At 40.3% G+C, this 121,896-nt stretch overlaps 10 protein-coding genes across 19 annotated transcripts; 3 read left to right on the top strand and 7 right to left on the bottom strand.

Annotated features, from left to right (window-relative positions):
* Positions 1-592: 592 nt before the first annotated feature.
* On the bottom strand, positions 593-4,092 carry LOC146674592 (uncharacterized). Its single transcript, XM_085397157.1, has 4 exons — positions 3,814-4,092; positions 2,789-2,986; positions 2,545-2,604; positions 593-2,177 (listed from the first exon to the last, which is right to left on the bottom strand). The coding sequence occupies exons 1-4, from the start codon at positions 3,818-3,820 to the stop codon at positions 724-726; spliced, it is 1,719 nt and encodes a 572-aa protein (XP_085253283.1). The 5' UTR covers positions 3,821-4,092; the 3' UTR covers positions 593-723.
* A 3,816-nt stretch (positions 4,093-7,908) lies between these two features.
* On the bottom strand, positions 7,909-11,843 carry LOC146674593 (myeloid-associated differentiation marker homolog). Its single transcript, XM_085397159.1, has 2 exons — positions 11,442-11,843; positions 7,909-9,353 (listed from the first exon to the last, which is right to left on the bottom strand). The coding sequence occupies exon 2, from the start codon at positions 9,226-9,228 to the stop codon at positions 8,383-8,385; it is 846 nt and encodes a 281-aa protein (XP_085253285.1). The 5' UTR covers positions 9,229-9,353; positions 11,442-11,843; the 3' UTR covers positions 7,909-8,382.
* An 8,568-nt stretch (positions 11,844-20,411) lies between these two features.
* Positions 20,412-22,812, bottom strand: LOC146674594 (uncharacterized). Its single transcript, XM_085402403.1, has 3 exons — positions 22,791-22,812; positions 22,526-22,585; positions 20,412-22,146 (listed from the first exon to the last, which is right to left on the bottom strand). Exons 1-3 carry the CDS (start codon positions 22,795-22,797, stop codon positions 20,570-20,572), a joined length of 1,644 nt encoding a protein of 547 aa, XP_085258529.1. The 5' UTR covers positions 22,798-22,812; the 3' UTR covers positions 20,412-20,569.
* Positions 22,813-28,338: 5,526 nt separating this feature from the next.
* Positions 28,339-34,867, bottom strand: LOC146674595 (myeloid-associated differentiation marker homolog). Of its 2 annotated transcripts, XM_085402405.1 has the most exons (3): positions 34,799-34,867; positions 28,956-29,408; positions 28,339-28,895 (listed from the first exon to the last, which is right to left on the bottom strand). In XM_085402405.1, the coding sequence occupies exons 2-3, from the start codon at positions 29,281-29,283 to the stop codon at positions 28,384-28,386; spliced, it is 840 nt and encodes a 279-aa protein (XP_085258531.1). In that variant the 5' UTR covers positions 29,284-29,408; positions 34,799-34,867; the 3' UTR covers positions 28,339-28,383. The 2 variants fall into 2 exon arrangements, with proteins under 2 accessions (XP_085258531.1, XP_085258530.1); XM_085402404.1 differs by having other exon boundaries at positions 28,339-29,408.
* A 2,276-nt stretch (positions 34,868-37,143) lies between these two features.
* Positions 37,144-62,060, top strand: arhgef11 (Rho guanine nucleotide exchange factor (GEF) 11). Of its 6 annotated transcripts, XM_085397214.1 has the most exons (42): positions 37,144-37,747; positions 38,682-38,879; positions 41,365-41,456; positions 41,559-41,663; positions 42,696-42,745; positions 42,842-42,899; positions 42,984-43,183; positions 43,293-43,364; positions 43,587-43,694; positions 44,150-44,198; positions 44,817-44,854; positions 44,970-45,062; positions 45,704-45,772; positions 45,884-45,988; positions 46,337-46,435; positions 46,590-46,632; positions 47,789-47,885; positions 47,992-48,114; positions 48,605-48,628; positions 48,744-48,870; positions 49,751-49,844; positions 50,171-50,200; positions 50,441-50,567; positions 50,705-50,908; positions 51,122-51,169; positions 51,469-51,617; positions 51,752-51,892; positions 52,365-52,441; positions 52,532-52,657; positions 54,224-54,341; positions 54,429-54,577; positions 54,678-54,753; positions 54,834-55,016; positions 55,121-55,202; positions 55,306-55,386; positions 55,743-55,798; positions 55,888-56,028; positions 56,168-56,395; positions 56,734-56,847; positions 56,990-57,297; positions 58,425-58,557; positions 58,667-62,060. In XM_085397214.1, the coding sequence occupies exons 2-42, from the start codon at positions 38,845-38,847 to the stop codon at positions 58,714-58,716; spliced, it is 4,302 nt and encodes a 1,433-aa protein (XP_085253340.1). In that variant the 5' UTR covers positions 37,144-37,747; positions 38,682-38,844; the 3' UTR covers positions 58,717-62,060. The 6 variants fall into 6 exon arrangements, with proteins under 6 accessions (XP_085253340.1, XP_085253331.1, XP_085253321.1 ...); XM_085397205.1 differs by having other exon boundaries at positions 37,144-38,879; XM_085397172.1 differs by lacking the exons at positions 37,144-37,747; positions 38,682-38,879 and adding an exon at positions 38,915-39,348.
* Positions 62,061-62,698: 638 nt separating this feature from the next.
* LOC146674597 (vang-like protein 2) lies at positions 62,699-76,011 on the top strand. 2 transcript variants are annotated; one of them, XM_085397265.1, is made up of 8 exons: positions 62,699-63,033; positions 66,611-66,848; positions 69,393-69,516; positions 69,601-70,208; positions 71,928-72,064; positions 72,315-72,450; positions 72,791-73,037; positions 73,396-76,011. In XM_085397265.1, exons 2-8 carry the CDS (start codon positions 66,778-66,780, stop codon positions 73,651-73,653), a joined length of 1,581 nt encoding a protein of 526 aa, XP_085253391.1. In that variant the 5' UTR covers positions 62,699-63,033; positions 66,611-66,777; the 3' UTR covers positions 73,654-76,011. The 2 variants fall into 2 exon arrangements, with proteins under 2 accessions (XP_085253391.1, XP_085253399.1); XM_085397273.1 differs by having other exon boundaries at positions 62,699-63,004.
* Positions 76,012-78,276: 2,265 nt separating this feature from the next.
* Positions 78,277-90,732, top strand: LOC146674598 (uncharacterized). 3 transcript variants are annotated; one of them, XM_085397322.1, is made up of 11 exons: positions 78,277-78,621; positions 79,731-79,961; positions 80,263-80,370; positions 80,647-80,937; positions 81,288-81,416; positions 81,644-81,721; positions 82,441-82,494; positions 89,120-89,185; positions 89,278-89,346; positions 89,548-89,598; positions 90,640-90,732. In XM_085397322.1, the coding sequence occupies exons 1-11, from the start codon at positions 78,585-78,587 to the stop codon at positions 90,669-90,671; spliced, it is 1,146 nt and encodes a 381-aa protein (XP_085253448.1). In that variant the 5' UTR covers positions 78,277-78,584; the 3' UTR covers positions 90,672-90,732. The 3 variants fall into 3 exon arrangements, with proteins under 3 accessions (XP_085253448.1, XP_085253457.1, XP_085253438.1); XM_085397312.1 differs by having other exon boundaries at positions 78,279-78,621; positions 89,278-89,364; XM_085397331.1 differs by lacking the exon at positions 81,288-81,416 and having other exon boundaries at positions 78,278-78,621; positions 89,278-89,364.
* A 535-nt stretch (positions 90,733-91,267) lies between these two features.
* Positions 91,268-96,592, bottom strand: LOC146674599 (uncharacterized). Its single transcript, XM_085397369.1, has 7 exons — positions 96,484-96,592; positions 94,619-94,924; positions 93,949-94,251; positions 93,474-93,575; positions 93,313-93,371; positions 93,147-93,218; positions 91,268-92,917 (listed from the first exon to the last, which is right to left on the bottom strand). Exons 1-7 carry the CDS (start codon positions 96,557-96,559, stop codon positions 92,840-92,842), a joined length of 996 nt encoding a protein of 331 aa, XP_085253495.1. The 5' UTR covers positions 96,560-96,592; the 3' UTR covers positions 91,268-92,839.
* Positions 96,593-109,674: 13,082 nt separating this feature from the next.
* Positions 109,675-112,087, bottom strand: LOC146674600 (uncharacterized). The gene is made up of 7 exons (XM_085401096.1): positions 112,069-112,087; positions 111,680-111,955; positions 111,498-111,599; positions 111,399-111,414; positions 110,556-110,623; positions 110,381-110,431; positions 109,675-110,279 (listed from the first exon to the last, which is right to left on the bottom strand). Exons 1-7 carry the CDS (start codon positions 112,085-112,087, stop codon positions 110,245-110,247), a joined length of 567 nt encoding a protein of 188 aa, XP_085257222.1. The 3' UTR covers positions 109,675-110,244.
* A 5,761-nt stretch (positions 112,088-117,848) lies between these two features.
* Positions 117,849-120,899, bottom strand: LOC146674601 (uncharacterized). Its single transcript, XM_085401097.1, has 6 exons — positions 120,814-120,899; positions 120,101-120,192; positions 119,960-119,995; positions 119,415-119,681; positions 118,774-119,040; positions 117,849-117,898 (listed from the first exon to the last, which is right to left on the bottom strand). The coding sequence occupies exons 1-6, from the start codon at positions 120,897-120,899 to the stop codon at positions 117,849-117,851; spliced, it is 798 nt and encodes a 265-aa protein (XP_085257223.1).
* Between the last annotated feature and the right edge of the window lie 997 nt (positions 120,900-121,896).

Genomic DNA, 121,896 nt, shown 5'->3' on the forward strand with positions numbered 1-121,896 from the left:
ATTCACACACCCTGTTTTTTTTTCCTCTTCCTTGTTTCGATTAGTTATTGCATCTAGAACTGGGGGAATTACTCAAAACTTTACTTTTAAACATCTGGAAATTAGATTCTGTGTATAAAATTGTCTACACCAGCAGAACAGTTAAAGCTACATTTAAAATCTAAGCTGAATTAAAACTTAAAGTCTGCACTTGATTCTCACATTCAGTCATATGTTGTTCATCTGAGGTTTTATTGAATATATATTTAGAATTTGCTAATGACAAGATGTTTTAGCATTTTCTGATACATAAACTTTATTCATCATGCAGGTACAAGTAATGCAGATAGACTATATTTTGCTTCTGTTAGATACACTTAGATCTGGTAAATAAACACGTATGTACACAGGAAATGCATTAGAGTATGATATTAATAAGCTCAAGTTATTTGTGTAATGTTATTTACAAATTAAAAGCTATTATTGATTACTCCGATGTAATCGTTGTGTATCAAAGCAAACTTCTGTCATGCTATGCCTATCTGATTCTTATTGCTGTGCAAATTTCTTAATGTATATTTAAAAGGAAAAAGAAAACAAAATGAATATATACTAAATCCAATACCATTTACTTAAAAGTAAATACTGCACCACAGAGTGAACTGCTTTGGCAAACAAGTGCTTCTTCTTAAGCCGTGTGTGATGCTGTTCTCTAAATTAAAAAGGGCACACACATAAACTGTGCTAAAATTCTATGATGGCAAGAATGGTGACAAGAAACAGAAACTGTGTTAAGATGAGTGTCCCAGCAAAGGGCCCTTTAAGAAAAAGCCATGAAAGAAGCAAGGAGTAGAACACAAACACCAGTAGATTCACTCCTCGATTTTGACACAGGTCTTGCAAAAGTTGATTCAATTTTTTAATCCATGCTAAAACTCTGCATATAATATCATATGCCCAATTTACTAATTTTCTTACTTTTAGCATTGCCCATGTTCCTAATATTGCTGTAACTCCTATTATCACTGCTCTTGATATACACCGTAATGTGGCTCGTATAGACCCTAATGTGGCTCGTATAGACCCTAATGTGGCTCGTATAAACCCTAATGTGGCTGGTATAAATCCTAATGTGGCTGGTATAAATCCTAATGTGGCTGGTATAAATCCTAATGTGGCTGGTATAAATCCTAATGCGGTTGTTCCCAACCCTAAACAGAACCCAAACACAGCACCCAGAATGCTCCAAAATCCGCCGCTCCCGGATGATTGTCCTCTTTCTTTACTATGGGGCTTGTTTGTTTTTTCATCTTTTTTATATTCTTCTTCTTCTTTGTATTCTTCTTCTTTAGGTTGCTTTTCTGTTTCTTCATCCTCATTATCTTCTTCTACTTCTTCTTCTACTTCATCTAATTCTTCTTTTTCTTTATCTTCTTTTTTATTGTCTTCTTCTATTTCCTCTTCTACATCTGATCCGGGAGTTAAAACTACAACAGCTGACCCAGAGAAAGCCTTTGCCACTGATTCTGATGCAGGGCCTGTAAGTTTGATCATGTCATTCTTAGAGACACTGTTGTTACTGCAGGTGCCTCCTTGGTGCAATATCTTGTTAGTGTAGCACACTCCTTTGTTTTGTTTAACTATCTGGTCTATTGTGTTGAGCAGCTCTGTAACCTGGGACTGGCTGCTGTCACCCTGTCGGATGTATTTATTAATGATGTGGTATCGGCTCTTGCACTTCTTCACCAGATCACTCAGATATTTATTCTGATCTATAAACTCTTTGATCTTCATTTCATCAGAGTCTGGGCCATCCTGAGTAAAGACAACTGCAGCATATTTGAAAACTTCCTCTGAGAAGTACTGGTTTATTTTCTCAATAACAGCCTTCTGCTGCTGCTGCTGCTGCTGTTCTGTGGATTTCTCCACTTTGAGCACAATGAGAAAAGCATGAGGCCCTGGAGTGCACTCAGTGATACACCTCAGTATTTCAGGCTTCAGCTCCTCCTCTGATCTATTTGTGCAACGTAAATCAGGAGTGTTGATCAGGGTAATCCTTCTTCCATGGACAGATTTGGACTCAGTTTGACATTCAGTGTTGTCAACCCTAAACACGTCTTCTCCAAATATGGCGTTTGCTAGGCTACTTTTTACAGCTTCAGTGTTTCCCAGTAGGACAATCCTGTACAATTTTTCCACTGGAAAGAAGTGAAAACAGAAAATTAATAGGAGCATTTGAGTACTCATATGTTGTAATATTAAGCTCAAAGATTAAATAAGAAAAATACGCATAAGTGTGTCTGTTGTTCAGCCATCATTCATTAGATAATAACTGTTTAAAGGTTTGTGCTAGAAAAGATGTGACTGTGTCCAGTGTAAACCGACAAAGGAAAGAAGAAAACCGGAAGAAATCAAGGATTGAATGAAATAGACATTTCCACACGCTCTCTCTTCAAATGTATTTACCAAAAAGAAAAAAACAGGACCAGGGGAGCAGTCTGTGATAATGTTTTCCTCAGAGAACGCAACTGATTCAAACTAAAGTGTTCTCAAATAAATTGTTACCTTTGATGTACTTTTGAGCCCCAGCTGCTTTTCCTTCCATGACCATTATTGTTGGTGGCACTAAAAAGGTAAAACGAGTGAAAATAACACATTAGATAATTCTGTTTTGATAGAGCGGTTTATTCATATTTCTTAAATCAATTTTTTTTTTAAAGTTATACGAGGAATAAAGTCATGCTTTGCAAAGAATAAATTTGACAAAACGACACAGATATGCTGGGTTTATCTGTTTCGTTCAGGATACCTGTCACATCGTCTTTCTGTGCTGCATCTTCTTCCAGTGGTGTTACCACTTTAACGCTCATATTTTCCTGCAAACCTGCTACACTTTGACATAAAGCTTCCATCAGTGGTCCAGCTGCAGGGCCTGTTAATTTGATCCATGCATCCTTGGAGAAGCTTTCCCTGACTTCAGTGGGGAGCTGCGGGATTCCTGGGTGTTCTAGAAGAGATAAATTGCAGTTTGTTTGTCAAACCATGATCACAAGCTCCAAAATCAAAACTGTATTTTGTTAGATACATAAAAAAACCTGACCATCATTCATGTTCATATGATCTCATGTTTATCACACTAACTTCACAAGAAAACTACCTCTTTGGACATTCTAGAGCTACATTTATGTCAGTTGTGCAATTGGCTATGAATTTATTCCAGACTGTAACTCATGGAAAATGTATGCATGAGATGGCCTATGTATGTGTACATTTACTTTCAGGACTAAATATACATTTCAATGTCATGCATTACTCTAATATTTATAAACTCTCTTCAATTTCCACAGAGGTAAAAAGCAGGTGAAAATGGGTCTTGAAGACAGTGAGAAACATGTCTGCTCTACTAATGTTTGGTTTTGGCTCCATCTAGAGGTTCCTGAAATATAATGCAATGTTGTGTCATGAAGCTTTGTTATCTTTGGTTACACTTTTGATTTCTTTTTTCCTGCGTTCACTGCGGCCTTGTAGATGAAATGACAAAAACAGAGCTAATTTGGTTTTGTTTTCATTTAGTTATAAAAAGCTACAAAAGGTCATTAAAATCAAATGTATTTAACGCAGTCTGGCTGACATGTTAAAATGATGAGTCATGTATCAAAATCAAAAGCGCCAGCAGGTTACTTGCTTGGTCTGGTCCAACATTTCTGTCAGTATGATTTCATCGCAATAGCCTTAAAGCACCAACCAAGTTTCGTTTCCTTTGATTATTTATTAGACTTATCAAAATGCACATGGTTGTTTTGACTGCAGGATATTAGTGCTAAAATAACTTACCAGGCATGCTTGCAGAATCAGAAGACCAGAGCTTGACGACCGTTGCTTTTCTTCGTTTATTCTCTGAGTTTACTTTCACTTGCTGTTTGAAAAGTTGGGGTGGAGAGAGCTGCGGTTTTCGGTTTGAGTGGAAATAAAAAGTGCAGCTGAATGACTGTTTTCTTGTGATGGGTAGATGAGGCCTCGTGAAGCGTTTCAGCACATTTCCCGAACTGTATCGATACTGTGTCGACAGTTTCCCGGCCAATGCACAGTGACTTCCTTTGACGACACAGTGTTGCTGTTTTTGCAGAGACGCCAAACAGAGCCTTGCGTTTGCGCCCCTCCCCCCTCTGCTCAGCGCCGTCACATTGGAAAGGTACAGTAAAGAAAATGAGTGACACCAAGAAAAGAAGCAAAGTCTGGAGCCATTTCAATCTTATTGACAAAACAAAGGCAGAGTGTAGAGTCTACAAGAAAAGGATATCATATAGAGCCGGCTCCACAAACAACATGCACAGGTACCTAAGAACTGTCCACCCATCAGTGCAATGGGAAGATAAAACACAGTCAGTTGAGTGTGATATTAATATTTCTAAATGCCAACCTTTCCCTTAATTAAAGATCTGGGTGTTCTTTTTTTCACCCTTTTTTCCATATTTTAGTTTATATTTTGCTGTGTTGTGGTTTGCAGTGTTTTGTGTTGTTTCACTTTAAATTTGTTTAAAAGGAAAAACCTGAAAATTTAAGTAGTTAAAAGTTGAAATGTATTAAATGTAAATAGTTGGTTTTTGTATTTTATAATTTATTTATTACATTTTATGTGGAGTGAATAAATAAAAGTATATTTACAGTGCCCCTAGAGACAAAGCACGTACAAACTCCAAAGCACGTACAAACTCCAAAACACAACAGAAGTGCTCCAGGATGCTAAGGGCCGTGTTGAGCTTTTGTTACCTAGTGGCTACACAAGCCAGCAAGTACCAACAATCGGATTGGGTGTGTGGTAGCAACAGGTAAATGAAGTTGTTGTTTTTTTTAATTATTTGAAATAAAAATAAATCATCCATCCATTCGCTACCGCTTATCCTTTTCAGGGTCGCGGGAGCCAATCCCAGCTGTCATAGGGCGAAAGGCGGGGTACACCCTGGACAGGTCGCCAGTCTGTCACAGGGCTAACACACAAGGACAGACAACCATTCATAGTCACATTCACACCTAGTGGCAATTTGGATTATCCAATTAACCTATCCCCACAAACTGCATGTCTTTGGACGGTGGGAGGAAGCCGGAGTACCCGGAGGGAACCCACGCAAACTCCACACAGAAAGACCCCGGCCTGATGGTGGAATTGAACTCAGGACCTTCTTGCTGTGCGGCAACAGTGCTAACCACCGTGCCGCCCAATTAATCATCCTTCACTAATATTGAGTAGTTTTTCATAGTATTAGAACTATTTTTCAATTTTTTAAAAACAAATCAATAAATAAAAAAAAAATAAAAATAAAAATAAAAAATAAAAAAATATATATATATATACACATATACATACATACATACATACATACATACATACATACATACATACACACACACACATATTTTAATACAAAAACAATAGACATATGCATTCGATTAATGTAATTTAAGTGAAATCGGTAGCTCTGTTTTGGAAGTTCAGTTAACGCTATATGTGCTTTGGAATTTCTAAGTGCTTTGGAGTTTGTACATGTTTCGTTTCTAGGGGTCCCCATAAGTATTTATATAAACATACATAAAGAAAACCAAGTTTTTTTACATTACTATTTCCTTTTGTGCATAATTTTATATTGTTGTTGATAATTAATTAATTAAAGCAACAAAACAACCTGAAGAGCCGGTTCAGAGCCGGTTCAGAGCCGGGTCTTTTTAGTGACCCGAGCCGAAAGAGCCAGTTCTCTAAAAAGAGCCGGAAATCCCATCACTATGCGGTACCTTTTAAACACAGTTTGGCGCGTTGGCAATGATTGATACAGCGGCTGTATCGATCACGTGACTTTTTCTTAAAGCGACGCACGCACCGATACAGGCATCGCTCCGTGAGCTTGATACATGCGTCAGTACGTCAGTGTTGCAGGACCCATCACTACTATTTTCAGTTGCTGAATTCTGCGTTAGCATGAATATCTTAACACATATGTGAGGTTTACCCTTCTACACTAGAACAGAAAAGATAAATGTTCCAGTGGTCTTGCTATGAGCCCCTATATGTTATTATAGCATGTTGCTCTGGCATGAAGTGGATGATGCAAACATATAATGTTGCATTCTTTTCTTTTTCGTGTGTTTCCACAGGTGAAAGTACAGTAGAAAGTACAGTATATAACTACACATGACTGGTTGCAGGTAAGACACATGTTTTGTGCAGAAACATGGTAAGCATTAAAGGATAGAAGACGTTCATGTCTAATATTAAGCCAGACTTTACGTTTTCTTGTTAATATTAGTTTTATTCACCTTGCTACTACATCATTAATTTCAGAAAGCCAAAAAAAGCAAGTATAATCTATTATGAATAAACACAAACATATAAATGTTAAAATTGGTAAATTCCTCTTTTCTAAGTGTGTTTTCTAAGGTTTAATCACATTTACACCAGTTTGGACTTTATTCATTGCAGCATGTGCTTTATTTTTACATTTTTCTGTGATGTTTCTGCTCCATTACATCCTGTACAGCCACCTTTAGGTGTTAAGCTTTTCTTATCTTCCTTTTATTAAAATAATTTACATTTTTAATAGTTCTCTCCCAGTGTCACAATAGAGTCACTTTTTTGTAGTGCCTGTCAAAATTACCCCCAAAGGCACTAAAAACTAAACTGTATGATCTCTGCTTCTGTGTAATTCAGCCATTTGCTTGTTATATTTCTGTCAGCCCTGCTTTCTGTATAACTGCTTCTTTATTTGCTTGCAATGTACTTCCCGTTTCTTCAGGCAGATCCTCCACCTGGACCTGGTTTTCATCCTTTAAAATTACTGTCAAGAGTTTGTTTTAAGGACATGAAGATGGCTGCCAATCTTATTCACCAAAACACTGATTAACTTCTTCTGGAAATGCTGCAATAGCTTTAACACTACAATATGGCAGAGACCAACAGTGTAAACAATAAATACTACTTTCACCACAGCAGTGTGGCACACATGCCGAACTTTGCATAAAATACTGAATAGTGCCTTCTGCCCTGCAGGGTCTCCTCTCAAGTGATTCATATATCAGTGTTGGGTATTTAAAAAGACGTATAGATTTCCAACAAAATTAAAGTTCTTGTATTTATTGTAGCAATTATTTAAAGGGTGAAAACACATGACTCAGAATTTATATTCTTATTTGAATTAAAATTACTTTTTATGACTAAGTATAACTAATTATCGATACTGTCATCTTTGACAGCTCATCTCACTTATTCCATTTCCTTTTTTTTTTTTTTTTTTTTTTTAATGACATCAGAAACAGCAGTATGCGACATTACGTGATGGCAGAGCTTCAGTTCATCCTTTGTCATTTTTTTTTTTTTTTTTTTTTAAATAAATAGGACAGGGGGAATGAATGAGAGAAAGAGGGGGAGAGAAAGAAAGAAAACCAAAGGGGAGAAGAGACGGTGAGAAGGGGGGGGGAAGAGAGAGAAAAAAAAAAAGAACTCCTGGGTCACCTGTATGGAGAAAAAAAAAACAAACAAAAAAAACAAACAAACAGAGGAGACAGCAAACAACAAAGAGCAACATAATAATAGAGAAAACAAAGCACCATCACAATAAACTAGCTAGTCATAGATATCAATATTTACTAAATAATAAACGATATTGTGCAGCACGCAAGATAGACAGCGCACAGTGTGCTTTGAGGTAGCAGCCAAGAAAGCTTTAGTCCGCATCTGTGAATACCCATGTGTGCATACCTGTGTGGATCAGCATGCTTGCATTCCGAAGGTTTCTCCATGTAATGATCTGCTAGGGAGTGTGGGGGGGCCACAGCCCCGTCCTCCAGGGTGTGAAGCGGGTATGGAGGAGATCAAAACTCCAGACATCCAGAGGCCCCCAGAACACATTTCCTTTCCAAGTGAGTAAAAAGTCTGAGATATACTTGTTTTATGATAAAAGCTTTATTTCTTTAACTAATACAAATATCATAATACTGTGTTGGTATTATAATGATATTGATACTGATATGACTTTAAAGCACTGTTAACAAAAGATTACAAGATGATGATCTATCAGTTAGAGCGTGTTGAAATGCAAGTGCCCGATTTTGCCACCCCCCTGTGCTCCAGTGTGCTGACTATATTGGCTTTAATAGTACATAATTTACTTTTTTCCCACACGATTATATGAAATCTCACACTTTGATAGCTGAGTTGTGTTGCACACATCATTTCACATTAGAGGTTAAATGCTGTATGGCAATTTTTTGATCACATTCAAATAAATACATACTCACAGGCAAAACAGGCTTTTCAAATTTGGGAGTCCTTCGGAGGATTTCAAGATTTTAAGAAAGTTTCAGGATTTTGAAATGGGGGGGGGGGGCAACACTAGCGGTACATCTCTCCTCTTCTCAGCCACTGACAAACACTAATCTGGCACTGTACACTAGGTCAGCAACATAAAGCAGGAAATTGATGGCAGTGAGTACAGCTGCAGCGATTGTTTCTGGGTCATCGTTTCTCCCGTAACTCTTGTTAAACTGGAACACAGGCCAGAGGATGGTGGCAGTCAAATACATGATAACCGCCAGGAGCCCGTATGCCGAAAGGAACTTGGAGAATGGGATGGGGAGACAGCCGGTCCACTCTCCCACACACAGCACCACCACAGCCATGGAGAGGATGAAGCAGATGCAGTACACTGCCATGCACCACTTCAGTGCTGGATGATGGTCGTATGTCACTGGGCTGCTGATGAGGATGAAGATAATACAGGCCAAAAAGGTCTGGCACACTTTCAGTAAGCCCGGAGCTGTAGCCATGTAACCTGCCACCTCTCCTGGCCTTGCTTTAGACAGGCTCACCTCCCCCATGTAGGCAACCGCTGCCAGGCAGGAGAAGACTGTGGAAACTATGCGATGGTCACGAGTTTCACCAGAGGGCAACTGGTATTTAAGGAAGAAGACTGGGAAGATGATGGATGCTGAAAGGCAGAGTAGGGCAGCGTAGCAGGCGACAGTGATGGGGAAGTTGGACCAGGACACTGGCACCCGGACCTGGAGGCCAAACAACTCTACCAGCAGGACCAGCAGAGTGCAAGCGAAGCTGAACGCCCAGCAGAAGATGCACCAGTCAGCCATGCCTCCGTGGGGCAGATGAGCTCCATGTGCAGCGACGCTGAATGCCACACAGGTGAATAACAGGGCAGCTACTCGCATCCAGAGCAACTGGGAAGTAGGGACCACAATCAATGGCATGATGGGATGTTACAGTCTGTCAGGAGGTGAAAGTGACTTTAATAGTCCTGCAAGTTTTAAGACGAGTCTTGTACTGAATGTCGGATCCTGCTTCTCCTCTACTTAGTGGGCATTTGTCTCATAATCTGCAGGAAGAAGACAAAGATAATCAGAATAAAATGAAGCAAAGATGTTTTAATATGCAGTTAAGGAATAACTGTACAGTACGTCTGTGGAAAACAAAATTATTTTTGACATTTTAAAAATGTTGAAATTGTTTTAAATTTATTTATTTATTGAATTATTCACAGTCCATAAAAAGAGTAGCTGCGTTTTCCAGAGTCTAACATTTAAGTTTAATCTTATTTCTTGTTAAAATCACATGCCATCCTGATGCTATACTAGTACTATACTAGCAAAGTTTTACCACTGGACTGTTCATAAATAAGCTAACAGAAAATCCCAAGGAGGGAGCATTAGACAGCGATTGATGAGTGACTTTTAATAAAAATAATCAGGTGTAAGCTCAGGTTTCACATATGTTTCTCTCTGGAAACAGCAAGGCAGTTCAGGTGAATGAGAGGGGGATAAAGGAAAATCTGTATGCTTTTGACATGAGAAATAACTGTACTGATAGAAATCACTGGGCACTATGCAAAAGGTTCTGAGGATTAGTACAGGTGGAGTCCAGTATTTATCCAGAGGAAAGCTGCATTTTTACAAACAGAAATCTGTGTGGAACTGCTGACGAAAAATACCAAATATTATTGAGCATCAGACCACAAGCTGTCCCGGTTACTATTTTACTGCACCGTATCTGCAAATCACTTTAAAATCACATTCTAATAATAACAAATGCAACATTTGTGCATTAATCTTACACCTGCATTTTCGCTGACATTTATTTTACTCATTTCAGATTTAGCAGGTGAGTCCCTCACTGTGCACGCACTGCTGAGAAAACCCCCAGTTCAGTTAATTTCTGCTTGAAATTCCCATTATTATTGAGGAGCATTAAGTGGGGCTTGCCTCTAAACACTCACCGTGAGGACTGAGTAAACAGTTTTAAGATTAAGAGTTTCCGTGCTGCTCATAACTTCTCATGTGCATTACTCATGTGGACTCCCTCTGAAGTCCACATGAATCTGGCATCTTGAAGCTAATCTATAAAGCTTCATGATGCCAGTGTCTACAAATTCTGCATTCTGCATTTTAGCCAAATCCCCATATACTTATGAGATAGGTAAAAGTAGGTGTTTTGGCAGATTGAGGGAGTAAGGAAATACCCTTTTACCTACATCATTTTTAATGCAAAAGAGTGAAACATCTGTTGTATTTCTAGGGTGTGGTGAATTTCACTGGAAGATAAACTCTAGCTCACCCCCGCCCCCATAGGTCACGTTCAATAAACTCACACAAAACAGGAAGCAGCTCTGAAGGGCTAACAGCGAGTATCCAGGAAGCAACAGTAGCAACATCGAAGCAGTTTTTCAGACTAAATGGCAATCATGCCAGAATATTAGGACTATTTCGGGTATATTTTTTAACAGGGATCAACATCCAGAAAAGTTTTTTTTAAGTTCCTGTTGGAGTCTCTCAGTTTAAACACACTCCATGCATGGTGATCTAAACTGAGAGAGATGACTGTTAATATTTCAACAGCAGCATGGTACCGAGACATCAGAAAAAGGTGCGGTTGTGCGGTGTAGGTTATGTGGCCTCTTCTGCTGACAGGAAACCAGGTTTGGGTTTACGCTTTTGGTTTGGTAGCGCGCATACCATGCATACCTCGGTTCTTAACAAAACCCAGTCGAGAGGGTAGTGCCATATAAAGCTTAAAAGTTAAAGGGAACCACCCACACTGTTGTAAAATGGGGGCAAAGAAAGTTTCTCACAAATAACAGGTTATGTTAAATCAAATAGGCTATTGCAGGATTTCTTACCTCTCTTAAAATAATAAAGCTATGAAAGAAATCTATGCTCGTTTTCATGCAGATACCCTACCAGAGGAGGCGTGTTTATTTCTAAGAGTATGTTCTGTATAACAGAGGCGTTTATCAACCGTTTAACTGAGTAATTAAGAAGTTTTCCATGTCAGATAGCGGACATACCGCGCCTCGGTGCTATGCCTTTGTAATGAGCTCTACTCCAAGAATAGACCGCGATAAACACGAACTGCTACGTTTTACTTAAAATCTTTCAGAGCAACATATCATTCTGAGGCGGGATCTTACCGATTTCTGAGCCAGGAGTTTTATTTCACAATAATGTTAAAGCTTTAAGTTCCTCGGCGCATCCCCTCTGTTATCCAGCGATATCTGTCTGCGGGCTGTGGGTCCCACGCCCCACACTGCCATATTTGGTAAAGTCTAAAACCTCCTCCACGTCCAGCAAAATTGTCACAGTTCCTCTTCTCGGAGATGGCTTACTCACATAATAAAGGAACAAATAAAAAGGTCATTTCTGGCATGTCCTCACAGATGCTTACGCAGTTGTGTCGAGTAGTAGCGCTGCTGCATGGGCGTGGACGCTTGTTACTGCCAGTAAATAAATAAATGAATAAATAAATTAACAGGCAGCGATAGGTCAAAAGTTATGTCATAATTTGGGGTTATTGTGTCAAAATTCTGACACAATAACCCCACATTATGACTATCTTGAAATTTCAAGTTACTTCTGAGTAGAAATGTCAAGACTCCTGAGTGGAATTTTACAGAGGGGAAACAGTAAGTGAGGCTGGAAAGAATCACATCAAGCATCCAGAAAATCCTCCCAGGGTTGTGCCCTCCTCTCTCCTCTCCTCCCTCTAAGCAAACCGCTGCACCCGTCTGGTACAATCGTGAAGTTCACAGATGACATGTCGACCAATCAAAAAATGATACACTGCAAATTCCTTGCAGCTTAACAAGAGTTATTGTCTTAAATTTAGCCAGATTATCTTGTCCATCTTGTTTTGAACATTACAAGCTAGTTTCCAGTCTCATGTGTTAGATGATTAGACTTGTTTCAAGTATATATTATTTTTTTCTTATTCGTTTGCAATCGTTTGCAAAAATGGCAAACAATTCCAAGGAATTGAAACAGTGGGAACTGGTTCTCAACAAGAACCGGGTTTTGATGCCCATCCCTATTCATGACCTTTATTTGTAGAATATGCACCACAAATTTATGACACACCACAGCACATTTGATTGCTTTCCAGCCAGCTGTGCTATGCTTTGCTCAGTGCAATGGGAAACTGTTATCGCACAGCATAAGCCATAAAAAAAGAATGTGTTTCAGAATTCAGTAGTACTATTCAAGTTAAACCCTTTGAATTAAATTTGAAAGTTTGCATTTCAATCATGTATTGTGTGCTTGAGTTAAAGTCCACAGTGGTCTTGTACAGATGCAAAAATGTCTTGTTGTCCACTAAATTACAGACCTATCTGTATTATTAATCTTGATGCTTAAAGCCCTAAAGAGTCTGCCTGAACTGAAAAGCTGCATAAAGGACAAGTATGGGATGACTCTGATGGCATAAGCAAACCAACAAAACCTTCTAAAAATATAAATGCCGAGTGGCATGAATGCAAATGGTCTCAAATATCTCAGGCTCTCTAGTCTGACACCTGTCTTCTGTCTCTGTATTTCCTGATGACTGTCCTTTTGGTTTGGTTTGGTTTTTTTTATCTGTTTTATTCCTCCTTCCTTGTTTTGAGCATTTCCTCTACCTGGAACTGGATGTTCCTGTATGCTTTAGTAGAGTATATCTTGTTCAAAATAAATACAAAACTGAATCGAGAGAGACCCACCAACAAGCAAACAACTGAAGGTGGCTCTACCAAAGGCCTGGCAGAGCATCTCAACGAGGGAAACACTGCCCATTGGTTATAGACTTAAAGCAGTCTTTAAATATCATGTTCATTTAAGGCTCTGTCTCATTCTGAGTGCTCTCTTCAGTCAGTTCTGGACTCAGACTTGACTTTATGATTTTCAAACAGCTTTTGAACTGAAAGGTTGCATAAAGGGCAAGGGCAAACCAACAAAAAACACACCTAGTGGCATGAATGCAAACTTCGTATTAAATTTCTCAAACATTCTAACCGGATTCCTGTCTTTTCTGTATTTCCTGATTTTTTTATATTTTATTTTATTTTATTTTATTTTTTTGGGGGGGTGGTGGTGGTGGGGGGTTCCTCCTTCCAACAAGCAAACAAGAGAAGGTGGCTCTATTAAAGATTTGGCAGAGAATCTCAAAGGAGGAAGCACTTAATTTGGCAATGTCCATTGGTTCTAGACTTGAAACAGTCTTTGACTACCTCGTCCAAGGTTTAAAAAGTTATTTTAAATTTCAAATTATCTTAGTTTTTCCAATTAATAGTGAGCATCTGCAGATAGGGTACAGTGTATAAAATGGCTGTAAGTGGTAAGAAATTAAATGCTAAAACGCTTGAATTGAAGCTAAGAGTGCATCATATGTTGTTTTATTTCTATTTTCTCAGAAAGCAGGATGGTAAACACCTGATAGGTAACATGGGAGTCCTTAGGCAGAAATGGTGACTGTTACGACTGTGATCGTAATCATGTGTGAATTTGAGTGTCCAGGCAACCCGTCCTCACTCCCGACCAGGGTGGATGGCTCACACCGATTGGCTGAGGATCGGGAGGCAGCGGATAAGAAGAGACCGCCGGGAACTGCCACGTCATTCATCCTCGGCCCAACCCAACCGGCAGACCGTTCACTGTGTCAAAATATTATGTTAATGTAAGAGCATGTAGGGGTGGACCGCCTTTTTGGTTGATCAGTTTTCTCCTGTTTTTGTTAGGCAGGGAGGAAAGTGATTGTCGTTTGGTTCTTTTGAGTAGGTAAGTTGTGTTTATTCCTGAGATAGGTTACTTTTTGTTTGTTGCTTTGGCCTTGGGTTCACCCTGAAGTTATGATATGCTCCCTTCCTTTGTTTAACTGCACTTATTGTAAATAAATCACTGTCACAAAATATTAAGTGTGTGACGTGCTGCTTGGGGTTGGACGGGGATGGATCACCCTTTATGTTGTGGTCTGGCCGCGCCTAGACGGGCCATAACAGTGACAATAGATGCATTAAGTTCCAGTTGTTTGAACATCATGACCATGCGAGACTGTCTCACTATCACTGAACTCTTCAGTTAGTTCAGACTTTCAGTCACTGTAACCATTAATAATTTTTGTTCATTCCACCATGATTCATTTTTAAATGGACACATATGATTTTTAACAATATCTCAGCACTGCTTTTGATGCATAAAAGGCAAGTTAGTAAATCAGTTAAATCTGTTTTTTCACAGAGAAAGTGTCAATCCAACAGTCTTTTAATTGACTTTCAGTGGTATTTCCCTTGTAAATTGCGATAAGGGAGTGTTGATTTTAAGTAATTGATGTAATTAATGAAGTAATTTCTTATGGATTATACTTTCTTTTCTTTTGTGGCAACCACTCTTGAACATACTTCGAATTTGACAATTAAATTCAACAGTTGTAGAGATCTTGACAGAGAGGAACAACTGAATAATGAGCAGATTATTCCACTCATTACTCTGTATTTAACAGTGTTGGGACTAACTCGTTACAGTAACTACGTTATTATTGTGGTAACGAGCACGGTAACTAGTTATTATGCCAAAATCAGGAACGCGTTACTCGTTACTTCGTGTGGTGGCTATCGCGGAGTTTCCACAGATTCAGTAACATTAGCAAGTGGTGGAGGCCAGCAGGTGGATGAAGGAAAAGGGACGCAGAAGGAAAAGAGACCCGAGGCGGCCGCCGGTCCAAGTGTGAACTGAACTTCAGGTAAGAAGTTATGACCTGCAGTCTCTCTGGGTCAGATATGAACCAAGTTTAGGTGGAGTTTATTTTCGTTATTCTGACTTTTTCCGTACTGCCTGCTAGCTAGCATGACGGAGTTTCTATACAGCTGGGTGGGTGCTATGAAGTTAATGATGTTGAACTTTATTTTGTTCATAAGTTATTAGAGTTGCCAACCGTCCCGTCTGGTATTCAGAGAAAATATTACGCGTTTCGTATTGAGGTGAAAAGGAACAGTTTGTCCCGTAATTCAGCTACAATGAAAAAGACACAAAGCTGGAGTTATTCTGTGTTTACGCTGCACAGCTGCCTCTTCTTCTCTCATCCTCTCCCCCTCCCTCTCCCGTTTCTACTTCAATCATGAAAACTGATCAATGATCAGCTGATCGTCTTTTCTCTCTTGTTTGTTTATCGCTCACTTTGCGCCGAAAGAGGAAACCAGCGGATGTCGCGCTAAACAACAGCAGCACTTTTAAGCTTGATCAGCTATTGTTAGAATTCATTTAATATTAATATCTAGTATCAGCTGATGTTTGCTGGAGCCACAGCTGCAAAAAAGCTGCTGGTCATGATATGGTTTGGTTATCTGGTGAGAGGGAAACATGAAGATGAAACCAGGAGATGTCCTTACTGAATCATCAGAGCTGAACAGGTGATGGAGAAACAGGTTTACCTTTTAGGTGACATGAATGAGTTGAAGGGAAGTTATGAACTGTTTCTGAGAGACAAATAACACCAGGATCCTTTTCTAAGTAGCTGACAGCTGGTAACTGTGCAGGTGCGGATCTAGCAAAGTGTTGCCAGGGGGGCAGGTAGGGCATTAACAGGGAAAGGGGGGCACAAAGAAATACTTTTCTTTCTTATTCTCATTTAAAATATCTAGCTTCTAAAAAATAATTATCTGAATCTTACAACAAACGATTGATAGATTGATGCATATATACCATCAAAACAGTGTACATCACTGTCACAACAGTGTTTATTTTCATTCAAAGGCTTTATGATTTTTCCTATAATGGCAGGACGATTTTTTTGTCCCAGTCCAGCTCTGTATGCAGCTCATCTGCAGTCTGGTGTTACCTACATCTTCCTATTCAGAAGGCAGAATTTCCGAGTTCTGAGTACAATCGAAAGCACCACAACTGCAGTTTTTGTGTTGGATGTAAAAGGCGCACATGACGCTGTGACGTAGGCTAGAATCATGGCAGCAGTCAATGACGGTCCAGGCATGGGATTTCTCTCGTGGAAATATGCAGATTATTTTTTCCTTTCTATTGGTAGGTGGCACAGTGCACTTGTGGCAAGTAAGCAAGCTAGAAGACTGGCAAAGTTATGGAAGCAACACATTAACAAGAGAATTCTGAGTAAAACCAAAGTTACTTTCCCTAGTAACTAGTTACTTTGAAAGTAACGAGTAACTTGAAGTAACTTAGTTACTTTTGAGAGAAGTAACTAGTAATGTAGCTAAGTTACTATTTTAAAGTAACTTACCCAACACTGGTATTTAATGAGTGATACAACAGACATTTTGACAGCTGATGGTCTTCTTCTATGGTCTGTTTGTAAATATAGGCCTATGAATCTCACAAAAATTCGAGCATCAGTGTACGCATTCAATGCACTGTAGGGATATTTGATTACAACAGCAGAATGTGTTATTTGTTGTTAAGTTTAGCAGAGTTTTTTTTTTTTTTTTACATTCAAATCTGGTAAGTACGCCTCTTAACAGGAACATATACATACATTTTATATCCAGGGTGTTATTGAAAGAGTAAATTAAGTCTTATGTCACACAAAGATGTATTGTGCATAATTATATGCATATTAGGGCTGCTCGATTATGGCAAAAATGATAATCACGATTATTTTCACTGAAATTGAGATCTCGATTATTTGACGATATTTATTTAACCCTTTAAGACCTACTATAGAACCAAGTCCGCCAGAGCTTATATTATTTTTTTACATGTGTTGTAGTGCCATTTGTGGGAGCATTTCAAGTTGCTATACAACTGTTGTAGCCCATATTTTAATAATATGTATGCATTAAGTCCATAGTAACTACATAAATTGCAAAAAAGTGCAATAAACTACAAAAAAATTGAAAATCGTTTTTGTTTTTTTTACATATATTTCTACTTGGAGAAATTTAAGAGGTTTATCCCTCAAAACTTTAAATACAAAAAAGTTGCAAAGAATAGTTTACAACAACAGGAAATTTATTTTGAGTGTCTTCATAGTTTTATTTTGGAGATACAGCAATTTTTATATACTGCAGGAAAAACAAAAAAACAATCCTATGATGCAAATTTGCAAAGAAAACAGCATCAAAATAAACTATTTCCAGCTGTGCAATTCGAGTTCCAAGCATCCCAGCAACTATTCAGAAAAGTCAAACATGACCAGTATAGGCCTACAAGTAAAAAAACTACATTTTCCGCAAAATGACGTCACTTCCTGTTTCGGGCAGGAAATGGCGGACATGCGATAGTTCGCGCTGACGTCTGTTTCACTGTGGGAAGTGTTATGAACAGCTGATCAGATCGGCAAAGCGTGTTTCTGGAATATTATGTTTTTGTTCCTGCAAGCGCTTTTTATGCAGCTTTTGCAAAGCTTTATGTGGAAGGAAACCGTGACCGAGGACAAGCTGATGGCATCAGATGTAAGTACAACTCCTCCGGTTTCATATGCAAAAAAAATTATTGTGCTAGCTTACGCGGTTCCGGTTCTACAGGGATTCAAAAATAGTTACACAAAACGGAGCGTGCTGCTCTGACCGGCTTTAAAGGGTTAACAATAACAATGTATTGAATAATGACTTTAAAAAATAATATAAAATATTGTGCAACACCACTGAAGTTTTTTTTACCTCTCTTTTCAACCAACGGCAGTCACTCTCCTCTCCAAATAACTTCTGCTTAGCTTTCCGAGCTTCCCTCGGGTCCTCTTAATCAGCGGTGTCCAACCTTTTTTGCGCCACGGACCGGTTTATGCCCGACAATATTTTCACGGACCGGCCTCTAAGGTGTCGCGGATAAATGAGGGAGGGGCTAATAATCGGCTCAGTCATTTTTAATGATCGTTGAAAGCCCAGATCGTAATCGTGATTAAAATTCGATTAATTGAGCAGCCCTAATGCATATACATATTTAAATTTTCCACAGTTGACTGGATTTTCCTGTAGAGTTAAAAGACCCTGTACAGTTCATGAAATGACGGATAAATGAAACCTAAAAGCTTCCACCAGAGTGGTAGGGGGAGAAAAGTATGTAAAAAAGAGAAACAACATGAAATTAAGAGTTGATTTTCAGATAGACTTTCAAAATATTTACAATGGGCCGTACTGCACCAACAAAAGTACAAACAATGCTATTACTACTACTACTACCACTGCCCGTCACCCCGCCTAGGGTATGGGCCGCCAAACAAACATTGCACTTGCATGAATGTGTAAAAATGTAGTTCGGAAGCACTCAGTTTAAAGAAAATGTGTGATTGACTGAATGTGGCACTTTGAGTAATCTGGGAGAACAAAAAAGCGCTATAAAAGAATCAGTCCATTCACTGTCTGAACAGAGTTTCGGCATGTTACTTTTGCACTGTTTTGCATGTTCTGGCACATGTTGTTATTACATGGCTTGATTAAGGTACACATTAGTCTGACATCTGGGGCCAGAGCTGAAAGTGTTCTGGGCCAGCACAGGGCCAGCAGTGTGTCTACAACTGGCTGCACACAACTTACACATGGCCCACATACCGCAAAGAATGATGGCCCTTCGGTGGCCCAGATCAGGTTTGCCAGAGATGATCCACATATGGGCCAGCACAGGGCCACCAGTGTGTCTGCAACTGGCCTTGTGCTGACCAGTGTTGGGTGTAATGCGTTACTAAGTAACACGTTACTGTAATTAAATTACTTTTCAACTGAAAAAGTAGAGTAACTAATTACTGTTCATTTTTAGGTATTTTAATTACAGTTACTTACAATGTACTTGCGTTACATTGTAAAATACTTAAACTCACTGAATATCATTATTTAATTTCAATAATTTATCTTCTAAAGGTAAAAGTAAACTCTGCCGCTTTAACATCGCTGTAGTGCAGCTGCACGTCATTTTGCGCCAGTTTGCCGCCATTTTATGAAATGGACATATTCCCGTCTCTTCACTTTTCTGAAACAAGCAGACAAGAATATTACAGTAATATGTAAGCTATGTCCTGGGGAGAAAAATCTATCGGCTGCTGTTAATAGCACGAGTAATCTGCTGAAGCGCCTGACACGAAAGCATAGACGAACACGTCTGAGTGATTCTTGTTCATCATCCATGGATAACACCGTGGCAACTCCTGATTTTATGTCAGCAGTACAGAAAGAGTCTGAAGGTGAGCTTAAAAAATGATTGCAGGCTACATTGTGGAAGAGATGCTACCGCTGCTTACTGTCTTTAAAAAAAAAAGATACATTTCTATTGTTTGCCCACTCAAGGTTTATAGGGATTTTAAGAAGTATGTAGTTAAATTACTTATTTAGTAATTAAGTTAATTTTCTGACACAGTAATTAGATAAGTATTTTAAATACAATATTGACTAAATAATTAGTAATTAGTAATTAATTACTTTTTTAAAGTAACTTACCCAACACTGGTGCTGACCCATGTGTGGGCCACATCTGGCAAACCAGATCTGGGCCAGCAAAGGGCATTCTTTGCGGTATGTGAGCCATGTGTAAGCACATTGTGTGGGCCAGGTCCGGGCCATACCATTTTGCTATGTGGTAGTAGCACCCACAACCAAATCAACCACAACATCTTGTTAGTGTAGCACACTCCATTGTTTTCTTTGGCAATTACTCTAAATTTTTTATGTATTATGTATTTATTGTGTATTTAGGGCAATGTCTTACAGAGGTTCGACACTCTGGCCTATGTGATGACTCATATGATCAATAATGTGTCAATAACACTAGGACCATCTCTAAAGAGACACCTACTCTAAGGCTTAAATACCTACAACTCTGTCAGTTGTTTTGGAACTCAAGAAGCCACTTGAGGCTTCTCTTTGAGCACTCAACACAACCTTGCAAGTCAGTAAGGGGAAAAATGCATCCAAAAATATCAGTGACAATTCATTCATTTATTTTTGCACAAGACAAAGAAATATGTGTGACAGAACATAGTTGATTTTCTTATTGAAAAATATAATTATTTAAAAGTAGAACGTAGCTTAATTACTCTGGAAAAACAGGTTTCGTGATTTGGTAGAAATACTAGAGTACAGAGTTGATTTTAAATGAATTATTACTTTATTAAACATAATTGTTTAAATAAAGAAATCATTTCTTGAGTTTACAAAAAAGACAAAACAGAGAGAAAAAATGATTCTGATTACAGAGCAGCATGAAAATAATGGATATTTTGGGTAGTTTTGTAAAATCTCCTTTTTGAAACAAGGAATTATAAAACCTGTCATGTTGTATCACAGATTCTGTGTTTCTGATTCATGTGTCATATTGGACATAGCCCTTATCTATGGTGTGATTACATGATAACAAGAATAATAACAAGCAACAGGAACAAAAATGATAAGAGGAGGGTCCCAGCAAATGGTGCTTTGAGAAAAAACCATGACAAAAGCAACGAGTAGAAAACGAGCACCAGTAATACCACTCCAAGATGTTGTTTTATCAACTCTATCACATATCTTATTTTTTGTATTAGCCATGCTATGCCTACTGCTCCTCCAGTGACTACAGCTGCTGCTGCCACATATCCTGCTGCTGTGCCTCCAGCCCCTGCTGTACCAGCAATTGCACCTGCTCCTGTTGCTTCTACTGCTCCTGCTGCACCTCCAGTCCCGGCTGCACCTCCAGCTCCTGCTGTACCAGCACTTGCACCTGCTCCTGTTCCAGGAGCTACACCACCTCCTATAGCTGTTGATACTGCTCCAGCAGCTACACCACCTCCTATAGCTGTTGATAATGCTCCAGCAGCTGCACCACTTGCACTTGTTTTTCTTTCTTGTGCTTCTTCTTTTGCTACTTTCCCTTCATTTTTTCTTTCTTCTTTTTCTTTTGTTATTTCTCCATTTTCTTCTGTTGTCATTTCTGTCTGTTCATCATTCATTTTTTCTAATGTGACATGCTCTTCAGTTTTTCTTCCTCCTCCTCCTCCTTCTTCTTCTTCCTCTTCTTCATCTCCTTGTTTTGTCATTTCTGTCTGTTCATCATTCGTTTTTTCTGATGTGACATGCTTTTCATTTTTTCTTCCTCCTCCTTCTTCTTTTGTCATTTCTTTCTGTCCATTGTTAGTTCTTTTTGATGTAGCTTTTCCTTCTACATTTTCTCCTTCTTTTTCATCCATTGCAGTGCCATCTTTCTCAATTGCATTTGTTGATCCTGGAGTTAAAACTACAACAGCTGACCCAGAGAAAGCCTTTGCCATGGATTCTGCTCCAACGCCTGTAAGTTTGATCATTTCATTCTTAGAGACACTGCTGTTAGCCTTATTAAGGGTGTCTACTTGTGGCAACATCTTGCTGGTGTAGCACACTCCCTTGTTTTCTTTAACTACCTGGCCTACTGTGTTTAGTAGGTCTGTCACTTTAAACTGGCTGCTGCCACCCTGTCCGTTGTATTTATTAATGATGTGGTATCGGGTCTTGCACTTCTTCACCAGATCACTCAGATATTTATTCTGATCTATGAACTGTTTGATCTTCATTTCATCTGAGTCTGGGCCATCCTGAGTAAAGACAACTGAGGCATATTTGAAAACTTCCTCTGAGAAATACTGGCTTATTTTCTCAATAACAGCCTTCTGCTTTTGCTGCTCTCTGGATTTCTCCACTTTGAGCACAATGAGAAAAGCATGAGGCCCTGGAGTGCACTCAGTGATACACCTCAATATTTCAGGCTTCAGCTCCTCCTCTGATCTACCTGGGCCAGAGAAATCAGGAGTGTTGATCAGGGTAATTCTTCTTCCATGGAGAGATTTGGACTCAGTTTGACATTCAGTGTTGTTAACCTTGAACATGTCTTGTCCAAACATGGCGTTTGCTAGGCTGCTTTTCCCAGCTTCACTGTTTCCCAGTAGGACAATCCTGTATAATTTTTCCACTGGAAACAAGTGAAGACAGAAAATTAATAGAGCATTTGAGTACTCATATGTTGTAATTTTGAACTCAAAGATTAAACATCAAAAATATACATAAATGTGTCTGTTGTTAAGCCATCACTCATTAGAGAATAATTGTTTGTTAACTAGAGGTTTGTGCTAAAAAAACAAAAATTAAAAAAAAGATGTGACTGTGTACACTGACAAAGGAAAGAGGAAGAAAATAGGAAGCAATCAAGGATGAAATGAAATAGACATTTTAATACACTCTCCCAGACTCAAAAAAGAAAAGAAACATAGGGCCAGGAGAGCAGTCAGTGATGATGATTTCCTCAGAGACACAACTGAGTCAAACTCATGTCTCCTCAAGCATGTTGTTACCTTTGATGTACTTTTGAGCCCCAGCTGCTTTTCCTTCCATGACAATCATAGTTGGTGGCACTAAAAGGGCAAAACGAGGGAAAATAACACATTAGACAATTCAGTTTTTGTAGAGTTGTTTATTCATATTTCTGTTAAAAAAAAAAGTACTTATGAGCTCAAGTCATTTGCTACATTGCATAGAGAGAAATAAGGTGCTTTGGAAAAATGATATTAGATGAAATGACACAAATGTAGCATTTATTTGTTTAGTTATTCAGGATACCTGTCATGTCATCTTTCTGTGCTTCTCGTGGTGTTACCACTTTAGCGCTTACGTTTTCCTGCAAACCTGCTACATTTTGACAGAAAGCTTCTGTCAGAGATCCAGCTGCAGGGCCTGTTAATTTGATCCATACATGCTTAGAGATGCTTTCCCTGATTTTAGCAGAGGGATGGAGCAATCCAGAGTATTCTAGAAGAGATAAATTGCAGTGTTTAATTAATGGTGTACATTTATGTAGCTGGAAAATCCATTATCACTCATTTATGCTTTTGCTGAAACAATTGCACATATTTGTAAAATTCTTAAATCACCAGAAGAAGTTAAAAACATCCACAAAATAATGACGGCATAGGAGAAACATGACATTGCATTCTGTTCAGCCGCAATAAGAATCAAAGTAACATATCTGCCTTCATGCAGCATGTCGAGTTTGTTTGGCAAAGCATGATCACGAGCTCCAGAATCAAAGATACTTTTAAAAAACTTTTTCTAACCCCAATCATTCATGTTCATATGATGTAACTTTTTAACACTAACTTTACAAGAACATTTTTAAACCACCTCTTTAGACATTCTAGAGCTGCATTTATTTCAGTTGTACAATCTATAACTTTAATCCAAACTGTAACTCACTGTGAGGAATGTGTTTTGGCTGAAAATGTACATTTTAAATGTATGCATGAGATGGGCTATGTATGTGTTCTGTACATTTGTTTTCAGCTCCAAATATGTGTAAGTGTCATTGTCATGCATTACTAAACTCTCTTGAATTTTCACACAGGTCAAAAGGTCTTCCAGTGTTCTGACAAACCTTCCTACTTTGGCAAAACGTCCTACGGTAAGTAGTTTATGCACATTTCTGCTGTCACAGAGTAATTCCAGCACAGCTTTAAGTAGGTGTGACGGTTTGCCACGTAACTTTGCCCATCAGAATATGCTTGTAGCTCATATTCATAAAGCCAGGACGGTTTGCCACTTCATTTTACCTGTTAAAGTATGCTTGTAGGTAACATTCACAAAGGTAGGATGATTTGCCACTTAATTTTACCCGTCAGAGTATGCTTCAAGCTCATATTCACAAAGGTAGGATGGTTCGCCATTGAATTTTAGCTATTGAAGTATGCTTCTAGCTCAGAAGGTAGGACGATTTGCCACTTAATTTAGCTGTTAAAGTATGCTTGTAGGTCACACTCACAAAGGCAGGCACTTAATTTTACCAGTCAAGAGTATTTTTCTAGCTAATATTCACAAGGGTATGACGGCTCGCTACTTAATTTCGTGTTGTGCGCATGTGCAGAAACAACAGGTAGGATGGTTTGTCAGGTAGGATGGATTCCCAGAACACCGGGACCTTCAGGTGAAAATGGGAAGACCGTAAGCAACAGCTCTGCTCTACTAATGTTTGGTTTTGGCTCCATCTAGTGGTTCCTGAAATATAATGCAATGTTATGTCATCAAGTTTTGTTCTTGTTGGTTTCACTTTTGATTTCTTGGTCTCTTTGATCCTGCATTCACTGCACGGCCTTTTAGGTGAACTGACAAAAAACGAGCTAATTTGATTTGTTTGTTTGTTTTTTATTCCATTATAAAAAGCTAGAAAATGCCATTCAAATCAAAGGTATTCAATGCAGTCTGGCTGACAGATTAACACGATGAGTCATGTGTCATAAAAAAATCAAAGTGCCAGCAGGCTACGTGCTTGGTTTGGTCCGACATTTCTGTGATTGTGATTTCATCACAATAGTCTCAAAGCACCAACCAAGTGTCGTTTCCTTCGATTATTTATTAGGCTTATCAAAATGCACGTTGTTGTTGTGACTGCAGAATATTAGAGTTAAAATAACTTACCAGGCATGCTTGCAGAAAATCAGCGAAGAGCAGAGCTTGACATCCGTTGCTTGTCTCCTCTGGGTTTACTTTCACTTGCTGTTTGAAACGTTGGCATGGAGAGAGCTGAGAGTTTCGGTTTGAGTGGAAATAAAAAGTGCAGCTGAATGTTTGTTTTCATTTGCTGAATTCTGCATTTGCAGAACATCTTAACACAGATGTGAGGTTTACCCTTCTATAGAACAGATAAGATAAATGTTCCATTGGTCCTGCTATGAGCCCCTATATGTTATTATGTTATTATAGCATCCCATATAGCAAGCAGGTCTGGCCCAGATCTGGTATCAAGCCGCCACTGCTGGCTGACTTCTGGCATGGTAAGACGCATGCCATCCAGATATGGGCCAGACCTGGTATAGACTGCACTGTCTGTGTCATGGCATGCCACATCTGGCCCGATTGTGGTTCGGTTTATGTGGCCCAGGTTCATAGGAAACAGGTCTGGCCAGGATCTGGCATCAAGCTGGCACTTCTGACTGACTGGTGTCATGGCAGGGTGTATGTCAACCAGATGTGGGCCAGGTCTGGCAATGGTGGCACTATTTATGTTCATATTTTAGTTGGAACCCCAAAGTGCAATGTTAATATACTATACTGCTATGGTAGCCAACGTTACAAATTCAGTTATGACAGGTTTGTGAGTGTACACTTTATCCAAAACCTAGTGAGGGTTTACACATGTTTACCACCGGGTGGCTGTAGCTCAAGTGGCAGAGCTGGTCACCTACTGATCGGAAGGTGAGTGGTTTGACTCCTGGCTCCTCCAATCTGCATGTCAAGAGTGTGAATGTGTATGAATGTAATTAGGAAACACATAAAGTGTGTGATTGGGTGAATATGGCATGTTATACAGAGTGCTTTGAGTAATAAGGGGGAAAGGAAAAGAATCAGTTAATTCACTGTCTGAACAGAGGTTTGTCATGTTACTTTTGCACTATTTATCTTCCTGCACATGTTGTTATTACATGGCTTGATTAAGGTACACATTTGGCTGACATCTGGGCCAGCACAGAGCCAGCTGTATGTCTGCAACTGGCCCTGTGCTGGCTCATGTCTACCTCTGGCAAACCTGATCTGGGCCGCCAAAGGGCCATCATTCTTTGCGGTATGTGGGCCATGTGTAAGCACATTATGTGGGCCAGATCTGGGCCATACCTGTCATGGTCTCCATGCCTGCCCGGCCGGCACCACAAGGCTACGTGTGCTGTTTTGGTTCTCTCTCTCTCTCTCTCTCTCTCTCTCTGCCTGGGCGGAGCTCACTGTGGGCTCCCGCCCTTGGCCCACACACCTGACAACAATCACCTGTCATCACCGGGAGCACTATTTGAGGCTGGAACACAGATCCTCTCGTCGCTGGATGATTGTACTACTGACGTTAGTGTTTCTCGCAGCTCCTGTGAACTCGTGCTTAGTAATTTGTGATTTGTTTGTTTTTTGGAGACGTCTAACCGCTCTGCGCCTGAGTTCCTACAACCAGATTGTGACAATACCAATTTTGCTACGTGGGATGTTGCTATGACATGAAGTGGATGATGTAAATGTATAATGTTGCATTCTTTTCTTTTTGTGCCCTTGCCACGTAATGTGTAATTTAGGTAGAAAGTACAGTATATAGCTACACATGACTGGTTGCAGGTAAGACACATGTTTTGTGCAGAAACATGCTGAATATTAAAGGATAGAAGAAGCACGTGTCTAATATTAAGTCAGATTTTACGTTTTCATGTTAATATTAGTTTTATTCACCTTGCTACTACATCATTAATTTCAGAAAACCAAAAAAAGAAACTATAATCAACTATGAAATAACACAAACATACAAATGTTAAAATGGGTAAATTCCTCTTTTCTAAGTGTCTGTATCCCTAAAGGCTTAATCACATTTACACCAGTTTGGACTTTATTCTTTGCACTTTTTTCTGTGATGTTTCTGCTGCATTACATCCTGTAAAGCCACCTTGAAGTGTTAACCTTTTCTGATCTTCCTTTTATTAAAATAATTTACATTTTTAATAGTTCTCTCCCAGTGTCACAATAGTGGCACGTTTTTGTAGTGCCTGTCAAAATGTCCCCAAAAGCACAAAAACCTAAATCGTCTGATCCCTGCTTCTACATAATTCAATAATTTTTTGTTGTATTTCTGTCAGCCCTCCTTTCTGTATCACATTGCCATACCTGCTTCTTTATTTGCTTGCAATGTACTTCCCGTTTATTCAGGTTGCTCCGCCACCTGGACCTGGATCCTTTAAAGTTTCTTTCAAGATTTTGTTTTACAGGCATGAAAATAGCTGCCACACTTATTCACCAAAACACTGATTAACCTCTTCTGGAAACTGCTGTAATTGCTTTAACACGGCAATATTGCAGAGACCAACAGTGTAAACAATAAATATTAACAAATTTCACTACTTAAAAAAAATCAAAACTTTGCATAAAGTTCTGAATAGTGCCTTCCACTCTGCAGGGTCTCCTCTCAAGTGATTCATGTATCAGTGTTGGGTATTTAAAAAGACGTATAGATTTCCAATGAAATGAAAGTTCTTGTATTCATTGTAGCAATTATTCAAAGGATGAAAACACATGACTCAGAATGTATATCCTTATTTGAATTAAAAGTACGTTTTATGACTAAGTATAACTAATTATCGATACTGTCATCTTTGACAGCTCATCTCACTTATTCATTCCATTTCCAAGTGAGTAAAAAGTCTGAGATATTTGTTTTATGATAAAAGCTTAATTTCTTTAACTAATACAAATATCAGAGCACTTTGTTGGTATTATAATGATATTGATACTGATATGACTTTAAAGCACTATTAACAAAAGATTACAGGATGATGATCTTTCAGTTAGAGCGTGTTGAAATGCAAGTGCCCAAGTTTGCCACCCCCTGTGCTCCAGTGTGCTGACTTTATTGGCTTTAATAGTATATAATGTACTTTATCATGATACATAATGTATTTCATTGTGAGAAATCTCACACTTTGATAGCTGATGTAAGAGTTGTGTTGCACACATCAAGATTCAAGAAAACTTTATTTGTCACATGCAAGTTGCCCTGCAGTGAAATGGGACCCCCCGACCTTACATACACAACACAGACATCACATAGGGAGACAGGTCGGAAACCGGTAGTATTACGGAAAACACTGAAATGTACAATACAATGGGAAAGTCCAAGAGGGGAAAAAAGAGACCTCTACTCATGCTGTGCTCCTATGGGAGGACAGCATGAGATCAGAAAACAAAAAAACTCCTCTACACAGAAAGCACATAAATGTCCACAGCACAACATTATGGAGCACGTGACAAGCAACAGGGGTGGGTAGAGGGTGAGGAGTAATCCGAAACATTTTTTCCAGAATTTTTTCCAGCGCTGGGCCCAGACCCATTGTGTTCTCCAGGAGGAGACAAGCATCGAAGGCGTTTGGAAAGGGAGGAGGGAGGAGTGCGTATCAGTGTATGTGTATGTGTGTGTGTCCAGAGTTCAGCTGAGACAGTGTCCTTCACCCATCATTTCACAGTAGAGGTTAAATACTGTATGGCAACTATTTGATCACATTCAAATAAATACATACTCACAGGCTTTGCAAATATGGGATCCCTTTGTAGGATTTTAAAGATTTTAAAAACGTTTCAGGATTTTTAAATTAGGAGAGGGGGGGGGGGGGGGGTCAAAATTAGCGCTACATCTCTCCTCTTCTCAGCCACTGACAAACACTAATCTGGCACTGTACACTAGGTCAGCAAAATAAAGCAGGAAATTGATGGCAGTGATTACAGATGCAGCGATTGTATCTGGGTCATCGTTTCTCCTGTAGTTAAACTGGAACACAGGCCAGAGGATGGTGGCGGACAAATACATGATAACTGCCAGGAGCCCATATGCCAAAAGGAACTTGGAGAATGGGATGGGGAGACAGCCAGTCCACTCTCCCACACACAGCACCACCACAGCCATGGAGACGATGAAGCAGATGCAGTACACTGCCATGCACCACGTCAAAGCTGGATGATGGTCGTATGTCACTGGGCTGCTGATCAGGATGAAGATAATACAGGCCAAAAAGGTCTGGCACACTTTCAGTAAGCCTGGAGCTGTAGCCATGTAACCTGCCACCTCTCCTGGCCTTGCTTTAGACAGGCTCACCTCCCCCATGTAGGCAACCGCTGCCAGGCAGGAGAAGACTGTGGAAACTATGCGATGGTCATGAGCTACACGATAGAACAACTGGTGTCTAAGGAAGAAGACTGTGGAAACTATGCGATGGTCACGGGTTTCACTGGCCTGTTGGTGTCTAAGGAAGAAGACTGGGAAGATGATGGATGCTGAAAGGCAGAGGAGTGTAGCATAGCAGGCGACAGTGATGGGGAAGTTGGACCAGGACACTGGCACCCGGGCCTGGAGGCCGAACAACTCTACCAGCAGGACCAGCAGAGTGCAAGCGAAGCTGAACGCCCAGCAGAAGATGCACCAGTCAGCCATGACTGTGATGGGCAGATGAGCTCCATGTGCAGCGGCGCTGAATGCCACACAGGTGAATAACAGGGCAGCTACTCGCATCCTGAACAACTGGGAAGTAGGGACCACAATCAATGGCATGATGGGATGTTACAGTCTGTCAGGAGGTGAAAGTGACTTTAATAGTCCTGCAAGTTTCAAGACGAGTCTTGTACTGAATGTCGGATCCTGCTTCTCCTCTACTTAGTGGGCATTTGTCTCATAATCTGCAGGAAGAAGACAAAGATAATCAGAATAAAATGAAGCAAATATGTTTTAATATGCAGTTAAGGAATAACTGTACAGTACGTCTGTGGAAAACAAAATTATTTTAGACATTTTAAAAAAAATTTAATTTTTAAAAAATTATATTTAAAATTATTTTAGTATTATTTATTTATTTGTATTTTTATTTCATTATCCTTTTTATTATGTACAGTCCATAAAAACAGTAGCTGAGTTTTCCAAAGTCTAACCTTTAAGTTTAGTCTTATTTCTTGTTAAAATCACATGCCATGCTTAGTATTTCTCATAATCAGTTAATAGTTTTCAAGCACTGCTTTAAACACTTTATTCATGATGAATAAGCTAATGTACAACACTTTTTATTAATTATGTTTTCATGTTCTACAACTCATTGATTAATCATTTATAAACGCTACTCTGCATCAGTTACAAACCAGTCATTTCAGGATGCTCAATGCTATACAAAATAACTGGTAAAAGGTAAGTAGATGGTTAGTAGTCCTATATAATACTATAAACTCTACATGTACTACACATAGTAGTTTCATACTAGATGTTTTATAAACACTGAATATCAGGGTTTCATCACTCATATATAGCTTAACAGATGTCTTACAATATATTTATAACTGTCACTTAAAGGCTGCCAAAGCTGTAACTCACTATCGACCAACTTCTTTTTTGATAGATTATCTAAAATGCTCATAAATACCTTAATAAACTTATTTAGGAAGTTACAAACCATTTACTACTTGTTAGTAAAGTATCTTGAGTGAGCCCATCTAAAGTGGGGACCATATATACCGTACAACCTATTTATAGATGTGAACGTTTTTAAAGTACATTGTAACAAAAAATAAATGACAACACACAGGGTAGATCCAGAACGCAATGTATTTTTAAGATGCCAATCACAAAAACATGAGAACAACGCTTACAGATTGGACACACAAATTTTGATACAAAAATAAAAAGTGTCATAAACTATCAGCCAATGTTTGAGGTAATACAGAACATGGCTGGATGCAAACTATATGACTTGTAGCTCTTTACATAAAGTGTATCACATGTATGATCATTAAAATTAAACTACAAAATTTATAAAATAATGAAGTAACATTCAAACCAAAATCAGCAGCAGACATGGTGCCTCCTCTTTTGAACAGCCTCAAAATCTTGTTATACCGGTTGACCACTTGCTTCGGATTCTGGACTGCATTTGAGAGAGCATAATCATTAATGTAATAGTGTGGTAATGAAACACACCACATGCAAAATCAAACTGTTAAGTTAATCACTTGACTTCTTGTTCTTGGTTTTTGGTCATGTTTCTTTGACTTCTTGTGTTTTTTTGCTTTGCCCTTCATCCTCTTCTTCCTGTCTTTATCTGATGAAGTTGTGCTTATGGAGGAGTCAGAACTCTCATCAAAAGACCCATCAGAGGACAGTGAAGATATGCACACTTAAAATCAATCCTTTGATTTTTCTGAAAATCGACAATGCCCCTTATAATCCCGTGTGCTTTATGTATGAACTCTGGTTGTGTTTACTGACCTCGAAGCGATTTTATGTCGTACACGGCGCTCGAAAATCTGTCAAATGTTTTAGTACGACTTTGCTGAGCTACGAACCCGCACCGCTTGATGGATTGTCGGAGCATTACGGCTATCGTAGTCAGGCGCCTCGCGGAGTGATACGTACTGTGCTTCAACATAATATTAGGGTATTGTGTGTGTATAACCTCTTTTTAAGTTTTGTGGATATTATACATGGTTATGCTGAGGATATGTCGGCCAGTTTCCACTGGAAATGCCTTTTGGTTCAACTGTCAGCAAGGAATTTGCACTGTTACATTTTTATATAACTTTAATGCACATAAAAAACAGCTGCTTGTTTAAGTGAAAATACATTGATGGGGTTTTTTGCACTAATAACGTTGTGGAGTTGTAAAGTATTTTGTCTAGTGTCAATTATATCGTCAGTTATATCATTATCGCAAATTTTCAAATGTATATCGTGATAAATAATTTTGGTCATATCGCCCTGCTCTAGCTTATATGTCACCTCCTTTATTTGTTGATGAAAACAAACTGAAATGAAGTTAGCGTCATGCATTGGGATACTGAATTGTATCGTTGACATAATTGCAATTGAACTGATATGCGAGTAGGGCTGGGTACCAAAACACGATACCTTTTTAGTACTGACTGATTCAGTAGGTATCGATACAGAAAAAATAATATTTTTGGCACAAAATTTCTGTACTTTTCTAATTAAATCTCTGTTACTGAGCCTCACAAGTCCTTTTCTTCTGCTGCTGCGGATCACATGCCAGCAGTGGCTTCGCAAATGCGCGATTCATTTGCAGTCTGGATGCAGTGGGTTAAAAATCATCTGTTCCATATTCCACTCTGTCACCAATTATCAGAGGCAACAGCCTTAAAAATTTCCAGTTTTGTATTAACTGTCCTGAGAGTTTGTTTGAGGAGTGACCTCACACGGCTTTGAAGAGGTATCAAAGTCAGAGTATTTAAACTGTTTAATGCTCTGATTTGGAATGGAGTGGGTCAACCATTCTTTTTTTTTTTTTTACAAAAAATTTAAAAAACAGCACAACATCATATGACAAAATGCCCTTAAAATGTTGTGTCCTGATCAAAATGGCAAACCTGGCTGTCAGATGTGAAAATCTTTTAAACAGTTGAAAACTGACTCAAATTTTATTCCTCCTATATCTGGTGTACCTTCAGTCTTGAGGTGTTCAACAGGAGAGTTGTACATCTCTATGGTGCATTCTGCACCACACTAATGACACTCTAATGACACTTACAATGAAATTGAAGGTTGTTGGTTCAGTGCAGGGTGCTGCTGGCCTCCCTTGCTGAGCTGATTCAGTCTGGACTAGTGATGTTCGATTCGTGAACGAATCGTTCAATACTTGAGAATCACTTTACTGACTCGAGAATCATGATTCACAAGCCCAACTGACTCACTGACTCATCCCTGTTGCTGTTAGCAAACTAATTCCATTAGTAGAAATATATCTAGCTTATAATTAAAATTGTGGGGGGGGAAAACAACAGCCAGTTTCGTAACAAAAGCATTTCTGCTCTGAACTGGAAGAAAAACCCCTGAGTAGAAGCTCACATCAAGAAAATAGCTCCCCGGTTCAGAGTAGCATCACGCTGCTAACATGCTAACAACATGTTTTGAAGATTAACAAAGACTAACACTGAGCAGTGCTGATTTTCTAACACTGGAATATTTCTAACATTTTGAGTTATTTTCCAGTGTTAGAAAATCAGCACTGCTCAGTGTTAGCCATTGTTAATCTTCAAAACTGACTAGGTTACTTTTAAACATATAACACTGTCAAAGGTGTTAATTTAACACTCAACAGTGTTGTATTTAACACTCAGAGGTGTGGACCCATATAGACACTCTCCAGTGTTAATTTAACACTGGAGATTTTGCTGTGTACCAACAGGACAGTGTACATCACTGTCACAAAAGCGTTTGTTTTCATTCAAAGGCTTTATGGTTTTTCCCTGGTGGGCTGGTCTCTAGTCAAAATGCCAGGGCTGATTTTTTGTCCCAGTCAAGCCCTGGGTACACAGTGGTCATAAACGGATAGAAATGAATGGTTGAAGTTCGAGGAGAGGAGTAAGCAATTAACTAATAAGAAAAATTATGTTTAATGATCAAAGTTAACTGATGAATCCCTGAGATTCTGAATTTGAATGTGTTTTTTTTTCAATGATAAGGAAGATTAAAACACAATCACTTGTGACTCATGATGTGCATTAAAGGGTTAAAAATCACTGTAAAAGCACACAGACGGTGTTATTGGTTCTACAATAGAAAATAGCCTTTTGCCATTATTATCCCACAAAATTTAGTTTCATTATAAATAGCTGTCTTATATCAAATCACAATCAAATCAAAATTTATTTATATAGCACATTTAAAAACAGCAGTTTTGATCAAAGAGCTTCACAAGTTACTTGGTGAGACTGTAGAACTTAAAGAAATAAACATTTTTTATTTTTAGTAATTGCTCGTATTTACTGTTAAGATATACTGTTTTATCAAACAGTCTGAGCTTGTTAATATTAAAACAAAAATCACCGTAATTTTCACAATAATTCTACCAGTGTTTTGACATTTTGTTAAAATGAAAAGCACGGTATGTTTTGAGTAATTAACATACAGTTGTAAACTGTAAATTCAAATGAAAAAAGCAGGAAAGATTGTCATTCATACAGAATTATTATGTAAATTGTAGGGTGATTAATTGTAGATAATGTTACAGATTTTTCCTGTTGTTTTCAAAGACAAAAAAAGCAAATAACCGTTTGTCAATATAAAGTAATTTAACATAGATATTACAAGCATTTCCCCTTTTTGATTTTAGGCAATTAACCGTTGCCATTTTACAGTTATTTAGGGTAATTTTTACGTACATTTCTTATTTCTAGGGTGTGGTGAATTTCACTAGAAGATCAACTCTAGCTCACCCCCGCCCCCATAGATCCCGTTCAATTGCCACTCCGGTGTCACATATCCTGTTGCACATAAAGTGACTCAAGAAGCAGCTCTGAAGAGCTAACAGCGAGTATCCAGGAAGCAACAGTAGCAACATCGAAGCAGTTTTTCAGACTGAATGGTAATCAGGCCAGAATATTAGGACTATTTTCAGGTGTATTTTTTTTTTAACAGGGATCAACATCCAGAAACACTTTTTTAAACTTCCTGTTGAATTATCACGGTTTAAACACACTCCATGCATGGTGATCTAAACTGAGAGAGATGACTGTTAAATTGCAGCAGCAGCATGGTCCTGATACATCAGAAAAAAGGTGCGGTTGTGCGGTGTAGGTTATGTGGCCTCTTCTGCTGACAGGAAACCAGGTTTGGGTTTACGCTTTTGGTAGCGCGCATAACATGCTTATAGGTTCTTAACAAAACCCAGTCGAGAGGGTAGTGCCATATAAAGCTTAAAAGTTAAAGGGAACCACCCACACTGTTGTAAAATGGGGGCAAAGAAAGTTTCTCACAAATAACAGGTTATGTTAAATCAAATAGGCTATTGCAGGATTTCTTACCTCTCTTAAAATAACAAAGCTATGAAAGAAATCTATGCTCGTTTTCATGCCAGAGGAGGCGTGTTCATTTCTAAGAGTATAACAGAGGCGTTTAACAACCGTTTAACTGAGTAGTTAAGAAGTTTTCCATGTCAGATAGCGGACATAACGCGCCTCGGTGCTATGCCTTTCAGCTCTACTCCAAGAATAGACCGCGATAAACACGAGCTGCTAAGTTTTACTTAAAATCTTTCAGAGCAACATATCATCCTGAGGCGGGATCTTACCGATTTCTGAGCCACCGGGAGTTTTATTTCACAATAATGTTAAAGCTTTAAGTTCCTCGGCGCATCCCCTCTGTTATCCAGCGATATCTGTCTCCTGGTCCTAGCCTGTTTGGCACCCCGGGCGAACACTCCCTTGCTCGTTTCTCCTCCTCTTGTTTTCTGTTTTTTCTAAACTGAGCACCTGATGGCTTTGAACTTTTCTTGTCCATCTTCCATTGGTGTTAATTTTGCACTCCAGTATGAAGACAAATCCCCCAACCTGAGGATCGCCACAACATAACCTAATAGACCTACACTTCAGTTCACATATTATTCACTTTATAGGGTTTATTTCTGTGATTTCGCACAACCCAGGATTCAAATCATGAATACATAATGGGCTTGGATTTACAACATTATGAAGCAGCCGGCCCCTCTCCCCTGTCAACAGGTTGTGTGGGAGACTTTAAATCACCAAACTGCAGTGTAGATTTATTTTCTTACGCTTCTTATATTTATTGTTTGTTTACTTGCACTGCTGTAACTGGAGCCTCGTGGTCTCGTCTCTCTATATACTGGACTGTATGTAGTGGAGATGACAATAAAGTTTACTTTGACTTCAGTAGCAAGCAGGCGCACCGAGGGCTCTCACGCTCACTTTTCGCGTGTAGAATTTCGAAAAAACGTCGGTGCAAATTATGTCTGTATCATAATGTCCGCTGTTTTAGTGTTTGTTGTTTTTATTTTGTTTTATTTTGCGAGTTGTTTATTAGATGCTGCTCCAGCCAGCCAGAGAATCCCCCGCCGCCCCGCCCTCTCCTCCCTGTGCCGCAAGCAGCAGGCGCACCTCGCAAACGGAGGACGCCCTTACTCCCAGCAAATGGGCGATAGAAAACCGATCGGTGCCTATGCCATTCCCGATGTGAGTACGAGCATTTTTTTTTTTTTTTTGCCGATGCCCGTGATGCCGCCCCGGGCAACCGCCCGTGTCGCCCGTGTCAAAAACCGCTGCTGCCCACGCCCCACACTGCCGTATTTGGTAAAGTGCTAAAACCTCTTCTCGGGGATGGCTTATAACTCAATAAAGGAACAAATAAGAAGGTCATTACTGGCATGTCGTGCTCCTCACTAGAGATGCTTAGTTGTGTAGCGCTGCTGGATGGGCGTGGAAGCTTACTGCCAGTAAATAAATAAATAACTAAATGAATAATTAAATCAACCGGCAGCGATAGGTCAAAAGTGTGAGTTATGTCATTTTGTGTCAAAATTCTGACACAATAACCCCACATTATTACTATCTCGAATTTTCTAGTTACTTCTGAGTAGAAATGTCAAGACTCCTGAGTGGAATTTCACAGAGAGGAAGCAGTAAGTGAGGCTGGAAAGAATCACATCAAGCATCCAGAAAATCACCAGGGCCCTCCCAGGGTTGTGTCCTCCTCTCTCCTCTCCTCCCAATAAGCAAACCTCAGAAGACCCGTCTGGTAAAATCGTGAAGTTCACAGATGACATGTCATTAGACTCATCGAGGATGGTGATGAGCGTGCATAAAGATGTGGGGTTGAACGGTACTGTGTGTGCTGTAAAATTCTTCAGATTTCTGGGATCCACAGTCTCCCAGGATCTTAAGTGAGGACAGAGCAGAGGATAGACTTCCTGCACCAGCTTAAAGGTCAGCCTGGCTCAGGAGCTGTTGATCCAGTTCTACTCTGCAATAATCCAGTTTGATCTCTGCTCATCCATTACTGGTTTGGATCAGCCACAGGACTACAATGGTCTACAACGGAAAGTCAAAAATTCATTGGTGCCAACTTGCACTTCATGCGGGACTACATTGCAAACCAATGACACGCTGGACACAAGCTGTTCCAACTGCTCCCCTCTAGGCGCTACAGAGCACATCAGGCCAAAACAACCAGACATCTGTACAGTTTCTGTCCATAGGTCACTCACATATTGTCTACTACTAAAAAACCCACCGTACCTGCTACTGAACCAAAGCATGCATAACTCAGAATTTTGTGATATGATTCCAATACCTTGACTTGCTCACGGGAAAGAAAAATCATTGAAAGAAATATAACGAAACATGAAAAAATATATTTTCCATAATTTGTTAAATATGATGATATTTATTTTTTATGAAAATATGTTTCATAAAATCTGTGGCACAAACAAGCTAGAGTGATAGCGACGGAAAAAATAAATATTTATGTCAATTATTTAAAAATATATTTTTATTAAAAAAAAAATAAAAATCTTTCCATAAACGGATGCAATTCAAACTTATCCTGTCTGGTTACTGTCCGGTTGTAGTACACAACCCTGACCAAACGAGGGCGCTGTTTACGCTCTGTGTGTACGTCGTGTGATCCTTGAGGATATGGTGGTGGATCAGCAGCCAGACAAGACAGCAAGATAACAGCACAGCATACAGCTTAATGTCAAGGACTTTGGAGAGGAGATAAACATATGCTACGACGATTATTAATTAAATCCGGGTTTTTGTGGCAGACCACGAGAGGGAAGCAGATTCTGCTGTAACCGCTGTGTATTTGGAAAGAAGACCTGAGGTGGAGCTCTTACTGGAATCGCTTTGCCTTCTCGCTAACTAGCTAATATGCAACTCTGCGTGTGAATTTGCACGAAAACAAGACTGCTGGATATAACAAGCCGGGGCTTGCATTGACTCCCCTCCCCTTTCCTTTCTCATTGTGATATCCACCTGCTCACATGCAGCTAAAGTCATGCCGGTCTTTCGTCTTGCAGATATAGCCGGTTAGCAGACTAGCTCGGAGGCTCGGCAGGTGAAAGCCGGGCACGCAGCGCTTCGGTTCTGCGTGAGACACAACGCCATGCCGCTGGTTGAAAGAGGCCGATTCGTAGAGCTGACTTCACCGAGCTAACGCTAGCTGCAATTAGCAGGCCGCTGCAATCATCTTCAAGTCAGCTAATTACACAAAGCCACAGGTGAACGGTGGAGATCACCTTTCGCTTTCTTTCTTTGCTGTGCTTACTTGTATATAAGCTCCATCTGCGGGGTGAGCCAATACCCAGTAATCTGCTAATCGGCTAGCCCTTTAGTTAGACAGTAGCGTTAATGCAAAGCCATTTGTAGCGTCTTGGTTTTGCTGTTGTTTACATTGTTAAGAAAAACAGACTGTTTTCTGTAGCTTGCAGCTAGCTCGGGTGAGTGATAAGGCTGTTTGTAAACGTGTATATATATATATATATTTTTGTTTCACTAATACACGCAGTTTGATACTTGTGTATTGAGTAATTTGCACTAGATAGCCACATGTACATCACTACAGATCATATTCACTTTGTGGTGGCTTTATTATTTTTAAGCATTATCAGTGAAAGCAAAGTGAATGAGCAGTACTCATTTGAATGGGGTTATTTAGTCTGGGATCTCTGCTGAAGCCTCCACATGTAAACAAGTCTGAGTCAAGTGAGTGTCAGGTTCGCATTAGTATTTCTTTTAACTGCACGTAATCACCGAATATCCAGTTAATCCTCTGAACGTTATTTATCCATGTTGAAGCAGTTACTTTAAACCTGACACAGACAAAAACAAAAAACAGCAACAAAAAACCCAAAAATGGGATGTTGTTGACCTCCTGGAGCATAGCCAGACATATCAGCCCATTCATTCATGATTGATGATCTTTGTGGAAGTAGGTTGTCCTCTATCCATTTGCCACTAATGTGAGACCTCAGCACCAAGCCACCAACGATCTGTATTTAATTTTAACCACTAATGTAAAGGGGTGAAGACAAACCCTGGGGAGATTTGAGCGTTTATAGTTTTAGCAGCACTTTCCCTTAAATCCTACTGAGCCTAAAACTGGAACCACTGGTGTGAAACATGAAGAGCACTGTGTCTGATCTAAACCCGCAGCCCTGTAGCGTGGAGATCTGATCAAAGCGCAACAGAAAGGCTCATTGTACGGACTGATAGTTGAAGAGGAAACGGAGATCATGGTGGTGATAACAAAAGCAGCCCAGTGACAGCTTTGAATCCCACACCAGGAAGCAGAGGAGTGTCTATAAAGGCTGCAGATATGAGTCTCCGCCAACCCACCTCCACGCTGGACAGGTAGGAGCCTCACATCCGCTACACCCAGACAGTTTATGTGGGTAAAGGTATGCCTCTTTACGCCTCGCTAAAAAAATGTGGTATTCCCAGGTGAGCATTGTTTTTATCTGATGGATGTGCAGTGAGGCCACCGGAAGAACAGCTCAGACGGCTTGTTGACTTCAGGAAAAAAAGCAAAAGATTGCACAATAATGTTCATTTATGTCATTCAATCTGCATCTCCTCTAATAAAACACTGGATGTAGTGCACCCCGTCTTGTTTGTTAATGTCACCACTTTCACCATATATCCCTGCACTGTGTGATCGTCTTTGTGATGCATCTTTGTTGTTTATCATGTGTCTTTCCTCTTTCTCCTGCTGTATACTGTTTTCCCCGATTTGCACGTGCCCATTACCTCCCACTGCTGTGTCTTTGTGTGTGTCATGTGACGGCAGGGCAGCCAATAAGACAGACAACCAACTGTTCAGGTAGGACAGCTGCCCGGTGGTCGCTCATGTCAGGGTTTGGGGGTTAGTGAAGCCTACAGATTGTACAGCTGTGGCAGCAGATTTCTCAGCGGTTGGCTGCTTGTTTTTTTTCACAGTGCTTTGGAGACATTAGGAACCCAAAATACAAGAAAAAAAAAACATTTTATGACCTCGTTACGTGCACGATCCTTACATGAACACTTAATTTTAAGTGATAAAGAAACACTTTGACATCTTTATCTAAATACTGCCGTTTTGTCAAAGCCGCTGCTGCAAGTATAGCTCTGTGCTATGCCTATGTCATAACAGCTAACCCTTCTGATACCCCTCAATCTAACCTACAGCCCCAATGTTCATGACCCTGGAGATATAACTACATGTGACCATTGACCAACACATGCAGGTTTAAATGATGGCAATGGTGTTCACCACCTGTGTAGGTGCTGCGTAGATTAATTGCAGAAGTCTCAAATCAAACACCAGAAATTGAGAGGGTTCCTACTCTTAATTTGTCAGGTATGGAGTGAACTTGCATTACTGGGTAGCTTAAGCCTCGATTATACTCGTGGTCATGGACACGTACACAGACAGCTGGAGACACCACAGCCGAATATCATTTATGCTATCCTTATTTGAAGTCCACCATGTGGTGCATGTGCATAGTTGGTGCATTTAAATATCCATCCATCCATTTTCTACCGCTTATCTGGGGCCATATCACAAGGCAGCAGCCTAAGCAGAGAAGCCCAACCACCTCCTGTAGCTCATCTGAGTGAACACTGAGGTGTTTCCACACCAGCCAAGAGATGTAATCTGTCCATGGGACTACCCAGGGACATCCTCCTGGTAGAGCACTCCTGGAACACCTTAACAGGAAGGATCCTGTTCAGGTACCCGAATCATCTCAGCAACTCCTTTGTTTGTCAAGGTTATGCTGATAGTGTCTCCTAAGGCACGTTGGTCCGGGGTGAGCTACCTTGCCCAGGATAGATGTACCAGAGCCCTGTAATACCTGGGATAGGCTCCAGCCCCCCTGAATTGGATAAACAGAAGAGCATGGTTGGAAGGATGTAAACCACTGAGTGAAATTAAAGTGTTCAAGTGAAACTACTCAGAGTAGGAAAACAAAGCAAAAGGCTTCTAGAAGGACATGAACTGCAGTGATGTTGGTGATTTTTGCCGTCTGCTGCAGACTGTCGCAGTTTAAAACAAAGCTGTTCCACATTGGAGCAAATCCCCACATTGGAGTAGCCAAAACCAGTTTGATTTGAGAATTAGAGACATTCTCAAGATAATTTTTTTCGTTCAGATTTCTTTTGTTTCTGTTTTCTGATCACCTAACCCTTAAGTAACTGATCGTTTCGGTGCTACTTGCCTATGTGAGGAGCTCTATCTGTCCTGATCACAGCACATTTCTTTGGATTTAAAATGACCTTTGTTTGAATTATTCCCTTTAACCTTTGGAGTGTGTTCTTCCATCACACCCCTTCATATAAATATATTCCTTGAAGTCATGGCTGCTTTCAGTGTTTACAGTCTGTAACAGTCTGAAGGGCATAGTGATGGTTTAAGCAGCCTGCCCTCTCCCTCAGTCTGTTTCTCTCTGTTGTTTTCTCCGTCTTATTCTTTATTCTGACTTTCTGCTTCTTCCCCCCTTCTCTGTTTCTTCCTTCTTTCCTGTCATGCTTCGCTTTCAGCCCTTTTGCCGCTTGGTGAGTTTTCCTGTCAACTGCTATCTTGTCTCTTCTCTGCTATTCATACACTTATTACTGTTAATACCACAGCAAATATAACCGTGTGCCTCCATTGAATCTCCTTTTCTCTCTTCATTTTCTGCATTCCTGGCTAAGCTTTTTGGCCTGTTCTCTGACTTTTGATTTCTCCTCCACTGACCCTCATGTTTTTCATTTATTCCCTTCAGAGCTTCCTTGTCCCTCCCAGAGCGTTTCCTAAATTGGCCTGTTCAGTATCATGCCATACTAAAGTCTCTTTCTGTTTCTCGTCTTTCAAATCCAGGATCAACAGTTTGACAATTGGGGACTCGGAGCGTAAATCCTCTGGCCCTCAGCAGAGAGAGCCAACGGCAGAAATCATTTCTGACAGTACAGGTAACTGCGACTTATGATGGGTTATTTTTAGTTGCCGTTATATTCTTGTTTCATTTAATGTCATCCCGCCGCTCATTACGGCTTCTTCTTCTTCTCCCCCAGGCACTGGACTTGTGCACAGATGTGTGGTCGTGCAAAAGGACCAGCTGGGCTTCGGCTTCACCGTGTGTGGAGAGAGAGTGAAGCTGGTACAGAATGTCCGACCAGGTGAGACAGAGATACTGCGCCTGCGTTGTCATAGAAACGTAGACAGTGTTAAAAGGTGAACGCAGGTGCAATTACATCACCTTTTGGGTTTTGAAGGCTCATTGAGCATCGTTGCCAACCTCACCTTAGTTGCAAAACCCAGAGAGGAGGAGAGGCGGGTCTGACTGTGAAACAGCACCCTCACTGGCTAACAGCTTGTGATTGACATGTTGTTAGCCAATGAGTGAGCAGATAATACTGCAGATAATTGCCCTTTTTAAACGTAATTTAGTGAAGATTTGTTGTTCAGTATGGTAAACTGAGTCCTTCTCACACACTCAAACACGTTATGCAACACGCCACAGCCCCACCCATTCATAAGTGGACTTTTTTCTATGCTTAAGTGTTTTCAGGCTAATATTTACTCACATTCACGCCCAAGAGCAACTTGGGGTTAGTATCTTGCCCAAGGATGTTTGGCATGCAGACTGGAGCAGGGATCAAACCACCAGCCTTTATGATTAGTACATGACCTGAGCTACAGCCATCCTGTTATGATGACCCAAAACGAGTGACTGAGACCGTAAACTCGCCAGGATTGTGTTTACAGAATCCAGTTTCCCATCTGTGAACATTAACTAGCATTAAATGAATGCGATACAACAAATAACACCATCTCATTTGCTAATATGCCAGCAGCAATCAGTAGTTCTATTGTTGTAACACCACTTCGGGCTTAACGGCGGCAGTAGCTCAGCTCCAAGGACGGCAAAGTATCCTTGGAACCACGAGGTGCTCTCTGATTCGCTTATCAGAGTGAATGTGATTGAATTTTTGATAGATGGAAGAACAGTGTTTGTATGACTTTGTGTGAGTGAGGCATGTCACCGTGGATTTCTACGAGTCATCACTGTAAAGAACGCTTGTTCAAATGCAGTCTGACCCACGTGCTCTGGTTGGTGACGGATTACAGCCGTGCTGACTATGTGTGAGTTAAATCGTCCTTTATCCTTTGCATGAGTTTGAATGTATGTTTGTATGGATGCTCTTCAGGTGGAGCAGCAGTGAAGGCTGGTGTCCAAGAAGGGGACAGAATCATAAAGGTTTGTACTGCTTTCCATGTCACTGAATGTGGGAATCTGTGCTTTTTGTTCCTATTCAATAGTAACATTACTGATTCTGTCTCTCTTTCTGCTCAGGTGAACGGCTCGTTGGTTGCCTCCATGTCCCATCAAGAGGTGGTAAAGCTCATAAAATGTGAGTATATGTTTGGCTTTAGTGGTTACATGTTTTTGCTTTTCTTGTTTTAACCTCATTCTTTTATCATTTATCATTTCAAAGCTGGATCTTACGTCGCACTTACACTACAAGGGCCGTCTCCATCAACCACCTCCTTGCCCTTAGAGCCCCTCGCCACTGATCACACTCTTAATCAAAGATCATCTCTGGCTGGGGAGGCTGCACCTCCTCCACCTCCACCCTTGCCCTCTGGACTGAGCAGCACCCCCTCCCAAAGGATCACAGGACCCAAACCACTACAAGTACATGAAACTTTCAGGACTGATATCTAGTCGGTAAAGCTTACTTACCAGCAGAGTAAACGTCAGTGATTTACAGGGGGTTTTTTTGTGTGTCACACTCATTTTTTAGGACCCACAAGTACAAAAACATGCGACTCAGATACTCAGGAAAATGCTGGAGCAGGAAGAGGCCGAGCTGCAGGTATCCATGCCACCTGTGCTATTTGTTTATCGATACATATCAGTGAGCTGCCCGTGTTGCAGAAAAATCTAGTGCATGCTGTCTCCCGTTATCACCGTGTACTTGAATAAATATTTTTTTAAGCTCCTTTGGCCTGTTTTGCTTTTGGAATACTAGTTAAGATAAAGTTGTGTGGATAAAATCTGCTGTTTATAACCAGACGGAGACTGACTTGATTTGCAGGACTTGATGGATGAGCAGCTGAGGAACCCGTCGCCATTGCTGGAGGAGCGAATTGAAAGCGCCAAGAGGAGAGCTCACCAAGTCAGAGTCAAGATTCAGCAAGATGTGGTGAGGCAACCCGGCTGTTTTACTCTATTACAGTTTCTGTAATCGCTGAAAAGCTCCTGTAACATTCACTTAATGATCTTACTAGGACAGAGCATACACTAAGACACAATAAAAAGAACAAACCATATTACTAGAAAGGCAACATGACCAGATAAATTCAGTTAAGTTAAAAAAAAATGTTTTCAGGGGAAACATCAAACAGAACGATCTGACTAACATGCTTGGTGCTTTTTTCCATTTGCATCAGGGACATAAAACAATGTCATTCTTTTAAATTGATTTGCTGCTCTAACTGTGCAGTATTGCTCTCATGAAAGACTTTAATTCCTATCCTGCAAACCCTGATTGATCCCCAAAAATGAATTAATTCTATCATAAAGGTAATAAACAAGCGTAACTTCTGTTTAAAGCTTGTGCTTCAAATCCATTTAACTCGCTTTATTTTTGGTTCGTAGGAGGGAACGAGGTCAGAATCTGTCACAGGCTACTTCATAGCAGGAGAAGGTTTGTATCTGTGGGTCTTTGTAAAGCTTCACAATATACAGTGCTGTTTAAAAGTCTCGAGCCACGCGTCATCTTTCTTCTTTCTTTTTTTAAAGAGGAGTTGAGCAACAGGCTTTCTGAAAGTCTTTCAGAGCTTCTATTTGGACTTGTCTGCTTTTTCACTCATCTTCAGTCCAGTCCTTGTACCTGACCATTTTCAGAGGAATGTTTATTTTTTTTAAGCTACTTAACAAATAAGCTGTGTTAAGAATGAAAAAGGAAACTAACTGTAAACTGAACCTAACTAAAAGTGACAAAGATAACACAGTTTGACTGACAGAGGATTGTATGAGTCCCATAAAGATATTAGCCGGAAACTTGGCGATTCTTCGCGTTGTGTGCAGTGAGTCATTAAAAAAAGTTTCTAGAGTAGATGAGCGGTGTCTTAAAGTCGTGCCATTAAGAATCCAGTGAGGTGAGGGTCCTTAGTCATCTATAAAACACAGTGGAGGCTCTGTCATGGTGTGAAGCTGGTCTTTTGCACAGCACTCTGTGTCTTTTAAGCTTTATTCACTAAAAACTTTAATGATAGATTTGGTTGCTTCATAATCGGTTTCAATTGATTCTTTGCTTTCACAGGGCGACAATCAATAGACTCCAGTGAAGGAGACATGGAGGTAGGCGCCACAATCTCTCTTTTAATAAGCTTGTTTGTGTGTGCTTGTGCATGTGCACTCATCCCGTCCCGCTCGTCCTTCTTCATTCCCTCCTTCTCCTCGTCCTCCTCCCCAGGCCTTTGAGAGTCCCCACTCCTCCCCCTCATTTTCCTTCAGGACCCCCCTGCACCGGCGCCAGACGTCCGACATATCCACCTTATCTGATTTGGTGAGATTGATGCACATATTCACTGCAAAGACTTTTTCCTCTTTCTGCTGCTGGAGGCACACAGGACTAATGACTGACAAAATCAGAGGATCATCATCACACGATTAAGATAAATGTGTACTGGAGTGGTAGGAGGGCATGCAGGTCGAAAAGAAAAAAAAGAAAGTGAGAGAGGGAGACGGAGAAAGGGCACCACGTTAATGTATCACTTTGGAAATTTCAGATTTAGTGGTGTCATGTGATTGTTACCAAACCAGGCTGAATGTTATTAATCACTTTTATAGAGCAGAGTCAGTAACTGAGGAGACGATGCTGTATTACACAACATTTCCAGTCTGTACTGGGAGTCTGCGTTCGTACCTGCATGTTCTGCATGGTTCACTGTGACACGCCGACCCTTCAAGGCAACGGCTGCTTTCCTTCTCAGACATTCAGGCTGTCGCTTCCTGCCTGTTTCTGCCGTGTGGCACTTTGATTTGCCCTTTCCTTTCAAATGCACCAGACAGTCGCTGAGATCATTTTTCAGCATGAATATATTCATTATTTATATCGATCCCTGCACATGAATTATGTGAATTAAAATGCACATGTGTGTTTTCCAAAGTATTTTCCGTTTTCTGAAATCTGTGTGTCTGTTTAAGGGTGGAAAGGCTCAGATCATCGGGCCCGAGGAGGAAGATGAAGAATATGACGGCTATGCATTTAATGAGGTGACATAGATAGATGGATATAATATTTATTTTTTGGAAGATGTCTCTTCTTTTTTTGTACATTTTCCACCAGTTGAGCATCCCTTCATATTTTTCCCATCTTTCTCTCAGATGGACGGTCCATACCAAGATATTGAGCTGTTAAAGGCACGACCAGCACACATGGCAGTGTTCATGAGATATGTCTTTACCCAGCTTCTGGATCCCAACCCTCTGGTCAGTTTATATTATCTTTTGCACAAGGTTCAGTAAACTCCCCATTTTCCCAAAATTTGAATTTTATTGCAGTTATGTCATGTTTCAGACTTTAAGAGGAGGTTAAGTGTGGGACGACACTCGAGTTCATATGCGTGTGAAGGCAGATAAGCAAATATTTGTGGCAATACAGTTTAGCTTTTTATTCAAGGCCTCCAATTTTAGTAGTTCAAAATGTTTCTGATAATCCAGAATCTTATGTATATTTCAATTAAATTGGTGCATGTGAGCACTAAGTTACACAAACGCACGTGCATGTCTGTGTTTGATTTCTTACTTTCATGGTTGTTTTCTGTGTTTCTGCATCAGCTGTTCTACCTGTCTGTGGAGGCTTACCTCGGCTCCCTTCCTAAAGATGCCCGCACTCTTGCACCTCAGATCTGCTCCCTGTTCCTGGAACCAGATGCTGTATGTAATGAGTCTAATCCTGTTATCCCTGTATTAACTGACTGGTGATGATGGTACCACAATTATCGTGTGTGCTTCGGTTAAAAAGGACTGACTCTATATTTTTACCATAGAGTAACTGTAAGAAAGAAAACATGTGTGCTTTTGGTTACAGCCCCTGAAAATTAAAGTACGAGAGGAGTATCTTGCTGATATCGGTAAGTGAACTAAAAGCGTGTGTTCATGTTTGTGTTGATGTATCCAGTCATATACAGAATTTTCTGTTTTGTGAAAAAGCCTCCAAAAGTCAACCTTGACCACATTTCATTAAGCTAAATTGGCAAAATGAAGGTCTTCAAACTGTAGCATCATGGTTGTGTGATGTAAGAATTGTGCAGGCAGTGAATTCACAGCAACTCAGTGAGCGCCATTCCTGCCTCATGTCGCCTACCCACTTCCTGCTCAGTGCCAGATGTGGGAAATGTTATTAGGAATGCCTGCTCAACTGTTATTAATGCAAATATCAAATTAGCCAGTCGCATGCCAGGAAGTGAACACATTTAGGCATGTAGACATGGTTAAGATGACCTGCTGAAGTTCAAACTGAGCATCACAGGAAGGTTTAAGTGACTTTGAGTGTGGTGTGGTTGTCGGAGCCAGATGGGCTGTTCTAAAAATGCTGATCTGCTGGGATTTTCCCACACAGCCATCTTTAGGGTTTACAGACACTGGTCTGAAAAAGAGAGTGAAAATGCCTTTTTGATGCATGATGACAGAGGAGAGCGGCCGGGCGGTTTTGAGGTAATGGGAAAGCAACAGTAATGCAAATAACCACTCATTATAATCAGGGTTTGCAGAAGAGCATCTCTGAACACACAGCGCATCAGCAGAAGATTGCAATGGGAGAACAGCAAACTCTGACTGTAATTCATGCAAACTCAACAAAATTGGACTTGAGAAGACTGGATTGGATGTGGCCTGGTCTGATGAGTCTCTGTGGATATCATTTCACTGTGGACCAAAATCTCAGAGGAATGTTTCCAGCTCTTTGATAAATCTGTGCCATGAAGAATTGAAGCAGTTTTTAATGGAAAAAAGGGGCCCAACATGGTAGCAGCAACATGTACCTAATAAAGTGGCCAGTGTGTCTCTCTTCCCCCAGTGATCCACCAATGCAGTGCATCTTTTGCCCACAAGGTGGAGCCTGCCAAACAGTTTGAGAGTAGCTAGAGTAAACAAATAGTAGTCATCAAGTTTAAAGGTTCATGTTATTCTGTCAAAGCAAACATGTTATTTATTATTATTATCAATATTAGTTTGATTTTTCCTGCTGACTAACTGTACCCTTTGCTATTATGTCCATCGTCCCATAAGAAAATCGACTTCATGCTCAGGAGGACATCCGGGGACCTCTGTCTGAGCTGCAGCAGCTTGTGCTGCCAGAAATCCAGGACCAGCTGCAAGACTACAGGTACATCACAGAGGATTCATTTTGTTTGTTTATTCAGTGGAAAACATTGTTTTTAAATCCGAAGAAGAGTTTCTCAGATTAACCTCGTGTCTGTGTGTTTCAACAGGAACAAGCAGATGATGGGTCTCGGTTCTCTGTTTGGAGAAGGAGACCTGCAGCACCTTGATGGAGACGCTGTGAAAGAGAAACAGGTGGTGGACAAACAAGTCACCGCCCTGTGGGAAATACTGTGAGTCTGTCTGCATTTATCGTGGTATTTTAGCCCTAAACTGTAAAGTTTAAACCACATCGAGTTCAAAGTGAAGGCAGCGGTTTGTTTTTGTTTGATCGGCTGATTCAGCTTTCTGTGTTGCTGTGTCCAATTAAGTTTATTTACTCGTGCTCTCACCACACGCGCGCACACACAGACTGAGCCAGGTTTCCCTAGCGACGCCGTCAGTTGTTCGGCGTCCAATAAAACTGTTATTACATATCAGTAAAGCTATCATGACAAAGGTCATCATCCCGGCCACTCTGGAAAAACCACATGACATTTCCTCCTCTCACGTTATACACACACAGAAGCTGCTTCCCGTCACATGACTGTGGCTCGGTGCTGTTTCTTGCGTTCTTATTTGCACCTGAATAAAGTGGATTTAAGTTTGAGGAGCTCTTTGGAAAAGGGATTTTTGTCGTGGAGGGAGTTAACAACGTTTTGTCTCTTTGTCTTCCTGCTGCAGATCAAAGCACGAGGAGGACAGAAGGTAAAAGAAGAGGCTCGCCTGTTGGAGTGAAATATAACAGCTACACCTGCATTAGAAATTTCCTAATTCTTCAAACCTTCTTTTCTGGTCTCTGCTCTTCACTCCTCTCCTTCAGTTCTCCTCTGGCTTCAGCTGTGATCCTCTACCTGCGTCATTCTGGGATCAAGCCTAGAGACTCCAAGGTCTTCCCCGGCCTGACCACAGAGAAGGACAAGTGGATCACTTTCTTAAAGTCCAAGAAGGTAAGAATGGAAACTTGCCTTTTATCTTGTCACCTTCTGCAGCTGTAATCATTAATGTGACGGCGTCTTAAAGAACAAACAAACTTGGAGAAAGTGAAAAGGACCTGGCCTGTGATTTTTCTACCACAGTATTAGGTACACCCTACTGCTACCATGTTGGACTCCCTTTTGCCTTCAGAGCTGCTGTAATTCATCATGGCACAGATTCAATAAGGTGCTGGAAACATTCCTCAAAGATTTTGGTCCATGTTGACATTCAAGTCATTGTCACGACAATATCCCCCCACACCATTACACCACCAGCTGAACAGTTAATACAAGGCAGGATGGATCCATGCTTTTGTTTATGCCAAATTGAGACCATCCAGATGTTGCAGCAGACAGGAGTGACACCAGGTGTGATCTTCTGCTGCTGTAGCCCATCTGCTTCAAGCTTTGAAAGAGTTGTGCATTTAGATATGTTCTTCTTCATATCTTAGTTATAATGAGTCGTTATCTAAATTACTCTGGCCTTCCTATCAGCTCACTCATTCTCCTCTGACCTCTGACCCATCACTGAGGGACTTTTGCCCGATGAACTGCAGCTCACTGGTAGTCAAAACAAAGAGCAGCCTTTCTTTCTCATTCTGAAGCTCAGCTCAAACTTCAGCAGGTCCCGACTATGTTTACCTGCCTAAATGTACCGAGTTGCTGACGTATGATTGGCTAATTTGTGTTATCGAGCTGTTGAACAGGTGTACCTAACAAAGTGGCCAGTTTCTCTGCATTGATTGCATGATATTCATTTTGATGTGACTGTGTGTTTTCCAATTTTCTCTCTTAAAAGTTGTTGTTTGTCGCACTCGATCTCAGTGACTGAACTCAGACCTCCTCTCCACAGCTGAGCGGTACCAAGAAGGAAAAAGATGGAGAGGATAAAAAGAGAAATCCCATCCTGAAGTACATCGGCAAACCCCGGACCACATCCCAGTCCAGTAAATTAAACAGCACAAACACTTTAGAAGAAGCTTTTTAAATCATCATCCAGGCCCGGCTCATGGTCATGCTTCCTGCGGTCTCTCGACATTGTCTAATAACGGCTCCTGTCAGTGTCAGCTGATGGTTCGCTGACACACAACAAACAGCAGCATGCTGACACACGTGACCCTCTCACTCATTCTGCTTCTATTGATTCCTTTTTGTCCTTTGTTCGCCTTTTAATTGATTTTTCCTGGTTTCATGCGTTGATTTATGGGATTTTCATTGTGTCATTATTCTGATTTTTATTGTTGTTTCTGTTTGGCTCGCTTTGATTTTGTAGCATTCCATGTCCCGCTGTCACCCACCGAAGGTACTTCACTTATAATTTCACTTTTAATTTTACCCTTTTGTGCAAATTTAATTTTAAGAATCATACCTGGTCATGGATTTGAAATTTTTTTTTGTTTTTGTTTTTTCATCAACCGTTTCTCCTTGTAGTGTGTGTGTGTGTGTGTGTGTGTGTGTGTGTGTGTGTGTGTGTGTAGGGGCAAAAGAAAGGAATGTTATTTTATTATACCATTAAAGTAATGAGTAACGTTTGTATTGGCAGTCCGGCCTGGCAGCGTGCGGAACATCATTCAGCAGTTTGAGAATAGCACCGAGACCGGCGAGGAAGTCAGCGACGGCGCTGACCCGCAAAGGCTCTCCTCCAGCAGCCTCGGGGATGAAATGGACAGGTAGCTGCGCCTGCAGTATAAGTTCACAGCCAGCTGGCAGCAACTGAGTGAAGCAGACTTTGCTTTATTGTTTTTGTTGGAAGTGGTTAAACTGATTTAGCCTTTTGGGTTTGCTTTGTGCGCTCTGTCCCCACCAGCCCTCTACCAGTTCGCCTGGCTCGCAGCGAGTCACTAAAGGCTCAGGGAGAAGGGCGACGGCGGGGCGGCACCTCAGGAGCCGAGTCTGTGCCCCGCTCTCGTAGCGATGTGGACATGGAGGACTGCGCAGATGAGAGGGACGGGCCAGGCCTGAGGCCTCTGCAGCACAGCGCCTCGTCCTCTGCATCCAGCAACTCTGCACGGTAAAGATTGACCAAGCCAGACCTGTCGGGGTGCTCAAACACCAACACACGCACCTTAGCAGCCTTAAGGCAGGAGCTGAGGTCACTTTATTTGAAGGAGAGACTTTTGATCCCCTGAAGCACATGTAAATAAAGTTTTTTGCCCCTGATTTGACCCTGAGAATTCTAGGTTTTCACCTAGTGCCGTCTTTCTCTCCACTCTCTCAAACTCAGGTCTCTAGAGAACCCTACACCCCCATACACCCCTCGGTCTAGACGCAGGTGAGTTAAACTGTTGTCACAGTAGATGGACAGGGCAAAGGAATAAAGATATGGACATTTGAAGATGAAGTTGGGTTCACAAGCAGGAAAATTTTTACTTTGATCATCTTACAGTACTAATACATTTTAAAAGAACTATTTAGACATGGAGTTACAGAGATGATCGTGGATTCACGGCTGATTATTTTCTGTTTGTCTCTTCGTGTGTCGTCCGCCACTGCTGTCTGCCCATCGCTCCATCTCTCTGCGGGTACACGTCGGTCCACCTCATCCACCCGTGTTTCTGGATCCCCGTGTAGGAGCGTGGAGTCGCCGCTGGCCCTGCTACCTGATGCTGCAGCGCTGGAGGAGGACGTGATGGATAGTAAGACCTGGCAGGAGACTGTTACCCCTCAGCTCCTTGCAACACTCAGCCCCAGTGAGGTTGATAGACAGGCTGTCATATACGGTAAGAGCTACAGCATTTAATTCTCAGTACAATCAGCAGGTTTTAATTTGCTTTTATTTCCTAATACACATCTCTCACATATGCGAGGTAGTATGACCCTTTCCTCTTTCCTCATGTGGCCTCATCCTGTTCAGAGCTGTTCACCACTGAGGTGTCCCACCTGCGAACCTTACGGGTCCTGGACCAGGTTTTCTATCAGAAGATGAGGACTGTCCTGAACTCTGACGAGCTGGCCTGCATCTTCCCCAACTTGCCTCAAGTCTACGAGCTCCACGGTCAGTGTTTGTCCACCATAGCTGCTAAAGGCCTGTGAAAGTGTTTATACACAGGCCTGGTTAGTGACATTTTAATCAATACAAGCAAGAAAATGGAATAAAGATTGATGTTTGGATGTCTTCATATTAGTTAGATGAGTTAAATATGAAACGTATCCTGTGTAAATGGAAATCCTCCCTTTTTAAGAGCCCTTTGCTGTCCTGCTGTGTCTGTTTGCACACCCGATGTGTTGTACTTTGAGTTGCTTTGTGTTCACTGCTCTGTGTTGCTAGGTAAACGGCAGCTTTTCTATATGTTTGCTGAGCCTTTATTTTGAGCCATGTAGACACTCGGTGTTAGACCACTGTACTCCCTCACTAAGGGGAAGCTTTGTCCTCGTTCTTAAAAATACCTCGTGTGTTGTTTTCATGATTAATTTAAACATTTCCAGGCTTTGATGTTCTTTGTTGCTTTTGTGTCTCTCGTTTGCAGCGAGTCTGTGTGAGGCGATGAAGAAGCGAAGAGAATCGCCGATTGTTCAGGACATCGGGGATGTGATGCTGACCAGGGTTTGTTTTGCTCCTCCCGTCTCGATGGCAAGTAGAAACATGTTTTCGTGCTCCATATTCAGTGTGTTTACAGTTTGTGTGTGTTTGTAGTTTGAAGGGGCAGCCGGAGACGAGTTTCAGGAACAAGCGTCCCAGCTGTGCTGCCAGCAGTCTCAGGCTCTCGAGCTCATTAAGAGCAAACAGCGTAAAGACCCTCGCTTCGCTCACATTATCCAGGTACACACACACACACACACACAGCCTCTGACAAAACATGTAAAATATTCATGCAACACACACTTTGATGCTCCTTGTGCTTATTAAAGCTTTATGCAGTGAACACATCATTTTAAAAAAGTGTGTCATTTACTCACAGTTGACGACAGAAGTGTGTTCATGTGTGTACAGTTTGTCAGATTGTTCAAAACTGTGTCACCTTACAATAACTGCACTTCTAAGTTCAACAGTTCAGATTTAAAAGACCAAAGTAAAAGTCACACAGTCGGAGGGGCTGTTGTTTTTACTGGGACTAAAATATTTTAACATTTCATACTTTGTGTGTTTGCCTTCATTTTTAATGACATGGTCTCTTTTGGCACACAGGAGGTCAGTGTTGCATCATTTCTAGAGTTTTGCTTCCTCCCAGCTGCGTTTTCTTTTTCACTGTCTCAGCTCATAGTCTCTCTATTTTTTGCTTCGTGAGAGGACATGAATTCAAGCTTTCCTGTTGGGTATTGTTATGTTATAACACTCCTTACAGAGGAATCTTAGAAGTTCTGTAGCCGCCGTTAGGCTCTTATGATTTAAATGTAGTTTTTCCCAACATCCTTTGCTCTCGTGAAGCCCTGCATCTTCACACTCCCACATCTGTGCTTTCCTGCCGGGATTATACATTCACTGTGATAATCCTGAGCAAGTTCACACCGAACGTACAGGACGCCGTCTTAGTCTGAAGCAAGCCTTCGTTGTTTTACCACAGTGAGAAAGCAGCGAGCAGGAGGTCGTGTCTGTGGCCGCAGCTGCAGTGGTGCACATGCAGGTTTTTATCTGGCTGCTGATCTTTCTGCTTTCTTTTTATGTCTTTGTGTGAAATCTTTGCATTTTCCAGTTAATTTTTCAGGAAGCAAACATGCTCTGTCATTATCATCAAAAACACAGCGGCCACTTTATTAGGTATACCTTGCTAGTTTCAGGTTGGCCTTCAGAGCTGCTTTAATTCGTCGTGCCACAGATTCAATAAGGTGCTGGAAACATTTCTCCGAGATTTTGATCTGTATTGACATGACAGCATGACGTAGTTGCTGCAGTTTGTTCTTCCACTTAAAGCTGCTCTATTGAACTGTGATGTGGTGACTGGATGTGATTTGAGTGCAGTAAACTCATGTTCAAGAAGCCAGTTTGAGATGATTCAAGCTTTGTGACATGACTTGTTGTCCTGCTGGAAGCATCCATCAGAAAATAGGTACACTGTGGTCATAAAGGGATGGACGTGGACGAGGCAGCCTGTGGTGTTTAAATGATCAGTTTGTACTGAGGGTCCAAAGGAACCAGATGTTCACAGTCCCTTAAATCAGTTTGAGCTTCAGTAGGTCATCCTGACTGAGTTGCTTCCGTGTGATTGGGTGATTGGTGACTGATTTGTGTTGAGGAACAGTTGTTATTAATCGCTTTATATCTGTGATATTCGAGGGTGCACTAAATAGTTCTGTGTACAGGATAGTTATTATACCGTGTATATGTGTCATAGGTGTAATAAAGCGTATAGTTGTGTTTAAACATGACCGCGTTGTTTTATTTGTTCAGGAGTGTGAGGCGAGTCCTCACTGCCGCAGGTTACAGCTCAAAGACCTGCTGGTGTCAGAGATGCAGAGACTCACCAAGTACCCGCTGCTGCTGGACAAAATCGTTAAATACACAGAAGGTGAGGAAAAGCAGATCCAACATAACCCTGACCACAAACTGAGCTGTTGCTAGGAACCATGATCTTATTTGTTTTTGTTGATTTTAGCGGGCTCATCAGATTTGCCCTTGCTCCAGCGAGCGCACGCGTGTTGCCGAGGGATACTGCAGAGCGTCAATGAGGACGTTAGGGAATCGGAGCACCGGCAGCGCCTCAGCGAGTACCAGTGCAGGCTGGATGCTGCTCCTCAGTTCAAGGTGGCGTACAAGTTTAAAACTTTATTTTTCTTCTGATTTTTAAATGACAACGATTCATTTTTGATCTGTAAATGTTTCGCTTCGTTCTTGTTTCACGCAGAATGTGGACCTCACCACGAAGAGAATGATCCATGAAGGTCCTCTCACCTGGAAAGTTAACAAAGAAAAGCTGATAGGTGAGCATCGCTGTGGTCATTATGTCTCATCAGTTTAGTTTCAGGCCTTCTAACCACAAATATCTGCATTCCTGTGTCAGAGATCCAAGCGCTGCTGCTGTCAGACTGCCTCGTCCTCCTTCAGAAGGGCCCGGACGACCGCCTACAGCTGCGAAATCATTCCAGCAGATTGGGTGGAAGCGGGGGAGGCAGCGGTGACAGCAAGACCTCTTTCAGCCCTCTAGTGAACCTGGCGTCGCTGCTTGTTCGCCCGGTAGCTACAGGTACGCTCACAGCCTTCTGTTTCTCTGTTTTTGTAATTTTTAAATAATATTTAATTACCTTTTTTTTTTTTACTAATTTTATTTTTTATTTCTGTTTTCTCTAGACAAGAAAGCTCTTTACATCATCAGCACCACAGATATGCAGATCTATGAGCTGGTGGCTGCAACAACATCCAAGAAGGAGACGTAAGCTCTGTTCTTTGATTCATTCACATTTACCTGAGGAAACCTGTGCTGTGCTGCTCTCTTCACTTAATTTAAAATGTCTTAACTTCTTCTTGTTAAACAGCTGGAAAGATTTACTGGAAAAGGCCATCTCTGCCGCCGGCGGATCGTCACCTCTGATGAATCACAGCTCGATACCCATGTCGTGAGTAGATTTGATTTGAATCATTTCTTTGATGAAATGTCCTGATTAGACAGTGAAAAAAATTGAACTTTTCTGTCATTTAATTATGTAACTATCACTTATTTATGTTATTGTCGCATGAGTGGTCATGTTTAAGCAGGAAAAGCTGTCAAACTTTACCAAACTTAAAAGTGCAGAGTTCACATGTTCCAAAACAGTCCGACTGGCAGGATTGGAGTCTTTGGTGGGCTGATTCTGGCCCGCAAGCCTTATGTTTGACATCCTTGTTTTAAACACAATATGATGATCTGTATGTTCTTTTGATCTGTTTATTTTTAATCCAAAAATATGCGTCATACTCTTTATTCTTCCTCCAGGTCCCCGAGTCTACGCAGTTCTTCCCCCGTCTCGACTGGCAGCAATGCCTACGGAGGTAATGACCACGCCGCGATCGTCGGCCTCAGATCTGTAAACATTCTGCAGATGTTTTAAAAACCTTTCTCCAACTTCGCTGTCTCCCAGATAACTCGATGACGGAGCAGTCAGACTCCACGGAGACTCATTCCAACAGCGACGAGCCCGCGATCTCCCACAGTACGCCTGTGGACCAATCGCAAGCTTTGCTCAAAGGACAAGGCGTGGCGGAGGCCGCTCTGCAAGACGGTGAGAGCCTCCGAGTATTTTACGTTGGATTCTGTTTCTTCTGATTGTGGAACATAAAAAGTAGAAAAGAAAGAAATCAAACCTTTAAACCTGAATCATCGCTAATCCAAAATTCATCCCTTTTAAAAAAAATTTACAGTTGAAACCCTGCGGCAGCTCATATTACAAGATTTCGGAGAGGACTGTTGGAGCCACGATTCAGATGATACACCCACCAATGAGACGGCCGCTGAAAGCAACTCATTCACAGAGAGGCAGCGACCGGAGTCTCTGGAGACGGTCCTCAGCTGCTGCACCGATGAATGGGAGGCGGAGCCAGAAGAGCTGCTGCTTGCAAAAGCACCCAAACCTCAGGTTGTGAGGAAAGGTAAACACAGCCTGGCTGCCGAGCACCCGTTTTTTCATGATTTTTTTCAGCAGCCGCTCACTCACGATTGCACTAAATTCTCAGATAATTAAACATCTTAAGCTATAATTTGCACCTTTTTCCCCCAATGAGGTGACACGTGGTCACTGTCATCTGCTTATATGACATCTGGGTGTGAATAATGGCCGCCGTCCTTTGCATGTCTTCTCTCTCACGCACTTTATCTTCTCGCTGTTGAGAACGTGACGGCACACTGGTTGCTTTAGTTCAACTCTTCACTCCTTTACACCTTTCAGTGCACTCCTCTTTTGTCACAAGTCTATCCTCTGTGTGCGTAGCTGTGGTTGCGGGTCCTCCTTCTTCTTCTTCTCCTGTCGCTGAAGACATCACTGATGATGTCACCCTCCCCTCCAATCAGTCATCCAAGTCAAGAAGCGAGGCCAAAAAGCAGGGTAATGCTGACCGACCTGGTCCACAGCTCTAGTTTTTTTATAGGTGTAATAAAGAATATAACATCTGATGTTAGCGGTGTTGATTTTACTCTCTGTTCATTCACTAAAACACTTCTTGTTTTGTTACACCTCTGCGATTCAGGAAATACCTTCTACCTGGTCATGCCCATAGAACAGGGCGAGAGCGTGACTGAAGATCTCAACGACCCCCCTACACCCACCGCCAGCCACTTCCCTCCACCTGTAGAGGAAATGACGTTGCCACAGACGCAGATGGAAGAAGAGCTGGCAGCCCGCGGCCCGGAGGCCAACCAATCAGAGACTATGCAACTAGAACAGGAAAAAGAAACAGGCCATTTGCAGGCTGCGCAACACACTCACGTAATCAGAAACGTGGATGAGATTTTTCATACGATTGAGGAGCTGATGACCAAGTTGCGCCACCTGAAGGTGAGTTTTGTGGAAAAGATGGCAACAAAAGAGCCGCCGGCGCAAGCTGGTTTTCTGTCTGTGCCAACTGGCAACTCCACACCCCCGACCATGTTCAGTGTGTGGTTATTAGACCTGAGTAACAGCAGAAGATTAGATATTAAATGCTTTAAGAAACTTTTGAGAAACAAGAATCTGAAGAGAGGGAAAAATGTGCATAATCATCACAGTTAATCTTCAGTCTGTCCAGTAAAGAAACATACATCATTGTGAATAGGTTTCATTAGCTTTGGTGCGAATGAAGGTGATGACAGGACACCTGTCATAGCCTTAGATTGTGTCCGGTGCACAGATAGTGTAGCTCCCCAAAGATCGTTAACTGTGTCTCCCAGCACAGTCTGAAGGTGTGGAGGAGATGGCAGGAGGTACGCTGTTACATGAGGACGGCTGGTTAGGGTGAAAGGACTCCTGCATAATGACCTCTAGGAGGTCACTCAGGTGGAGGTTTGTGACCAAACTTTAGTCAGACTGTATTGCAGAGACTCAAGGGCCCAACGTCCTTCAACGTCCCAGGATACCCACCGAGTCTGTCGCTTTGATTGTTGTAAACAGACGGTGTCATCACACAGTTACTTCTATTTTTGCTCACCGTTAAGGCGCAGTAAGCAGCTGCAGTATTCTCCTGAAAGATAGGTGTCGCCACTCACACAGCATCACCACATAAGCACTGAAAGTGGAAGAGAAGTCTCATATTTTTGAAACTGTTGCAGCATATCCCGCTGCGCAATCTGACGATCTCTGAGCTGCTTTACTGAGCCGTCATTTAAACGGTGGTTAAAAACCGACATGATCGTACACTGGTGTCAGTTTTGTCACACACAGCCATGCAATAGGGAGAGAACAGAAAGCATAAAAGCACCATTAGTAGGACCTGTGCTCACAGCCGTGTGCCAGTTAGCATTTGGTGGCCTGTTCTCCTCACAGATGAGAGCAGGTTCACCCTGAACACGTGACAGACGTGAAAGAGTCAGGAGACCCCGTGGAGAACAGTTTGGTCTACCCTTGGATGCTCACAGACTTTCCCTTGCTAGCCAGCGTTCACATACCAGAAATAAGTGTGTTTCCTAAAACTGTTAACTCCTTTGCAGGAGATAGAGAAGGCCCACTATAAGCTTCTGGAAACTCTCAGAGAGTCCTCCATCAGTCAGGAGTCTGAGGACCAGCAGTGTCGCTCGGCAACCGTCTCCAGGACGCCGTCTCTGGATCGTAGCTCAGGAGATGGTGAGCACGCACTGAATTTGCAGCTTGAACTCTTACATATTGTTGGCCGATGATAGCAACTTCTCCTCTTGTGCTACTAATTAATGCTTTCATCCTTCAATCACACCAGGCAAAGAGAGCAGACCTGCGGAGCCCAAAATCCTGTCGACTGGATTCTGATGCGGCTGCATGGTAAATCCATTTGCAGTCGCTCAATCTTGATTGGCAGTCTGACGTAGCTATCCACTTTGGGGCTTCCCCTTAGACCCGGTTCCACTCACCCATCAGCCCCGCGTGCACCAGCCTGTGGCGCAGAACATCAAAAAGCCCGTCACCATTTCTTTGTTTCTGTTGCCCTGATATAACAGGAAGGTGAACTGACTCATCGAGGTTTCTGAGCTCAGTAAGCGCAGAATGAACGGAGTCCACGGAAGTTGAGGAATAAATACGAAGGAAAGGAAGAAAAAAGCAGAAGACAAGTTGACTGTGGAAGAGAGAAGTTGGAAAAATTGAAAGTGGAAATGTGAGCAAGTTTGGATATTTGTGAAGGAAAGAAGTGTTCATGTAATGCTTTTGGAGAACTGGTTGAAGGAACAGAGCAGCAAAAATGTTTAAATGTTAATTTAAAGAAGAAGAAAAAAAAAATCAGAGGGACCCGTCACCCCAGCACTTTACCCACAACGCACCTGTCTGTCATGTACGTCCTCTACAGTGGACAGATCAGGGACTGAAGGATTCAGGCTTCATTTAGGGAGGGTGGGGTGGAGGGCTGAGACTGCCTCCTGATGGGGTCTCCCTCCCCCTCCCCCTTCGCTGTTTGCTTTACACCGACTTCACCTGCCACCTCGGCCGAAGGACTGTGTCTATATAATTCAGGTTATTTGCACTGGGTAAGGAAACACACACACACGAGCATAGCCGAACTCTCATTCATCTCCTACACCGACTGTGGAAGAAACTCTTAATTCATTTCGTTCACACGCCTTCTTTGAAGCAACAGGAAGGCTTTCATCAGTGCAACATGTTTCACATTTTTGTATTTTGGAAACAGTACTACGCTGTTTACTACTGAAAATGCTGGCAGGATTTATTTTCAGCGCCGCTTCAGGGGCGCACAGGGATCTCAGCGGTTCTTACGTGCTCAGCGGATTCATGCAGTTGCTCGACCGTGTACAGCTGTTGGAACGTTTTGGGGAGATTTACAGTATGTTGAGGTGAGACTCAAACCTGGGATGATTCAAACTTAAACTTGAATTTTCACCAAGAACCTGTTGCCAAATAACCAGACTGGCGTCGCCTGTCTACACTTTAGGGTTTAACTGTGCATCCCTCTCTAGTGTTTTGTGTATATGTGTAGTGACCCACCACGGTGAATACTGCGAACCAGCAACTTCTACCCATTTAATATTAAACCCATAAGTAGTGTTTATATCCTCCCAGGCCTACACTAAGCCATGAAAACGACTGCGCTCCACCCCCACTCCAAGCACACATCCACTTTGAAATTGTGGAAGATTAAAAGCTTTGTAAGAACCTTCTGACATTTTACGGGAAAACACTCAGTTTCGTTGCCTTAGCAGGTGGTTAGCGGAGCTTAGCATCAAAACTGGAAGCTGGGCTTGACCAAAAGTAAGCAAACCCACCTGCTAGCACCTCCAAGAGCCAATTTTCACATCTGAACTCAGCACAGCATTGGGAGAATCAAGTCAGGATCGTTGTCCAAATTAGTTTGCCTTTTCTCACATGTAGCGCACAACGGGATATTTTCACAACTGGAAACACTCAGTCTGGACTTAGTGGGCGCTACCTGGTTTGCAGATATAGTAAATGGGATATGTGGTGCTCTCTAGTTAGCACACTGTGAACTATTTGGATTATTACCTACTCTGTTCTCACTGAGCTTAGCAGGTGGGTTTGTTGCTTCTGGGAGGAGCCAGACTGGCTCTTTCAAGTCCTCATGCTAAGCTAAGCTGGCTAGCTGTTAGCTTAAGTTCTGTATTCAAAGCACATACGTGAGACTGGTGATGGTCTACACATCGAGGTGTGTTTCCCAGAAGTCAGGCCGTTCCTTTAACTATTTTTGGGAACATATTTAGGATTGTTTTATTGCTACTGACATTCAAATTTTTTGTTGAACGCCTTGTTTGAGGCACATCTAACCAGCAATGACTGACACTAAAGCCAAGTGATTTTTCTCTATTCTGTCCTTTTTCTCTCAAACTACATCTGTCTGGTACTAATTCTAATACACGGCAGGACAAAATGTGTATTTTAAACTGCAACTAAATAGCAGTTTAAGTGTTTTTTTTTTTGTTTTTTTTTGTTTTTTGCCTCTTTAATGCTCATCGCGCTGGGCAGAAACACACCGCGCTGAATTTGATTTGAGCTGGTTTCAAATACTAACTGAGGAGTGAGTAACCCTGATTACAAGCTCCATAACTAATCCTAACACTAAACTGATCAAAACCAGGAGCAGATTCAGTCGTTCGCACTGTCAGATTCTGCCATTTGAACGGATGTTTCACTGCCCAGTGGAAGGTTTTTGCTCTTCAGCCACCAACACTGTGTAGGAGAACGTGTGACTGTCAAATCACACGTGTACAAAACATTAAATGCAAATTTTAAAAAAAAGAAGAGAGATGATTAAAGCAGCGCTACTTAATGCCAGGATGGCTGATTTTTCTTTTCACAGCTGTATGAAATTTGTGCTAAAATGTAAAAATGTTTCACCAAAGTGATTTTTTTTTTTTTTAACTCCAGAGGTGTTTAAGGGAACACGTTTTTTTGTTTTCTTTATTCACATTTTGGCGGCTGAGTTTCAAGCACTTCAGACCAAGAGACTGACATTATTACTATTAAACTTTAAAATCACTATTTTTAACACCTTTTCACATCGAGCTGTCAGCACACAGTTTTCACACTCTACATTTTATTTATAATTAAAAAACAAACACAAAGCACCAAATGGTCTGAGCTGGTTGAATGCTAATCTTTTCTTTTCTGCACATCTTTCGGTGTATTGTCCTCTTTGTTCCTCCAGAGTTTTCTAATTCCTACCTCTACACTTTCCTTTTAGTGATTTCCTTATCATTTTTACATCAGCGCCGCAGCCCTAATGGCTGGAAAGAAGCTAGAATTGATTCCATTGTTTAAAAAGAAGAAAAAAAAAATCTTGCACAGACAAAACTTCCCTGCACAGTGCAAACTACTGTATGCATAAACACATCAATAACTATCATCTCATTCTTTATTTTTGTGTCTTTTTTTAAAAAGAAGAAATCTTGTTCACATGTAATATAGAGATCAACCCACTTGTTTTATATACGTTAATTTTTTTTTCTGTAAAGCGTTAGTCATTGTATTTGATTTTATTTTTGTAGATATAAAAAAATGATGTATAAATTATTTTCTTCTCCTTTGTTTTTAAAATTGGTGAGATTGTTAGCTGCACAGAAGGAAAAAAGAGCTCATGTCTCAGATTCATGTGTTTTGTGAGATTAAAAAAAGAAACTGGTTAAAGAGGACTGGCGTGCATTGTGACTCTTTGATTCAAATATATTTTGTTGTGCCGTCTTGTTTTGTTTTTCTTCTCTCTAAACTTCGACCTCTCCTGTATCTGCACATCAGCCACCTTAGTCATCAGTTATAAATATTTTTGGCATTTGTGTCTATCCTTCATGGAACAGAAAGTAGGAAGAGACGATGTAGGAGAGCCCTCGTTTCCTGCCCTCCCCCCCCCCCCCCCCCCCCAAAAAAAACAAAAACAAAAAACAAACCCATATTTTAGGTGTGATTGTGATAGATTGTAACTGAAAAAGTTAGAAAAGTCTGATTAGTGCGGGGGTTTTTTGCCTTAGAAACCAGATTATTAAAGATTCATGGACAAGACAGGAAACATAGTTTCAAAATAAAAGCATGAGAGTTTCTAAGGCTTTCTTGGTAAACCTGCTTTTCTGTATTATATGGAAAAGATATGAAATTCAGTTTCCATGTTAAGAGATTGTAAATAAATAATCAGGTGGCTGTGGAAATACATCCAGGGAAGTTTTTAATGTTTCGAGATGATTTTCGCATTGTCTTTGAGTTTGAAAGTTCAGTTTTATTATGAAAATCCGTACCGGAAGCCGAGAATACACTCCAACTGTGCCGGTTCAGTACGTGCGTGCGAGACCCCCCTCACAGCGGGACACCGCAGAAGTAGATCGGGGATGAGGTCTGACCCGCAGCCTGTTGTTGATGTTCGCTGGGAGGATTTTATTAAAGAGAAAAGTAAAACAAAGTGTGCGCACAGCGGAGATTCAACATTCACTCCTGCTGTAAATGAGCGAGGAAACAGGACAGATGAGAGAAAGTGAATTGGGAGCGTTTGGAGTCGCTTTTGTTGGACACTCTGCCCTCTGGCACCGCTGCTGCTGCTAACAGCGGCTCTTTGTGCTGCAGGCTGCCGCTTTTTCCTTCAGGGAGAAAGGTAGGACCTCTGGAAAAACCTTCCTGCAGGTATTACAGTAGTTTATTATACATGAATTTCTCCAGCACCACAACACTTGATAGAAGCTGGTGCTCAGCCTCTCATCCGTGGACTTTTACGCACAGTGTGCTTAAGGACGCACTTTGCGCCACGCGTGTGGGTAAACTATTTCACTATCGTGAAATAAAAGACTGGTGACCAACTTATTTGCTGTTGGTCACCAGTCTGTGGCTCACAGCAGCATCACTTCAGCCTGCATGCTCTGCTTTGTTTTAACACCGATTCTCTTTGACGCTTAAAGTAAAATCGCGTTACGTGCAAACCTTCCCTGGAAGCGCCTTCACATCTATCATGTCAGCTGTTTGAGTGTTTGTAGAGTCCTGGATTATTCAACTACTCTGTTTAGGGTTGACTCTTGGAGTGAGGACAGGAGGCAACCCACACCTCGCTGGCTCACTGCCACCCGGAGGACAGGAGACCCCTGTGAGTCACAGAATTAGACATGAGGCTAAACAGCGACAGAGAGTTAAAAACATCCTAAACTGATTTAAAAAATACAAAGTTTCACCTGCTGACAAATGCATTTTATTTAAACACGAGTGGAAGGACACATAGTGATATGAAGGCAATGAAAGCTTTTTAAAAATGCAAATCCACAGATAGTTATCTCTCAGCATCAGCAGAAGTGGACGCTAGTAAACACTGACGACAACAACAACTTAGGACTTTGAGGCAGGCCTCTTAAATTCAAATTTAGTTTAAGTGCTGGCAGTCCCCTTTCCACACTGCACGTGGAAAATCTCACATGACAGTGGACTGCAGTGTAAATCAACTAGTGAATCGATTACAGTGGGATAGCCTTATCTGATCAGTGTGATCGATGTGATTAACTGTGTCCTGTCAGCGTGAGAGAGAGAGATGAGGGGCTGGTTTTGTTCACATTCATGGAACAAAATAGTTTCCAATCTGTGAGAAACATTTACTGTAAATTCTGACATTTTGCATTAAGTTTGTGTTTGTCTGCAGAGATAAAATATTCTACTTGAGCATGTGTCAGTATGCCTCCCATAGTCAAGGACATCCATGGAGGTTTGCACTCTCTAGACACACAGAGGTAACTGTGGGGCTGTTTTTCACTCAGTCCTGATGGTTTGTAACCACCACTCTCTCATGCTCCTTTTTCTGTTTGAGACAGTATTTGAAAAAAACCCAAAAAAACCCCTTTGTCTTGATGAGAGGTATCATGCTCAAACTGCAGCAGCTCTGAAGATAATTTTTCATCGTGTCAACGGGGAATATGAGTTCTTAGGTCAAAGTGATTTCCATTTTTATCCAGAAAGTTGGCAGAGCGCTCTGCCCAGCATGGTGCTGTGACAGGTAGTCCATACAGCCATGTCTCTCTCTAAGGAGGCAAGAATGCCGTTTTATGCCCTGTGGACACAGCAGACAAAAACTATGCTTAGCAACTCATTGCTAAACTCTTCACTTCATTTATGTGTTCCCTCTTTTAGCTCATATACATTCAAAGAAGGTTTTACATGAAAACTGAGGAGACATTTTACTTTTATTGGGATAAAAGTCCTCACTTTTTAAGTAGAGATAGTGTCTCTCTCATGAATCCAAACCTGGAGCTGGTTCCACAGAGGAGGGGCCTGAAAGCTGAAGGCTCTGTTTAACTGTTTGTTCTAAAACATGGCCAGATTTCTAAATAATCAGGTCAGTGTATGTACAGTCAATTATATGTGAGCCACAAGCTCTAGGCCACGTCCACACGTACATGGATATCTTTTTCAGTATCAGTATCAAGAGGCCAGTATCACTAATATCATCATCTCACACACATAGCTCTAGCTTTAAACACAGAACTAACTCCAACTTACTTTTTAAGTCTTCTGTTTATAAGGGGCTGTTAATCAGAAGAAAGCTGTCTTAAAAAGGAAGGTGTGAAACAGTTTGTCCGCTGTGAACCAGAAGCTCAGGATTCACAGTTTTCTTTCAACCTGTGTTTCTTCATTACGTCAGTGCAAGCAGATATCCTAATATGTTCCCTGATAAGGCACACATCTCCAGCTGAGAACAAAGAAGCCCCACCCATCTGCTGTTTAAATATTTTGTTTGCTAGGAGCAGCCAATCAGAATAAACTTGTCTAACAAGGAGGGGGAAGGGAACTAAAACTGCTTGTTTTTGACAGTGAAGAGAGGGGGTGCACAGAGCCCGAGTATAAAACGAATAAGGGTTATATTTAACTGTGAGTTATGCAAAACTGCATGAGTGAAGTCTAATAAAAATATGGAAGTTGAATATAACAGGTTCCCTTTTAAAGCGGTGGTCCTCATTTCTGCATTATTAAAATAATAACAGCTTCTACAAAGTAAATAAATCAGTGTGTCAGAGAAATATTGATATTTAAGTGTCAGAAATTTTCAGTGACCCTCTGTGGATGTCAGACAACTCCACATGAAGGTCCGATCTCCTAAAATTTAAACCTACTCATGCGCCTTCTTGGAAAATGTCCGTCTTCAGAAGTCCATGTTTGAATCACATGAAAGCCGTTAAGTAAAACCTGAAGTCTCTAATGTGGAGATGTGATGCTTCAGGTCACGGCACAAACTGAGAGCACGAGGTGGCTTGTTATTAGATTAAGTGTCCGCTTTTTCTGCAGGCAGTTTGGAAAGTACCCATGAGAAAACAACCCGGCTCTATCTGCATGAAAACAAAAACAGATTACAGGTCTGTGGATTCAGAGGAATGTCCTTACAATGATGCCAGATTTGCTTAGTTTAAAAAAAAGTCTTGAGGTGTGCAGTTGAGGGATAAGAGAACAGGATGGGGTGCTGCTGAGTTGATGTTTTGGTCGCTACGACAACTGCTCCCCCTCTTGTCTTTTCTCACCGCTAGCCTCCCATTCATCCCCATTGTAGTAGCTAAGCTCCGTTGCCCCAGGAGACCACGGGGGACAGTTGGGGAATGTGGGCGAGAATGCAGATCGCAGACCGACCCACAACAAAACTCTACGGAAGGTTAAATATACCGAAATAAATGAAGCTCACTTTAAAAAGCAACAAAGTGCAGGTTCTTTATTCTTTTTTAAACTGCATGTTTCCACGTTTTTCACGTATAAGACAGCAGGAATATTTTCAAGCGGCTGCCATGTTGGGCATCTGTTCCTGTGTGTCCTGCACACTGGAGACTTGCAGCCTAAGAATAGGTGATGTGGTTGCCCTTCATTGGCTGAGAACACACTTGGAGCCAAATCACTCAGTTTGCTCATTTAAAAAAAAAAGGCAGAATAATGGGCTCAGTTATGCTCTTCCATACACTTAGAGTGCCAACATTTCAACAAAGCTGTCTCTCTTCTTGTTGCCATTCCTCAGTATGTGTCCCTCTGAGACTGTTTTACTTCTGTCTCACATGACAAATTATCTTTTTCCTATCCCTCCTTCTCTTCATTCATCTCTCTGCCTCCTCTCCCCGCTCTCCCTCTCTCTTCTCTCTCAGCTTTCTCTCTCTCCCAAATGGTCTCCATGCCTTTTCCAAACACTCACCCTATCTATAATTAATCTCTCACTCTGTCTTCCTCCCCCATCTTTCCGTCTTCTCCCAAGGCTCCAAGATAGATTCCCTCAGGAGTAAAGTGGATCTGCTGCGCCTCCCTCTGGCCCTCTCTACCAAGTCCATCAGCAACTGCAAGAGCCAGTTGGGAGTGGTCTGGGACAAGGGCGGTTTGGGGACAGGAGTGGCCCGGAAACTCCGCCCACCGCCGATCACTGACATGGACAACGAGTCAACGTACTCGGGATACTCTTACAAGTCATCCCACTCGAGGAGTTCCCGCAAACACAGGTAGAAGAAGCAAGCTGAGCAGCAATGCTGTCCAGTGTTTGTGTTCGTGTCTGTCATTGTCCTCATCCCGTTTTAAAATAGCAGAGCATTTCTGAAAGGCCAAGCTGAGGTCTTTAAATCTAAATTCTAATGATCGATGAACTTTTCAGTCATATTACAGCTGGATGTCACAACTCTTACAGTAATAAACCAAATCTGTGATTAGGACGTGAGCAGCGAAACTATCGCTATCAAGTACTGTGATCACATATCATCATGGTGCATAACAACCACATGACAACAAGCGAAAATGACACTTCTGACATCTTAGAAACCCACTGAATCATTTTAATTTCACAACAGTAACATCTAATTTGTATCCACAAAACTTTTAATATTAGACAAATATGCGAAATGCAGGTGTGATTTATCCACACCTCCCCGGTCCTCTGTGAAAAAAGAATTGCCCTGTTTGTTAAATCATGAATTAACTTTGATTAATTGCACTCGGGCTTTATTACTGCTAGACCTGTCAAATCAAGAAATCACAAAAGATCGCAAAAAGCAACACATCATGCCATGACTTAAAGAAACGGCTGACAAACAGCCAGTTATGTCTAAGCCATTTCTAAGGCTTTGTGATTCCATGAACCGCAGTGAGAGCCATTATCCACAAATGGATAAAACTTTGAAAAGTGGCGAAGAGTGTCCTGCCTACCAAAATGACTCAAAGAGCACACTGACGACTCATCTAGGAAGTCGTAAAAGAACCTAGAACAACATGTAAAGAACTGCAGGCCTCACGTGTCTCAGATAAGGTCAGAGGTTATGATTCAACAATAAGAAAGAGACGGCAAAAATGCCATCCATGCGAGAGTTCAAGGAGAAAACCACTGCTGAGCAAGAAGAACACAAAGGCTCGTCTCACATTTACCAAAAAACATCTTTGACTCCAAAGACTTTTGGGGGGAAAAAGCTGAACTTTCTGGAAGATTTGAGTCCTGTTAGATCTGCATTAAACTGGCACAGCATTTCAGAAAAACACCATCATACTAACAGTCAGACATGGTGGTGTTAGTGTGATGGTGTTGCTTCAGGACATGAATTCTGATCCCTACCAGATAATCCTGAAGGAGAATATCCAACCATCAGTTCATGCTCAAGAGCGGAACAAAAAGTCTTCCACATGTGAAAGCCTCAGTTTTTTAGTTTTTTGGCACTGCCAGTTTTAGGGGCACTTGCATTTTAATGCAGGCTGTAGGTTTGGAGAACTGTTTTCCCCTTAATAATGAAATCATTGTCTAAAAACTCCAAAAGTTGATTCTGTTCATCTGGACGTAGCGTTTTCAGTGGGAGAACACGTCCAGAACACGTTGGATTTTGTTAAGAAGGTGAGAGATGTCATTATGGAGGCAGATGAAACCGTGGTCTCGTACGATGTTACATCTCTGTTCACTTGCATCCCAGTCACGGAAGCGTTGGAGGTAGTTTGTAAGAGATTACAGGATGACCTCAACCTCAGCAACAGGACCACTCTCAGCATCGACCAAGTGTGTTTGCTTTTCAAACTGTGTCTTCATTCCACCTACTTCACATACAAGGGTCAGTTCTACAGGCAGAAACATGGGTGTGCCATGGGCTCCCCAGTTTCACCTATCGTGGCCAATTTGTACATGGAAGAAGTGGAAAAAAGGGCTTTGCTATCCTACCCTGGCACACCACCAAGCCATTGGTTTGGATATGTGGATGACACCTGGGTGAAAAACAAATCTCAGGATGTACCACAATTCACGGATCACATTAACTCGGTGGACCGACACATCAAATTCACCAGGGAGGATATGAAAAGGGGCAGGTTAGCCTTCTTAGACTGTGAGAGTTCCATCAGTAATGGGGGACATCTAAAAGCTGACGTGTACTGTAAACCTACACATACGGATCAGTATTTAAAGTTTGACTCTCATCATCCACTGGAGCACAAACTCTCCCACTGAAAACGCTACGTCCAGAGGAACAGAATCAACTTTTGGAGATTTACTTACCTGGATGACTGAGCACGCATCAAGACATAGTCTAAAAACTGCATTTTGTCTTTACTTTAGTTATCTTTGTCTAGTATTAGAATTTGTTTGATATTCTGGAACATGTAAGTGTGACAAATATGCCAAAAACTAAGAAATCTGGAGGGGAGCAACTATTTTTTCACCACATTGTATTGCTATGTCATCAATGGACAGTCCGTTAATTGACATATAAATCATCTGACTAAAATCAAACAAACAACTCTAGAGCACGGGCATTCACTAGTAAATAAACAGTAACACATATCTTTAAAGACACTAGATAAAGTCAACACGCTGCTTACATGAAACAGTAGTGTATAATTACATTATATGTTCATAATAACAATGCAGTAGATTATGGAAAAATATAAAATGATGTTTTTTTCTTAAATAGCAGAGGTTCACCACAACCGCTTCTGAAGAATCAGATCAAAATCTGCTGACATGAATTAAATGTTGTGCGTTTGTAGACGATAACTACTTTTTTCTTGTGTGTGTGCAGGGAGAGAAGGGACAGGCATCGCTCTAAGAATCGCGATGGCAGCATCCGTGGAGAGAAATCTGTGGTCATCCAGGCTCCGGGGGAGTCGCTGCTGGACGCAGATTCCCCCAGAGAGGACGACAGGGTGAGAGATTCATTTTTCATTTTTAGTCTTGTAACAAATGTTCTTCATAGCCGCAGCATTTCTGACACTGACCTCTTCCTTCAGGATGACAACTGGGGTGAAACGACCACGGTGGTCACCGGCACCTCCGTGGACAGCATCTCAAACGAGGACCTGACGCAGCTATCTAAGGACTCAGACGACTCTTCAGCGCTGGAGTGCCGGCGTTACATCAGCCCAGCGCTGGGAGCCATTCTGGGCTTCGTCTCTCTGATCACTCCACTGGCCTTCTTGGCCCTCCCACAGTTCTTGTGGCGGGACTCACTGGACCCTTGTGGCACGCCGTGCGAAGGCCTTTACATTTCACTCGCCTTCAAGCTCCTGATCCTCCTCATCTCCACGTGGGCGCTGTTTCTCCGCCCGCCCAGAGCCGCTCTGCCACGCTTCTTTGTGTTTCGCTGTCTGCTGCTTGTGCTGGTCTTTCTCTTCGTGGCGTCCTATTGGCTCTTCTATGGGGTGCGGGTGCTGGAGCCCAGAGAGACAGACTACAGGGGGATTGTGGGCTATGCGGCATCTCTGGTGGACGCGTTGTTGTTCATTCAGTACCTAGCCCTCGTGCTGCTGGAGGTCAGACACCTGCAGCCTGCTTTCTCTCTGAAGGTTGTGAGGAGCACAGATGGAGTCAGCCGCTTCTACAATGTGGGACATCTCAGGTTAGTAAGTGTGGAAAATCAGGAGTATTTGTCTATTTTTTGTGCCTCTTTTTTTTCTCGAGTTCTCTGAAATAATGCTTTTTAAATTTCAGTGACACTTGCTGCAGAGTTTGGCCACGCTGTAGTAGGGGGCAGCATTTCATCACTGTTTGATCTGTCTGGGTCATGTTCGTTTCAACCCACTGCTAAGATGTCCAAAAAAAGCCCACTTTGTTTCGCACCACATGCATTATTTTCTCCAAACCGTATGTGGATCAACCCACAAAAAAAGTCCAGATTTTGTTACGAAGTTTTCCCCACAGTGTCGGTGGAACTGTTCAGTCCTACAACTTTGACTGACTCTTGACCTCAATGCATTGCACTAATTCTCAGTTTTAGTCATTGCTCTAGTTTTCCTGCAGTTACCAACCAAACCGCAGTGAGTGGTTTTTAAAATATGCAAAGATCGTGTGGATGGTGTTGCTTTCATTTTCTGTGGGTGGTTAGGAAGTCACGCCTGTGCTATGTGTGTTAGACCCCTCTTAACCTTTGGCTCTGCTGCGAAGCTGCAAGCATGTGGTGGTGGTGCAAGCAGAGCGATCGGACTAAAAACTCAACACAACTGCAAAATATGTGGCCATAATTAGGTGATGATTTTATTTAGAGGATTGCAAATCACAATAACAGTCATCTTCAAGATAAAGACGTTATAGATGAAAAGGGAACAGCCCAGCAACACTGGAGAAGGGGAGAAAAAAATAAGCTCTGGATGGACCAGACAGCTCAGGAGGGCAGACGTCTGCTACAAATGTCCAATTGCACAGCAGGATGGGTGAGAGCTGATAAGGATCACAGATTCAGACGGGATCAGGCCCAGATCCTGTTCAGCTCTGATAATTTTGCACTTAACTCAGGGTGAACATCCTCAGAGTGGACTGAACTCTGATCAACCTTTCTGGAATAGGAAACTCCAAAATTGTCGATCTCACAGTTATTCAAGCCACAGTTTCTTTTTAAACTCAGAGTTTGTTGAACCTGCTTCCTGTAATACGGCCCTGGTGACTGTGGAGGTCATTTGAGTGCAGTGAAGTCATTGTCACGCTAAAGAAACCAAGAATATTGTGACTTTGCGTGTTGCCATGGAGCTGTAAACACTGTGGTCATAAAGGGATGGACATGATCAGCAACGATACTCATGTAGCCTGTGGTGTTTAAATAAAGATCAGCTGCTATGAAGGGACCCAATCTGTGCAGAGGAAACATCCCCCACACCACCAAACCACCAGCAGCAGCCTGAACTGTTGATGAAGGCACGGCGGAGCCATGCTTTCATCTTCTTTGTGCCACTACACTTACCATCTGCACCAGCAGGTTGTCTCAATCATGTCTACATGCCTAAATGCAGAGCCCTGTGATTGGCTGATCAGATATTTGTGTTCATATGAGTTGAACAGGTGTTCCTAATGAGGTGGCCAATGCAGCGTACTTCATAGCAGAGGATTGCTGTTGCATGTGATTTCTGATAATTCTTGCAGTGCTGTGCACTTTTTTTTGTTTCACACTGATGTACGTTGTTAGTCCACAGCAACCGTTTTTTGAGCGGCACTCCATCTGAGTGACTGTTGCTGTTTCTTCCTGTTTCAGGGGCAGTAAAGCAGCGAGGATGTTAAGGTTGCCGATGCTGATAACAACCCTGCGTCTGTTTTAACAAACTTTCTTCCTCTTTGTTGTGCAATGCAGCATTCAGAGGGCCGCAGCGTGGGTTCTCGATCAGTACTACAGCGACTTTCCGGTTTATAACCCTGCATTGCTTAACCTCCCCAAGTCCATCCTCACCAAGAAAATGTCTGCTTTCAAAGTCTACAACCTGGGGGAAGGTAACAATTCAGCTGAGCAAAAAACCTTATCAGTCCGAGTGAAATAAATGACGCTGAATGAAAAAGCAGTTTTCACCTCCACATGTAAAGCCATAGCTTCAGATTGCATAGTGAATTTCACACAAGCACGAGTCTATTAATTTATTTCTTCCAAATTCTACATGGAATAATAACTGATAAGCTCATCAGAAGTATCAGAGCCACCCGTGTTACTCTGCTCACGAATTAAATGTCACATTTCTGTTCACAGACAACAGCACCAATAACTCCACAGGCCAGTCCAGAGCCATGATTGCAGCGGCCGCTCAGAGAAGAGACAACTCTCACAACGAGTACTACTATGAAGAGGCCGAGGTGGAGCGAAAGGTCCGCAAACGCAAAGCCAGGTACTAACGGGTGCGTGAATACAGAAGCATTCACTGACAAAGATGCAGAAGTTGCAGACTAGGTTAAACTTAAAAGGTTGTTTTCCTACTAAAACATAATCATATAAACATACTCAAAGATAAGAAGGAAGCACAAACACAAAAAAAATGATGTTAAGATGTTTGTTGTCATGAACTAACTAAATTTGTGGAATTCATATTATTACGTTTTTACCTGAAAGTCCTAAAATGATGCTCTTTTTTTTCCCCCTGGGGTAATAAACATAGAAGTATAGAGTTTGTAGTTTGTAATGTACATGACATCGGTTTAGTGGAGTCATGGTCTCCTTAATCCTCACAGGCTGGTGGTGGCAGTAGAAGAAGCTTTTACCCACATCAAACGTCATCAGCAGGAAGATGCAGTCACTTCCTCTCCCAAACACCCGCGGGAGGTGATGGACCCCAGGGAGGCAGCTCAAGCCATATTTGCCCCCATGGCGCGGGCCATGCAGAAGTACCTTCGTGCAACCAGGCAGCAGACTTACCACAGCATGGAGAGCATCATCAGCCACCTGCAGTTCTGCATTACCCACAACATGACACCAAAGGTAAGGAGGGTCAGTTTGTGTGCGTTATTTTCCCCAGTTCAGTCCTGGGAGGAGACACACATCCCTTTAGCGTTGTGTCAGGAACGTAGAAATAAAAATATGATACAATAAGCAGAAATGCACTATTTCCAGCTAAAGGTTCAAATAAATGAGTTCGGCTCTTGTGTAAGTAGACAAAGTATGAAAACAGTGTGAATTTCTTTTATAAATGTTTTGCATTTGATTATGAATTGTGATCAAAATTGTCCAGCATTAAAGTAGTGGCAGCATTTTATTTTGACATCACATCCAGCCACATTAAACAGTGTGATGGAGTTTGTTCACAAACCGTTCTGCGCATTTTCTGCTGTCATTAAAGGCTTTCCTAGAGCGTTACCTCGTCCCGGGCCCCACCCTGCAGTACCTGGACAGCAACAGGGGGCGCCGGTGGACACTAGTGAGCGAGGAGCCAGTGACCGCCTCTCTGCGTCAAGGCCACGTCTTCTGTCTGAGGCGCCTCGACCTTTCTCTGATTGTGACAGTAACGCCGCTTCCTTTCTTGCACATAGCCGAAGAGTTTATTGACCCTAAAAGCCACAAGTTTGTCATGAAGCTTCAGTCAGAGACGTCTGTGTAGGAGGGGAGAGGCACAGGGCAAGGCAGAGGAGGGGCAGGATGTCGCATCATATGTACTAATAACTGAGGGCTAATTTTTGGGGGGGATTTTTTATGTAGATTTTGTTTGTTCTTTATTTACTTTGCAGTATTTAAAACCTGATTGTCATGACTGTTTTTCAGAGTGTGAGACAGAATGGTCTTTACTGACATGAATATAGGAAAAACACCAAGGCCACAAAAATAGCAGGTCGCTGACCATCTTCCGTTTACTTGCTTGTAAAACTGCTGTTAACTGCCTGTTAACTTCGCTAAGTGATTCTTGATAAATGTGTTATTCCTGCACATTCTGCCTAAGATCCACCCATGATAGATCCATGTATCCACTGATTGGCTGTGGAAAAATATTCAAGTATTCTTATTGTTCAAAATGACCTTTTCATGTGCAGTCAGACCTGGAAGGTTTCGCTTTACTTTATCTTTCTCAGATTTAAGCTCAGTTCCCTTTTCTTTCTTTAGCATCTTCTTTTTTTAACTTTTTCGTTCCTGCCAGACTGACTGTGAAAGGCAAAGAATGAACAGAAAACTTTACCAAAAGTTTGCCTGACATTTATAGACAGCTTTCATAACCTAAATATGGAGACATAAAACCATCTTTTAACTATTTCTTCTCATATTTTTTATTCCACTGAATGGAGGTGAAATGCTTACTTTGCAGTAAATATGGACACATGGATGGACAATTTGACTGTTTCTGAAGCATGTTTTGTATTTTTAGGTGGTTTAATCACTCACTGAGAGCTCCATCAACAGAAGTGTGTTGCATGATGGGGTAAAAAAAAAGAAGCTAAATTAAGAGCAGCGCATTGAGCATATTCCAGCTATCATAGATGAGGTAGCTGGGCTAACAAAGAGAGGCAGACAACCCCATTCAGAATCACCACTTGATCTCATCCCACTAACTTCATGTTTTTGGACTGTGGTCCTCCACAGTCCACAGCCAAAGTACCCAGACAGGCAAACTCAGACACAGACGGTTGTTTGAACCCAGCAACAGTGCTAACCACTACATTATGCACTTCCTACTTTATAAAGCCTTCCTCTCTAAGCGAAAATACTACATTCAATGACATTCTGATGCAAAACGATGCAGGAAAGTGTTCTGTACTCCTAATGTTGGACCTCACGTCAGCCTTTGACACCGTTGACCATTACATTTTGCTTGAAAGGCTGAAATACTGGGTTGGTGTATCTGGGTCTGCCTTAGAGTGGTTCTCCTCGTATCTCTATGAATGATACTTTTCTGTGGCGGTCTCTAAGTACAGGTCATCTTCCACGTCCCTGTTCTATGGTGTGCCACAAGGTTCTGTGCTGTGGCCCTTATTGTTTTTAATATATCTACTTCCTCTCCAGCATATTTTGAGCCCCTTTGAGGACATTTGCTACCACTGCTACGCAGACGACATCCAGCTATATATATCTTTTAAACCAGAAGATGTTTCTAAGCTGCAGACTCTAAACGAGTGCTTAGAAACCATCAAAGGTTGGATGGCTGACAACTTCCTCCAACTTAATGAAGAAAAGACTAAAGTCCTTGTATGTGCTCCAGACAGACACATGTCTGTCTGGAGCACCTAACATAATGAATGCTCTTGGTCCTCTTTCAACATTTGTGAAATCGTCTATCAGGAACCTCGGGGTAACCTTTGATTCTGCTCTTACCCTGGATGTCCACGTCAAATCTCTGGTTCGGTCCTGCTTCTATCATTTAAGAAACATTTCTAAATTGAGCCCCATAGTATCTCATACTGAACTGGAGATTGTTATTCATGCATTCATTTCATCACGATTGGACTACTGTAATTCACTGTTTACATGTCTAAACAAAAACTCCCTGGTGCGTCTGCAGATTGTCCAAAATGGTGCAGCAAGGCTTCTAACAAAAGCATCGAAATACTCTCATGTAACACCGTTGCTTATACAGCTGCACTGGCTCCCCGTTGAATTCAGAGTCCATTTTAAGATTCTGGTTCTGACATTTAAAGCTCTTCAAGAACAAGCACCATCATACATCATTGAACTTTTACAGCCCTATGCCCCTAGTAGGTCCCTGAGGTCTTGTGATCAGGGCCAGTATACAAGACTGAAAACCAAGGGTGATAGAGCTTTTGCTACTGTGGCCGCCAGACTGTGGAATTCTCTTCCTCAGAACTTAAGATCTGCAGACTCAGTGATTACTTTTAAAAAACAGCTAAAAACACATCTTTTTAAAATTGCATTTTGTTAACTTTTGACTGTTTTTGTTTTATACCTTGTAAAGCACTTTGTGATCTTTTATCTAGAAATGTGCTATATAAATAAAACTTTACTTACTTACTTACTTACTTACGTTCAGTCATTTACATTAGCATCATGAATAAATTTGGTCTTAACAGCCTATTTTAAAGTCCTATTGAATTAATAATTGTGATCAATGCTGGTAAAGTCAGGCCTTTATTAGCAGCGGCCCTGTATGGAAACAGGCTGCAAGTATTTCAAATTAAGATCCTTATAGAGTTTCAGTGCATAGGTGCCCTTCATTACTTCAGGGTGCTTTTATTATGAAACCTGTTCAGTTGGAGAAGATTAAAGGATGAAAATAAAATGGTGTTTAAAAAGAGCACGTATTGTTGCATTTCTGAAACTGAAGCAGTAGAAATGCACCTATGCTTAGGTGGTGCAGACATTACACCACCATGGGCAACCAGAGATTATCTAGCCTTGTGCTATGCCTCTATGTGGCTGTCAGCTTTCATTGGTTATGAGTAGATGAATCTATAACACTAAGCCGAGCCTGGTTGTCTTGAGTAATAAGGGAGGTATTAGGATGCTGATTTAAATCTAAGATTTAAGTCTTTTGTCAGTCAAAGATGTCTTTTTTTTACACTACAGAGAGTCATGTCACTGATGAGCAGTTTACGTGTACATTTTGAGCGTTTCCTTTTTTTTAAATGTAATTTTATTTATTTTTTATTTTGCTGTCACTTTGTTGTACTGAAATTAACACTTGTCTCTGAAATTAACACTTGTATCTACAGATCACTGTCTCTTAAGAAAAGACTATTTAGTCTTAAAAAAAGTATTAAATGATGTCAGTCAAACCTCATGTGTGTCATCAGATGTTTGAGTTGTGGGTGTTTTTTTGTTGTTGTACTTTTGGTACTGAAAAAGGGAAGTAATGCTGAAATACGTACGAGTGTGCGATTGCGCCCTAACAAGAGGTGAAAAATTTCCACAGTCATGAGATTCCATGTAGCTAAAGTAAATTGGAATTTGCCATTCTATGGAAAAAAAATAATCTACAAGAATACAAAATATGAATGCTATACAATTGAAAATGAGACCACAGTTGTTTTTCTTAAAATTGAAATAAAAATGTGAAATGTGGAAAAAAACAGGTTGCTAACTCTGATAACAGGCAATATTTAGAATAAAAGTGATGAACATGTTATAACTGTAGTAAACTGGATGATATAATAATAATAATGGATACTTTATTGATCCCCATGGGGAAATTACTTGTTTTTCTCTGCATTTGACCCATTCACTCAGTGAAGCAGTGGGCAGCCCACTAAGCAGGCGCCCGGGGAGCAGTGTGTAGGGACGGTACCTTGCTCAGGGGTACCTCAGGGTAGCCGTTAAGTGGATTCGAACCGCCGACCTTCCGATCATGGGGTGACCACTTTACCTACTGAGCTATCCCTGCCCCATGGTAAAGAGTGTCCCCAGAAGAGAGAGTGATGATTGAAGCAGACTTTAATGAACATATAGATGAAGGGAACAGAGGAAATGAGGTGCTGGGTGGGTGTGTTTGTAAGAACAGAAACACAGAAAGACAGATGATAATAGAGAAATAGAATAAAGGCAGAAGTAAGGATTAAATGGTGGAAGTTGAAGAATGCTGAGAGAGACAGTGAGACAGGCTCTATGTGGTAGAGAAGATTTTCCAGTATTCCAGGAAAGTACAGCTGAAGTGCTAAGATTTTCATTGGGCATGACCAGGATGGACATGATTAAAAATGAGTGTTTTGACAAAGTTAACCCTGTAACCCAACAAAAAAAGCCAGAGTTTTTGGAACTGAGATGTTTATTAACCCTTCTGACAAAAATCCACAAAAAATTCCTTGCAATATCATGTTGTTTATGATAGGTTTTGTATTGTTGATTGTCATTTATGCTTAGAAATATTTACTCATATATGCTTAGAAGTATATAATCACTGGTGGATTGAAAGAATGTTTCATCCTAAAGAGGTTTGTATTAACTCTGTGTAGCATAAAGAAGGGGTGCGTACATTCCTCTACACAGAGTGTCCTGGCATAGATCACACTCCCTAGGAGAGTTTATCTTTTCTTGTTGATTTATGATATAGCAAGCACACGTATATCTGTTCAAGTATAAGAGCCTTTTGTTTAGATAAATCTGCTAGACTTCTAGGCGCCAGCCTTGGGGAGTCTTCACAGGGTCACATCTTGACCTCACACACACACACACACACACACACACACACAGGCAAGGTACTCTTTGTGTGTATGTAGACGTCACATGTTAGTGAACTTATGCATATTCATGTAACCTCAATAAAAGGGCAGTGGTACGGGAGAACGGACGAGAGCTACTGGGGTCAAGTGAAGGAACGGCGTTTGTCCGGTTCTCTCCCGTGCACGAGTACCATGAAGAAGTTTGCCTACTTCGTGTCTTGCTTTGCGGTGTAATTATATTGCCTTCAACGTTCCAGCGGATGGGTTCAAGATACAAACCCATCAGTTTATTACATATTTTATTTATCACAGCTGATAGATTGGGTGTTTTTGGCAACTGGCAGATGACACAGCCTCTGAAACCGGATGTAATGAGCCATAAAAAAAATTAGGAAGTTACAACACTTTGACTGTGAGTTTCATATCAGCCACCATGCGACTACGGATGATTATTATTTCGTTCTTTAAAGGTATGTCCTGTGTACATTATGTGAAGCTGTTTAGCATCTACAGATGTGCCAGAGCTCAAGATAAAAAAGGCTCTAAATATTTCAAACATGTTGTTATATAAATGAGTGATTTACTGGTTTCCTTGGGTAGAAGTTCAAAACTTAACTTGTAAATTAGTTACCTAAAATTTTGAATGTAAATGCTACATTTTGTCTTTATTGTTAGATTTATGCCAAGAAATGTGAGCATAGCGGAATGACTTACTGTCGTTCATTTTAGAAGAAAAAGGAAGAAGTTAGATTAACGGCTGCTGTCACATGGCTTCATTTCCGGCTTTTCTTGTAGAACTCAATGTTATATATTTTTGCAAAATGAGACTGCAACCTCAAATGTTTTATGTTCACTAAAATATATTTCCACTGTGCGTGCTAGTAGCTTGACCATTTTTAGCATGATTTTTGAAATGTCTTGATGTTTACAGTAAAAGACCATATATTTTACATCCGTATTGATATCCACCCTAGCTTACTCTTTTAAAAAAGCAATAATACAGTTCTGTGTCAATATATTATTATTATATATATTATGGAATTATTAGGATTATCAGTTTCACCCAAAAAGAAGAAAAAAACAATACATGTTCAATAATGCCAGCTCATCACTGAAACTGCTGTAAATACTGCTAAAACAAAACAAAACATGAGAATGCAGACATCTAGTGTCAAATCTAGTGTGATTTAACTAAAAAACACCATAAAACATCACACCCTTGTCATTTCCTGTATTGTTTCACATTCCTGTTTTCTTTTAATGAGGAACAGCTTATCATTTTTCTCAGTCACTTCTGATCATGAAGTAGACCATCATGTATTTATGAGCTAGACAGCTGTCATTAGCCATTTTATGATAAGAGCTTATTTTGGGGATGGGTCAAATGAAAACAAACTAAATTCTTTGATTCATATATTTAAAAATCCCTACTAAAGAACCTTTAAGAATGTCTAAAATGTCTTTTTGAAACTCAAAGTTCATGAGTATTATGAGAAGGGCTTTTGCATCCTTTTTTATTTTGTAAACATGAGAGACAATGTGTTTAAAATTCATTCTTGTTTGTTTGCTTGCCTTACAGCAGTATTATGTGAACAAACAGCAGCAGCAGCTAAATCAACTCAAGACGTCTTTGGGTACCTTGGAGAAAACATCACATTGCCCTCAGGAGTCGACCCATCATGGAATCTCATCAAAATTGAGTGGTCAATACTCACCAACACCACTTGGATTGCCACTTATCGCAATGGGATATCAAACACTGAACGTTTCCATCAGTACACAGGGAGACTCCGTCTTAACACAACATCAGGTAACATTTATCAGGGGTGATCGTGGCTCAAGAGTTGGGCATTCGTCTTGTAATCGGAAGGTTGCCGGTTCGAGCCCCGGCTCCCACAGTCTTCACCCGTTGCCTACTGGTGGTGGTCAGAGGGCCCAGTGGCGCCATTGTCCGGCAGCCTCGCCTCGGCTGTGGCTACACTGTAGCTTGCCATCGCCAGTGTGTGGATGGGTGGATGATTGTATATAGTGTAAAGTGCTTTACAAATACATTTACCATTTTTATTGCAGTTTTATTTCTTGATGTTGTTTCAATGTATTTTATACTTTAGGTGACCTAACAATTCACAACCTGAAGGAAAATGATGCTACAGAATACTCTGTAGACCTCAACACTGACGATGAAGAAAAAGTAAATAAGATTAAACTCACAGTGAAACGTAAGTGGTTTGTAAATAATACTAAGTTAATAATGGAATCCCTTGTATTTGGAATTTTTTTGCACTGTTTCAATCACCCATCACTTATTGCTCTTATTTTAAAGAATTGCAGCATTTATGAACTATTACAGACTTTCCCTTTATTTAGAATTAATTTGTGCTGCATAATTATCAAGTTTTGCTGTTTGCAATCAAATATGCCTCTGTTTAAATTAAGCTACACAGGCTTGTCCTTACTTTGTGTGAATTTATCATTTTCACTCTCCATCCTTGCAGAAAAGCTCCAGCAGCCATCCATCCAGATAGTCACGAGTACATCTGTAGAAAGTGGCTGTTTAATGGTGGTGAACTGCTCTTCTCTGGATGAGGGTGTTAACCTCTCCTGGAGTGTTGAACCAGTCAGTGTGCTCACCATCAACAAGAGTCATCCCAGTGACAGTTCTGCACAACTTTTTGCATTTGTCAACACCAAAGAGAACTTTGCCAGTTTTACCTGCATCTCCAGCAGAGACACAGAGAGTGTTTCATCCAAACCTGTCACACCAAAGTGTGAGAGTAAGATCTGTGGTAAGTTGTTGAATGTGACACTTTCTTTAACATACAAGCATAGCTGAGAGGAAGATTAAACAAAAAAATCTGTAAAAGTAATCATTGTTGGTATCGATGCACCCACAGCTTGAAAGACTGTAAATTGAAAATTAAATCAGACAATATAAGTCACACTTCTGATGATTCCCAAAAGGTTGATTCTGTTCATCTGGATGTAGTATTCTTATCTCCCATTTTCATTCAGGTTCTCCCACTGAAAACAGTACGTCCAGATGAACAGAATCAACTTTTTGGGATTTACTTAACTGGATGATTGAGCATCCATGCAAGACATTTCTGTTGATTATGTTTTTGCTTTCTCCATATAGTTTTAAATTGCACGGCTCCACACTCACCGACAACAGGGACACAGTACTGCGCTGGAAATATTGTAATTTTGGTCATTTTCCTTGTTGGGATGTGTGGCATCACAATTTATATGATTTACCGTTATCGAGGTAATAGAAAAAAACTCACCCTCAGAAGAAAAATTTTATTCAGTTTTCTCCTCTGTGTGCAGAGCAGTAGAGAGCAGTGTAAATAATGTGAGGTTAGATCTTTTGGGGTCCTCGGGTACCCCTAAAAATAAGTATAGCAACTGTGTAATAATAATCTATGTTATATTCTGCCAACTGAAGACTGAAGACAGGATGGGTTTTAATGTCCAGTGTTCTTCATGTTACAGTGAAATCATACAGCCTGCAGAGTGACTTGTCATTAATAACTCAGAATGCTGTTGCTCTGGTACAAAGAAGACAAGAAGGTAATTTCATAACACACTTTACATAAAACATAAAAAAACTGCATATTGTTCTGATCATACAGGGTCATTGCTGATGATTTGGTTGACTCACTCTTTGTGGTTAAGAGACTAAAACAGTGTGTGCAGGTTTCTCCTCTTACCTAATTTGCTGCATCTTGATCTTTTACTTGCTTTGGAAAATTCTGGTCAACACAACTGAGCAATTGCCTTGGATTTGATAACTAAAGTGTCCACCTACAGTGAAATCTGTGATTATTCATTCCATTCTGTCCATTCTGAGACACTCCACTAGATAATCCAACTATTTAAGTTGCTTTTGAGGGTAAAATGTGTACCTCGCTGAAATTAGGTTTACACGTGTGAAAAGAGTTGACTACATTTGCAAGCAGCTTATATCATTAATAATAATTAAAGGGCACTGAATGTATGACAGTGTGATGGACCACTAGTCGGCTCCTCTCACACCCAGTGTACAGGAAGTGCTTGCTGAGTTGTGGGACACGGAGTAATCAGTTAATCAGAATAAAGTTGGAGTGAGAATCAAGAGCTCTTGTGTCATCTGTGTTTACCTCCATAACAGTATGATTGGGGGTTGAGCCCCCCCTTAAGAGTTTTAACTTAGTCAGCCCTTGTTGTCTTCTAATGTTATAGCCTGCCAATGTGTCTACTGGAGACAGGATCAAATGAGTTGAATTCAATGTGTTTCTTGTTTTTGTCAGTGCAAAGAAGAACTGAAAATGCTGGAGAGCCTTTACAAAATCAGGAAGACCAAGGTGAGCAAACAGGCATATAGTGAAGTTAGCTTGAAAACAATTAAGGGTGAGACTTCATTAAAAAATTAATCTAATTAATTAGAAGCTTTCGTATTTAATCGCACAAGAAAATTTGCTCCAAAGTGCAAATGTCTTTTTCATTGTAAAGGGTTTTAGTGGGCGACAGAATAATAGACATGGACATGAATTTTATAAACTCAAGGTCTTTTAATTTATGGGAAAAAACATTGAAACTGCATTTCAATTCAAAACAGAGAAACAAAACTAATATCCCTGGCCAAAATTGGGCAGATGTAAAAATAAAGTACCATTTTAAGTACTTTAAGCACATTTTCAAAATGGTATTCTTTAAATAATAATAATAATAATAATAATAAAAATCAACATAAAGTGCACTTTTTCTTCTGAAAAAAACAAGGTGTAAACATAAAAGGTTATTTGAGCAGCTTCAGCTTTAAACTGAGTAACCTTAGCCACATTATTTTGTACAATAGGCTAAAACAATGTTCTCATCAAACATTTTAGTACAAAAAAAGCAAATCCATTGGACTCACAATACATCCATGCTTATTTACTGTTTGTCTCTTTCAGCTAGTTACTTAGATAAACTATCCTATTCATATTGAGTTTAAGGAAGCTCTCTTTCTTGTTACTCTGTGACCTGCAAGTAAGAACAGTCTCTCACATGAGAGAGAAGTGGCAGGACTAATCAAATACTTGTGGGCTAGGACAGACAGCTTTGGATGGGTCCCTGTTCGATTGGACCACCACTGCAGCAGGCAGTCCTTCTTGCTGATGGTGGATTCTGCTCTGTACAAACTCAGGGCCCTGTTACTAGGGATGGGTATCGTTTAGGTTTTATCCGATACCGGTGCCAAATCGGTACTTTTGAAACGGTGCCGGTGCTCAAACCGGTGCTTAAAGAATGGAGAACACAAAATTGGTCCAAAACCTCTCATATTCAGCTGTTTTTTTGTAAAAAGATAACAATGTTAGTCTTTTCTGCAGCTATAGGGCATATATGGTATCACTCTTGGCTGGAAGCAGTGCTTAAACAATGGAAAATACACAAACTTTGTCCAAAAACCTCTCATGTTTAACTGTTTTCCACTTTTTCTTTGGTCATTTTAGCCTTTTTGGCCAGGGTGAAGGGAGTATCTGCCATCAAACAAGAAGACAGACACATGTAACTATGATGATGTTTGCTAGTTCACCTTACATGCATTAATGTAATAACGTGGTTAGCCTACTCAGCATAAATTACACACGAACAACATTAAGCTACTCACGCAGAGAAGAACGGCTGCTGCTGCCATTTCTCGGCTTTGAAAAAAACCCACTATGCGTCGCCAGGTGTTTCATCGGATTCGAGGTATTACCTCCTTTGCACAGTATCAGCTTAAAGCACTTGTTGCAGGCTGCTGAGTTTGCATATTTTGCTGTGAAGTACAGCCAGACTTTTGACCGCTTTGCCTTGGGCATTTTTAATCTGGAGCTCTGCTCTAAAAGAACGTACGTACCTGGCCCCGCCTACTATTCTCGGAAACGTAAAATGATTGGCTAGAAGTATATCACAGCTCAGGAAAAAAAAGCACCGAAATAAAGCACCGAAATGTGCGCTGCTTTTCGGTCTGGTTACTACCGTTTATGTCAGAACCGACACCGGTACCCATCCCTACCTGTTACACACTTACTCATTTGAATCTGTAGCACACTTTCTAACCCCCTGTCTTCTACCTCTGATAATGGCCTACAATCCAGAGCAATCCATTTTGCAAGAGAATTTGTAAGTTTGTCCGACGTTGACTTACTACTTTTGGTCCTGAAGCAAATCATTTCATCAAGTTTGGGCAGCCGAACTGGTACTGGTAGCGATTCAATTCAATTCAATCCAGTTTTATTTATATAGCAACAAAACACAGCAAAAGTTGCCTCAAGGCGCTTCATAGATACAGAGAAAAACCCAACAATCATATGACCCCCTATGAGCAAGCACTTTGGCAACAGTGGGAAGGAAAAACTCCCTTTTAACAGGAAGAAACCTCCGGCAGAACCAGGCTCAGGGAGGGGCGGCCATCTGCTGCGACCGGTTGGGGTGAGAGAAGGAAGACAGGATAAAGACATGCTGTGGAAGAGAGACAGAGGTTAATAACAGATATGATTCAATGCAGAGAGGTCTATTAATACATAGTGAGTGAGAAAGGTGACTGGAAAGGAAAAACTCAATGCATCATGGGAATCCCCCAGCAGCCTACATCTATTGCAGCATAACTAAGGAAGGATTCAGGGTCACCTGGTCCAGCCCTAACTATATGCTTTAGCAAAAAGGAAAGTTTTAAGCCTAATCTTAAAAGTAGAGATAGTGTCTGTCTCCTGAATCCAAACTGGAAGCTGGTTCCACAGAAGAGGGGCCTGAAAACTGAAGGCTCTCCCTCCCATTCTACTTTTAAATACTCTAGGAACAACAAGTAGGCCTGCAGAGCGAGAGCGAAGTGCTCTAATAGGGTGATAGGTAGGGCTGTGATATAACGATTTATATCGGATGACGATATAAAAACGTCTATCATTTCATTTTACGCTATCGTTTGTTTCGTGGTTTCGCAAAATAAACTGTTTACGGCAATATTTTTTCATCGTTTTGATGGTCACTGTAGTGACTATATTAATTTCTTAAAGTTCTCTCTTTCTCTTTTATGTAATATAACCTAACTACCAACGGACAAACGCCTGTTTTTATGCGTTGTGGTTAGCAACAACGACGGTAACAGCATCGCATGTCTGCTTGTTTATGTTCCACATAAACCTTTCACAATAAAGGTCAAGATCCTGTTGAGACTTTTCAAAATAAACTGAATCACGTGAAAGAGCAGATTATTTACGGATGAGAAGTAAAAAAGAGCCGCCAGGTGCTAAAAAATAAACCTTAGACTCAAACGTTAGAACAGCTTTTTACCCGTAGCACGCCGTGTAATAAATACTCACAAAGAAAATGGCGGCCGTTACTTATGTCTAAAAATGTATAGTTTCATGCATCAGTTAAAACATTCGACTCCAGGTAGGCAACGCCCAGCTGGAAACACTTCCCGCAAGTCGAGCTGCCCGAGATTCTCAGAATTTACAGAAAATGTTACATTTTTGTGATTTATATCGATATCGGACGATAGAATTCTTATATAGGGATATGAGATTTTGGTCATATAGCACAGCCCTAGTGATAGGTCATTAAGATAAGATGGGGCCTGATTATTTAAGACCTTGTATGTGAGGAGCAGGATTTTGAATTCAATTCTGGATTTAACAGGAAGCCAATGAAGGGAAGCCAAAACAGGAGAAATATGCTCTCTCTTTCTAGTCCCTGTCAGGACTCTTGCTGCAGCATTTTGGATTAGCTGAAGGCTTTTCAGGGAGATTTTAGGACATCCTGATAATAATTCAATTCAATTTTATTTATATAGCGCCAAATCACAACAAAAGTCGCCTCAAGGCGCTTCATAGATACAGAGAAAAACCCAACAATCATATGACCCCCTATGAGCAAGCACTTTGGCGACAGTGGGAAGGAAAAACTCCCTTTTAACAGGAAGAAACCTCCGGCAGAACCAGGCTCAGGGAGGGGCGGGGCCATCTGCTGCGACCGGTTGGGGTGAGAGAAGGAAGACAGGATAAAAGACATGCTGTGGAAGAGAGACAGAGGTTAATAACAGATATGATTCAATGCAGAGAGGTCTGTTAATACATAGTGAGTGAGAAAGGTGACTGGAAAGGAAAAACTCAATGCATCATGGGAATCCCCCGGCAGCCTACATCTATTGCAGCATAACTAAGGGAGGATTCAGGGTCACCTGGTCCAGCCCTAACTATATGCTTTAGCAAAAAGGAAAGTTTTAAGCCTAATCTTAAAAGTAGAGATAGTGTCTGTCTCCTGAATCCAAACTGGAAGCTGGTTCCACAGAAGAGGGGCCTGAAAACTGAAGGCTCTCCCTCCCATTCTACTTTTAAATACTCTAGGAACAACAAGTAGGCCTGCAGAGCGAGAGCGAAGTGCTCTAATAGGGTGATATGGTACTACAAGGTCATTAAGATAAGATGGGGCCTGATTATTTAAGACCTTGTATGTGAGGAGCAGGATTTTGAATTCAATTCTGGATTTAACAGGAAGCCAATGAAGGGAAGCCAAAACAGGAGAAATATGCTCTCTCATTCTAGTCCCTGTCAGCACTCTTGCTGCAGCATTTTGGATTAGCTGAAGGCTTTTCAGCGAGTTTTTTGGACATCCTGATAATAATGAATTACAGTCGTCCAGCCTGGAAGTAATAAATGCATGAACTAGTTTTTCAGCATCACTCTGAGACAGGATATTTCTAATTTTAGAGATGTTGCACAAATGGAAGAAAGCAGTCTTACATATTTGTTTAATATGTGCGTTGAAGGACATGTCCTGGTCAAAAATGACTCCAAGGTTCCTCACAGCGTTACTGGAGGCCAAGGTAATGCCATCCAGAGTAAGAATCTGGTTAGATACCATATTTCTAAGATTTTCAGGGCCGAGTACAATAACCTCAGTTTTATCTGAATTAAGAAGCAGAAAGTTAGCGGCCATCCAGGTCTTTATGTCTTTAAGACATTCCTGCAGTTTAACTAATTGGTGTGTGTTATCTGGCTTCATGGACAGATAGAGCTGGGTGTCATCAGCATAGCAGTGAAAATGTATGCTATGTCTTCTAATGATGCTGCCTAAGGGAAGCATGTATAATGTAAACAGAATTGGTCCTAGCACTTTTGATATGAAAGGACGGTTGGAGATTGGCCTATAATTAGCTAAGACTGCTGGGTCTAGAGATGCTTTTTGAGTAAAGGTTTAACTACAGCCAACTTGAAGGCCTGTGGTACATAGCCGATTATTAGAGATAGGTTGATCATATTTAAGATCGAAGAATTAATTAATGGCAGGACTTCTTTGAGCAGTTTTGTAGGAATGGGGTCTAAAAGACACGTTGATGGTTTGGAGGAAGTAATTATTGAAGTTAACTCAGAAAGATCAATTGGAGAAAAAGAGTCTAACTTAACATCAATGGTACTAAGAGTAGCTGTAGATAATATTACATCTGTGGGATGATTATTGGTAATTTTTTCTCTAATGATAAAAATTTTATTTGTGTAGAAGTTCATGAAGTCATTACTAGTTAACGTTAAAGGGATGGTTGGCTCAAAAGAGCTCTGACTTTTTGTCAGCCTGGCTACAGTGCTGAAGAGAAACCTGGGGTTGTTCTTATTTTCTTCAATCAGTGATGAATAGTAAGATGTTCTGGCTTTGCGGAGGGCTTTCTTATAAAGCAGCAAACTATTTCTCCAGGCTAAATGATGATCCTCTAGATTTGTGACACGCCATTTCCTCTCCAGATTACGAGTCATCTGCTTTAGGGTACGTGTTTGAGAATTATACCACGGAGTCAGGTACTTCTGATTTGAGGCCTTAGTTTTCACAGGAGCTACAGTATCCAGAGTCGTACGTAGTGAGGAGGTGAAATTATTAACAAGATAATCGACCTCTGTTGGGGTAGCGTTCAGATAGCTGCCCTGCTCTGTGTTGGTACAGGGCATTGGAGATGATAACAGTGGGTGGATTATATTCTTAAACTTAGTTACAGCGCTTTCAGAAAGACATCTACTTTGATAAAGTCTACTCTCCACCACTGTGTAATCAATTATTGTAAATGTAAATGTTATCAGGAAATGATCAGACAGAAGAGGGTTTTCAGGAAACACTGTTAAATGTTCAGTTTCTATGCCATATGTTAAAACAAGATCTAGAGTGTGATTAAAGTGATGGGTGGGTTCTTTTACATTTTGAGAGAAGACAATTGAGTCTAATAACAAGCTGTCATTTTTAGCATCTACATGGATGTTAAAATCACCCACAATAATTATTTTATCTGAGCTGAGAAGAAAATCAGATAAAAAGTATGAGAAATCAGAGGGAAACTCTGTGTAAGGCCCAGGTGGACAATAGATGATAACAAGTAAGACTGGTTTCTAAATTTTTACAGCTGGGGTGGACAATGTTAAGCATCAGGCTTTCAAATGAATTAAAAGTCTGTCTTGGTCTTTCATTAATTAATAGGCTGGTGTGAAAAATTGCTGCCACACCGCCCCCTCGGCCTGTGCTTCGAGATTTCTGGTAGTTAGAATGACTAACTACCAGAAAAAGCGCTAACAGCTCTCACAGTTTCTTTGCTCGCTGCAATATGTTTTGCATTTAGATAGTACTGTAAGGTTGAAGTGCTTCGGTGGTATGCAAACGTCTTTCCAATAACACACTTAAAAATGCCAGTTGAGATTTTAAACATATTGATATAATGAGGAGCTGCTTACAGGATTCATATTGCTCTAAACAGCTTCAATAGCATAGCTGGCACAATAGGTGTACTAGTTCTCCAAGCAGCATTAAAAACCTTAGCTGATTTAGGCTAGATAGAGATTATTGGTTAATTTTAGCTTTCAGAGCCACTAGCCTGCTTGTATATTGCTAGCTCCCAGTCGAGGAGCAGATGTACTTCATTATTTTAGTTAATTAAAGATTTCTATTTCTAATCTCTTTGAATTGTTCTTCGTTGTTTTTTTACAGTACACCTTCAGATCCAGGAGACAGCAAATCAAAAGGATGTTGCCTCTCTATGTCCAGCAGCAGCTGGTATTCAACTGGAATGCCTATAAATGAATATGAATCAGTTTATACCATTTATTAGTTTGTAAATTCTGTTTCTGTTGCATTTAACATTTTAGTGACAGCCCAAAGACTGAGCAAGGAAGAGCAGAAAAGAAATCAGAATGAAGACAGCAATGAGAAAGCAAGTGAGCAAAAAGAAACAAGTAAGATTTGACATGCACAAGCATAAAATCAAAGAGTTAATACTAAGGCTGCTCTTTTTTTCATCCAAATTAATTAATAATTATTTCACATAACTGAAAAGTGTGTTATACTGTATACATTAATGGATCCCCAACCTGCCATTATAAATATTCATTTAAGATTATACGTTTATCATTTACTAGTTCAAACCAAGGAGGAGAACAGAGAGCCTGGAGAAGAGCAGGAAGAACAAGGTGAGCTAATAAGCAGATTGTGAAGTCAGGTGGAAAATATGCATTCATGGATGCTTTGTATGCTTTCCAGTAGAACACGAAGTTTTAAAAACTACTGGTGGACATTTTTCTCAAAATACTAGCAGCAGGGTGATGTTTCAGTGTCTTTATTGAATAGTGCCACTTTAACTGCGTGACTCCCTCTTAGTTGTTAACATCCTGAAACAATGTGTGCAGGTTTCTCCTCTTAGCTCCTTTGTTGCAAATTGTTCTTTAACTTTGGAAAATGTTTGTCAACATGATTGAGCCCTCGACTCATTCCATTGAAATGAACAATTTACAAGTTACAAATTTGGAAAGAGTTGACTACATTTGCAACCAGCATATTCTGCATAAAAGTATGAACCTAGAATCACCTCATTTAATTTTTATGCTGAAAAAAAAAAAGGTTTAAAACAAGATTTATTTACTTCAAATTTTGGGAACAGCCACTCATTGTGTTAAAATATATGTGCATGCACAACTCTTTTTTTCATGCTTAATTATTTCTTGAGTTTAAAAAGAGGAAACCAGCTTTTGTTGTAGATTTCACTGATAAAATATGACAAGAGTACTTTCCTTTAATCAAAGCAGTGAACGGTAAATCTCAATATTGTTTGCGTTTCAGTATAGAACAAATTAAATCTGCATTTGAAAACCTGAAAGGTATATAATTAATTAGCTAATGTAGCAATGCTCAGTCACATGGTAACTCATACGTGAACTCACGCATATTTACCCTCTTACAATTGGCCCAGGGGCGGGCCCATATTTCAAGCACTTGTTAAATGACTCAGTTACGATTTGGATTACAGACAAAACTTTGATTCTGGAAAGAAAAGAAGGTGTGCTTTATTGGGATATTTTATGTATCACAGTAGCACTGAGCACTTGCAAGGTACTGTTGTCTAAACACAGACAGAAAAATCAGCTCTGCCTAGATTTTACCATATGCGCTTCACATTACTGACAATGACCAAATAACCAAATTTCTTTCTACTTCATTATATGTTATAATTCAAGAATGTCACAACAGCCTCAACAAGAATTCCTGAATGAGTGCAAAAACATGACTGAAAACAGATGGGAGACAACCATCAAATTTGAATGAATGCATTCTGACAGAGTCCTCAGAAGATGGACACAGTATAATGTATACATCTGTTGTCTAACTAATAAAGTTCAAAAATCAAGTGTCATAACTCAGATATGGCTATCATTACCCATTACTGTATAGGCATTTAAAATTCTTAGATTATCTCAAACATATGTTTCTCAAATGTGAATCTCTGTCTGTCTCTTTTTTGCTACTGTATGTACATGTGTAAGATATAATTGTTGCAACCCAGTATTGTACAGATTATTTTAGCTCACTCTGTATTTTTGTTTGTTAAAATGCTGTGTTCATTTGTGTTTACAAGTACTTTGTGCAAAATTACGCTGAATGTTCCTTCTGAATTATTTTCCAAATTGAAGTCTTTTACCACATGAAAATTTGCATTCTTGTACGTCAATTTTAAGTTAGTTCACATAAGCTCAGGTACATTTGTTTTGGATAATAAATAAATAAAGTAAATAAAGGTACAATCATTATATGTGATATGAGAAACATACCTCTATGTATAGGTTATCATGTTGGACCACTGTCAAGGCTGTCAAAATCATGTATTCATTTCTATTTGATTCTCTTGGATTTTCTTTACTTTGATGTTGTACTCATAATGGGTAACCCATCCCCTCTAGGAAGTCAGTTGCAAATTGGTCACAACACATTACTACTTTCAGTTATATTACATTATTGCCTTAATTCTGCAAAACAGAGTTGTGTGTATATTTATCGAATGCTTTTATGTGCTCCGCTCCATGGCACCACAAAGTTGATGCTTATGCATGCTTTGGATCACCCAGTGACAGTGTGTAAGAGTCTTGGGTGTTCAGAATTCAGGCTGTGACATCATACACAGAGACTTCAAATAGTTTTGGCAGTGCTTACTGGCAAATTAAATTTTAACATTTTCCCTTTAAAAAGTACATCTCAATCTTGTGTGCTGTTATATCTCTGTGGTGTAGCTAGTGTGTATCGATAACTTTCTGAACTATGGTTAGGCTCCATCATCCACCACTGTTGTAAATAAATGATCAATTGGAGTGACTGGAGACGATCTGACTCTTCCATTCAACGGCTCTGACTAGCAGGATACAGTTTGTTGTGTTTGGCTGGTGGGGAGTCTGGGGCAGGCAGCAGAATTAAGAGCTATACTATGAAGGAGCGTTAATCCTGAGTTAATGAGGATAGTCATAGTTCAAAAACTCTGAGTCACTGTTAACTATCACTTTGTTAATAAAGATGTCTGTTGATTCAATGTTTGGGACCAGGGATGGATTGGGACTAAAAAACAGCCCTGGATTTTGACTGGGCCCAGCCCAAACTACTACTACTCTACTTCTTCTTCTCCTTGCCTGGCGGTCACAGCAAATGCAGCTGGAATCCAACTTAGAGGTGCAGTGCTGCTCTCTAGAGCACTGGAGTGTGAAAGAGATTAGTGTGAGTGTGTGTGTGTGTGTGTGTGTGTGGGGGGGGGGGCAGGTTTTGAAAGCATGTGTGGAGAGTGGTGGGCCTTCCTGGAGTACCGGCCGTTCTGTGATTCTCCAGAATCCACAGATGCCCAGTCCGCCCCTGTTTGGGACTGAAAATAATTGTAGTAGAATGAGCACTGCATGCCATATTGTGCAGATAGTTTTATAGCGATACGAAATTATTAGTAGAACTATTTTTAACAAAATAATTATTAAGAAAATAATTCACATTAATGCCATTAAATGTATCACAAGAAAAAATCACAATATACTCTGTATTTTACAAAATGTACAATGTTAATGAAATTTCCTCATATAGCTTACAACATCAACACAAAGAAAAAAGAGACACTTTTTTCCAATATTATAAAAGTTACATACTAAATGTAGTAATCAAATGTTACTTCTTTTGTTTTCAAATTAAATGGTAAATGGCCTGTATTTGTATAGCACTTTACTAGTCCCTGGACCCCAAAGTGCTTTACACATCCAGTCATCCACCCATTCACACACAGATTCACACACTAGTGATGGAAATTAACCTTGTATTTCCTTATTCTGCCCATTTTATAATTGTTGTTAGAGGCAAAATGGTTAACTCCACCTCTTTTATGTTTACACAAATAATGGACAAACAAAGCTCCATCTAGGACACATCTTGGTAGGGCGACACTGAAACCTTCCTCACACGATTAAGCTGGATCTTGTCATAGACAGTCTGAGGCTGTAAGTGTGACAAAAAGATGGGAAAAACAAAGACATCAAATCAACAGTTACTTTGTCTGTTTTAACATTAACCAGTATTTCCTAAAAATTAAAAGTGAACTATAAAAAGTGGAGTACTATATATTCACCATAAGGCAGGGAAAAGTATATTGTAGCCACCTGAAATATTTCTTAATAACAGAGTACAATTCAGTCTTACAGAATCTCAAACAAAGTTTTGCTCTTACCCCAGGTTTAACTGCTGGGACTCTGTTATCAATGGTTTCGTACACTGAGCAAGGCTGCATGGTCCCTGTCCCCTGAGAGTGGACAGAGACAGGTAAAATCATTGAAAGTAAAACTTTAAAGAAACATATTTTTCCTTATGTGTGCAAAGTGTATAAACATACTTACATCATCATTTGTAAGCTCACCAATATCAGCGTACACAGTGAGGTCATTTGTGTCACTTCCTAGTTATAAATGGAAAACATCAAATAAACTATGAAAATATGACATTATTAAGGTGATTTTAATGTTAGCTAAAAAAATGGACATACTCAAGACTTTCTTACCAATATGTCTTTTTCTGCAGCAACAGACTCCTACTATAGTGACTATAGTGACAAGCACCAAACATCCACCAGCTACACCCACGAAAAGAAAAATGTCTTTTTCTGCAAATGATGACATTGATTATGTTAGGAACATCCTAGAATTAAACAAAAACAACCAAAATACTTTAAAGAAAATATCCAAATCAATGACAACAACATTTTTGCAGATATGTAGTTTTCAAAACTTGAATGATAATTATAATAATAATTATATAATTATAATTTCAATGTCTAACCCTATATTCAACATCATTCAACATCTTCCAAGTAATCAGACTTTCTATTTTTTAAAGTGGACTTGAGCAACTGTTTCTCCAGGCTTCAATACTGTATAAATTGTTTATCCTGCTATACCATTTCCCAGCTTTGCAATACTTATGATCATGTTGGAGCTGAGGATTGTATCAATATATTATAAATAAGCATCATATACTTGTTATGTGTCCTTTATCTCTTGGAGGCTCTGCTGGTTCTTGTTGTGTGCTGTTGCTGCACTTCACTGTTTGAAATGCAGACTTCTCACTGACATGATTGGAAACTGTGCAGGTGACACTGGTCTCTCCATCCTGCTCCCTGATGATGTATTGTTGCCTGGGACCAGTTAGTGTTTGTTTTCCTACAGTCCACTTGTAGCTGACATCACCAGTTGTGCTGCACTCCAGCAGAACTTTACATGATTCATTTGAGGAAATCCAGGTAGAATTGATTTTTATGACAGGCTGTTTAGATATGGGCTCTAATGAGAAAACAGAAGGAAAAACAGAGTCTGTGTCAGGTCACCTTTTGCATCACAGATTAAAGTAGATGTTTGTTCAGTTCTGCAAATGTATAATATAAAATTAGGCCTACCAATGACAACAAACTTCGTTAAATCCAAACAATTATTGTTCACTACTATATCAGCTGGTCACAAAAATACAAAATACAAAATAATATAAAATAGTATTATACAAAATCCTTATTTAACATTAATACATTAAGGTGGCTGAGAATGCACAGAAAGCACACACAAATAAATTGAAATAAAAAGGAAAGAAATTTTTAAAAAAGTGTTTCATTAGGATGCTTTATAATTAGATGAATTATAAAAAAAAGTCTCTTACCATGAACTTGCAGAGTGATGGTGACTGAAGGCCTTTGCTTATCATTCACCTCTGAGACAAAAGTGAAATTACCAGAATCTTGAAGAGTCAGTTTTCTCACTGTTAAAGTAAAGTCTGTGAGGTTCAGCTCTGATCTGTCCTTAAATGGAGATTTTTTAGAAACACCCTTATCTTTCTCTGCGACTTTGTTTTCTCCATATTTCCATGTTGCCACAGTCACACCTTCAGTTGGTAAGCCTGACGAAAGCTCCACAGTATCTCCAACTTTTTTGTGAATCATGTGTTTTCCACTGGAAGCCTCGACATCTGAAAAATACATAGACAAACAACTGAGTATAATGCTCATGAAACTTTGCTGTTCAGTCAGTCAGTCAGTCAGTCAGTCAGTCAGAAAAAAAGACCAAATTGCCTGCAACCATATGCTCTAGTTTTAGTATGCAAACATTGATTGCCAATGCAAAAATAATAAAACTGTACACACACAAAAAAAAAGACAAAAAATCTCATTACAGATTGAAGACATACGTCAATTGACATTTATAATATGAGTGACCCGGCATAGCTAAAATTTAAATATGGCAAAAATAATTACATGTTATTGCTCAATAAATGCTTATAGTTTGTTGTTTCTCTATATACACACGATGAGTAATTATTTTGTAATTTTAGGATGAATAGAAATGTGAATTCATAAAAAATGAATAGATAACAAAACTAAATACTCAGACAAAGAGAAAACCATCTGAAAGCAGTTGTTCGTTAGTAGTGGTTATTTATAGTAATAATCAGTACTTCAACACAAGAATAGTCTGTGTGAAAATTGTGTGAACCAAAATTGCTGCATTTTGATATAAAAAATGGTGCAATTAAAGAATTTGTGGACAAAGGTTACAGCTGCCCTCTGTGTTGTGAGCTCATCACTTTTGGCAAGTGTTGCTGCAACTGGTGGAGATACTCAGGAAATGCTTCTGTTGCTAGTGTCATATTTGACTCACAGCTTTTTTTTTATTTTTATTTTTTACTATACTGAGTTTATTTGTCTTTTCTAGTCACTACATGTTTTTCATGTATTTTTTCTTTTCTTTTGTTTTTGTTTCTAAATAGAAGAGAATCAACACAGATCAATTTATGTCTGTACAAAAGACTTCTGAAATGTGTTCACACCCCCATTTCAGTCAGATCAATTACTACATAGAACTGTACTGTATGAGAAGTTATGCATAAGCATAAGAAGTGTACAATAGAAATAACACTTGCATCATATACTTAAAATACTTAAGAAATACAAAAATAAAGAAAATCAGGACGCAATAGAAACAGAAATGCTGATCAGTCCTTGACTTTCTTTTGTTAGACTTCTAAACAGATGCAAGAGGAAATCTGAAGTAGCAAAGATGCAAACCAAACTGCCAATTTAGAAATACAAGATGTAACATGGTCAATGTTCACTAAGTTATAAATACTAATAGTAGGGAGAACACTTTTAAAACATAGCACAAGAACATGAGACTTAATCGGGAGAAAACTAACATAATAAGAATATTTAGGTGTTGAAAAAAATTAAAATCTTATTTATATTTATGTTTTATATGAATGCACCCAGTTCTCAAGTTCATAAGTTCACATGATATTATAGCTTTAAAGTCACCACTACATTTTGTAACACCAGGTTTAGAAACTCACACAACTCACAAAATACACTGCAAGCCTCTTCCAAGGAAGACACGTCACTTCGCAAGAGTTGAAGCACTTCTGATGTACTAACTAAGCATGTATCAGAGTTTATGAAGCAAACAAATACAACACATTAGAATTGTATTTGTGACACACATCTGAGAAAGATCTGAAAGCACAGGTGTACTTACAGTAGAGGCAGACCCAGAGAAGTAGCACAATGCTCTTAACGAAGTAGCTACGATAACAAAGTAGACCACCAAACATCGCTGTGGGGAGAGGAACAACGTCTGTTTCCTCTTCTTGTCTGTCAAACTGTGGCTTCACAAGTAAGTGCAGAAAAAAAACTGAGAGGGTGGAGAGTGGGGGGAGGTTTCAATCAACACAGAAGCAGAACAAGCGGCCATAAACTTGCATGATATGCAGCAAGATTAAAGTAGGCACACTATTTAAAATCCATTAAAACACATTAAAACTCAATTAAACTTAGTTAAAAAAACAGTTAAGATGTACAACAGCATTGCCTATTTTGCTATAACAACATTTTTAGGTCACAGAAAGCAGCCTAAATAAATACAAATTCCTACTTACATTAAACATTATCAATACTGGGCCCTTATTATTGGTAGTCAGTCCTACTTTGCATTAACAGTACAAACCCTGCATTTACTGCTACAAACAACTGTATCTAAGCTAGATGTGAAGATAAGATGAGAGATTAGAGTCCTTTTCTAATAACATTTCTGCAGGAAGAACATAACCACATCCTGCCTCAGATATGTTGCACTTAACAGAGTGTTGTCCTAAACTTTATTCACCCCAGAATAGAGGAGAACATGGATCCAGATAATGAACTGCAGAGTCCATTTAAACATTTAAATAAACCACCATCTCTGTTATGACTCAGTTTCTTAGTACCACTGCAGCACCCTGTCTGTATATACTGTATGTATACATGTTACACAGTCCGCAAAAATTATATTGCACAAAATGAATAAACAATTAATTAAAGACAAATGTGTTCGAGTTCCCCTCTCCTGATCAAGTCTTTTCCTTGCTGAGCTGGAGATTTCTTTACAATAAGGAAATGATTTTGGTCTGGAGGAACACTGGTGGAGCTTTGTCCAATAAGTTGTGAAATATTTCAACACTGCTGCTAAGTGCTGTTTTCCTCTGCACACTGTGGAGATGAAAATATGCTTATTTTCTTATTTCCTCTGCAGGGCTTCAGTCTGTGCTTGCACGATGAGGCCTATAATAGTATATGCCTTAAGCAGAAGTTAGGGTTCTGTGGGGACTTAACACAGGAGGAAGTGAACTACCCATCATCAAGATAAAGCTCATTTCTATGCAGCCTGCTCAGAGAAATTACATGTAAAGAGGATATATGACCATGCTGACCTGCCTGGTCTGTCCTGACTGATCTGATTCGCTGCAGCCAACATTTCCCTGTTTTGAAATATTGGGACTGTGTGTGGTAAACCTTGTCTCCCAAACTATGTGACATACAACTGCGAGAAAAAAACAAAACACTTTTCAGACACATATATATTTTTAAACACACCCAGAGACACATGGAGTGAAGTAAGAGTCTCGGTGGACTAAGATGTAGGTGTATGGACACCATCTTTATGAATTCCCCAGACAAGTGCCTAAAGAGGTTCGCCACTGTCTATCATTGGGGTTTACGTTTCATTACTGCCTGTGGAAACTGTGCACATCACTGTTGTCTGTATGCTGCTGTCAAGTGGCCAACTCTGTCTCTATCAGGAGAATCTCCCATTGGTTACTTTTTATCTAGAAATCTCCTCTTGGGCTGTTTTTTTTGTTATCCGCGTCTATATGTGCAAACCCCACAACCAGTATAGCCTACACTTTCACAATATAGAGAACAGCTCTCTTGGTCAGTGTTGCTGCTTTTAATGTCACTTTTGCAATGAAAAAGGTTTTTAATTTTAACACCCAATACATATCATTATACAACAACAACAACAACAACGGATTGCATTTATATAGCGCTTTTCACAAAGCCCTAATGAGAGAAAGTCAAATATCACACTTGCAGTTTACATAATAAGGTTGATCTATTGTATTTTTAGCTTCAGATGAGCGTACGTTAAAGGTGAGTGCATCTTAACTGCAGCTAAGCAGCCAAAGCCTGATCTCCCACAGGCAACAAAAGCACTGGTAAGCAGTTAGGGTTGTATCACAACCCATAAAGGAGAATTGCTGCCTTTGGACAATTTTCTACTTTAGTGTCAGCTTTGCGGTAAAACATAAGCACTCAAAGAAAGAGCCTGTGTGTCACAACGGGACTGAACGGACTCACGCGCAGGCTCTAGGTCTTGAAAGCACAAGAGTCTTTATTATGATGCACCAGGTGATTATTTACAAAAGTGAGGGGAAAGCCGGGCTCCGGGGGTCCACACACGAACGGGAAAGACACGCACACTCTCCGTCCACTCCTCCTCACACTCCACTCACTCGGGTAACACAGGGGTAGGTCCAGGGAATCTGTACACAGAGACACGAATGGGTAGTTAGGTAAATCGCTATGAAACACTTCTGAAGTCATTGAGCTGGGGTTACACTAACGAGGGTCGGCAACGGTCCAGCGACGAGAAACACAGGGCTGCCGTCTTATAAAGGAGCTGGATCACTCGTGATGAGCCACAGGTGCGTGGGCCAAGGGCAGGAGCCCGCAGGTAAGCTCCGCCCAGGCAGAGGGAGGAGGGAAAAAGGGGAAAGGAGAGAGCAGGAAAAAAATAAAAAAAGGAATACAAAACATATGTAGCCGTACTGAGCCGACCGGGTAGGCACAGGGACCCTGACAGTGTGTGAGTGTGATAAAAAAAGCCCAGAAGCGATCACAGCTAATGCAATGATTGCAACAAAATCTGTCATTAAGCTGTCCGTTTGACATAATGGCAGCTCATGAAACAGAACAATCCACCTTAAAGGTTTCCAGAAGCCTTTCAGTAAATCCCCCCCCCCCCCCTATATTTGATTCAGTCTGACATTAGTTTATGTTGTTACTTGACTAATGTGTGGAAACTTGCCACCATAACTGTGGTTACATAACTACAGAAAAATGTCACAGCTCAGTCATATCTGTGAACTCGAGTCCTCTAAACTTAAAGTAATAGTGAGCTAATTAGATTGCATCTTTAAATGGGTATAATTATGAAAACGCTAAAATACTTGGCAACTGTAAGATTGCAACTATGTAGCAGTGATGACTTAGGGCTGATTGCACAGACAGCTACAGTGCTTTTCTCGTATTATGATTCGGATCAGTTGGATTATTTTTATATAGTGTTAGTGCATAACAGCAGTCATCTCCATGTGCTTTAAACTGCAAAGCAAAAACCTTAACAATATAAGAGAGAAAACTTCAGCAGAACCAAACACAAAGATAGGGGCAAGGGCAAGAAATGTGAAAACAAAACAGAAGTGGAAGCAAGTGTCAAAGTCAATTTGATTTAAATAGCACATTTAAAACAACACATGTTGACCAAGGTGTTGTACAATAAAAGAAATACAAACGTAGGGAGACATGATACAAGTTAGGAGAAAGAATAATAAAATTAGAAGATTTGAGTAAGAAGTAAGATAAATGAAAGTAATACAAACTCATTCTGATTTAAAAGTCATGGAGTAAAAGTGGGTTTTCAGACGGGTTTTAAAACTGTCCAATGTTGGGGAGGTCCTGATTTGAAGTGAAGTGGAACAATTTAGGAGCAGTTACAGCAAAGGCCCAATCTCCTCTGTGCAAGGCGTTAGTTAAGTAAGTGTAAAGACAAAGATAGGAAGTTAAATGACAGAAAATGCACAAGGAAAGGTAATTACCAAAATAAAACAAGAAGCCAAAAACTCAGAAAAAGGAAAGAAAAAGTTGTGGAAACAGAAGAACGGAACAAAATAAATACAAGGGAGGAAATCAGTGAAACAGACCTGGAGAGAAACTCAAATATTAATCGACACCCAACAGAAAGCCACATACATTATTATACGTGTATAGAAAGTTACTCTTTATGATTCTGTATGAGAAGGCTTTTGCTAAACCTTATGTATATATCAATACAATAAACATAGTTTTAAGACGTTTTACAATTTTTGTACTATAATCAGAAATAAGATGGACTAATATTGTCATGAGGGGGGTCTTTATTAAGAACCTGAAACTGTGTAGCTGCTGCAGTGTCTCTTTGGCCAGCACCACTGTGGTTTTCCTGGTGTCACGTGTTCATGTGAAGCAGAGAGAGCTTACCGACAATGACTGAAACTCACAGTGTGGTGTTCACAGTGGTCTCTTCACGTATGTGCACGCCATGAAGTTGAACGTCTTTTAATTTAAATTTTTTCTTGTTTACTTCAAGGAAAATGATCTCTCTGTAAACACACTGCTGATGAAACAAAAAAAGTTTTGATGTTTCCTGTTTAAAGCGTAGCAACACAAACTGTGTGTAACACCTCCCACATCTATGCTACTGACGATCAGCCACTGATGTTACTTCTCTGTAGATCAACATCTTTATGAGTTGTGAGCGACATTGTTTTCACATGTAATCACAAAAAAACATCTGAGCTTCAGTTTCATACTTTTAAATAAATCCAGTGTTTAGGTTACTTGTGTCAGACCTCGCATATCTTTCTCTTGTAAGAAAATAAAATCAGAAAAAAATAAAACTAGCATCATTAATTTTTTTTGAAACTACAAATAGTCTGATTTGATGATGTTAACAGCGGCTTTATGGCTGGAAACATTTGGTTAACAGATCCGCAGACAGATATTTCACTGGTGGTTTACCGGTATAACTTTGTACCAAGTAGAATTTTGTAGCTGCACTGACTGCATAGTCAGTTAAGATTAGGCTGGAGTTTATCACCATTACCACCATTATGTTTAAGATTTTAATTTTTAATAATATGTCTCTAGATGGCTGACAGCCTCATAGGCTGAACTGACTTGGAATGATCCTGGGAGAAGACATGTTTTCCTTTGGAGTTGTAGAGCTACGCGGGGCTGTGACCCCTTATGAAAAACAGAGGAGCTTTTTATAAATCGTCGAAGATGTCTGCTGTAAAATCATTTTACCCAGGAAAAAGGACAGTTCAAAGGAATTATTCAAAACCCCAAATTACCATGACATTGTTCACTATGATGAAACTTCTGATGTCAACTGTAGCATCAAGTAGTTCAGACATGTTTGTTCAAAGACAGTTACTGTGTACGCTCAGATGAGTCTGACCACGTCTAAATGTACTGAGGCCTCTTAGCCGCTTTGAGATATTACACAGTTTCCTGTTTTCTGAGATATGGTGAGGGGAATTGGATGACACAGTTGCTTTTTAAAGAAGTGATCATACCATAAACACTCCCTTTCCCTTCTCCATCACGTCATTTTCTATTTATTTCAAGCATTTCCCACTAGTTTGTGTATAGGATCAACTGAGCTGGTCAGCCTTTGAGGAAAATAACTGGTGAAAACTTGAAGTGTAACAGATGTGTGGTTAGTGACATTTCAAAACAAGAAGTGATACAGTACTGGTAAAGTGAGGCCGAACAATGACTCATTCAAGAAACAGAACCAACACAGGACACCCTTAAGGGCACTCCCTGAAATATTTACTGGAAAGATCTTCAGCACAAACCCGATGAGTTCAAAAGTTTGTAACAATGTTACAATAAAGTTTCCACCAAGTTAGAATTCAGAGGTGCATGAACACTGCTACAAATAATGACATAGATATTACAATACAAAGCACATTTGTCCTCTAATATTACATATTTAAACGCAGTGAAGTTGTACACTTGACTCTTGCAAACCACCATAAAAATGGAGCAGAAAGCAAAACCACAGAGCCCCACCACGTGGCTAAAAATGGTAACCAGCAAAAGTGATACCAGTGCCTTTAACCTTTGGCAATACACTCTTCTTCACACACACACACACACACACACACACACACACACACACACACACACACACACACACACACACACACACACACACACACACACACACACAAACGCTGAGTTGAGCATGCCTGTGTGTGTGTTTGTGATTAGTGTACATAGACCTGTTACAAACTGTTAACTAACAAAGTTTATCACATATCAACTCAGATGCTGACTGTAGTTCATTCATTCAAACCTTCAGACATTTCAACCGCAGTTAAAAATACTTACCTGCATTAACAGACACATGAGGTCATTGGTAGCTCAAGCTCATGGGAAACAAAGTCTCTGTGATACCAGGTAAATCGTGTGATAGTTTTAATGTTTAGCTTCTTCTGTTTTATATTTTCAAATCAAGTTTGAATCATAATTATGTTTACTTAAGATAGCCGCTAGCTGTTTGCAGATACACAGGAAACCAACTAGGACACTGTTGGTCAGCGTTAGCGGGTGCATTTCATGCTAATATTTCCTCTTGCAGAGACATCTTCCCACAGCAGCACCACTTACATACTTTAAGCAACACTGTTTAAAGAGTCTGTTAATACATTTTTGTCTGGAAAAATTTGTGCCACCATAATTTAGCATGTCAGAAATCTTGCTTTCTATATGTGTGATGGAAAAACTATCAATATCAGAAAGTGCACCAGAGAATACAAAAGAATAAGATGAGCATGGCTTTAGGTCTGCCTTAAAAAAGAATGTTTTTAATCCAAATTGAATTACTTTAAATCCATCATTCAATCACTAATGAATACTAAGTTATTAACCCTTACAATCTCTAGCCATACATTATCCAGCATCTTCAGGGCCACTCATTAGTTCAGAACTGTCACCACAGCCGTCACCTACTGTTCTTTAAAAAGGATCATATAAAATAGTCTTTTTGTCTGTGAAATATTTAATACAAAATTAAGATTTTGGCATAATGATTTCTTTGTTATTATACTCTATACTCAGAACTCAATAGGGAGAATAAGTCATGCTTAGTATCTATATTGACATGGACAAGGTAATGTGTTAGGAATGAAAGGCCACATGGTTTAATGATAATTAGGCCACTGTTGTGAAGTCTGTTTCAAATCCACACAGTGGGCTGCTGGATGTCATTCTGTAAGAATCTGACGGTGCTCATCCTGTTCTTCCTTGCACAAAGATGCAGATAGTCCTGCTGATGGGTTAAGGATCTCGTACAGCCCAGTCCAGCTCTCCTAGAGTAGCTGCCTGTCTCCTGGAATCTCCTCCAGGCCCTTGAGACTGTGCTGGCAGACACAGCAAACTTTCTAGCAATGGCACATATTGATGTGCTATCCTTGATGAGTTGGACTATTTGTGCAGCCTCTGTAGTATCCAGATATTGCCACATACTACCAGTAATGAGACTGACCACAGTCAAATTCAAAAATAGTGAAAAACAGCCAGAAAAGGTGAGGAGGGAAAAATGCCCTCCACTGTAAAACCATACCTGTTTAACAAACAAACAAGCTTTTATTTTGTTACATACAGTATCATATGTAGTGAAATGTTCTTGTGTCCATGCTGGAGATGTAGCTGCGGCGTTCCACTGCCTTTTTTTAAGCATGAAGGGTCTAGACAGGACCCTTACTGGGTGGGACTGAACTTGCGACTCCTGCTCCAAAGATGTGTCATGTTACCACTACACTTTCCAGCTGTTTTGGGACTTGTCTCATTGTTGCCCCTCTACTGCATCTATTATTGATTGATTTCATCGATGCCAACGCTGAGTCTAATTAAAGGGTCGAGACGTGGTGGTGTTAGACATTGCAACAGCCTATCCGGTGTACAAATTAGCCTTTGTGCACATGGTTGCAGAATTTTCACTGACACTAAAGTGCAGTCACTTCTTCTTCTTTTCTTCCCAACACTAAATTGGTGTGTTTCTGGTCAACATTGTGTGAACAGGATTGTTTTCATGGTTCCTCTATAAGAGATGTGCTGCTGTGATAGACACACACTTTGAGTCTGCAAACTGGACAAACACTTTGCAACTGTTATTTTTGTGTGCCAGCTATATTTGAGGTCACACCAACAATGTAAAATTAGACGTGGGGCTTTTGTTCATGTCAGTTTCTCACAAACATACTGTGACACCAAAAGTGTAACAGAAAAAGCAGCACCTTTTCTCCTACCGTTTGTGTTTCCACATTATTGCAATTATATTTGCCCAGTTAGATTTGAATATATGTGATTATATTGTCGAACACAAAAACCTATTACATTTTCATGCTTACTAAAATGTTTTTGTAATTGTCCTCTCAGACTCTGTTTTTTTTTTTTTTTTAAATCACTCTACTCACATACAGCTTGCCTTGCATACTAGGCAAGCTGCTGATAACAAACGGTGATCAGGAGGAAGAAGATGGCATCCGTCTATAGCATGCATCATTGACAGCTAGAGCCAGTGGCGGTCCTAGTCTGTTTGGCGCCCTGGGCGAACACTCCCCCCCCCTCCCCCACCCCCCGTGTTTGTTCGTGTTTTTTGTTTTGTTTTTATTTTGTTTTATTTTGCGAGTTGGTTATTAGATGCTGCTCCAGCCACCCTGAGACTCCCCCGCCGCCCGCCCTCTCCTTCCTGTGCCACAAGCAGCAGGCGCACCTCGCAAACGGAGGGCGCCCTTACTCCCAGCAAATGGGCGATAGAAAACCGATCGTGCCTATGACATCCCCAATATGCGCTGGCTGATGTCGGGGCAGCATGAGTACCGTGATGCCCGATGCCCGTGATGCCGCCCGGGGCAACCGCCCATGTCGCCTGTATCAAAAACCGCTACTGGCTAGAGGAAGGGGCTGACAACAAGTGTACCAGAGGCACTGATGCTCTGATCATCCCACCAAAGGAAAAGGCCCTAAGCAGCATATTCACAGAGGCAGGAGTCTACCTGCAGCCTGTGACAAGTTACCCTTGAAACAGTAGTGATGGGATTTCCGGCTCTTTTTAGAGAACCGGCTCTTTCGGCTCTGAACCGGCTCTTCTGGTTGTTTTGTTGCTTTAATTAATTTATTATTAACAATAATATAAAATTATGCACAAAAGGCATTACTAATGTTAAAAAAGTGGTTTTATTTATATATGTTTATATATACATATAAACCTCTGTCAGTGTGCCCCAGGGCAGCTGTGGCTACAATGTAGCTTGCCATCACCAGTGTGTGAATGTGTGTGTGAATGGGTGGATGACAGGTTGTGTAAAGTGCTTTGGGGTCCTTAGGGACTAGAAACGTGCTATACAAATACACGCCATTTACCATTTTTTTTTATAAATATATGTGGTGGCCCCCAGAGACAAAGCACGTACAAACTCCAAAACACATTTCTAGCATGAACTGAACTTCCAAAACAGAGCTACCTAGATCACTTAAATTACACAATTGAAAGCATATGTGTATTGTTTGTGTATTTATACACAGGCACTCATATATATTCAAATAATTTAAAAAAATGTTCATTTACCTGTTACTACCATGCACCAAATCCGGTCGTTGGTACTTGCTGGCTTGTATAGCCACGAGGTAACAAAAGCTCAACACTGCGCCTGCATCCTGGAGCACTTCTGTTGTCTTTTGTACATGTTTTGGAGTTCGTACGTGCTTTGTCTCTAGCAGCCACCGCAAATATACTTTTATTTATTCACTCCACATAAAATGTAATAAATAAATCATATAATACAAAAACCAACTATTTACATTTCAACTTTTAACTATTTAAATTTTCACCTTTTAAACAAATTTAAAATGAAACAACACAAACACTGCAAACCACAACACAATTAAATATAAATTGAAATATGAAAACAAAAAGAACATGCATATTCTCTGTCATATGGACCTGCATGAATAAACTTTCTGAATCCTTTGTCATCCGCAACTGAAAATAGTTGTGGATGATTACTATACCTTTCTAATGTGACGTTGTTGTCCCTGCCTCTCTTTCTCTCTCTCTCCCTCCCACTCTGTTCCTGTGCTACTGAGTGTAACTACCGCCCCTCCCCCTCTGCCCAGCGCAAAGCACAAGGCTAATAAGAGTAAATTACACAGATTATGAAGATCTTACATGTAAAAACCACTGTACGTTCCTTAACAAAAACTTGTCCTAGATCAGTACTTTTTAAATAGATGTGATTAGTGACATGCAGACATTGATGCTGATTTATTTGTTTAATTGGAAAACTAAATCCAGCAAAGTCACAAATTGTACTCAGTAACCAGTTGTACCCAGACAACGATGGAGTCACAGAGCAGGGCAGGGTCACTCTGCCCCCTCCTGGAACAGTTGTGCTATTGCCACTCAATTTGGTTCAGCTGAAAAATGGTTCCCCATCACATGTTGGAAAATCCAAGACTTTTTCCTAAAGATCAAAAAAACAAAACCCAGTTAGCCTGAATGATGATAGCGGACCCAGGTCAATATTAACTCAGGAAAAGTCTCTGGATTTAACATAGCATAGCAGTAATTTACAGCTGGGAAGTTAATAGAGTTGAACCTGATGATCATGATCCTTCACCATGCAGATTGCATTCTGGCGTCTTGCACCATCAACTCAGCTCAGTAAGTGGCAGTGACACCAACTTATTTTAGCTTTAATTGCAGAAGAAGAAGAAAATAAGAAGAAAGCGAAGAAGAGCTGTAAATGCAGTAGTTATTGTCTTCAGCGCCCTCTGCTGGGTCAGTAATGATCACATAAGAATGCATAAAAAGAAAACCCATCTGTTTGAAAGCCACAAATGTCAGCACACACTTTGTGTCATGCTTGATTGACGATGTTAATTACATTAAGACTGATAGAGGGAAAATAAGTTATTTAGTGTAAAAGTCTTGAACCACCTCTCATTTGTGTATATCGTGATAAGAAAATGAGAAATAGGTGCAGTGATTCATTTAAACATGTTCAAACATACAAAGTAATAGTGTATATAAGACAAAAAGAGAGGTTTTAAAATTCTATCATTTTTTACCATCTTTTAGATACATTCAGTATTGGGGTCCCCCCTTTTCCTACAAACATACATCAGGAGTCAGGGGGGTTATTGTGCCTAAGAAATTACTCAGTTACGATGAACACATTTTCAGACCCATGTACAATGCAGGAAGGTTCATAATTCTAATTTACATTTCCAGCACATGTTGTCCTTCATCACTTTTATTCTATGTAATCTCAGGGTATGATAGTGTCTGTGTAACCCCCCTCTCACCTCTCTAACATACTTTCTACAGTCTGCCAAAATCCCCCGCCAATTTGCTTGTCCTATGTTTATTCTCAGATCTTTTTTTCCATTTTGTCCATTTTTGTCTCCTATGATAGAAACCAAATCATGCATGGCATAATGCAGACACCCAGAGTCTATTATAGATAAGATGTATTGTATAAGCTGTATAAGGGCTCTGAAGCTGTGGGATTTGGTTTCTCAACAGGACCCTGACCTGTGAAGAGAATATTTCTGTGGCAGCCTTGTTGCATTCTGTTTAAGAGTGTTCTTACTTTTCACAGGGTTTTATGGTAAAAATGGCCTGTATTTGTATAGCGCTTTTACTAGTCCCTAAGGACCGCAAAGCACTTTACACATCCAGTCATGCACACATTCACACACTGGTGATGGCAAGCTATATTGTAGCCACAGCCACCCTGGGGCGCACTGACAGAGGCGAGGCTGCCGGACACTGGAGCCACTGGGCCCTCAGACCGCCACCAGTAGGCAATGGGTGAAGTGTCTTGCCCAAGGACACAACGACAGAGACTGTCAGAGCCGGGGCTCGAACTGGCAACCTACAAGACGAACTCCCAACTCTTGAGCCGCGATATTCTTTCCCTTCTTATCAGAGACATCAAGATCATTTGTTACCTTAATGGACTGCCTAATCTCCAAGAATCTGTGTAGATCTTAGGTTTAAAAGTTATGTGGTGACCATAAATATGCTGAAGAATGTCTCGCTTCCAGACTGTTTTCAGTTTTAATGCCAACTTTCAGAAATGTCAGTCTCACTCTTTTAGTGTGCTGATCTATGTATTTTTATCTAAAATGATTTTCTGTTTGAGGACCACATGTTTGATGGTTTTGAGCAGCATCATCCTACTTTCATGTTTCATTCTAAAAAACAATTTCACTTCAATTTCAGGTTGAAGCTGAAATGACAAAATAAATGTTCAGTTTAATGCACTTTTAGCAACTATATATTATTAAATACATATTTTCAGGATAGAAGAAGAATTCAAACTCTTAACTGCTGGTGTGTGTGTGCGTGTGTGTGTGCTCAAATGAAAATGCTCTTTTTCCCCCTTCTAGATATCAAAATGACTAAAAACTTCTGAGTCCCACATTTAACAATCCTTCCTATTATGGACGGTAAGTGTCATCAGGTTTTGTTTTTGTAGAGGAAAAATGGCTGCAATTTTGAGAATCTTGTGCTCTGTGAGCCCACAACAAATGTGGCATCAATTAAGAGCCCAGGATGTTCCCTTGACAGCACAGCAGGAGTCATACATGCATGAACGGTGCTTGATGTAGTGGTTGCAGACTGCTATCCCCAACAGAGGACAAAAATAAATTGCCGGGACTTAGGAGGATATGTGTAAAAAGTTGAACATGGACATTTACTCTGTATTTATAAACCGTATTTATTATGCTATAATTGTAGTGGACATATCAGAGATAGGCACGATTGTGGCACTGATTCAGTCTTTAGCACTACGGTCACCCCGGTGTGTCGGCTAGAACACCACTTAAGGCCAAAATGTCCCAGAGTATGGAAGAAGGAGCTTGAGGTTCGGTTTGAGGCACTTTATTATCACAACTCAATTCCTGGGGCTGTAAAACTGTTTTGATCAAACTGGGGAGCTAAATAGTTTGTTTTGAGGGGTTAATTTAATCTGTTCATATTTAATTCAATATTTAATTGAAGTGAGTCAATGTGATTTATTTTCACATTATACTTAATCAAATCTTTATCTAGTATGCGCTATGCTAGGCTAAATTATTTGATTGGTGAGCTTGTTGCAAACTATAGAGATTGTGTAGTTTGGTTAAAGAGAAACTGAATATTTTTATGCTCTTCTAAAGTAGTTTTCCAAAGCTCACAGGAATTAGACTTTCATTTTATTAAATAACAAACACTATATGTCATAAGTGCTAATATATGTGGAAAACTGGTATGCCACTCTGGTCGAGTTCAGAGCTACAAAAGTAGATACTCATGTTAGTTTATGTGGGTTACCCACATGTTTATAAAAAGAAGACAAACTTACATAATTTGTAAAGGTTTACAGAAATTTACATTTTAAACATTATAGTTTTCACTAGTTTTGTTAACAGTGGATTTTAACTAAATAAGCAGTCAAACGGACAGATGTGAGCAAATGCCAGAAAAGTTTTTTTTTTCTTTTTCAATTTATTGTTTCCTCTCAGAGATTCATAAGATAATTCAAACCAGGTCATATGAAACAGACAGGCTTACATGCAACTTTATACATTAAAAATGGTGTTATACCTTCAATGTTACAATGAGCTGTTTGTAATTATCCTCTTAAATCATCCAGTTTTTTTAAAAAAAAAAAATAGTGGTCTTTACAGTGGAAGCTAATCAAAAGCTGTTTTCTTGTATGTGTGTCAGTGTTGAAGGTATACTTGCACATACACCACTATATTGGACACTGATGTGTCTCTCCATACCCTACAACCCACTGGTTGTTTAATGTACTATAGATGTATGACGTGTTACATTGTAATTATTGTTTTTTAACCCCTTCATGCATGAATTATGACAACCTCATTTAAGATTTGTTTCTTAAGTATTTTTATGCATCTTTTCATGCCTAAAGATGCATAAAAATACATAAGAAACAAATCCTGATTGAGGTTGTCATAATTCGTGCATGAAGGGGTTAAATAGGATGATTTGATATAATAATTGATAAAATAATTACATTTAAAATGAGGCACCCAAAAAATACCACAGACATGCAGAACTGCAGCTCGTCTAGTCTGATTTGATGCACTGTATTTGTGATCCACCTGAAATACAGTAAGAATAGTTTAAGAATAGTTTAAGAATGTCACAAATGAAATCCCAGAGTTCCCATTTATTACTTTGATGGCTCATCATTGTACTGTACTTGGTCCAGCATCTTCAGATCCTCTAACTGTCTCATAAACACAACGATCACCTGCAAGTTAATAACAGTTCAGTCAAAGTCACAATAATTAACATCTCCAAATGATCTAACATTGAATAATTCCTGAAGAATATAATATGACTGATGAAAGCAAGTAAACAGTGTTAGACCTGACCGTGGGAAAGAGCCGAGTACACATGCTGTTGATTTTCTTCCTGGATGATTGTTTCAGACTGTGTGAGCCTGAAATAATTAAAATATGTTTTTATTAGTAGAATAAAAGTATTTTTTAAATTCCTGCTGTTAATGAGTTTCAGCAACTGTAACGTCTGTGTTGGAGACGGTGTGGAGCGTGGGCCCACATGCAAACATAAGGTCGAGCTGCATTGAAAAACAATACAGAAACCTGAAACACAAAACCTTGAACTGGGAAAGAGAGACCTGAAAAAAACAAAAACAAAAAAACTGGGACTTGGGAGGTAAGAAGAAAGAGGAGAACAGAGGACTAAATAGACACAGATAATTCAATTCAATTTTTCAATTCAATTTTATTTATATAGCGCCAAATCACAACATAAGTCACCTCAAGGCGCTTCATAGATACAGAGAAAAACCCAACAATCATATGACCCCCTATGAGCAAGCACTTTGGCAACAGTGGGAAGGAAAAACTCCCTTTTAACAGGAAGAAACCTCTGGCAGAACCAGGCTCAGGGAGGGGCGGGGCCATCTGCTGCGACCGGTTGGGGTGAGGGGATGGGAAACAGGAGGGAACACAGATATGAGAACATAACTGAGTCGATGTGACACATGGTACACAGGAGAGGCACAGCATCAAAGCCTAAAGACTAGAAATCACAATCCTAAAGATAACTTATAGGGAGCTAGAAATACAGAAGCCTATACCATGAAACACACAAAATCAAAGAATATGAGCTAAAAAAAAACAAACAAAAAAAAAAACAACACACCAGAAACACAAACACCGGGGCCCCAAACCCAGGACCATGATACCAACCTTTTGTGACACAGACCTGTAAAAAACAAAACAGAAAGTATTATGAGATTCGGAGATTAGGAGAACAGTTTTAATAGTAGCATTAACAAGAAATCTTACCCTTTGACTTTATGCAGTAAAGCAGAAAGAGCAACAGTAGAGTGATCAATCCAGTAAACAGCCCAGCAATGAACATGAGAAGAGAAGAAGAAGAGCTGTCCTCTGAAATCACAAACAGTAATAATAAATTATATAAACAGAGCAGTTACATGTATTCACAACCTCAGTCACTCTCCACATACCTGTTTCTTTTCTGTGTGAATGATCTTTGCTGCACTTCACTGTGTGAAATGCAGACTTCTCACTGACATGATTGGAAACTGTGCAGGTGACATTGGTCTCTCCATCCTGCTCCCTGATGATGTATTGTTGCCTGGGACCAGTTAGTGTTTGGTTTCCCACAATCCACTTGTAGCTGACATCACCAGTTGTGCTGCACTCCAGCAGAACTTTACATGATTCATTTGAGGGAATCCAGGTAGAACTGATTTTAATGACAGGCTGCTTAGTTATGGGCTCTAATGAGAAAACAGAAGGAAAAAGAGAGTCTGTGTCAGGTCACCTTTTGCATCACAGATTAAAGTAGATGTTTGTTCAGTTCTGCAAATGTATAATATAAAATTAGGCCTACCAATGACAACAAACTTCATTAAATCCAAACAATTATTGTTCACTACTATATCAGCTGGTCACAAAAATACAAAATATAAAATAATATAAAATAGTATTATACAAAATCCTTATTTAACATTAATACATTAAGGTGGCTGAGAATTACATGATTCATCACAAGCCTCCTAGGTAGAATTGATTTTTATGACAGGCTGCTTAGTTATGGGCTCTAATGAGAAAACAGAAGGAGAGAGAGAGTCTGTGTCAGGTCACATTTTGCATCACATATTAAAGTAGATGTTTGTTCAGAGTACTGCAAATCCATTATATAAAATTAGGCCAGTCAATAACAATAAACTTCATTAAATCCAAACAATTATTGTTCATTACTGTGTCATCTGGTCAAATCTAGTTTAAACGTAAAAAAAAAAAAAAAAGCTGAAAAATACACCAAGCTATAAATAATAAAATCTAAAAAACAAAGACAAAAAGATATCATGTTATTATAAAAATCATCAAAAAAGAGAAAAGAAGGAAATAACAATAATACATTTTATTTATAGGCACCTTTAAAGAGCCTCAAGGTCACAGGTACATCAATACAGCAAAATAAAAACATAAAGTATACAATTAAAATCACAACTAATCAAGGTAAATATAGACTAACATCAAGTTATAATGAAGAGTAGTTCTGAACAGGTGGGGTTTGAGACATTATTTAAAAGTAGAATGAAAGTGACTTCCTGATCGTTAGATAATTGGTGATGAAAAACAAATAGTGTAGCTACAGTGGCTTGCAAAAGTATTTGCCCCCCCTTGAACTTTTCCATATTTTTTCACATTACAGCCACAAACATGAATCAATTTTATTGGAGTGCCGTGTGAAAGACCAATACAAAGTGGTGTACACGTGAGAAGTGGAACGAAAATCATACATGATTCCAAACATTTTTTACAAATAAATAACTGAAAAGTGGGGTGTGCGTAATTATTCAGCCCCCTTTGGTCTGAGTGCAGTCAGTTGCCCATAGACATTGGCTGATGAGTGCTAATGACTAAATAGAGTGCACCTGTGTGTAATCTAATGTCAGTACAAAGACAGTTGCTCTGTGACGGCCTCAGAGGTTGTCTAACAGAATATTGGGAGCAACAACACCAAGAAGTCCAAAGAAGTAAGTAAAAAAGTAAGTAAAATTTATTTATATAGAACACACCGGAAAGGTCAGAGATAAAGTTATTGAGAAATTTAAAGCAGGCTTAGGCTACAAAAAGATTTCCCAAGCCTTGAACATCCCACGAGCACTGTTCAAGCCATCATTCAGAAATGAAGGAGTATGGCACAACTGTAAACCTACCAAGACAAGGCCGTCCACCTAAACCACATGTGTCAAAGTCAAGGCCACATCCGGCCTGCGAGATCATTTTATATAGATGTACTATTATTGTTATGCATGGCCCGGCGATATGAGGCGCTAATATTAAACAAACTACAGATCCCATAATGCAGCGCTGCAGCCTCCTTGCTGAACGCTAGGCTAACTGGGAACATTCCGGCGCCAATCAAGTCAAACTTCTGTGTATAGAGATTGACAGACCACGTGACTTTTGCGCATTGCATGCCGGGAACTCGTGGCAAAACAATCCAAGTACCTGCATCAAAAGCAAACATTTGCAGCACTGCAAAACGTTCATTCTCCGGTTCCAATACCTTCTTGCTTTTTCTTTGCTCCCCAAAAAAGGTATGTACAAAACAAAGGAGAACAATGCCGGTCCGTACAAAGACAGACTTAATGAAAAGTCAAAGAAAGATACGAGGAAAAAAATCAAAGGAGTGAAAGTGTTAGATCCTTACGAGCACACAGAGTGGACAAACCACGTTCGCGTGCTGCCCAACTTTCACCACGCTAATTATACGGTTCTTGGAGTGAGTGCATACACTCATGAAGTTTAGTAACTTCAGGTCACTGCAACAAGCCCAGGTACAGTTTACCGACGGATGGGTACGGGACCTTGAAATGCACCGTGTAGAACGAAAGACCATACGTATCATAAGTTTACCAGTCTCACAAATCGTCTTCATAAATACACATTCGTTAACCATTTATTAATAGGACCTTTGAGCTTAATGGTAATTAATTAGTAGTAGAAATAATTTCTGGTACGTGTTACAGAAATGTAGCAGTGACAATGATATTGTATGCTGTAATCGCACTGGGCAATTAGTGATACAAAAAAACTGTTTTATCCTGTGAATAAAAGTATATGTTTTTGTCAATGTACCATGGTAATAACAGAAGCGAAACGCAATATTGTGTCAGGACAATTTACTATTTATGCACAATAAACAAAGGAGCATAGCGTGACAACTTCTGTTCAGCGCCAAACTTGCTTGTAACCTATATCACCAATTACGTTAAGAAAAATGACGTATTAACTACTACAAAACACTAACCTTTGTGGGAATGCTTGGAGCAGACTAACCTGTGAGCTGGAGGGTTCTGGGACATTATATTTGGTCTTTGAATGGCTGCAATCCAGGCCATCCGTCGCCTCTTTGTTACTTCGGAAACACAGCTTGAACAATTTCTCTTCAACGACGTAATCCGATAACAACTGTTCTCTTTACCTTTCGGCTTCCCGTGGCTGTCATGCGACCGGCTATTGCAGTTAACAATACAACAGCTTCTTGCCATTTTTTGTTTCTTTTTATCGCTGTGTAACCGATTTCAATTGAAAGCCTGTGTGCGCTAGTACCTCTTGCCACGACTTCCCAGAATCCTTTGCGGTTTTACCCCTGAATGACGTCACATTTTCAATCTCTATTGCGAAGCTAGCTGCTGACAATGGTGGAGAGAAAAGTTGATTCTGAAAGCAGAGCCTATCAGCGCCAATGGGTGACTGAATATATGTTTACAGACATTGCTGGTAAACCCGTGTGTCTTATTAGTGGAGCTAATGTGGATGTAATTAAGGAATTTAATTTAAGACGGCACTACGAGACAAAACGTCAGGATGAGCTGAAAAACCTAAATGCAGAGCAGAAACTACAGAAAGTAGAAGAGCTAAAGAAGAGTCTGACATTTCAGCAGACGTTTTTCACCAGAGCAAAATCACAAAGTGAAGCTGTTGTGAAAGCAAGTTTTATTGTAGAAGAGGAGCCAAATCAGCGCGGTACCACTCTGAAGAGCTGCATGATGAAGGTGTGCGATGTCTTGTGTCCAGACAAAACGCAGATTTTGGCAAATGTGAGGCTGAGCAGAAACACGATTGCTGATCGGGTTTGTGAGATGGCCACTGATTTAAGAACACAGTTGTGTGAAAGAAGCAAAAACTTTATTGCATACTCTCTTGCTGTGGATGAAAATACAGACATGATGGATATTGCACAGCTTCATCCGTGGAGAGGAAATATTGAACATTAAATTGTGGGACAACGACAGGAAAATACATTTTTTAAAACTTATGTCAAAGTGTAACCGACATGAAATTGCCCTGGGACAAACTTGTTGGACTTACAACAGATGGAGCGCCGGTGTTGTGCGGTGAAAAAAGTGGACTAGTCAGCAGGATGCGAGTAAAGATGCAGGAGGAGAACTGTACCGGTGAGTTAACAGCATATCACTGCATCACACACCAGGAAACGCTGTGTGGTAAAGTCCTAAAAATGGAGCATGTAATGATCACCGTAACGCAGACCGTAAATTTTATCTGAGCTAAAGGTTTAAATCACCGTCAACTGCAGTCTTTTATGTGGGAAATATATTCAGAGTTTGCTGACATTCCTCATCATACAGAGATCCGTTGGCTGAGTTGGGATAAAAATTCTCAATCGAGTTTTTGAGCTCAGCAAGGAAATCTGTCAGTTCATGGACATGACATGTATGATGCGGTGAAGGCATTTCAAGTGACGCTGTCACAAATGCACCAGTGCGACCTGCCTCACTTTGTTGAACCAAGTCAGCGGACTTTGCTGAACTGCACCTGTGCAGATTCAGATGGAGCTGCGGTGTAATGATACACTCGAGGGAAAGTACGACACTGAATGGCCCGAAGAGTTTATTAGTTCCATTCCTGAAGCAATGCCCAGCTCCGTCTACATGCGGCTCCAACCTTGTGTATGCTTTCATTTACTTTTTCTGGGGTTTTTGGCAGCATGTTCATATTTCTAACTTGCATAATTTTGACAGGATATATTTTTATGAAGAGCAAAATATTTAAAGTTAAAGTTTTTTTTAAAAGTTTATTTAATCTGGAATAATATTCCTGTCTGTTTTTATTCATATTTATGTATAAAAAATATTGTTTTAGTGTTCAATAAATCTTTATCTTGTTTGGCCCACGACCTAAAGTGTGCCTTGAGTTTTGACACCCCTGACCTAAACTCACAGGCCGAACAAGGAGAGCGCTGATCAGAAATGGGGCGATTGTGGCTCAAGAGTTGGGAGTTCGCCTTGTAATTGGAAGGTTGCCGGTTCGAGCCCCGGCTTGGACAGTCTCGGTCGTTGTGTCCTTGGGCAAGACACTTCACCCGTTGCCTACTGGTGGTGGTCAGAGGGCCCGGTAGCGCCAGTGTCCGGCAGCCTCGCCTCTGTCAGTGCGCCCCAGGGTGGCTGTGGCTACATGTAGCTTGCCATCACCAGTGTATGAATGTGTGCGTGAATGGGTGGATGACTGGATATGTAAAGCGCTTTGGGGTCCTTAGGGACTAGTAAAGCGCTATATAAATACAGGCCATTTACCATTTACCAAATGCAGCCAAGAGGCCCATGGTGACTCTGGACGAGCTGCAGAAATCTACAGCTCAGGTGGGGGAATCTGTCCATAGGACAACTATTAGTCGTGCACTGCACAAAGTTGGCCTTTATGGAAGAGTGGCAAGAAGAAAGCCATTGTTAACAGAAAACCATAAGAAGTCCCGTTTGCAGTTTGCCACAAGCCATGTGGGGGACACAGCAAACATGTGGAAGAAGGTGCTCTGGTCAGATGAGACCTAAATGGAACTTTTTGGCCAAAATGCTAAACGCTATGTGTGGCGGAAAACTAAGACTGCACATCACTTTGAACACACCATCCCCACTGTCAAATATGGTGGTGGCAGCATCATGCTCTGGGGGTGCTTCTCTTCAGCAGGGACAGGAAGCTGGTCAGAGTTGATGGGAAGATGGATGGAGCCAAATACAGGGCAATCCTGGAAGAAAACCTCTTGGAGTCTGCAAAAGACTTGAGACTGGGGCGGAGGTTCACCTTCCAGCAGGACAACGACCCTAAACATAAAGCCAGGGCAACAATGGAATGGTTTAAAACAAAACATATCCATGTGTTAGAATGGCCCAGTCAAAGTCCAGATCTAAATCCAATCGAGAATCTGTGGCAAGATCTGAAAACTGCTGTTCACAAACGCTGTCCATCTAATTTGACTGAGCTGGAGCTGTTTTGCAAAGAAGAATGGGCAAGGATTTCAGTCTCTAGATGTGCAAAGCTGGCAGAGACATGCCCTAAAAGACTGGCAGCTGGAATTGCAGCAAAAGGTGGTTCTACAAAGTATTGACTCAGGGGGCTGAATAATTACGCACACCCCACTTTTCAGGTATTTATTTGTAAAAAATGTTTGGAATCATGTATGATTTTGGTTCCACTTCTCACGTGTACACCACTTTGTATTGATCTTTCACGTGGAATTCCAATAAAATTGATTCATGTTTGTGGCTGTAATGTGACAAAATGTGGAAAAGTTCAGCCGAATACTTTTGCAAGCCACTGTAAATGAGCTCAGCTTCTGTGTACAGTAATAATCGAATATCACACTAGATTTGACGCCAGGCGACTGTGGAATGGACTGCGCTGCATCACTGACAACAAGAACGAAAACACAGGCAGTGTTCAGCCCACCGCATCTCTCACAGACGAGCTTAACAACTTCTACGCTCGTTTTGATGCAGACAACAAAAAGCAGATCCTCTTCCCTCAGGAAGACAGTGAGGCTGTAACTCTAACACTCAAAACAGAAGATGTGAGATGGTCAATCCTCACAAAGCTGTTCCTTGTTACCATCTGACAGGTGTTACAGGAGTCTGTCTGCTCAGACTACAAGACTTAAAAACTGTTTTTACCACCAAGTTTTTACCATTCGACACCTCAACCACAACACTTAAACACACACAACACACTCAACAGGAGACAGAAACTGTCCTACAATTTCACAGGTACATACTACACTCTGCACTGGTCATCTCATTTTTATTAGTATTTTCATAAAAATAAAAACCCTTATTCCATGCAATACTGTACTAACTGCCACTCAAAAATGTTGTACTGCTCAGTTTCACTCCTGCCACTTTATCCCCATCCCAAACTGAAACTGATTTGTCTGTGAGTCCTTAATAAACTGGCCACTCTTTAGGGTGTTTTATTATCTTAATATGCTAGCCTCCTGTTGTAGCTGTCTGCAGGTGACTGGGGGTGCTGAGGATGGTAACAATAATCACAGTCACAGAGTAGCATTATTTTTGATGTTCTTTCTTGATCATTGCTTCTTGTTAAATATATAGATAGATAGATACACACACACACACACACACACACACACACACACACACACACACACACACACACACACACACACACACACACACACACACACACACACACACACACATATCTCTCTCTTTCTCTCTCTCTGTGTGTGTGAGTGAATGTATATTTCAAACTAAATGACTGAACTCACTGGTTTTCTCAATGGTGACATCATCACTTCTATCAGTGTAGTAAACTGGGTTTCCTCTTGTTCCTCTGCAGCTGTAGATTCCTCCTTCAGATACTCTGATATCTCTGTTTTGTTGATCTCTGATTTGAACTTCAGAGGTTGTTTGGGTTCGTCTGAACCACTCATATTTCCATCCATCAGAGCTCTGCACAGAGCAGGTCAGTGTCACACTGCCCCCTACTGGTATGATTGTTGTTCCTGCTGTCAGTGTGGCCCTGGGTCTATATGCTGTTGTGATAGAGGAAGAAACACAATGATGCATTAAAATGTCTCTTCCTCATGTTTTGGTTTAGATAACAGAAACATCTTCACTTTAAACTTCATGAAGCTTTTGATGTTTCTTATTTTCCTTTAGAAATGTAATTAAATTTAATTTCATTCATAATTGCTGTTGTTAAAACTCACACACCTGCTAATGATAGATTACAGAGTCTGTCAGTATTGTAGCACTGACTTTACTGTGAACGAAGTAACAGGTACAGTGATCTTGGTTCAAGTTCAAGTTTCAGTGACAAATTTAATTAAATGTTCTCTATTTTATAATTCAGTTGAGTATTTGAACAGGGATCATACATTTGTGCTGTCGGTCACTGAAGACTTACCTAATACAGTTATAGAGACAGTACTACTGTTCTTTATATGACGTGAGCTCACCAAGCTACCAGAGCACTGATATTCACCACTGTCACGTGTAGATATAATTTCTAATCTGTAGTCTTTGTCTGTGTTGTAGGCCACAAATTTTCGACCGTCCTTCTTGATTTCGTAATACCAGTCAGTGTCTTCTCCTTCATTCATGTCACATTTGAAGGTAACAAACTCTCCAATGAAAAAACTGGACCAGCTGGGTTCAATAGTTAACACAGCATCTAGAATCCAACACAACCACAAAGTTAACAAACACTTTTATGCATCTGTGACAGTATGTCACAGATGCATACACAGACACTGTTCATATATTGTTCATATATATATTTTATTATTCAAAACACAAACTGTGTTTATATTCATAAAATTATAAATTAGTGATGAACAATGAAATGAAAACAACAATGTGAAGTGCTTAAGACTGATAACGCAGTTAAGATGAATCTTTACTGAATAAATAAAAAAGAAAGAAACAAGAAAAGTAAAACTTTTCAGTCACCTTGAGCATGTCCAGTGCAGAGTAGCGTACAGAGCACTACAATAAAGAAAGAAATGTCAGACATTATCAAAGTGGTGACACTCAACTATGTGTGTGTAGGTTGTCAATCATACAGATCATGTTAGTGTGTTTGTGTCATACTTGAGTGTCTAAGGAGCTCGGTGAGAAAGTGACTGGACTTCTTTAGGATTCCTGAAGGTGTTTCATATCTTTTCCAAGAAGCTTCTTCAGTTCTAAAACCAAATGGTGGAGAATCCCAGGTATTTAAACCCTAGTGGTGGAATCCCTTAAGAAGGCCGTTAACTCAATATTGATCCTGTGCCTCATCACATGAGCCAAGGTGTGAATAACAGTGTGGGTCATTGTCACTGGAGGTTTGACTTTTCTTTCTTTTTTTAAAAATCTTGTCCTATCTGACAAGTCTTTGTAATGTGAAATACGATCTGAATAATTTTCTGTCAAACACAGCTATAAATTTTCTCCAAGCTCCCCTGGTTCATGTTTATTTGTTTATATTTTCTTCATACTTATTAGTTTTATTTCAGCTATAACATTCTATGTATCTATCTATCTATCTATCTATCTATCTATCTATCTATCTATCTATCTATCTATCTATCTATCTATTACTGTGGTGTGTGTGTGTGAGTGAGAGTGAGAGGCTGACAAGTCTGGTGTGTATGTTTCTGTGTCAAGAAATGTACTTGATAATGAGGGTAGGAAGTCACAATAACACGCAGACAGAGATGGGAGAACTGGTCTATTTTCAGCCCTCAAGACTACCGAAGACCTGAGAGGGTTCAAAATTATTTTGAGGCCTTGCTTCACCCTATTATGTGGCCTTCTGACAACACCTGATGCTAGATGGGAGTACGGATTCAGGCTCCTCGGAAGGGATCTCAAAAATGCATTGTAGGTGGCAGACTGTAAGGGATGCCATGACTAGAGCTAGCTGCATTCCCCATGTTTTGGTTTTAGAACTGTAAAAACTTCTCGGTTGAGAGGTGAAACATCTCCACAAAACTTCAAGTTGTCTTCTTTCCAAGCTCTGTAGAAACTCAAATATCGTAGACACATGCCCAGAACTGATCAACCCATGGCGGAGAGCAGAGAGAGCATCAAAAGGGTAGAAAACCCAACACTAGAAATTTTATTGTGATAAACCTAACCAAGGAAGGTAAAAATAATCTAAAAACTGGCAAAATAGCTTTTGATAAAAGACTGAAACACCCTGTTAAGTTGAGGCATACAATGATGTGTCTCTCTGGTGAAGTTTCCAGGCTGCCATCCCTCAAGACTTTCTCCATTTGAATGAATGCATAATCAGGGATTGTAACTTCTAGTCCTTTTATTGAATCATAAATAAAACACTTGGAGTTTTACTGGTGTCTACTATGATTTGTGACATTTTGTATTAAGATGTAAAATTAATATTCAATTCGCTGATGGAGAAACAAACATTTCTTAGATAAACTAAAGCAGCTCCACTCTGATCTGAGTCAGTGCACTAAAATCTAATCCAGTCTACAAACAACCACGTTGGTAACAAACATGAGAGTCGTCTGATTACATGACCTGAAATGGTACAAATGACTGATGCTCTGTTCTTCTTACTAAAACATGTTTATGGATCAGTATGAATCAAACAATAGGAGTCAGTGATGTACTCACAGAATAGGCCCAGCTCACCGAGCAAAGTGGCTCCCATCCTCACATCCAGCAGTGACACGTCTGAAAACTTCTACAACTTTCTGCAAAGAGAGAGAGTGAAGCAGCAGCACAGCAGATACCAAAGAGCTGAGAAGGAAACAAAGAGGTTTTTTTTTACTCCTTCTCTCTGCTTCCTTCCTTTTCAACAGAACTAACACTCTTTAACAAGATCTGACCACAGCATGACGTGTTTATACTCTTTTATATTTATTTCAATTTTCATCTCT

Source organism: Rhamphochromis longiceps, linkage group LG3 (genome assembly GCF_057381845.1).
Source record: "Rhamphochromis longiceps isolate RC_006_pf linkage group LG3, R_longiceps_female_GT1.1, whole genome shotgun sequence".
NCBI lineage: Eukaryota > Metazoa > Chordata > Actinopteri > Cichliformes > Cichlidae > Rhamphochromis > Rhamphochromis longiceps.

Excerpts from the sequence above, each read along its gene's own strand:
- LOC146674595 (XM_085402404.1), bottom strand. The coding sequence starts at position 29,283 with ATGCCATTGATTGTGGTCCCTACTTCCCAGTTGTTCAGGATGCGAGTA.
- LOC146674597 (XM_085397265.1), top strand. The coding sequence starts at position 66,778 with ATGGACAACGAGTCAACGTACTCGGGATACTCTTACAAGTCATCCCAC. Across the intron at positions 66,849-69,392 it reads AGGAGTTCCCGCAAACACAG|GGAGAGAAGGGACAGGCATC; the intron begins GTAGAAGAAGCA and ends GTGTGTGTGCAG. Across the intron at positions 72,065-72,314 it reads AGTCTACAACCTGGGGGAAG|ACAACAGCACCAATAACTCC; the intron begins GTAACAATTCAG and ends TTCTGTTCACAG.
- LOC146674599 (XM_085397369.1), bottom strand. The coding sequence starts at position 96,559 with ATGTTTGGTGGTCTACTTTGTTATCGTAGCTACTTCGTTAAGAGCATT. Across the intron at positions 94,925-96,483 it reads TCTCTGGGTCTGCCTCTACT|ATGTCGAGGCTTCCAGTGGA; the intron begins GTAAGTACACCT and ends TGTATTTTTCAG. Across the intron at positions 93,219-93,312 it reads GTGAGCTTACAAATGATGAT|GGGACAGGGACCATGCAGCC; the intron begins GTAAGTATGTTT and ends GTCCACTCTCAG.
- LOC146674598 (XM_085397312.1), top strand. The coding sequence starts at position 78,585 with ATGCGACTACGGATGATTATTATTTCGTTCTTTAAAG. Across the intron at positions 81,722-82,440 it reads GGTACAAAGAAGACAAGAAG|TGCAAAGAAGAACTGAAAAT; the intron begins GTAATTTCATAA and ends TGTTTTTGTCAG. Across the intron at positions 89,365-89,547 it reads AAGTGAGCAAAAAGAAACAA|TTCAAACCAAGGAGGAGAAC; the intron begins GTAAGATTTGAC and ends ATCATTTACTAG.
- LOC146674594 (XM_085402403.1), bottom strand. Across the intron at positions 22,147-22,525 it reads GGCTCAAAAGTACATCAAAG|TGGAAAAATTATACAGGATT; the intron begins GTAACAACATGC and ends ACTTGTTTCCAG.
- LOC146674592 (XM_085397157.1), bottom strand. Across the intron at positions 2,605-2,788 it reads ACAGAAAGACGATGTGACAG|TGCCACCAACAATAATGGTC; the intron begins GTATCCTGAACG and ends TTACCTTTTTAG. Across the intron at positions 2,178-2,544 it reads GGCTCAAAAGTACATCAAAG|TGGAAAAATTGTACAGGATT; the intron begins GTAACAATTTAT and ends ACTTCTTTCCAG.
- arhgef11 (XM_085397172.1), top strand. The coding sequence starts at position 39,146 with ATGTCACCACTTTCACCATATATCCCTGCACTGTGTGATCGTCTTTGT. Across the intron at positions 47,886-47,991 it reads GACCAGCTGCAAGACTACAG|GAACAAGCAGATGATGGGTC; the intron begins GTACATCACAGA and ends GTGTTTCAACAG. Across the intron at positions 48,871-49,750 it reads CTTTCTTAAAGTCCAAGAAG|CTGAGCGGTACCAAGAAGGA; the intron begins GTAAGAATGGAA and ends TCCTCTCCACAG.
- LOC146674593 (XM_085397159.1), bottom strand. The coding sequence starts at position 9,228 with ATGCCATTGATTGTGGTCCCTACTTCCCAGTTGCTCTGGATGCGAGTA.
- LOC146674600 (XM_085401096.1), bottom strand. Across the intron at positions 111,600-111,679 it reads TTCACACAGAAAAGAAACAG|AGGACAGCTCTTCTTCTTCT; the intron begins GTATGTGGAGAG and ends TTGTGATTTCAG. Across the intron at positions 110,280-110,380 it reads ATCTGAAGATGCTGGACCAA|GTGGATCACAAATACAGTGC; the intron begins GTACAGTACAAT and ends ACTGTATTTCAG.
- LOC146674601 (XM_085401097.1), bottom strand. The coding sequence starts at position 120,899 with ATGGCATCCCTTACAGTCTGCCACCTACAATGCATTTTTGAGATCCCT. Across the intron at positions 119,682-119,959 it reads CTGCACTGGACATGCTCAAG|ATGCTGTGTTAACTATTGAA; the intron begins GTGACTGAAAAG and ends GTTGGATTCTAG. Across the intron at positions 119,041-119,414 it reads TGTCTCTATAACTGTATTAG|CATATAGACCCAGGGCCACA; the intron begins GTAAGTCTTCAG and ends CTATCACAACAG.